The sequence below is a fragment of the Rhinoderma darwinii genome, chromosome 4 (genome assembly GCF_050947455.1).
Source record: "Rhinoderma darwinii isolate aRhiDar2 chromosome 4, aRhiDar2.hap1, whole genome shotgun sequence".
In the NCBI taxonomy this organism is placed as follows: Eukaryota; Metazoa; Chordata; class Amphibia; order Anura; family Rhinodermatidae; genus Rhinoderma; species Rhinoderma darwinii.
Genome location: NC_134690.1, coordinates 44,334,289 through 44,478,467, shown reverse-complemented (window position 1 = coordinate 44,478,467; position 144,179 = coordinate 44,334,289). Strand labels below are relative to the sequence as shown.

Here is a 144,179-nt window from a genome sequence, read left to right as displayed (position 1 = left end):
AGCTCTCGCCATGTCTAGTGCCATACAACCCTCCCCCTGTATAGTGCCCCACTGCTCCCTTTAGATATGACCACACACTGCTCCCTGTGGATAATACCACACACTGCTACCTGTAGATAATACCACACACTGCTTCCTGTAGATATTACCAGACACTGCTCCCTGTAGATATTACCACACACTGCTCCCTGTGGATAATACCACACACTGCTCCGTGTAGATAATACCACACACTGCTCCCTGTAGATATTACCACACACAGTCCCCTGTAGATACTGTCACACACTGCCCCCTGTAGATATTACCACACACTGCTCCCTGTAGATAATACCACACACTGCTCCCTGTAGGTATTACCACATACTGCTCCCTGTAGATATTGCCACACACAGTCCCCTGTAAATACTGCCACACACAGTCCCCTGTAGATACTGCCACACACAGCCCCTCTAGTAGATAGTGCAACACAGCTCTCCACTTGTATAGTGACACACAGCCCCCCTAGTAGATAGCGCCACACTGCTCCTCAAGTAGATTGTGCCACACAGCCCCTTCAGTAGATAGCGTCACACAGCCCCCTCAGTAGATAGCGTCACACAGCCCCCTCAGTAGATAGCGTCACACAGCCCTCCCCTTAGTAGATATTGCCACACAACCCCCCGTAGTAGATATCGACGCACAGCCCAACCAAAAGTAGATAGTGCCACACATCTCTTTGTATATAGCGTCACACAGTGCCACCCCCCCCCCCGAATAAACAAACAAATTGTACTTACCGAACCCGGTTCCCGCAACGGATGGAGCGCTCCACCGTCTCAGACAGAGTAGGCCAGCGTGATGCGATAAAGTCATCACGCCGGACTGCGCAAAGACTCCGTCCCAGCGTCTTATAGGCTACAGGCCTAACATGGAATGCAGCCTATAGTATTAATTCGTATCTGTGTCCTGAGGACGCAAATACAAGTTACATAGTTACATAGTTCGTACGGTTGAAAAAAGACACATGTCCATCAAGTTCAACCAAGGGATGGGAAAAGGGAAGGGAAAAATTTCTACACATAGGAGCTAATATTTTTTGTTCTAGGAAATTATCTATGGCCCCATGCACACGAACATATTTTTGCGGCTGAAATTCACCTGCAAATCTACGGGTGAATTGTGTCCCCATTAATTTCAATGGGTCCATGCACACGACCGTGGATTACACAGTCCATGCATGGCCCAGGAGCCTGAACCGCAAATACTTTTTTAAAGACATCTACTGTCCCTGCTGTGACGGCTCCTGCGGTCGACTATTCCATAGATTCACAGTTCTCACAGTAAAGAAGGCTTGTCGCCTCTGTTAGATTGGACCTTTTTTTTCTCCAGACAGAGGTAGTGCCCCCTCAGGGGCGTAGCTAAAGGCTCAGGAGCCCTCGATGCAAAAGTTCTTATTGGGCCCCCCTGCAAACTTCTCATGGCCGACGGCCCGCAGCTTTCAGCTGCATCGTTGGGTCTCCTAAGTGACCCAACAATGCAGCACTAGCAGGAAATAGCCCCAATACATATACCCCCAAAAAAAATGTGTGTGTGTATATGTGTGTGTGTGTGTGTATAGGAGACAGCATATCTATAGCACTACGACCCTATAAACTATGGATAGGATTTGATACAGTGGCTCAGCAGACAGTATCACACATGATTAGATTAGATAGACAGCTCCGCAGACAGTATCACAAATGTTAGGCTTAGATATAGGGCCCAGCTCGCTGACATTGCGGCTCCAGCGCTGGACCCAGGAAAGGTAAGAATAATAATTGTTTTGCTTTTTTGTGTTACTAATTATTTTCTTGTGTTTTTTTACAGGTTCGATCGTTGGACTATGTGGGATTCGAGGACTACTTCAATGACAGCGTTTTTTTTATTCTCAATAAAATGGTTAATGAGGGTTGTGTGTGTTTTTTTATTTCAATAAAATATTTTTTCTATGTCCTTGTATTTTTTTTAAACTTTATTATTACCGCTGGCTGATTGACAACATCCATTACTAAGGCAGGGCTTAATGTTATGCCGGTGCAGAGGCTAACACTAACCCCCATTATTACCCCGGTACCCACCGCCACCAGGGGTGCCGGGAAGAGCCGGGTATGATCCAGTACCCAACCATCTGTAGTGATGGTCGGCACCGGGGCAGCCGCAGGCTGGTATTACAAGGCTGGGGAAAGCCAAAAACAGCGGCCCTCCCAACCCTGGTATTGCTAGGCTGCTGCTGCTGTGTTGTATCTGGTTGGTTATGAAAATTGGGAGGGACCCCACATGGTTTTTTCCAATTATTATTTTTTTTTTGTAAAAATAGAAAAAATATTTTATTGAAATAAAAAAAAAACACACAACCCTCATTAACCATTTTATTGATAATAAAAAACGCTGTCATCTAAGTAGTCCTCGAATCCGACTTAGTCCAACAACCGAACTTGTAAAAAAAACACAAACACAACAAAAACGAATAGTAACACATGTGGTAGGCTTAGATACAGGGCCCATGTGTGATACTGTCTGTCAAGGTAGGCTTAGATACAGGGTCCAGCAGACAGTTTCACATATGGGCCCTGTATCTAAGCTTACCATGTGGTTATGGTAAGATGCTTAGATACAGGGCCCCAACAGACAGTAATGTTATACAGTATAAGATTACGGTCTGCTGGGGCCCTGTATATAAGCCTACCGTGTGGTAGGCTTATATACAGGGCCCATCAGACAGGATCACACAAGGGCCATGTATCTAAGCCTACCATGTGATTGGCTTAAATATAGGGCCCAGCAGACAGGATCACACAATCTGTGATCCTGTCTCATGGGCCCTTTTAGCCTGCTACATCGTAGGCTTAAAGGGGTTGTCCAGTCCCTAAACATTGATGGCCTATCCTCAGTATAGGCCATCAATAGCTGATGGGTCGGGGTCCGTCTCCCGGGACCCCCCAATCAGCTGTTTTGAAGGGGCCGCAGCGCTCGTACGACAGCTGCTTCCCCTTCATTTCACTTACTCGCTCACACTGTGAATCGCTGACACCGATTCACAGTGTGAGCATGTGATCGGAATGAAGGGGAAGCAGCTGTCGTACGAGCGCTGCGGTCCCTTCAAAACATCTGATTGGCGGCTCCCGGCAGTCGGACCCCGCCAATCAACTTCAGCAGACAGGGATATTAAGCTTACCCTCCTATTCAGCCGCAGCGGATGTCCTGACTCTATCCAGGATCAGGATGTTGTGCGCACAGCGCATAGCGTTATGACGTCAGGACATCCGCTGCGCTCCGAAAGCAGGAAGGTAAGTGCTATAGTTACTATAGTAACAGGGGCCCGCGGCCTCAGTTACTATAATTAGTTTTAATTGATGTGATGCTTCGGGGCCCGGTCGCAATTTGTGACCGCTGCGATCCCTATAGTTACGCCACTGTGCCCCCTTGTTTTTTGAGGCGGTTTTACATGGAACAGGATTTCACCATATTTTTTGTATGTGCCATTAATGTACAGTGAAGGAAATAAGTATTTGATCCCTTGCTGATTTTGTAAGTTTGCCCACTGTCAAAGACATGAACAGTCTAGAATTTTTAGGCTAGGTTAATTTTACCAGTGAGAGATAGATTATATTTAAAAAAAAAACAGAAAATCACATAGTCAAAATTATATATATTTATTTGCATTGTGCACAGAGAAATAAGTATTTGATCCCTTTGGCAAACAAGACTTAATACTTGGTGGCAAAACCCTTGTTGGCAAGCACAGCAGTCAGACGTTATTTTGTAGTTGATGATGAGGTTTGCACACATGTTAGATGGAATTTTGGCCCACTCCTCTTTGCAGATCATCTGTAAATCATTAAGATTTCGAGGCTGTCGCTTGGCAACTCGGATCTTCAGCTCCCTCCATAAGTTTTCGATGGGATTAAGGTCTGGAGACTGGCTAGGCCACTCCATGACCTTAAAGGAACAGTGTCATCACAAATTATTTTTTTATATGTTAAAGATGTTAGTGCTTTATTAAAAACGTTTATATTCATTTGTGTGTTTGTGTTTTACTTTTTCTTATTTTTACACTTTTTCTTCCCTATGGGGGCTGCCATTTTTTGTTCCATTTCTGTCTGTGTCGATTAACGACACATACAGACATGGAATACGGCAGCCACAGTCCCATAGGGACTGCGAACGGCTCCCGTCCCATTGACTTCAGTGTACGGCGTCTGTGTGGGAACTGCGCATGCGCCGCTCCCACACAGTCCAATTCGAAATTGGCGCCGTCCGGCGCCATTTTCCTGTGGACCGGAAGTCGCGGCCGGACAGTAATATTACTACTTCCGGTCGCGGCTTCCGGATTTGTGCACTTGGACCAGCGGCAGCAAACGGAGCGGACGGGCCGGAGGGAGCCGCGGCGGCAGGAGCAGGTAAGAGATTTCAATGTATGTTCGTGTTTGTGTGTGTTTACTACTGTATGTAAACCTACTACACTGTGTGTTAGCTCAAAAAATGGCGACACACAGTGTAGGAGGTTACACCGTTCAAACCCCTCGTTTATCCCGGCACTAGCCAGGATAAAGGAGGGGGGGATGCTGAGAGCTCACTAGAGCGAGGGCTTTTAACCCAATGTTGCAATGCTGCAATTTTGGGAATAGCTCCATCTAGTGACCAAAAATGGGTAGTATTATAAATTAGAATTAATTTATAATATTTCCTGACTATTTCCTGACTCGTGAAAAAAATAAAAAAAATTTGAACAATGTTTAATCACCCACACACTAAATGTTTAATTGTTTTAAAAAAAAAAACATGTTTTTCTGGCAACACATTCCCTTTAATGTGCTTCTTTTTGAGCCACTCCTTTGTTGCCTTGGCTGTATGTTTCGCGTCATTGTTGTGCTGGAAGACCCAGCCACGAGCCATTTTTAATGTCCTGGTGGAGGGAAGGAGGTTGTCACTCAGGATTTGACAGTACATGGCTCCATCCATTCTCCAATTGATGCGGTGAAGTAGTCCTGTGCCCTTAGCAGAGAAACACCCACAAAACATAATGTTTCCACCTCCATGCTTGACAGTGGGGAAGGTGTTCTTTGGGTCATAGGCAGCATTTCTCTTCCTCCAAACACGGCGAGTTGAGTAAATGCCAAAGAGCTCAATTTTAGTCTCATCTGACCATAGCACCTTCTCCCAATCACTCTCAGAATCATCCAGATGTTCATTTGCAAACTTCAGACGGGCCTGTACATGTGCCTTCTTGAGCAGGGGGACCTTGCAGGCACTGCAGGATTTTAATCCATTACGGCGTAATGTGTTAGCAATGGTTTTCTTGGTGACTGTGGTCCCAGCTGCCTTGGGATCATTAACAAGTTCCCCCCGTGTAGTTTTCGGCTGAGCTCTCACCTTCCTCAGGATCAAGGATAACCCACGAGGTGAGATTTTGCATGGAGCCCCAGATCGATGTCGATTGACAGTCATTTTGTATGTCTTCCATTTTCTTACTATTGCACCAACAGTTGTCTCCTTCTCACCCAGCGTCTTACTTATAGTTTTGTAGCCCATTCCAGCCTTGTGCAGGTCTATGATCTTGTCCCTGACATCCTTAGAAAGCTCTTTGGTCTTGCCCATGTTGTAGAGGTTAGAGTCAGACTGATTAATTGAGTCTGCCGCAAAAATATGTTCGTGTACATGGGGCCATAGATAATTTCCTAGAACAAAAAATATTATATGACCGTAGCCATGTGCACGGCCGTAATTTTCTGGTCAGACGGCCACGGAGTGTCAGGCGCGGGCCACCCGCAGATCGCGGGCCGTGCACATGCCCGCGTGCATTAATTTCAATAAGCCTGGACCGCAAAACACGGCCGTAAAAAGACATGTCCGTTCTTTTTCCGGTCCAGGCTTCTGGGCCATGCACAGACCGTGGAAACTACGGTCGTGTGCATGGGCCCATTGAAATGAATGGGGCCGCAATTCACCCACAGATTTGCGGCCCCAAAGATTTATCGTCATCGCAAGAGCCACGATTGCTATGAGTAAAAAAAGAACTTTTTCTCCTGGCCAGTATATATAGTATATGACCTTGGGAATGCCGAGTGAGAAGCAACATGACCGTCATTAAGGGAATGTTCAAACTGCGCAGCTGTTCTGAATGTTGCTGCCGCGCGGCCACGAAACGCACAACAAAAACGGTAATGTGGATTTACAGCTAATTGCCGTGATACCCCCCTGTAGATAGCCCCATTGGGATTCCCTCTAGGAGTGGAATCCCCAGCCAGAGCATCGGCCACGCTGTGGCCAGGGATTCCGCTCCAGGAGGAGCCCCTGACATCACTGTCCATATATGGGAGGTATGGTGGCAAGTCCGCACATAATACGCACATTTCTTTCCTCAGTCACTATAATCTTAGGATGTATGTACATGGGTTGTTTTTTGTCATAATTTCAGCAAAAACGCTACATATTTTACCAAAAAATACGCGGTTTTAGTGCGATTATGAAAATTGTGGCAAAAAGCGTGACAAAAAATTACTCATGTAAATGCACCCTTAACATAGACTCACAGGAAATTGTACCCCCTACTACTATACGCGTATACCTACAAATGGAATTTTCATTTTGCCCAATTTGCCACCAACTAAAACCATCCCTGGGCCGTAAGAGAACAGAACATGGATCCCACCAATGACCACAAAATTACGTCTCTATGGTTGTAGCTACGACCAAAAACTATCGCTTGGTTATAAAATTTTTAGTCCTAGGAGCCAATGCACCCAAGTGATTTTTTTTTTAAGCCTGGAGCTCTTTCTGCATAGGCATAGATTGAAAACAGAACATTCTCACTGCCAGCAGCCACCACTAGAGGGAGCAAAAGAAACCTACTGACAAATCTGGCAGATTTGCTATTAAATTGAGCGCTACATTTATTATCTGTTTTAGATAATCTTTGCCCTGGGCTTGACAAAGGGGAGGGGTCAACATAAAGGGGACATGGCTAAAAATGCGCAATTGCTCTCCAAAATTTTGGTGCAATAAGAGACGTGAACTAAGCCAGCTAAGAGAAGGTATAAAGAAGAGAAAAGTGGCTAACATGTCTAGCTAAATGAGCCGAATTTATCATAAAGCGTGCACCACTTAGACAGTGGGGCAGATTTACTAATACTCGGGGGAATTTATTATCTTTTCTGCACCAGTTTTCTGGTGTATAAATGTCGCAATTTGCGACTTTTATGCCTAAAAAGTGGGTAAAGCTGAGCGGAAGGGGGCCCAACATTTTTTTTAAATTAATTTATGCCAGAAGCTGTTGTTAATTAAAGGGGAAAAATCGATTCTGGCTCGTAGCTGGAGTAGATTGGACTTTTTTTGTGCACGGATGGCCAGATGACGTGCGCTTCTTAACCCCTTAATGACCAGCCTAGTTTAAACCTTAATAACCAAGGTATTTTATGTTTTTCCATCGTCGCATTCCAAGAGTTATAACTTTTTTATTTTTGCGTCGACATAGCTGTATACGGTCTTGATTTTTGCGGGACAAGTTGTATTTTTTAATAGCACCATTTTGAGGTACATATTATTTATTGATTAACTTTTTTTTGGGGGGGAATAGAAAAAAAACAGAAATTTCACCACTCTTTTTCGAGTCCTAAATCTACGTCGTTTGCCGTGTGGCATAAATAACACAATAACTTTATTCAGCGGGTTGTAACGATTGCAACGATACCAAATTTTGTATGTTTTACTACTTTTACACAGTAAAAACGCTCTTTTTTCAAAATTATTTGTTTTTGTGTCTCCATATTTGAAGAGCCATAACTTTTTTATTGCTCTGCCGATGCGGTTGTATGAGGCCTTTTTTTTTGCGGGAAGACTTGTAGTTTTTTTTGGTACCATTTTGGAGTAGATGCAACTTTTTGATCACTTTTTATCACATTTTTTGGCGGCGTTCACCGTGCGGTTTAAATAATGTAATAGATTTATAGTCGGGGTCGTTACGGACGCGGCGATACCAAATATGCGTAACTTTTTAACTTTATTTTGGTTTTTTAATAGTAAAGCAATTTGTAAGGGGAAATAGTGGGTTTTTCATTTTTTTGTTCACATTTTTTTTAATTAACTTTATTAAACTTTTTTTTTTACTAGTCCCACTAGGGGACTTTAATATGCGATTCTCCGATCGCTATTATATTACACTGCAATACTTTTGTATTGCAGTGTATTATGCCTGTCCGTTTAAAATGGACAGGCATCTGCTAGGCCATGCCTCCGGCATTCACTACAGGCAGACCTGGGGGCCTTTATTAGGCCCCCGGCAGCCATCGGAGACACAGACACTCGGCGATCTTATCGCCGGGTGTCGGTGGGATGAGAGGGAGCTCCCTCCCTATCTCCAAAACCTCTCAGATGCGGAGCTCGCTATTGTGCACCGCATCTGAGGGGTTAAATGGGTGAGATCGATACTAATATCGATCTCACCCGGCAGAGCAGGGACGCCCCCAGCCCTCAGCAGCCTCTGGCAGCCGAGAGCAGGGAGATTTGACAGCTCCCTGCTCTGTTTGCTTTATTCCGATGCAGCGACGTAAAAAGGCGTATGCATCAGAATAAAGCCCATTAGTGGCCGCCGTGAAAAGGCGTATTGGCGGTCACTAACAGGTTAATAAATTAGGTGCATCTTACTCTAAAAAACTTTACATTAAGACTGGCCTAGAGAAACAATAGTCTTAATAAATCTCCCCCACTTTCTTAAATTCATGCAGTTTAGAATTACATTAGGTGCGCCAAATTAATCACAGTGGCTCATGCTGGATGGTATATAACTATATACCACCTCTTAGTTGGGTTCTTTTAGTCCAAAATTTGGAGCAATTTGGTGCATATTTAACCACGCCCCCTTTTCCACAAAATCACGCCCCTTTTCCACGCATTTCATTGACAAGTACATCTAAAATGATTTTCACAAAAAAGAAGGTGCAACTTAAACCAGAATTGTGGCGCAGCACCAATAGTAAATCTGCCCCATTGTGTATAATGAGTTGAATGTATAACAGTATGCAGTATGGGAAATATACAATAAGCAATCCTCTCTCTTTAAGGGGACTGGAAAAAGGACGGCCAAGAATGTGTCCATAGAAGGACGGACATCTGAATGTAGAAGTTATTAAACAGAACGTTTACAGTAAGTTCCAACACTCCCTCTAGTGGCGGCTGTAGGTACTGCACATTGGGGCAGATTTAGTAATACTGTAAGATTAAGAATAAGATTAAAACAGCATAAACAAAGAAGTCTGAAGATGCGTTACATTTATCCCAGTGGCGCAGGCTGTATGATAAATTTGGCGCATTTTACTAAACACTTTTCTCTTGCTTATGCCAAATCTTGGTTGATTTATTTTCAGTTTGGCGGATTTTGTCGCATTCTAAACCATGCACCTTTCCCTGCTAAGTCATGCCCCCTTTTTTAGACACCTTTTAAAAATGTCTAGTGAGGCGTAAACATCTGTTCTTACATTAGTCTGGAATAAAATGTGCAGTTTTTGACATATACTGAATTTGCCCCATTCTTTTGCTGAAGTCGGTCAGTCCACAGTCCAGTGTCAACACTTCGCTTAGTCCGACTGACTTAGTAGTTTCAGGTATTAGTTACTAAAATGAATTAATATTAATATGTGGTATCCCCCTGCAGTACGGCTGGATTAAGGCCTTATTCACACAGCCGTGTTTGATCTGTGATATACGGACCGCATGTCGGACGCATTTCCTGGACCGAGCACAGTTCAGGGAGCCGAACTCCTAGCATCATAGTTATGTAGAACTCCAACTACTGCATGCCGTTCAAAACATCCAGTGCCGGAGTGGAGGATGGGTGCAGGGTCCGGGTGTCGGACCCGCAACAATCATATAATGATGGTCTATCCTGTGGATAGGTCATCAGTTGCCCGGTCGTGGACAACCGCTTTATCTCCAGGGCTCCATGGTAAAGATGAGCAAAAAGATTCTACGCAAATCTAATTCGGTTCGAAATCAACGAAAGCTTAAAATTCTACAAAACCTGAAACTTTTGGTTTTCGTGGCGGACAAATCGATTACAGATTAGAAAAAGGATCACATGACCTTGGGCGAGCCCCATAATGCTTTGCCAATATGCACTGCAGTTATCCTTTCCTCTAGCACAACCAATAATGAGCGGTATAGGAGGACGACTCATATCCACTATAAATTGAATTGATTGGTTGGGTACAGTCCTAGAAAACATGAGAGAGTCAGACACGAGTTCTGATGGCAATCGGAGAACTTGTGATTTGAGGTGAATTTATTTGAATCGGCCATTTTGATTGAATTGGTTCGAAACAAATTTTTGGCAAATTTGCTGATCTCTGCTCTATACCGTTATTACGTACACATGGTATATTATAGGCTAATACTAGCATCAATAACATACAGAAACGCACTGTAACCTAGTCCGATAATCGTGGTGAGTAAAATCTGACCTAAAGGGGTTTTCTATCCTAACGGTGCGGTTGTGCTGTGGATGTTGCCGCGCATCCGAGAACAAAAAAACGCAAGCGGTTTAACAACTAATCACCTTTTCAAAAATGTTGCGTGTACAGAAATTACAACGACAATTGTGAAAAAAAAATGAGACTGGTAATGGGACAAAAAGTTGTTTCTTTAAGGCCTCGTTCACATCCGCGTTGGAGGCTCCGTTAGCGTCCTCAGTCACAGATCCGGCCGAGATTACCGGAAACAATACTGGGCCTTTGTTTCCGGTAAAACCACAGACACCCCGATGGAAAGCCAACAGAACTCATTAAAGTCAATGGGTTCCTTTGGCTTCTGGTATTATTCGCTGTGCAACAGAACTGTCGCTTCCGGATTTCCCCTTGTTCTGCTCCCCTGATGGATCAGAACAACGGAAAACACTGACGCAGATGTGAACAGGGCCTTAGTTGCAAAAAGAAAAAACCTGGTACTGTAAAAACAACAAATGTATCTTGTAGTTATAATTTATCTGCTTATCCCGGCAGTGGCCACTATGTGGCAGCACTGGTCCCTCGGAATGAATTTACTGTAATCTATTGATGAATAGTTTTTTTTCTAGTTTCTTTCGCTGTATTTAAAGGAATATTCCGATCTTATAACGTGTCAGCATATTGCTAGGATATGCCATCACTTTATGATCGGTGAGGGTCCGACCTCTGGGACTACCACCGATCCGAAGAATGAATGGGCTGCAGTGCTGATTTAGTGCTACGATAATCACGATACATAAAATCAACCTGAAGCCGTGCCCTAGAAGTGGATGGCCAGTCTAATGGAAATAAAGATTAATACTTCTATCTTAAAAAATGTTAAACGTTCTAATATATTTTGTGTTTTCATTCATTTCATTCATTCTTCTACAAGATCTTTGCTTGCTGCCAGTCAATATAAACATTTTTGTTCAGTCTAATTAGCTCACAGAGGATTGTCTAGACTGTATACAATTGTAGCAAACTTTCAGCTGTGAGAAGTATTAGATCTGTGCAAGTTTCAGCCTCTGGATGTAAACAAGAATGTTATCATTTACTGGCAGCAAACAGAGATATTGAAAATGGTAAAGAATGGAAACACAATAAAGCACATGTATCATAGAAAAAAAAATTCCATAAATGGTGTCATTAACATAATTATTAATGATGTGCGCCATTTTTATGCTATTGTTTGCAAAAAAATAAAAAAAAATTGCCGTAACTGAAATGATAAATATGTTCCAAGAATTTTTCTGATTATTCAAGACCAACAGCCAATCAGATTTCAACAGTCATTTTGGAAGTGGACCCTAAAAATGCAAACACCTATAGTGTCTAATTGATGGGTTGGACAGCGCATCTGTGTATACCCACAATCCTTTGAGAGTAAGGGTATATTCACATTGCAGCAAAAAATGCTGCAGCTTCACAATATAACAGCCCCCCAAAAAAGCGCCAGAAAATTGAATTGAAAACACGCTAAAACTGTGCGCCATCTAGTGGCAGAAATATTTAATGCAATGAATTTCAAATTCAGCAGCCATCAGCTAATAGATTGGTGCTCTACGATGCAAAAATGGAGTGAAATATTCTGTAGCGAAACAGACCAGCGAATCTTCTGCAGAACAGGCCGACATAAGCGACATGAGGATATGGCTGTAGATTTGACCTTGGGTTTTAACCTTTGCCATGCCAAGAGTGAATGGAGAATGTAGAAAATGAGTTACGGCTTATTCACACGAACGTGTAATACGTCTGTGCTACGCGCGTGGAAATCACGCGCGTCGCACGGACCTATGTTAATGAATGGGGCCGTTCAGACTGTCAGTGAATTTCACACAGCGTATGTCCGCTGCGTGAAACTCATGACGTCCTATATTTGCCCGTGTTTCGCGCTGCACGCACCCATTGAAGTCAATGGATGCCTGCAAATCGCGCTCGGCACATGGAAGCACTTCCGGGTGCCGCGCGTGATGCGCACTACAGTAGTAAAAACAATGAATGAAAACAGAAAAGCACCACGTGTTTTTCTGTTTGTAAACATAAAACCAGAGTGTCATCATGATGCCGGCTGCGTGAAAATCACACAGCCGCGCACCAAATGCTGATGCCACACGGAGCTTTTGCGCGCGCAAAATGCAGCATTTTTTCCGCGCGCAAAATGCACATACTCGTGTGAATCCAGCCTAATATTGTTCATTTTCTCTTCAAAAGGGTCTTACAGTTTTTGTAAATAAATTCTAATCATTGTATAATGAACTGTTAAGCAACTTACTAATATATTTTGTGTTTCAACTCTGCATCATATGCAAGATCTCTGTGTGCTGTCAGTGAATTGGAACATTCTGATTCAGGATCCCTGCCCAGAACGGTGTGATGACATCACTGGATCACGCTCGCCTACGCAAGGATCCTGCTATTTTTTTTTTTGGGGGGGGGGGTTCTAGCTACGGGGGGGGGGGGGGCTGTATGGCACCATCTACAAGGGGGAGGTGGGGGCGCTATCTACAACGGGGAGGGGGGGCACTATCTACAAGGGGTGCTGCATGGCACTATCTACAAGGGGGAGGTCGGACACTGTACAGGGGGGCTGTATAGCACTATCTACAGGGGGCACTATCTACAGGGGGCACTATCTACAGGGGGGCACTATCTACAAGGAGGGGAGCTGCGTGTGGCACCCAGAGGAGGGGAGCCCAGTCAAACATTTGCTATGGGGCCTAGTTTTTCCTAGTTACGCCCATGGTGTTGGGTCTGCCAGAGTACTAGCCGCTCTTACAGAGGCTCTCAGTTCTGTCACGTAGAGGGGGTCCTGAGAAGGGGACCCTCCACTCTGATGTACATATGACCTAATACTGCATATGGACAGGGGGTGTCATCCTGAGATCTGTAACACCTATGACATCATGTCACCGAGGAACTCGTTGCTATCAATAACAGTTAATAAACCTTATCTCTATGGAGAGAGCTTCAGGGGTCTCGTCATCACCCCTCCGCTGTCTACTCTTATTCTTGGAAACAGTCCTGAAGAGCGGTCTCCTCCAAGTACATTCTACAAGTGGCTGAAATGTCTCATCTGCTTCCCTCTGAGTTATCCCATGTTAGAAGACGTGACTGCCATAGTACAGAATGATAAGATTATATTACTAAGGCACATCCCGGATTTCATGGCAGGGAGTGGAATCCTTCTATTCATAGCTCTATCCTCCTTCACTATTCATGTCACTATAAAGAGCTTGTGTTATATATAATACGCACATTATATTACATAGATTATCTAATGTATCTGGATAACAACTGTGATTATGGTTTCCTAAACTATCAGGGCTGGAGAAGATAAGAAGAACTGTTTGGTGGGTGTCATCTAAATAGACCCCAAATTCTGAGCTTATTCATTTCTAAATATACTTTTATGGGAGCTAGAGTTCTGCTTTTCTGATATAGGGCCCCAAAATCCCCTGCTTCCCCCCATAGAGCCATGAAGTTACAATATAAAATTCTGGTTGTCTGCAGTCGCCACTAGGGGGAGCTCGCAGCAAATGGATTTGTGCAACTCTCAATAAACTCTATGATATATCGGTATGCAGTTATCGTATAAGCTCCCCCTAGTGGTGACTGCAGGCAGGCAGAATTTTATTATTTAAGTCTATGTCTATGCAGGGGATTTGTTGCTCTGTATCAGCACAGAAATGTGAACCTACAGAAAACAAGAAACAATAGGTACACATTAAGAAGGGAGCCAATATCTTCTCTAAGGTGGGAAACCAGATAGAGTGAAATTCTCTGACACTTATCAGGCTCTGATCATATCTGTTTTTTGTACTACATTCAGAGTATGTGTCGGTAAAGCCCCTGCCGCAAATGCTCAATGTATCCATAGGGCCTAATACAACCGGCTTATGCTAAGACAGTGTCACTTTGGCAATCGCCATGCCATCGCTTTTTTTTAATTGTATAGGAAAGCGTAGTATGTTTTTTTTTTTTTTATATGGGAGTCAATTGGCGACATATGCTTGTTTTTTTTTCCCTACAGTAGTGTATGTCACAGCCTTTCAGCGGAGGTATAGGTCAGGAGATCCTCCCGCCATATACCTGCGAAGGAAAGAATTCTGTCCGACTCAATTTGGAGCTGACTATGGAGCCAATCCCTTCCAATATATACAGAGGGCACTGTGACATTATCTACAGAGGGCACTGTGACATTATCTACAGAGGGCACTGTGGAATTATCTACAGAGGGCACTGTGGCATCATCTACAGAGGGCACTGCGACACCATCTACAGAGGGCACTGTGGCATTATCTACAGAGGGCATTGTGGCATTATCTACAGAGGGTACTGTGACATTATCTACAGAGGGCACTGTGGCATTATCTACAGAGGGCACTGTGACAGCATCTACAGGGGGCACTGTGGCATTATCTACAGAGGGCACTGTGGCATTATCTAAAGAGAGCACTGTGGCATTATCTACAGAGGGCACTGTGACATTATCTACAGAGGGCACTGTGACATTATCTACAGAGGGCGCTGTGGCATTATCTACAGAGGGCACTGTGACAGCATCTACAGAGGGCACTGTGGTATTATCTACAGAGGGCACTGTGACATTATCTACAGAGGGCACTGTGACATTATCTACAGAGGGCACTGTGACATTATCTACAGAGGGCACTGTGGCATTATCTACAGAGGGCACTGTGACAGCATCTACAGAGGGCACTGTGGTATTATCTACAGAGGGCACTGTGGCATCATCTACAGAGGGCACTGCGACACCATCTACAGAGGGCACTGTGGCATTATCTACAGAGGGCATTGTGGCATTATCTACAGAGGGTACTGTGACATTATCTACAGAGGGCACTGTGGCATTATCTACAGAGGGCACTGTGACAGCATCTACAGGGGGCACTGTGGCATTATCTACAGAGGGCACTGTGGCATTATCTAAAGAGAGCACTGTGGCATTATCTACAGAGGGCACTGTGACATTATCTACAGAGGGCACTGTGACATTATCTACAGAGGGCACTGTGACATTATCTACAGAGGGCACTGTGGCATTATCTACAGAGGGCACTGTGACAGCATCTACAGAGGGCACTGTGGTATTATCTACAGAGGGCACTGTGACATTATCTACAGAGGGCACTGTGACATTATCTACAGAGGGCACTGTGACATTATCTACAGAGGGCACTGTGGCATTATCTACAGAGGGCACTGTGACAGCATCTACAGAGGGCACTGTGGTATTATCTACAGAGGGCACTGTGGCATTATCTACAGAGGGCACTGTGACATTATCTACAGAGAGCACTGTGGCATCATCTACAGAGGGCACTGTGGCATCATCTACAGAGGGCACTGTGACATTATCTACAGAGGGCACTGTGGCACTATCTACAGAGGGCACTGTGGCACTATCTACAGAGGGCACTGTGATATTATCTACAGAGGGCAATGTGGCAGCATCTACAGAGGGCACTGTGGCATTATCTACAGAGGGCACTGTGGCATTATCTACAGAGGGCACTGTGGCAGCATCTACAGAGGGCACTGTGACATTATCTACAGAGGGCACTGTGGCACTATCTACAGAGGGCACTGTGGCACTATCTACAGAGGGCACTGTGGCATTATCTACAGAGGGCACTGTGGCATTATCTACAGAGGGCACTGTGGCATTATCTACAGAGGGCACTGTGGCAGCATCTACAGAGGACACTGTGACACCATCTACAGAGGGCACTGTGGCATTATCTACAGAGGGCACTGTGACACCATCTACAGAGGGCACTGTGACATTATCTACAGAGGGCACTGTGGCATTATCTACAGAGGGCACTGTGACATTATCTACAGAGGGCACTGTGACATTATCTACAGAGGGCACTGTGGAATTATCTACAGAGGGCACTGTGGAATTATCTACAGAGGGCACTGTGGCAATATCTACAGAGGGCACTGTGGCATTATCTACAGGGGGCACTGTCGCATTATCTAGCAAGGGCACTGTGACACCAACTACAGGGGGCACTGTGGCATTATCTACAGAGGGCACTGTGACATTATCTACAGAGGGCATTGTGACACGATCTACAAAGGGCACTGTGGCATTATCTACAGAGGGCACTGTGGCATTATCTACAGAGGGCACTGTGGCATTATCTACAGAGGGCACTGTGACACCATCTACAAAGGGCACTGTGGCATTATCTACAGAGGGCACTGTGGCATTATCTACAGAGGGCACTGTGGCATTATCTACAGAGGGCACTGTGGCATTATCTACAGAGGGCACTGTGGAATTATCTACAGAGGGCACTGTGGCATTATCTACAGAGGGCACTGTGACATTATCTACAAAGGACACTGTGGTATTATCTACAGAGGGCACTGTGGCATTATCTACAGAGGGCACTGTGACACCATCTACAAAGGGCACGGTGACATTATCTACAGAGGGCACTGTGGAATTATCTACAGAGGGCACTGTGACATTATCTACAAAGGGCACTGTGGAATTATCTACAGAGGGCACTGTGGCACTATCTACAGAGGACACTGTGACACCATCTACAAAGGGCACTGTGGCATTATCTACAGAGGGCACTTTGGCATTATCTACCAAGGGCACTGTGACACCATCTACAGGGGGCACTGTGGCATTATCTATCTATCTATCTATCTATCTATCTATCTATCTATCTATCTATCTATCTATCTATCTATCTATCTATCTATCTATCTATCTATCTATCTATCTATCTATCTATCTATCTATCTATCTATCTATCTATCTATCTATCGTCTGTCTCTCTGTCTGTCCATCTAAACTTTATCTCCACTTCAGGAGTGATCATATTTAACTACAACATCCCACTTCCACCCATGTCACACTCACAGGGATCCAGGAAGCTGAGATATGGGAAGCTGTTTGGTGTGGTCTATCTGCCGGCCTGTGACATAGAACAAAGTGGTCATCAGTAATTTCCCCCAAAAATATTTTTGTTGCTACACTGGTGCTATTGTGTAACATAGAACAAAATATCCGCAGTGGCCACCAGTTCCCCTGTGTGAGCACCGTGACCAATGACTTATCTTACTGGAGCTCTGTAGGATGTGGGGTTGGGGTTAATAGAAGTCACACCAGCTTTTCCAGATTTGTGTAGATTTTGTGTGTATTATTATTACTATTATCATCATCATTATTATTATTATTATTACTATTATCATCATTATTATCATTAATTATTATTATCATTATTACTGTTATTATTATTATTATTATTATTATCATCATCATTATTATTATTACTATTATCATCATTTTTATTATTATCATTAATTATCATTATTACTGTTATTATTATTATTATTATTATTATTATCATTATTATTATTATTAGTGTCATTATTATTATTATTATTGTCATTATTATTATTATTATTATTATTATTATTATTATTGTCATTATTATTATTATTATTATTATTATTATTATTATTATTATTATTATTATTATTATATGGGTGTGTTTCTTTAGCTGTTTTTATTATTGTAAATGTGGCTATTATATGTATTACTGTTACTAAGTTATTATAGAGCTATAACTTTGGTTATGTCTGCAGTCACTTTGCTTAAAGGAATGTTCCTAAAATTGAACATTCCTGTGGCATCTACAGAGGGCACTGTGACATTATCTACAGAGGGCACTGTGGCACTATCTACAGAGGGCACTGTGGCACTATCTACAGAGGGCACTGTGGCATTATCTACAGAGGGCACTGTGGCATTATCTACAGAGGGCACTGTGGCATTATCTACAGAGGGCACTGTGGCATTATCTACAGAGGGCACTGTGACACCATCTACAAAGGGCACTATGGCATTATCTACAGAGGGCACTGTGGCATTATCTACCAAGGGCACTGTGACACCATCTACAGGGGGCACTGTGGCATTATCTACAGAGGGCACTGTGGCATTATCTACAGAGGGCACTGTGATATTATCTACAGAGGGCACTGTGACATTATCTACAGAGGGCACTGTGACACCATCTACAAAGGGCACTGTAGCATTATCTACAGAGGGCACTGTGGCAATATCTACAGAGGGCACTGTGGCATTATCTACAGGGGGCACTGTCGCATTATCTAGCAAGGGCACTGTGACACCAACTACAGGGGGTACTGTGGCATTATCTACAGAGGGCACTGTGACATTATCTACAGAGGGCATTGTGACACGATCTACAAAGGGCACTGTGACATTATCTACAGAGGGCACTGTGGAATTATCTACAGAGGGCACTGTGGAATTATCTACAGAGGGCACTGTGGCATTATCTACAGAGGGCACTGTGACACCATCTACAAAGGGCACGGTGACATTATCTACAGAGGGCACTGTGGAATTATCTACAGAGGGCACTGTGACATTATCTACAGAGGGCACTGTGGAATTATCTACAGAGGGCACTGTGGCACTATCTACAGAGGACACTGTGACACCATCTACAAAGGGCACTGTGGCATTATCTACAGAGGGCACTTTGGCATTATCTACCAAGGGCACTGTGACACCATCTACAGGGGGCACTGTGGCATTATCTACAGAGGGCACTGTGGCATTATCTACAGAGGGCACTGTGACACCATCTACAAAGGGCACTGTGGCATTATCTACAGAGGGCACTGTGGCATTATCTACAGAGGGCACTGTGACATTATCTACAGAGGGCACTGTGGCATTATCTACAGAGGGCACTGTGGAATTATCTACAGAGGGCACTGTGGCATTATCTACAGAGGGCACTGTGACATTATCTACAAAGGACACTGTGGTATTATCTACAGAGGGCACTGTGGCATTATCTACAGAGGGCACTGTGACACCATCTACAAAGGGCACGGTGACATTATCTACAGAGGGCACTGTGGAATTATCTACAGAGGGCACTGTGACATTATCTACAGAGGGCACTGTGGAATTATCTACAGAGGGCACTGTGGCACTATCTACAGAGGACACTGTGACACCATCTACAAAGGGCACTGTGGCATTATCTACAGAGGGCACTTTGGCATTATCTACCAAGGGCACTGTGACACCATCTACAGGGGGCACTGTGGCATTATCTACAGAGGGCACTGTGGCATTATCTACAGAGGGCACTGTGACACCATCTACAAAGGGCACTGTGGCATTATCTACAGAGGGCACTGTGGCATTATCTACCAAGGGCACTGTGACACCATCTACAGGGGGCACTGTGGCATTATCTACAGAGGGCACTGTGGCATTATCTACAGAGGGCACTGTGGCATTATCTACAGAGGGCACTGTGGCATTATCTACAGAGGGCACTGTGGCATTATCTACAGAGGGCACTGTGACATTATCTACAGAGGGCACTGTGACATTATCTACAGAGGGCACTGTGACACCATCTACAAAGGGCACTGTGGCATTATCTACAGAGGGCACTGTGGCATTATCTACAGGGGGCACTGTGGCATTATCTACCAAGGGCACTGTGACACCATCTACAGGGGGCACTGTGGCATTATCTACAGAGGGCACTGTGGCATTATCTACAGAGGGCACTGTGACATTATCTACAGAGGGCACTGTGGAATTATCTACAGAGGGCACTGTGACATTATCTACAGAGGGCACTGTGGCATTATCTACAGAGGGCACTGTGACACCATCTACAAAGGGCACTGTGGCATTATCTACAGAGGGCACTGTGGCATTATCTACCAAGGGCACTGTGACACCATCTACAGGGGGCACTGTGGCATTATCTACAGAGGGCACTGTGGCATTATCTACAGAGGGCACTGTGACATTATCTACAGAGGGCACTGTGGAATTATCTACAGAGGGCACTGTGGAATTATCTACAGAGGGCACTGTGACATTATCTACAGAGGGCACTGTGGCATTATCTACAGAGGGCACTGTGACATTATCTACAGAGGGCACTGTGGCATTATCTACAGGGGGCACTGTGGCATTATCTACAGAGGGCACTGTGGCATTATCTACAGAGGGCACTGTGGAATTATCTATCAAGGGCACTGTGACACCATCTACAGGGGGCACTGTGGCATTATCTACAGAGGGCACTGTGGCATTATCTACAGAGGGCACTGTGACATTATCTACAGAGGGCACTGTGGAATTATCTACAGAGGGCACTGTGACATTATCTACAGAGGGCACTGTGGCATTATCTACAGAGGGCACTGTGACACCATCTACAAAGGGCACTGTGGCATTATCTACAGAGGGCACTGTGGCATTATCTACCAAGGGCACTGTGACACCATCTGCAGGGGGCACTGTGGCATTATCTACAGAGGGCACTGTGGCATTATCTACAGAGGGCACTGTGGCATTATCTACAGAGGGCACTGTGACATTATCTACAGAGGGCACTGTGGCATTATCTACAGAGGGCACTGTGACATTATCTACAGAGGGCACTGTGACATTATCTACAGAGGGCACTGTGACACCATCTACAAAGGGCACTGTGGCATTATCTACAGAGGGCACTGTGGCATTATCTACAGAGGGCACTGTGGCATTATCTACAGGGGGCACTGTGGCATTATCTACCAAGGGCACTGTGACACCATCTACAGGGGGCACTGTGGCATTATCTACAGAGGGCACTGTGGCATTATCTACAGAGGGCACTGTGGAATTATCTACAGAGGGCACTGTGACATTATCTACAGAGGGCACTGTGGCATTATCTACAGAGGGCACTGTGACACCATCTACAAAGGGCACTGTGGCATTATCTACAGAGGGCACTGTGGCATTATCTACCAAGGGCACTGTGACACCATCTACAGGGGGCACTGTGGCATTATCTACAGAGGGCACTGTGGCATTATCTACAGAGGGCACTGTGACATTATCTACAGAGGGCACTGTGGAATTATCTACAGAGGGCACTGTGGAATTATCTACAGAGGGCACTGTGACACCATCTACAGGGGGCACTGTGGCATTATCTACAGAGGGCACTGTGGCATTATCTACAGAGGGCACTGTGACATTATCTACAGAGGGCACTGTGGCATTATCTACAGGGGGCACTGTGGCATTATCTACAGAGGGCACTGTGGCATTATCTACAGAGGGCACTGTGGAATTATCTACCAAGGGCACTGTGACACCATCTACAGGGGGCACTGTGGCATTATCTACAGAGGGCACTGTGGCATTATCTACAGAGGGCACTGTGACATTATCTACAGAGGGCACTGTGGAATTATCTACAGAGGGCACTGTGACATTATCTACAGAGGGCACTGTGGCATTATCTACAGAGGGCACTGTGACACCATCTACAAAGGGCACTGTGGCATTATCTACAGAGGGCACTGTGGCATTATCTACAGAGGGCACTGTGGCATTATCTACCAAGGGCACTGTGACACCATCTACAGGGGGCACTGTGGCATTATCTACAGAGGGCACTGTGGCATTATCTACAGAGGGCACTGTGACATTATCTACAGAGGGCACTGTGGAATTATCTACAGAGGGCACTGTGGAATTATCTACAGAGGGCACTGTGACATTATCTACAGAGGGCACTGTGGCATTATCTACAGAGGGCACTGTGACATTATCTACAGAGGGCACTGTGGCATTATCTACAGGGGGCACTGTGGCATTATCTACAGAGGGCACTGTGGCATTATCTACAGAGGGCACTGTGGAATTATCTATCAAGGGCACTGTGACACCATCTACAGGGGGCACTGTGGCATTATCTACAGAGGGCACTGTGGCATTATCTACAGAGGGCACTGTGACATTATCTACAGAGGGCACTGTGGAATTATCTACAGAGGGCACTGTGACATTATCTACAGAGGGCACTGTGGCATTATCTACAGAGGGCACTGTGACACCATCTACAAAGGGCACTGTGGCATTATCTACAGAGGGCACTGTGGCATTATCTACCAAGGGCACTGTGACACCATCTGCAGGGGGCACTGTGGCATTATCTACAGAGGGCACTGTGGCATTATCTACAGAGGGCACTGTGGCATTATCTACAGAGGGCACTGTGACATTATCTACAGAGGGCACTGTGGCATTATCTACAGAGGGCACTGTGACATTATCTACAGAGGGCACTGTGACATTATCTACAGAGGGCACTGTGACACCATCTACAAAGGGCACTGTGGCATTATCTACAGAGGGCACTGTGGCATTATCTACAGAGGGCACTGTGGCATTATCTACAGGGGGCACTGTGGCATTATCTACCAAGGGCACTGTGACACCATCTACAGGGGGCACTGTGGCATTATCTACAGAGGGCACTGTGGCATTATCTACAGAGGGCACTGTGGAATTATCTACAGAGGGCACTGTGACATTATCTACAGAGGGCACTGTGGCATTATCTACAGAGGGCACTGTGACACCATCTACAAAGGGCACTGTGGCATTATCTACAGAGGGCACTGTGGCATTATCTACCAAGGGCACTGTGACACCATCTACAGGGGGCACTGTGGCATTATCTACAGAGGGCACTGTGGCATTATCTACAGAGGGCACTGTGACATTATCTACAGAGGGCACTGTGGAATTATCTACAGAGGGCACTGTGGAATTATCTACAGAGGGCACTGTGACACCATCTACAGGGGGCACTGTGGCATTATCTACAGAGGGCACTGTGGCATTATCTACAGAGGGCACTGTGACATTATCTACAGAGGGCACTGTGGCATTATCTACAGGGGGCACTGTGGCATTATCTACAGAGGGCACTGTGGCATTATCTACAGAGGGCACTGTGGAATTATCTACCAAGGGCACTGTGACACCATCTACAGGGGGAACTGTGGCATTATCTACAGAGGGCACTGTGGCATTATCTACAGAGGGCACTGTGACATTATCTACAGAGGGCACTGTGGAATTATCTACAGAGGGCACTGTGACATTATCTACAGAGGGCACTGTGGCATTATCTACAGAGGGCACTTTGACACCATCTACAAAGGGCACTGTGACATTATCTACAGAGGGCACTGTGGCATTATCTACCAAGGGCACTGTGACACCATCTACAGGGGGCACTGTGGCATTATCTACAGAGGGCACTGTGGCATTGTCTACAGAGGGCACTGTGACATTATCTACAGAGGGCACTGTGGAATTATCTACAGAGGGCACTGTGGAATTATCTACAGAGGGCACTGTGTCACTATCTACAGGAGGGCCATGTGGCATTATCTACAGAGGAGCCATGTGGCATTATTTACAGGAAGCAGTGTGTTGCATCATCTACAGGGAGCAGTGTGTGGCACTATGTACTGGGGGCAGTATGGGGCACCATCTTCAAGGGGCACTGAGTGTGGCGCTATCTGCGCTGGTTTTAACGCTACCACTAGTGGTCAGCACAGATTACCTCGTTCTAGTGATATAGTGAGACATCACCTGCCTGTAAACAACCAGATAACCAGAGAGAGATATCGGCCACCATAGTAGTTGTCAGCCAAACTAGTGCAGAATTTTTTGTTAATTTATTTGTATGCAGAAGTTCTGTGAAGAATGTCACGCCCATTAGTCACACCCATATATAAGCCACGCCCTGTAAGACACACCCACCAAAGAAGCCACACCCTAAGTGTCCCTGGAAAAAAAAAAAAATTTGGCTACTATGCGAGGGTGGTGGGGCACGTTCTCAAGCCCCTGCCTATGGTACCAAGACAGCTTGTCTCACTACTATTTAGTACAAAAATGAAGTTATAGCGTCAGACCCACATGTTCTTAAAATAATTGCTCAACTGTATCTGGTCTTAAAGGGAATATGTTCTGGCATACATGTAGTTACATTAGCACATTTCAAATAATTTTGTGTGTACATATGTATGCAGAACACATAGTGCCATGCTGTAGTTATCCATGGATGAAGAAAAAGAATATATTTACACAGGTGTAGCAGAGCTAAGTTTGTAATGTGGTACACGCTCATCTCATGGTAATATCACAATGTGTATTCTGGTACTCCTACTTCCTCCTGTCAATTTAGAAAGTTATTACAATGCAGGAGAAATAGTTAAGCTCTGCTACATAGAGAGGTAGGGGGTGTAGTGCAAATAGGCACTACATCCCATCTGGAGAGGGAGTCCCCGACTGGCATATGGTCCTGAGACTGCTGTACTCTGCTGTGTATTCCCCAGTCAGGAGGGGAGGGGAGATCAGGAGGTCCAATGATGGTTCTGCCTCTCCTGCCAGCATCCCCTCCCCATGCAGCCTGTGTGTGCTCGGGAGGGACCAGCTGCAGCAGCAGAGCCCGGGACTGGGAGCACCGACACAGAGCGGGACCATGCACACAGCTCTCTATCCAGGTATGTCACCCTACATGTCACCCTATGACTGGGTGCCCTGCTCAGCCTCTGCCAGGACTGGGGAACTTTTTTACTGCAAAGTGCAGTGCCAGCTGCAAACTCCTGTGTGTATTGCACTGGCATCACCTGTGCCATCTGTAGTTACACCCTCAGGCTTATTGACTTACCTACTTGTTAGCTATATCTATGCAGAATTGATTGTATGGGCAGTATTCGGGTGTGTCTGTGTTATACTGGTAGTAGAGTGTAAGATAGATCCAGTAGAGATGTAGCAGAGCTGAGTTTGTTACTTGGTACTACTCATGGTAATGTCCCAAGGTGTATTCTGTGGCTTGACATAAAACTGCAGGTAAAACTACTACATTATCTTAACTCAAATAGAGATGACGGAGCACAGAAGACATTGTTCAATGACAAATTCAGCCCTGCTACATATGTATTGTATGTGTAATATCTGTCCTATGTTTATATGTATGTAATAAAGCGGATCTGTTAGGTTGAATATACACTGCAATTTTTCAGTAAAGATTCAATATTTTCCCAGAATGTGAATTATCATAAGTGACGTGAAGCATTAATTATGTCATGTTTTCCATTGAGTTGTGCGGTGTCCTGGTCATCGGACATTTGGGAACAAATATATCAAAAATCATTGTAACATCCACTGCCCACCAATCATAACAATTATCTATCTATCTATCTATCTATCTATCTATCTATCTATCTATCTATCTATCTATCTATCTATCTATCTATCTATCTATCTATCTATCTATCTATCTCATATCTATCTATCTATCTATCTATCTATCTATCTATCTATCTATCTATCTATCTATCTATCTATCTATCTATCTATCTATCTATCTATCTATCTATCTATCTACCTACCTACCTACCTATCTATCTATCTATCTATCTATCTATCTATCTATCTATCTATCTATCTATCTATCTATCTATCTATCTATCTATCTATCTATCTATCTATCGTCTGTCTCTCTGTCTGTCCATCTAAACTTTATCTCCACTTCAGGAGTGATCATATTTAACTACAACATCCCACTTCCACCCATGTCACACTCACAGGGATCCAGGAAGCTGAGATATGGGAAGCTGTTTGGTGTGGTCTATCTGCCGGCCTGTGACATAGAACAAAGTGGTCATCAGTAATTTCCCCCAAAAATATTTTTGTTGCTACACTGGTGCTATTGTGTAACATAGAACAAAATATCCGCAGTGGCTACCAGTTCCCCTGTGTGAGCACCGTGACCAATGACTTATCTTACTGGAGCTCTGTAGGATGTGGGGTTGGGGTTAATAGAAGTCACACCAGCTTTTCCAGATTTGTGTAGATTTTGTGTGTATTATTATTACTATTATCATCATCATTATTATTATTATTATTACTATTATCATCATTATTATCATTAATTATTATTATCATTATTACTGTTATTATTATTATTATTATTATCATTATTATTATTATTAGTGTCATTATTATTATTATTATTGTCATTATTATTATTATTATTATTGTCATTATTATTATTATTATTATTATTATTATTATTATTATTATTATTATTATTATATGGGTGTGTTTCTTTAGCTGTTTTTATTATTGTAAATGTGGCTATTATATGTATTACTGTTACTAAGTTATTATAGAGCTATAACTTTGGTTATGTCTGCAGTCACTTTGCTTAAAGGAATGTTCTTAAAATTGAAAGGGATTGGAGGGATCCCTTGTACATTGACTATGTGTGTAGTCACAGCGCCATTGATAGTTCCAGCAGCCAGAACACCATCAACCTGACTCATGCAGGTGATTTTTCTTTGTTGGTATTCTTTGTATATGTCCTCCTAGTACCAAGAATATGAGAATGAGGAAGAAGCAAAAGTTACATACAGTTTAGGTGGGTTTTCAATTGAATGGCATGTCATTAACAGAAGATTTATGCATACAAATGTAGCAGAGCTCAATTTGCGATTTAACTGTGGGGTTAAATAGTTAGTGCATTGTGTCAGTTCTCCGAGTTAAGATGGTGCAGTAGCTTTTACCAGCAGTCCTATGTACAATCACAAATGGCACCTCATGATAGAACAATGGGATGTGCCAAATGATGAGCTCAACTTTACAAAGTCTGACAACACTTTTCATGGAATTGCATTCTGATGATTCCTTTCACTTTTGTCCATTTCCATTTGTCTATTTTTCTACTTTGGTCTTGACCACACATCTATTAGACATGTCTACCCAGCAGATCTAAATTTGTCATTTAACTCTTCAGGCCTGCAATGTTTGTACATTGGTATCACTTTCTGAGTTAAAGAGGCTCTGTCACCAGATTTTCAAACCCCTATCTCGTATTGCAGCAGATAGGCGCTGCAATGTAGATAAGAGTAACGTTTTTTTTTTTTTTTTTTAAAACGAGCATTTTTGGCCAAGTTATGAGCATTTTTATATTTATGCAAATGAGCCATTCTTAAAGAGGCTCTGTCACCAGATTTTGCAGCCCCTATCTGCTATTGCAGCAGATAGGCGCTGCAATGTAGATAACAGTAACGTTTTTATTTTTAAAAAACGAGCATTTTTGGCCAAGTTATGACCATTTTTGTAGTTATGCAAATGAGGCTTGCAAAAGTCCAAGTGGGTGTGTTTAAAAGTAAAAGTCCAAGTGGGCGTGTTTAAAAGTAAAAGTCCAAGTGGGCGTGTATTAGGTGCGTACATCGGGGCGTTTTTAATACTTTTACTAGCTGGGCGCTGTGATGAGAAGTATCATCCACTTCTCTTCAGAACGACCAGCTTATGGCAGTGCAGACACATCGTGTTCTCGAGAGATCACGCTGTGACGTCACTCACAGGTCCTGCATCATGTCAGACGAGCGAGGACACCGGCACCAGAGGCTTCAGTTGATTCTGCAGCAGCATCGGCGTTAGCAGGTAAGTCGATGTAGCTACTTACCTGCAAACGCTGATGCTGCTGCAGAATCAACTGTAGCCTCTGTGTCTTCACTGCCAGAAGCTGGGTGGTAACGAAGAGAAGTGGATGATACTTCTCATCAGAGCGCCCAGCTAGTAAAAGTAGTAAAAACGCCCCGATGTACGCACATAATACACGCCCACTTGGACTTTTACTTTTAAACACGCCCACTTGGACTTTTGCAAGCCTCATTTGCATAAATACAAAAATGGTCATAACTTGGCCAAAAATGCTCGTTTTTTAAAAATAAAAACGTTACTGTAATCTACATTGCAGCGCCGATCTGCTGCAATAGCAGATAGGGGCTGCAAAATCTGGTGACAGAGCCTCTTTAAGTACAACTGGGCGTGTTTAAAGTTATGTCCAACTGGGCGTGTATTGTGTGTGTACATCTGGGCGTTTTTACTTCTTTTACTAGCTGGGCGTTGTGAATGGGAGTGTATGATGCTGACGAATCAGCATCATCCTCTTCTCTTCGTTACCACCCAGCTTCTGGCAGTGCACAGACACACAGCGTGTCTGCTGCAGAACCTCTTTTTAAAAAGTAAAAGGTGATGTGTTTATTTGATATGATTGATTGTGAACCCATCCCATCTCTATAGATCCGGGTGAGCGGGAATAATGTAATGCGTTTTAGACCCCTCTACTTTTGCAGAACTTCTTTTAGGACCAAAAGATGGAGTTTCGGGACAGTATTAGTATCAGTGATTGACATATCTCTCTCCCTTTCTTTTCATAAAGAAGTTCTGCAGCAGCTGTGGTGTGTACTGCGGAGTAAGATACATTCCTATGCTGTTGAGAAAGAGGAGAATGTCATTGATAGTTTGTTGATTGACGTTGAAGAGGTTTCTCCACCAAAGATTGTTTCCACCAGTTCCCAGCAGTCGGACTCCTACCGATCCGTAGCACGGGGGTTAATGGACCCCATTTTCAGTGAATAAATAACTACTCATGCCCATAACTCTTTATTAAAAGTGAATGGGATCTATAGAAACAGCTGAGTGAGAGTCCACGGACCCTGATCTCCACTGATCAGACAGTCCATGGAGCGGTGGGTAATCTACAGGCCGTGGAGTATAAACTATGCTGACCTCACAATGTATCAGTTATATACCTATAATACAGTACCTGGCGATTATTCTGAGATAAGTGGCGCTACATAGATGCTGCTTATCTCGTCATCCTTCTTCTGTGCCATCCACCGATTGACTGACATATTGCCGTTCCTTCTTACTTTAAAAAGAGGTTCTTCCGCAGCTGCAGTGTGTATTATACAGTTCTTTGCCCTAGCTGCTACAGATGCAGCAGACCTTCTTTATGAAAAGTATAAAGGCGTTTCATATCGACTATTTTATATATGGTGGACAAGAAGCTTTCACAAAAGATGTTCTGCAGCAGTTCAGGTGTGTTTTATTTGGAATAATGTACTCCTTATTATAAATTATAAGAATAATAGGTGTAACCTCAGAGTTTGGTGACCTGTATTATTGTACTTGACCTGCTGCCTTGTGCTTTTATGCTCACAGAACTCCTTGGTGACTTCTAATATTCTTTAGACTTTGCAGGGGGGAGGGGGGCATTACCCTATATATTATTTACAGACACCCAGTGGTATTCCTAGTACTGGGTTGGACTACTAGTATGAGGTTCTGGAGGTAAGGGGAACCTAAAACTTAACTGCACCTCCTCAAGCAGCAATTCCAGGGATCCATGGACTGTAGGCATTGGATGGTTGTATGGGTTCATCAGCAGTAAAAACTTTTTTGGTAAAAAATTGTGAATTACTGCATTAGAGCCACCTATCTCAGGGATGGGCTATGGAGCAGTGTCTGTACACACACACACACACACACACACACACACACACACACACACACACACACACACACACACACACACACACACACACACACACACACACACGCAAAGGTGTACAAGGGGGAATGGGGAGTAATTGTAATTGGGTGGTGCCACAACAAAAAAGGGGAACCCATTTCTATGAACCCTATTTACTTATCACATATCCCTTTATACATTATGGAAAATATTCAGAAAAATGTTAAATGTAGCAAGCATAGACAAGGCCATGAAACCATGGTAAGTTGTTTTAATGGATAGTACTTCAATTAATAGGAAAAAAGTGGGAATCCTCAGCAAAAAATCGATTATAGAAAAATAATTGATAGTCATGCCCTATGTCTACCTGACTAAATATAATAATATTGCTATGTGTCATGTAATAATGCCTGGTACGTAGACGATGTAAATATTTCAATGATCAGTAGTTCACACAGATTTTGGATTTTTTTTAAAATAAGGCATATAGTAGATATTCCCTCTTGTAATGGTCTTTTCATTCTTATATTTAGAAGTGTTTTCTTGGTCTCTGGACTATAAGCAGAGCCTACAAGTCTTCTGTGCTGCTCTCTAATTCCCCTAAGGAACTGTGGGAAGTAGCAGAGTAGATTATGTACTGATTGTTATTCAATGATGGTTCCTGGGAACTTGTTATGTTGTACACCACCATGTCAGAGTTCACACTCAGCAATACAGTGCAGTTATTATCACATGTGCACAGCAGCTAGAAGCATTTACAATACAGTCAATCTTACCCAGCAATAGGATGATTAATAGTGTAGCTCATATAGTTTGTTTGTTAGACCCATGTTAGTGAAAGTTTCCTCGGATTTCTCCTGGATCACACTCCCTTAGAACAGTGGTCTCCAAACTGTGGGACTCCAGCTGTTGTGAAACTACAACTCCCAGCATGCAGGAGACCCACAGTTTAGGAATTACTGCTTTAGACAGTAAAGATGTGGCCACTTTTTTCTCTATGGGCCCCACAGAAATCACAAGGGCAGCTTCTGGTCTTAGTTCCCAGGGTATGATCTAACAATACAGACAGGGGTGGACCCACCATTGTGCAACCTGTGCAGCTTCACAGGGACCCAGTAGGTAAGGGGGTCACTTTCATCATAAAGCAACTTTCTTCTGTCTATTCGATTGCATGGTATTGCCTAAGCTAATTATTTTTTGGCTAACAATTACTTATGGATTGGGGGTATACTAACTCTCCCCCGACAGCCAATGTCAACATGCCTGATCCTTTGTTCACACATGAAATAAGCCATCATCAGAGGAGTATGACAGCGCCTTATTTCCCTCTCCCCATTGAGAAGGGGAGGGGTCAGGAAAAATGTCAGTCAAACAAGCTTGTTTGCCCAAAAGCTATCTAAAGTGTATAACTTTTTTGCTCATTGCCCCAGTTCCCCCTGTATATAGTTCCCCACACAGTGCCTTCTGTAGATAGTTCCCCACATAGTACTCCAGTATATAGTTCCCCACACAGTGCTCCCAGTAGATAATGTCACTCACAGTGCCCCCTGTAGATAGTGTCACACAGAGTGCCCCTGGTACCTAGTGTTACACACATTGCTCCTGGTAGATAATGTCACACACAATGCCCCTTGTAGATAAAGCCACAAAGAGTGCCACTGGTAGATACACACACACACACACACACACACACACACACACACGCACGCACGCACACACACACACACACACACACACACACACACACACACACACACACAAACACACACACACACACACACACACACACACACACACACACACACACACACACACACAGTGCCTCTGGTAGATAATGCCACACACAGTGCCCCCTGTAGATAGTGCCGAATACAGTGTTCCTGGTAGATAATACCACTCACAGTGCCTCTGGTAGTGTTACATACACTGTCCATTGTAGATAATGCCACACATTCGCTACTGTCTGAATTACCACAGGTATCCTTATTCAAACTATAGACATTGACTTGGTATCCTATTGGCCAGATGCTATCCTGCTACTGCGGCACGGCCCAGTGAGTCCACACACCCACCGTGACAGATTATATGTTGGTTCAGCCGTAATGTAATAAATTTGCTTGAACAGAGAGTAAACACCAGCCATTAAACAGTTAAATTACATCTTGCCCATTCCTGACCAGACCGCAGATGCTGTATGCTGCCAGTTAGTGATGCAGGAGAAAAGGTTAATTTTGCAACGTTCCAATAAGCAGGTTTCACTTGCAAATGAGTCTGCAGGACGGTGCTGAAGATCCAGTCTGATGCTTCTTGGGTTGCGGAGATTGTTTTGCAAGATGGTTTAGTCAATGAGCAAAAAATATTCACAACATGCCTGGAAAAAACAGACTTTTTTTTGCTGGTTCTTTATTTCTGCCAGTCATTTATTGGGGTGAAAATTTTCCACCAATAAGGGGAAAAAACATATATGGTAGTTGGCCTCTCTTTTATAAGAGATTTTCTATCAATGTAAGTAATGGATTATTGCAAACTCTCCCCTTTGTCTCCTTCTGTATTGCCTTGGCTTGCTGAATGGGGGTTAGACGTACACACAGGGGTACGACTTGTTACAGTTCTTCGGGCGTTTACGCCTCTGACCTACCATTGACATTAATGAGAGGCAGAGAAAGCGTATTCCACGGCGTTTTATGCCCACGGCGCTCAATGGCCGCGGGCGAAATACGCTGCGAAAAACGCTGCGAAAATCGGCGTACAGGGAGAGCAAAATCTGCCTCAAACTTCCAAACTGAAGTTTGAGGCAGAATTTCCGCCTGCAAAAAACTCTGTGTGAACATAGCCTTAGTCTTGGCAGCTCCTGAGCCGGGCAGTTAGGGAGCAGGGCGAGTCTCCATCAATGGTGGGCGATCTGATGACCAAAAGTAATACCCCAGTAAACGCTAATATAGCGACTAGATAAGAGAATAAGAAAATATATTTAAAATTATTTTTAATTACTTTTTAAATACTATAATATTACAAGTCCAGCAGTAAAATAGACCGTTATAAACACCAATTATAGGCATCAATGAAAGAATCCCTCATTACACCACTGTCCTTATAGATAGCGCCACATAGACCGCCTGTAGATAGCAACACATCCCCTCCCTGTAGATAGCGCCACACACCCCCTCTTATAGATAGCGCCACACACAGCCCCCCTGTAGACAGCACCACACACCCCCTCCTGTAGATAGCGCCACACACAGCCCCCCTGTAGATAGCGTCACACAGCCCCTCTGTATATGGTGCCACACAGAAATCCCCCTCCCCTTGTATATACTGCCAAACAGCAATCCCCCCTCCCTTGTATAAACTGCCACACAGCAAGCTCCTCTCCTCTTGTATACACTGCCACACATTCCCCCATCTTCTTGTATATACTGCCACACAGCAATCCCCCGTCCCTTTGTATATAGTGCTACACTGCAATCCCCCCTGTATATACTGCCACACAGCAATCCCCCCTGTATATACTGCCACACAGCAATCCCCTTCTGTATATACTGCAGCAATCCCCCCTGTATATACTGCCACACAGCAATCCCCCCTGTATATACTGCCACACAGCTGATACTCTGCCAGGGGACTCCAGCCCTGCTCCAGAGGGGTTTCCTATCGCTGGAGTTCCTGAGCAGAGCATTAGCTTATGCTCTGCTTGGGAACTCCAGCGATAGGAAATCCCTGAATTCACTGACCATATATGGACGTCGGGAGCAGGGCTGGAGTCCCGAGCAAAGCGCTAGCTGATGCTCTGCTCTGGGACTCAAGCAGTAGACAATGTGACAGCCCCTTGCGGTCATGTTCTTGATAATACGAACAGCACATAAAACTAGCCCTCAGTCACGTGGGGCCGTGTCACAGCATCATCATTATTAGAAAAGCTCCAGGACTTCCGGGAACAATTCACGAGGTTTGAACTGCACCATTTAGTACAGAATTTTAAATGAAAGTACATTAGTAAGTTACTTCGTTTCACATAAATATATTATTGCAATGCAATTTTTGGTCCCTGGATAAACCCTTTAAGGATGCAGTAAGATTTTAGTTGTTGCCTCAATACGTTTCTACAACCATAACTTTTTAGTTTTTCCCATTGACCTAACTGTATGAGCTTTGCTGCACAAGTTGTTTTTTAGTTTAGTTTTGTTTTATTTTTATGCTATTCACTGTCCCTGTGGTCGGACCCTTAACATTTCTCTAACATTTATCCCTTCTTCAGTAGTTACAATTACAGTAATACCAAATATGTATCGTTTTCTCTGTTCGATTACTCTTATTTAAGAAAACCAGTTCCAATAGAATAATATTTGTTTATTTCTCCTTTACTTTTGTATTTTTTTTCAAAACTTTATTGACCGTTATATATTTTTGTCCCACTAGGGGATTTTCACCTATAATGCATTACAATACCTCCACTCCAATGCATTATTGTCTGTTAATGGAAAACTTGCAGGCACCTATTTCTAGGCCGCCCGCTGCCAAGGCAATCCATCCGAAGTGATGATAAAGGGAGCCCTCTCTTTTTGTCTACACCTGTATGTGCCCCATTCACTATTAACTGTCCAATCTAAGAGGTAAACGGCAGGCATCAGAGTTATTTTGGCTAAAACCGGGATATGCTGGTTGTCAGGTACAACCAACTCCTGAAGGTGATGCCGTGGGCATAGCTTCTGTGCCCTTGCCATCACTGCATCATACCCCTATCGCATTATGCGGGAAGTACATCCCAGCTTTGCCCTTCATGTACAGCGGGATGTGGGAAGGGGAGTAACCAATTACTAAAGTTATCCTGAATCTTTTTAAAAAAAACAATATACATCAATTCGCTCTATAGCTTCTTCTCAGCAAATAGGGCCGGACTGTATGTCCAACGTGACAGGTTCCCTTTAAGAAATAAATACCAGTAATGCGATTCTTTATTATATTCTGAAAAGTAGAAACGTAACTTCTACCAGTATTTATAGTCACATACTATTCTATAGAAGTTATACTTTGAAGAAAAGAATTTACAAATGAACTGTGGAAAAAGCAGAATTACTTCTGACTCTCTTCTGCTGTAACTTGAATATAATATTAAGCAGTGAATGGAAACCATTTCTTTGCTTTTCGTGAGACTGATGTCATTGGAGGCCGTGAGCCCGTCCTATACATCAGCAGTGTTTGTGTCTCCTGGAATCGTTTTGTCCTTCGCTGTCTGCAAATATTTGTTTTCTGGGGCTGATGTACGGCTTGCTGAGGGTGCAACTTGTGTATTGATCAGTACTCTACGTGCAATGCAATAAAGCTCAAAATATCCAGACAAGTCTTTGGCTAACACGACTTGCAGTCCAGCATCAAAAAGCCTCCAGTAGCTATTATGTAATCCTTTCTTATATAAAAACTATATAGCGCACTATGGCCAGGAGTGAAAAGTCATCAATATACTGTAAGTAAAGTTAACTCCTTCAGGACTGAACTATTTTTTGATTTTTGATTTTCGTTTTTCACTCCCCGCCTTCCAAGAGCCATAACTTTTTTTTTTCCGTTAATAGAGCGGTATGACGGCTTATTTTTTGCAGGAGGAGTTGGAGTTTTTATCGGTAGCATTTAAAATACCATATAATGTACTGGGAAACTGAAAAAAAATATTTGCGGGTTGAAATTGGAAAAAACTGTGATGCCTTGATGGTTTTTTGGGTTTTGTTTTTATGGCTTTCACCGTGCAGTAAAAACAACAACTTAACGTTATCCTGTGGCTCAATACGATTACGGTGATACCAAATTTATATAGTTTTTTTTTACATTTTACTACATTTAAAGAATAAATGTTTTATTTTTTCTCTAACTTTTTTTTTTTTTTTTATCGATTTGAGCGGTGTGAGGGCTTTTTTTTTGCGGGACGAGCTGTAGTTTTTATTGGTACCATTTTTTGGTACGTAGAACTTCTTAATCACTTTTTCTTACATTTTTTGAAAGAGCTAAGTTGACCAAAAACAGCGATTTTGGCGGTTTCAATTTTTTATGGCGTTCGCTGTGTACATTAAATAAGGCTATATTGTAATAGTTCAGACTTTTATGGACACAGCGATACCTATTTTGTTTACTTTTTTATTTTTTACATTACTTTAGAGGAAAAATGGGAAAAGCGACTTTTAATATTTTTTTATTTTTTTCACTCTAAAAACTTAATTTCACTTTTCTTTTACATAGTCTATTAGTCCTCCGAGGGGAATTGAACCAGCAATCGTTAGATCGCTGGTACAATACACCTCAATACTAATGTATTGCAGTACATTGTCATTTTTACCAGAGGCAGGGCTTAACAGAGGCAGCGTGAAGGCAGTCCTGGGGGCCTTCGTTATGCCCCTGAGCTCCCATGAAAACTGTTGCCACCCCCCGATCTCGTTGCGTTTGGGGGAGATGAGTTGTCGGAGGGGGCCGTCCAATCTTTTCAACACTTCAGATGCTGCGGTCACGATTGACCGCAGCATTTGAGGGGTAAAACTTCCAGGAACAGCGCGATCGCTGTTCCTGGCTCTTAGGGCAGATACAGACGGACGTTGCGTTTTTGCGCGCGCAAACAACGCGGCGTTTCGCGCGCACTAAAACCACTTGACAGCTGCGTGTGTCATCCGTGTATGATGCGCGGCTGCGTGATTTTCGCGCAGCCGCCATCATAGAGATGAGGCTAGTCGACGCCCGTCACTGTCCAAGGTGCTGAAAGAGCTAACTCTTTCAGCACCCTCGACAGTGAATGCCGAACACAATATCGGAAAACCTGTTGAAAAAAAAGAAAAAGTTCGTACTTACCGAGAACTTCCCGGCCGTTGCCTTGGTGACGCGTCCTTGGTGACGCGTCCTTGGTGACGCGCCTCTCGACATCGGGCCCACCTCCCTGGATGACGCGCCAGTCCATGTGACCGCTGCAGCCTGTGCTTGGCCTGTGATTGGCTGGAGCTGTCACTTGGACTGAATTGTCATCCCGGGAGGTCAGACTGGAGGAAGACGCTGGGAGTTGTCGGTAAGTCATAACTTCGTTTTTTTTTCTACAGGTTCATGTATATTGGATCGGAAATCACTGTCCATGGTGCTGAAAGAGTTTAACTCTTTCAGCACCATGGACAGTGACTATCTCCTGACGTCGCGTACCGATAATTTTTTTGCCGGGTTCGGCCAAAACTAGTTCGGCCGAACCCGGTGAAGTTCGATTCGCTTGTCCGGCTTCGCTCATCGCAAAGACACTCCGTTTGAATGTTCGGAAACAGAAAAGCACGTGGTGCTTTTCTGTTTACATTCATCCTTTTGACAGCTGGTGCGCTGTTTCAGTCGGTTCGCACGGAAGTGCTTCCGTGCAACCTGCGTGGTTTTCACGCACCCATTGACTTCAATGGGTGCGTGATGCGCGAAATACGCAGAGTTATTGAACCTGTCGCGCTTTTTGCGCAGCAGACAAATGCTGCGCAAAAAGCACGGACTGTCTGTACTGCCCCATAGACTTGTATTGGTCCATGCGTGCCGCGTAAAAACCACGCGGCCCGCACGGACCGAATACACGCTCGTGTGAATCCCCCCTTAGTCCCGGGTGTCAGCTGTAAAACACAGCTGACACCCGCTGCATATGGAGCACATTCCAAACATCACCCCCGCACCATGACGTAATATCACATCCAGGTGCACGAAGGGGTTAATATAATGGCCTGTGTGTGGCCTTGAACTTGCAGGAATAGATGTAGCAGATTTGAATTCGTCACTTAACTAGGTCTAACGGCAGTCCTATGTAAAAAGACATATTGTGATATCACCATGGATTGAGCCAAATAATAAACACAGCCCTGCTACATCTGAAAGCTGAGCTCTGAGAGAGGGAGGTGGAGGGCCAAGTGCAAGATCAGCCTAACAAGAGCTAATATGGCTGACAATAGAATTGTAGCTGTCAGGAAGCTACTGCCTGTTACATCTGCGATGTCTGAGCCTCACCCAAAAGGTGGTCCAACTTCATATTATCCTTTTAGACGGGATGACCAACAAGCTCATATAGGTGTGATGGTCAGGTGTCCACATATGTTTGGCCATATAGTGTATTATATTCAATAGACATGACCGAGGATAATCGAGTTCGGTTCTGTCTTCCCCTAAACCTACTGCTGTGCCGACACACACCAGCTCCCCTCAGATTTTTCCTTTATTTCTCTAATCCCAAATAATGGCACGTAGACTTAGAGCTGGAATGAATTGGCCACCGCAACCATTTTATTAACAAACAACAAAAAACAACTTATTAAAAAATACCAGAAAATACAAAATAAAACAAAAACGTAACTTTTCACGCAAACCCCCATACAAACATCATTCACGTGAAAAAAACATCCACCCCTTACGGAAAATTAGAAAGGTCCTTGAAGCTAATAAAAAGGATCTGACGCTACTCTGCCCATATCTCTATTTTACCCCCAGCCGTCCTACCGCAGGCTCAGGGGCACCGTGAAAACCGCAGATGGCTAAAATGTCACCATTTTGCTCCCCGGGACACAACCCGGCAGGAGCCCTTACAAGCCAGATCCCCCATAATGTATAATCTGGGAGGGGCACTCTCCAGTATGAATCCCCCACCCAATTTTAAACAACTCCAAGGACCACCCAAACCAACCATCCCCTGCTGTGACACCAGGACACACAAAATTAGAACACACAATAAAAATGAAATAGAAAAACAACCCTTCAGCCCCCCAGCCGGTAAAAGACCACCAACACGTAACAACAAATAGGGAGGGAGGGTGGGACAACTGCTCCTCTCGCGACTTCCGGTTGGATTGGCGCTCAAAGCTTAGCGCCGTCTAACCAACGCCTTGTATCGCTCGGCTCCTCCCCTCCCTATTTCCCCTGTCATGCGCCTTCTTCATACTGCCGGGGCATAGATCTGGCTGTTCTGTTCCAGTGCTAGAGTATTTTGCAAGACACTGTCAGCGCTAGAGTGTTTCCATAGATGGTGCTAGAGTGTCTCAAATATAATACAAGCCAGATTGATCCCACAGACAGTGCCAGACAGAGTGCACTATAAACAGTGCCAGGCAAAGTGTACCCGTAAACATTGCTATCCGAAAAAGCACCCAAAAACTTTGCCAGCCAATAAGTGTCCTCATAAACATTGCCAGACAATAAGTGCACCTATAAACATTGCCAGACAGAAAATCTCCCCATAATTATTGCCAGATGCAAAGTGCCCCCATAAACAGTGAGAGTCAGAGAGTGCTTCCATGAACAGCATCAGCAAGAGAGTTCCCTCATATACAGTGCCCTACTCAGTGTCTCTGCAGACTACCAGTTATAGACATGAGAGCAATCAATAAGCAACCGCTCGCATGTCAACATAGATAAGCGCTAGACTCGCGGTTTGTAACGGCACAGGTTTCTCACTTTGTCGGAGACATATCCTTCCAGGAGATCTCTGGAAACTTGCAGACTATCCAGGAGGGTAGACAAGTATATGCTATCACCACACTCCTATTTCATTAAAGTAGACAGGGTGTTTGAATGACAGCTATAAATGCCCTCGATGTGACATTAATAAGTACCATGCAACAGTGGTGGGATCTTTTGCCACCAACTGATCAGAACAATCCTGTCCCACAACACGAATCACATTTGTCTTCTACAGTACCAAGGTCCAGGTGTCCACATCATTCAAACCCTTAAGAAATGACCTGCGTGACCCAACTTCTCCCATTTTACGGCATACATTTTCTGTACCGCTTGTTGGTTTTGTACTGGATCCTATTGTTTGTATCCAGAATTGTACAGTATTACTTCTATTAGGACTCATGCAGCAGACCTCAGTGGGCAGAGTCTGGATAGCAATGCTGTACATGTAAGGGTGGTCAACACCCCCATTGTTGGTCTGCTGTAAAAGTACAGCACAGGGACACAGGCAGTCACCCGTAGCTCGGGAGTTCGGCTCCCGAGCGAAAGAACACTGTAGTTGTCATGATAGCGGCGGGGAGACGCCAGGTGTTATGACGCGCTCGCGCATGTACAGGTGAGGCCACAAAGTCTCTGGCGGGAGAAGGAGAAGGAGAGAGCGAGGACCCAAAGTGACGCGGGTGCCAGAAGAGGAGAGAAGCGTGCGCAAGAGAGTGAGGAAGAGTGAGGGAGACGGAGATACAGAGAGCAGCGTGTGGCTGCTAATTGAAATGCTGGTGTGAGGAAGCCAGGCCAGAGAGGAGACGGCAGAGCAGCGGAGACCATACAGGCCTAGTGTGGAGGGATCGGGGACTGCAACGAGCCGCATTCTGGAAGCAGCACCAAGCCCAGCAGGCAGCACCGGCCGAGTAGACAGACCAGATGGGTACAGGTACTGACTTTCCCCCATTCTCACCTCGTGCCACGGCAAGGACAGTGGATTACAGATCCCATACTGCAGGCCGAAATTGCCAGCACCTTCACCCAAACCCAGAAGATGGAACAGATTCTGAGCCGTGTTCTCTAACTTCCCGACCTGCCCGTTAGTAATTGCCACATGCCATTGTCTCTGTGCTTATCTATGAGAAGTATGTTGTCTGAAGTGAGACGTTTTTCGAAGATTGTTTAAGCTGTTAACTATATAAAGTGGGTGGAGTTAGGAGCAGACAGTAGAACAAGCAGGGTAACAGAAGTCAGTATCGGATTAGCAAAAGGGCTTTGAACAAGTCGTATCTCTCACCTGTGGCTGTTCGGTTGCGTCCTAGGCGTGCTGCATAGCTTGGCCGCAGACAGAGCACGAGAGAGGGTTGCCCGAAGGCCGGTAAATCTCCTGACCCTCATGACGCAACCCGTGGCCGAGAGTTTAACTCTTACCTGGGATTATGCTGACAATAGTGGAAAGCTTCCACCGTGACTGTCAGATGCATGCCAATACCAAAGCTTGGTTTTTAGGCGCAACCTCTCTCCGGGGGACTCCAGCGGTTCGACGTCCCCAACCTCAGTGATACTGTCTGCTCCGCAGAAGGAAAAGGTCCTGTTCGTTTTATTGCAGTAAACGGTTAAACCAGAAGCTGTGTCGTATATATTGTTCCGCTACCTAAAGTCAAGTCAAGTCACCTACATACATCTGCTCAGTACAGAACCGCAAGGGCTCCGTGTTCTGCCATCCATTGGGTGCTGTATGTACAGAGATAGTCTCCCTGTGGGAGTATGTCACAATTCTATACGAATCTGACAGAAAATATCTCTGTATGCCTCTCCTATGAAATTAGAGGGATAGGGAGGTACTCGTGCACCTTTATGGGCAGTCCTATTACATCTCCGGACAATACAGGGAGGTCAAAGGAGCTCTCAATGCAAGTGAAACAGACCATCGTTAGGCTGAAAAAAAATGAAGAAATCCATCAGATATAGCACAAATGTTAGGAGTGGCCAAATAAACAGTTTGGTACATCCTTGAAAAAAAAAAGCACTGGTGATCTCGTGAACTCCAAAAGGCCCGGACATCCACGGAAAACAACAGTGGTGGATGATCGCAGAATCCTTTCCATGGTGAAGAAAAACTCCTTCACAACATCTACCCAAGTGAAGAAAACTCTCCTGGAAGTAGGTTTATCAGTATCTAAGTCTACCATAAAGAGAAGACTTCATGAGAGCAAATACAGAGGGTTCACCACAAGGTGAAAACCATTAATCGGCCTCAAAAATAGAAAGGCCAGATTAGACTTTGCCAAACAACATGTAAAGAAACCACCCAGTTCTGGAATAGCATGAAACTAAGATCAACCTGTAGCAGAATGATGGGTGGAAGAAAGTATTGAGAAGGCTTGGAACAGCTCATGATCCAAAGCGCACCACGTCCTCTGTAAAACATGGTGGGGGCAGTGTGATGGCATGGTGGGGGCAGTGTGATGGTATGGTGGAGGCAGTGTGATGGCATGGTGGGGGCAGTGTGATGGCATGGTGGAGGCAGTGTGATGGCATGGTGGGGGCAGTGTGATGGCATGGTGGAGGCAGTGTGATGGCATGGTGGAGGCAGTGTGATGGCATGGTGGGGGCAGTGTGATGGCATGGGCATGCATGGCTGCCAAAGGCACTGGGTCACTAGTGTTTATTGATGATGTGACTGAAGACAGAAGCAGCCGGATGAATTCTGAAGTGTTCAGGGATTTACTTTCTGCTCAGATTCAACCAAATGCAGCAGGTTGATTGGACGTCGCTTCACAGGACAGATGGACAATGACCCAAAACGTACTGCGAAAGCAGCCCAGGAGTTTATAAGGCAAAGAAGTGGAATATTCTGCCGTGGCCAAGTCAATCACCAGATCTCAACCCGATCGTGCTGCATTTCACATGCTTAAGACAAAACTTAAGGCAGAAAGACCCACAAACAAGCAACAACTGAAGACGCTGCAGTAAAGGCCGGCAAAGCATCACAAAGGAGGAAACCCAGCGTGTGGTGATGTCCATGGATTCCAGACTTCAGGCAGTCATTGCCTGCAAAGGATTCTCTACAAAGTATTAAAAAACACATTTTATTTATGGTAATGTTAATTTGTCCAATTACTTTTGAGCCCCTGAAATGAGGCGGCTGTGTAGAAAAATGGTGGCAATTCCTAAACGATTCACAGTATATTTTTGTTCAACCCCTTGAATTAAACCTGAAAGTCTCCACTTCAATTGTATCTCAGTTGTTTCATTTCAAATCCGATGTGGTGGCAGCAGAGCCCAAATCATGAAGATTGTGTCACTGTCCAAATACTTCTGGACCTAACTGTATGTATTGTCTCTACATTTACTAGTTCTTTATATATTATATGAGACTCCTCTTCATTGTTCTGTGTTTATTGACCACTACATTGTTCTGTAGACTTGATGTCATTCACCATGCAGGTTACGCTTCATTTGTTGCACAGCACTACCTCCTCCGTCTTCCTATTTAAAAAGCTTTATAAATCCCCTTAACCGTTACATTAATAAATCAATAGTAGTGCATCGCCGTGACCAAGTCTGAATGGTTTGCTTTGCTTTTTCAATCACAGTAAATACTAGAAATCCTCATTCTCTGTGTAAAGCTTAATTTCGCCCAAAACTTGACAGAAATTACCCTAACTTCCCAATTCTCCACAAATGATACTAAGTATCCAGGAAGCTGAGATATGGTGCACTGTATGTAGGCACTTCAACAACCAGAAGCGTAACTTGAAGTTCCTTGGATCCAATTCAAAATCTGTAAAAGGGTCCTTAACCATAATGTTTAATTTACAGTACTGGTCTCCATATATGGGGCAGACGGGCCTTTTAGGTCCATGGTTAACCATAATCTCGGCACCCCTATAGTTACACCCCTCTTCACATTTGAGACAGGCGCGATCAAAGAATACACGGGACTCATTGTTATGTTCCGGTTTATTCATAAGGGAGCGCTCCCCCTGCCTCTCCCGCCTCCCCTCGTCCCCCTCACAGTGATTGATGGCTGGCGCTGTATATTCAGATACATCAACGGTGCAATATGGACTTATAGGAGAGCGGCCCTGTCCCTGTAATATGCTGTCATTACATATTCAGGTGGCAGATCAGCTTTAAAAATTCAAGTGGAAGACATTCAGTAAATGCTTGAATACATAGAAATGGACCAGTACGTGAGATTAAATATTGACCCGCCATTTTTATGGACTTCCTAAAATGGCTGATAACAGGGAACATCAGATTACATTGACAGTAAAGCAAATGTGGCCATTCTAGACTTCAGCTCTAGATCCCCTTCAATTAGATCCCAACAGTTTTGACTTGCCTACACCAGTTTAATCAGTGTTTCTAGCCAAGTAGCCCCTAACCCAAATAAATTACTTCAGAGGACCATCAAGGATATGATTATAGCCTGTGCTGCACATTAGAAGCACAGCATTAGGGAAGTGCATGTACCCCCAAGAGACATGGCATGGCATTAAAGATTATTATTATTGAGCATTCTTTGACGAAAGCAAAGTTTGAAGGAGAAAATTATTATTTGAAATAAAAATCATTATTTCTAACCTTGTCAATGTCTTGACTATATTTTCTAGTCATTTTGCAACTCATTTGATAAATATAAGTGTGAGTTTTCATGGAAAACACAAAATTGTCTGGGTGACCCCAAACTTTTGAACGGTAGTGTATAATCAGACATGACTTTAGAGGATAGAATACTACAGTCAGCTTACTTTATAGCCCTTCACCCCTTCCCCTGAATAAAACTCAGACAACTGTTGTGGTGAAAGGCCATAGCAGCCACATTTATTAACATATTAAACCAAATATGCCGATTCAGCATAATCATAAATGTATATATAATAACATATAAATAACCAATAATAACAAATAATAATATAACAATAACATACAGTCAAAAAATATGGGAGGGAGGAAGAGCTCCTACAAGGAAGTCTCCAAAAATTCGCATTTTACCCTTGGGTGTCCACACCTGACTCAAAGGCACCATATATAATTTTTAAAAGTGCTCCTGGGGACTCCATCCCCCAAGGAACTCGACTTGGTGTATTTACACCAATCCGATGCACGCCCCCTTTTCGTGCACCTTACCAGCAATTGTGTGCCTCCAAGGAACCCCCTCTCCCCGCAATACACAACACCGCTGCCATAACAAGAATGCTCCATACCCTAAAAGAAAAACATGTTAGTACAAGAAATACTCAATACATCAATACCTAGGGCGGGAACTTCTCTCTCTTTACCACCAAGTGCCTATACTTCCTAGTTCAGCCCCTTAAATAACCTGCCCACTGCCAAAGGCCACCCCCTTTCCTCCTACTTTCCACCCTAACTCATTGCCCACATTTAACCCTTACCGTCATTTTCCATACTCCCTGATTTTACCCCAGTCAAGCCGCATTCCACTACGGCTACGCCCCGCTCCATTGCTCTCCTTATATAGTGACAAAACTATTTTAAAATTCAAACAAGAGGAGTGAGGACACTGCTCGCAAGAGCTTACAATCTATGAGGAAATAAGGCAGACACAATAGGTAAAAAGTGCTTGTTCGGTACAATGGTGCAGCCATCTTTTATACATATGGGGTAGTAACATAAAGCTGCATGAGCCGGTCACCAGCCAGTATCTATGTATGACAGACATGAAGTGTATTAGGGTGTACGGAGTGGGGGAGATACTGCTGAATGAGGGGTCAGGTTCTGATGACTAATGTAAAAAGGGGCGCCAAGGAAAGGAGTCAGATCAGGGGATGTTATAGACCTGTCTAAAAAGATGTGTTTTCAGGGCATGTTTAAAACAGTAGATGTTGGGAATTAATCTGATTGTCTGGAGTAGCGCATTCCAGAGAACTGGTGCAGCACGAGAAAAGTCTTGGAGACGGGAGTGGGAGGTTCGGATTATGGAGGATGTTAATCTCAGATCGTTGGCAGAATGTAGAGCATAGGTAGGTTGGTAGACAGAGATGAGGGAGGAGATGTAAGGAGTAGCAGCACTGTGGAGAACTTTGTGGGTGAGAGTAATAAGTTTGAATTTAATTCTGTAGGGAATAGGTAACCAGTGCAGTGACTGGCACAATGTAGAGGTATTGGTGTAGCGGTCCAGTGCAGTGACTGGCACAGTGTAGGGGAGTTGGTGTAGCGGTTGGTCAGAAAGATGAGCCTGGCTGCTGCATTCAGGATAGATTGGAGAGAGGAGAGTTTAGTGATGGGAAGACCGATAAGTAGTGGGTTACAGTAGTCAAGACAAGAGTGAATTAGAGCGACAGTAAGAGTTTTGGCTGTTTTAACAGTAAGAAAAGGGTGAATTCTGGAGATATTTTTGAGGTGAAATTGAAGTAATGTGCGAGGTAAAGGAAAGATCTGAGTAAAAAATAACCACAAGACAGCATGCGTGCTGCCTAGGAGTTATGGTAGTTCCACACACAGAGGTTTAGGTAGGTTAGTAGATGGTGGGAACAGAAGGAGCTTAGTTTTAGAAAGATTCAGTTTCAGATAGAGCGAGGACATGATGATAGAGACAACTGAAAGACAATCACTGGTGTTTTGTATTAGAGCAGAGTTGATGTCATGGGAAGAAGCATATAATTGGGTGTCATCAGCGTAGAGATGGTTCTGGAAGCTAAATCTGCTGATAGTTTGTCCAATAGGGGCTGTGATGAGAGAAAAGAGGAGCGGACCTAGGACTGATCCCTGAGGATCCCCGATAGCAAGGGGGAGAGGAGAAGAATAAGAACCAGCAAATAACACACTGAACGAGCGGTCAGAGAGTTAGGAAGAAAACCAACTTGTACCACAGGTTGAGGACCTAGGTCCTACACAACTCAGATCCATGTTACCCCTGATAAAGCACAATTGAATTCTATGAGAGTGCTCATTTACTAACAGCAAAGCAATATTATGTACTGTGCCACACCTTGTTTTAATATACTGGTATAAAAGCTTCCCAGAAGCAAAAACAAATAATGCCAGTGTAACGTCCATGGTCGCTGACCACAAACTCCTTCAATCCAGTCAACGCCCTTCTCTCCAGAGATGTCTGCACATACGGCCATCCTGTTCCACAGTGACCACCAGGGTGCGCTCGCGAGCTCAGTCCAGACTTAAAAAGCCAAAGCACACGCAGGTGGGAGATTGAGCTGATTGCTCCCAAAGCACCCTGGGCTATAAGAAGAGCTGTGCCCCTTCCTCCCATGCCTGAGCGTTGTTGTCATACCCAAAGTTTGTCTATGCAAATGGTCTCCTAGGGTTTTCCAGTTCCCAGTGTTCCCTGTACCTGTATCCTGTATCCCGTGCTATCCTGGTCAAGTGCTGTGCTGAGCTGTAGTCGTGCTGTGCTGTATTCCACGCCTGCCCTGCTACTCCACGCCTGACGTCTACCTGCTGCCTAGTCCCAGCCGAGCCTGCCTTGCTACTGTCCGAGCTGCCACAGGTCCACTATACGAACTATAGACTGTGACCTGCGCCCTGTTGGCCAGCTGCCATACTGTCAAGGCGGTACGGCCCAGTGGGTCCACGAACCCAACGTGACAGTCAGGTTATTTTTCACTGCCACCATGCAGAAGTCTGAATATAGAAATAATCAAGAATCTTATTTTATTATTACATCGACAGGACAATTTTGTGATCTTTGTCTCACATGTAGAATAGACATGTCATTCACAACTGTATTTAATTGTCCCCACTGGTAATTTGACAATTTTTATTTAATTTGATTGAAGAGGCTTTCTGAACTCTTAAAATCAGGCTAAACTTGCTGGACGGTATGTTTTACGTCCATTGGGGCCCCCTGTCGCGTCTTGTTTTAATTGCACGGCACGGTAATAACTTTAGTTGCCACATGACAGATGCAGCAAATCGCTGGTCACAACAGTGACGTGTTGCCTATAGTGACGACACTGTTGAAGCCAACAAATTGGCTGCCATGTTCAAGTGGTTTCGGATAATACGTCAGGAGACCAGGAAGAAGCTTGGGACCTTAGCGACTGTCGATGGATACAGAAATGATGCTGGATTTAAAAGATAAGTATATTACATATTTCTGACAAACTCAGTCAGTCTAAATCTTTGGAAGTGTCAGAATAAAAAAACATTTAAAGTGTAATTCTCTCGCTGTACGGTAAAAAAAAATGATGGTGGGAGAGGCAGATGCATAAGTACGTGTACAACCCCAGGAGCCTCTCTGCAAAAAAAATTAAAATAGCCCTTATTGCTCAGGCAAGGTGTCGAGGTCATGAGCAGACCTAAATAATCAAAGGTGTTTAGCTGAGCACCAAACAGGTGAGGTGGCGGTGGCGAGGATAGGGACGTCGGTGTCCATTTAAGGGGAAACTCCTACTCATTTATTGTACTGATGGAAATGTCCTTCAGAAACTAGTAATTGTTTTTTTAAACCAATGATTATTTGTCGGTGGTTTAGAAAATTGTAAACCCTAGTGATGTGAATTAACCCTCTTATACAGTCAGCTCAAGGGCTTAGGTATGCCCTAACAGATGCCTGTGCATATTATTATGCATAGACATGAGATATTCAAGTACATTATAATTTAAAATAATACTGATTAAAACTAAGTCTACTACAGTGAATACATTAAAAAAAAAAAAAACAATTTCCATTAATGGTCATAAAAAATAAAGTTGCAAAAAAACAACAACAACATAAACACAATTGGTAATAATATATAAAAATAACAAACTTTGTTGAATAAAAAAATCTCCAAACAGTAAAAATAAAAATCTGATATCCCTAAAACCATAACAATATGTACAATATAAATTGACACATTATTCATAGTGAATCGAGAACAGCGTAAACATTTTTTAGAAGCATGACACAAATCACTTTTTCTGTATTCCCTCCATAAAAGTTAATAGATGGTAAATACGATTGTCACGATCACAGGGTATGTGGACCCACTAGGCTGCTCCGCCGTAGCGGAGAGGCAGCTGGCCTAGTCACAGTCTATACAAAAGTCTATAGCAGTTCGTAACACACGGGTACCTGAACTAGTCCAGACAGTGGCTGTGGCTTCAGCACGGATGGAAGTAGGTGCAGCAGGTTGGGCCAGACGTGGCGGACAGTACAAGTTGTGGCAGAAGACACTGGACATGGCAGAAGACACTGGAGGTGGCAAACAACAGCAAGTGCAGTAGGACACGACTCCAACACTAAGAGGCTCAGAAACGAGAACACAGCACAGGATACATGATACGGGTAACATGGCACGGGTAACAACTGGAACCGGGGAACACTAAGGGAACATTTGCAAGAGAAACTTGGGATATACTAACAACGCTCAGGCAAGGATCAGACGGGCAGGGACCTTCTTATAGTGCAGGAAATCATGTGAGTTGATGATGATGATTGGTTTCATGTGTATGTGTGGCCCTACGGGACACAGCGGACCGGAGCGGAAGTGAGCGCTGGCGTCTCCTAGGAAGGAGATGGGGGCCAGCGCTCACAGATCCATCGCTGCGGCGTCGGGAGGTGAGTAAAAACGCGATGGCCCGTGGCCATGGATCTACAACTATGTTGTACGTAAACTAAAATGGGACCTGAAAAATCTTGTCTTGCAAACAAGGTCCAATACAGTTAGGTCAACGTAAAAATTAAAAGAGATATGGCTTGTGGAATTCAAGGAGGGAGAAACTAAAAAAATATTCTGGTTCTAAAAGGGGTTGTATAAAGTCTGACCGTTTCCAGGTAGCAAAATATATTTTTCTAAAATACCAAGAGTAAAAAATTACATAAAAAATTTGTGGAAAACGCAAAGGCAGTAATGAAGATGAATTACAAAGTTGCACAATTTTATGTTTGCTAACTATAGAGCCAATATTAATCAAAGGTGGAGCTACACTTTAAATATGTATATTGTTGACATGAAGGGTTAAAGTAATTTGACTTTTTTTATATCTGATTTTTCCCTTAACGTTTCTATACTGTGATTTAGGCAGCACAGCGCTGTACGCTCATGTCCCAGTCTAACCTATTTGTGTATTCTAAGGATTTCACATGCGGAATGAAAATAGCTGAAGTCATTTCTGTAACCGGAGGTCAACACATGACTGCCGGCTGATGAAAGGAAAGGGATATTTACGTGAGGGCAGCTACTATACCAAGCTATGCAAAATAACGGGAGAAGGCCACGTTACACAGCAAAACACCCTCCAATGGAACAGAATATATTTATACCTATTTACATGCCCACCATGTATCTCATGAAAATCAAAATTTATAGCCCCATAAAAAAGGCAGTAAATAGCAGATGAGAGGAGGTACACTATTAAATTATACAAAAGCAAAGCATTTTAGCCACAAAACCAGCGTGCTATTTCCTGCTTTCTGTAAATCGTTGTCCATTTCCCTTCTTTTTTTTTTACTATCCATTAGCGAAATAGCATTTTGTACAGAAGATTGGTGTAATCACACAAGTCCTCAGAGAAAACAAGTCTGAAACGTCCTAATATCTCAACAAGGAACACTATGGTCTGTCTGTTTTTTTCTTGTAAACCACCTTAGATGTTCAACCAGTCTATGGTAACCCTATAAAGTGAAATCTCTCCAAAAGTCCACCACTTTGAGAAAACCACTCCTTTGAGAAGACCACTCCTTTGAGAAGACCAGTCCTTTGAGAAGACCACTCCTTTGAGAAAACCACCCCTTTGAGAAGACCACCCCTTTGAGAAGACCAGTCCTTTGAGAAAACCACCCCTTTGGGAAGAGTACCTCTTTGAGAAGACCAGTCTTTTGAGAAGACCAGTCCTTTGAGAAGTTCACCTCTTTGAAAAAGACCATACTTAATCAAGTTCAGATTTTTCTGTGAGATTTTAATTTTCCCTTGTATCCTATGTATCCTCTACTAGACTATGTTTGGGCGGTCGTGTCATGGAGTGTTTTATGTTCTCCCTGTGTTTTTGTGGGCTTGCACTAGGTCCTCTAGTTTTCTCCCACACTCCATTGGCAACAATTGGGACAAGGTGCCACTATCTAATATGTAACCTGTCCTAATTGGTAGAGCAGGCTCTGGTCCCCTAAATATAATTAGGTTGAGCTGGATGACAATGAGTTTTCATACTGATATAGTGTGGCAGTCTGGTTTATCTGTCGAGAAATCTATTGTAGATTCCTAAAAAGTTTTGCTTTCCGATGTGACTATTGTTTACACCATATCATATGGAGGGTTATTTTCCCAATGAACATTTAAATGGGGCCCTGTCAGAGTTCTCTAATAAGTGACCCAATGTTATCAAGCATATAGGGCCGTTCTCCTACCCCTTATAAGACTGAGGCTACACCTAAAGTTTTTATCGCTCACTACAAATAATCACTATAAAATTGCTGTCCATAGAAATACATTGAGTAGCTTCGAAATCACTCCAGTTAAGTAAATTGCTTGCAATTTTTTTTGAATCGCTACAGGATGGGATTTCTGAGCGATTTAAAAAATCAGTAGCTACTTTTGTCCTCCATAGAGTAAGATGAAAACCACTTGGAAATCTCGTGAAAATCGCTCTATAGAAACAAAGTCTAACTAATAAAAGTTTAGAAGTTTAGGTGTAGCCCTAGCCTAAGTCCTCTCTGATATACATCAGCCCAATGACTCTTTAGAAGCAAGTGTTTGCTGTTTGTGGGGGTATCAGAGGCCGGGATGTTATTTGTGTCCTAGTTTTAACCTGTCCTGGTGAATAGTGCCAGCCTTAGGTTAGATGGCACCATATGCAGGATATTTCTTTGGTACCCTCTCCTTACTCGGTGACTTTTATGGCTCTTGACTAGACAACAGGGCACAGAAAGCAATTACTACTTCCTCTCACATGTTACTACTCGTCATGTGTGGGGAGCCATCACATCTGTAAGGCAAGGGAAAATGTTAGGGGGGTAGATTGGGTCTGGCGCCCCCTTTCACTAGGGAAAGGTAATACGAGCAATGTGCAACTACAATGGTTGCATACCCCTTAGATTGGTCCTGCTAGTGACTAGTTCAATCTAAAAAATTCACATGGACACATGCACCATGCATCAAGTTACATGAAAAGGAAACAGAGTTTCCCATAGTAGTTATTTATTGGGGACTCTTTCAGACACCAGAAGGAGAGATTTTGTCTAGACCCTGTATCAGTTGTTATAGAGTGTAGAGCAAGAACCAGGACAATCATTGTTTGTTTTGCTTAGATTTATTTCATCGTGCTATAGCGGATGATGAATCTCATTGAAATGAGGTGATGTACGATTGATAACTGTTACGGATCGCTGCAGCAGAGGCAACTGGGCAACCAGAGAAACACTGCGCAGCAAATACAAGGAGAATGGGTAAACACAAAAAGGGTTAAAAAAAAGTTTCATAAGATACTATAACAGCAAAATTCAGCCAGAAAAATTAAAAAACGTTGTGATGAATATTTAGGACTTGATGGTGCTTTTCGACCGTAGCTTTTAACCGTCTGCTGAACTAAAGACGGCGTGTAAATATTTCCTAAGCCAACAAAATTCAAAATGAAAAACACGACCATTATGTCTCTGGAAGATGTACAGACACTTGGTGCCAGTAACAGATAGCATCTGTCTTCCCGGGTCATGTGAAAATTGTGTGGGATCATATAATTATTATCAATTTTACAGGACTTTTTGTTTTGTTTTATTTGTCCACAGGAACTTTTTAGATCCATGTTATTTCTTGTATTTAGGTTGTGGTATCTTGCCCTGCAAAGTTCGGCTTCCAGAAAAATAGGATATAAGGCTGGATTCACACGAGCATGTTCGGTCCGTAAAGGACGGAACGTATTTCGGCCGCAAGTCCCGGACGAACACACTGCAGGGAGCCGGGCTCCTAGCATCATAGTTATGTACGATGCTAGGAGTCCCTGCCTCGCTGCAGGACAACTGTCCCGTACTGTAATCATGTTTTCAGTACGGGACAGTAGTTCCACGGAGAGGCAGGGACACCTAGCGTCGTACATAACTATGATGCTAGGAGCCCGGCTCCCTGCAGTGTATTCGGTCCGAAACTTGACGCCGAAATACGTTCCGTCCATTACGGACCGAACATGCTTGTGTGAATCGAGCCTAAATCCTATAGGAACTGTAATGGGGGCTACATTTGATGTCACTCCGTTTTTTTAGAAATATAAATGATTTCTTGTTATTAAAGGGTAACTAAACTTTTAAAAAACTTTTGACATGTCATAATGATATGTCTCCCACTGATTGCTAAAACTGAGCCGCAGAAAGATTTGGGTGAGTTCTGTGTGTATTGTTTCTGATTGACTTTCTTCGGAAGGCCTAACAAGTGGTGTACGGGCTCATAGACTTTCTATCATACCTCCCAACCGTCCCGGATCCGGTGGGACAGTCCCGATTTCTCACCGCTGTCCCGCCGTCCCGGGTGGTCTGTAAATGTCCCGCTGGGCGCTGTATCAGAACAGCTGATCGCTGCTGACTGCAGCAGCGATCAGAAGGAGGCAGGAATCTTGCGGCGGTGTACTCACTGGGATCGATGTTGGCCTGTGAGTGGACCAGTCCAGTCACCTGACCTGTCACGTGACCTCACTGGTCAGGTGACTGGACTGGTTCACTCCCGGGCCGGCATCGACACAAGTGAGAACGCCGCTGCAAGACTCCTGCCTTCTGACGATGAGTGACGTGTCCCGAGTGACGGCCGTGTCTTCCGTCGCTCGTGCTCTCTCTCCTCCTCACAGTGCAGAGTGCATGTGAGGAGGAGAAGGAGGGTCTTTTTTTGCTCCCCGTAGGAGTCGGAATCCCCAATCCCCGGTCGGGGATTGGGGATTCCGCTACAGGAGAAGTGAGTAACTACACTGTCCATATATGAACACAGTGACGTCACTCACTTGTGAAGCGGAATCCCCGACCCTGTGGCCAGGGATCCGCTACAGAAGAAGTGAGAGACCACACTGTCCATATATGGACACAGTGACGTCACTCACTTCTGAAGCGGAATACCTGACCCTGTGGCCGGGGATTCCTCTCCAGGAGAAGTCAGTGACTACACCGTCCATATTTGGACATTGAAGTCAGTGACTTCTCCTGGAAGGGGGGGTGCAACATACAGAGGGCTGTGTGGCATTACCTACAGGGGGCTGGGTGGCATTACCTACAGGGGGCTGGGTGGCATTACCTGCAGGGGGCTGGGTGGTATTACCTACAGGGGGCTGGGTGGCAGTACCTGCAGGGGGCTGGGTGGCATTACCTACAAGGGGCTGTGTGGCATTACCTACCAGGGGGCTGTGGCATTATCTACAGATGGCTGTATGTGGCAACAAATTTAAATGAAATTCATCCGATTTTAAAACGGACAGGGAAAAAAACGGATGCAAAATGGGTCAAAATCGGCCGTTAAAAACCGGCAACACGGCCCGGAACAGAATCGGAACGGATGCAAACCGGCCGGGAAAAACGGCCCAAAACTGCCGTTTTTATCGGCCGACACTCGGACCCTATCGTGTGAATAAAGCCTATCTCTACCGCTCTGGCGGCAATGTGGCACCTACAGGGGGACTGTGTGTCGAGCTATTTACTGGGGGGCTGTGTGTGCAGCTATCTACAGGGGTGCTGTGTGTGGAGCTGTCTACAGGGGGGCTGTGTGGCGCTATGTACAGGGGGCTGTGTGTGGCGCTATCTACAGGGGGCTGTGTGTGACACTATCTACAGGGGCTGTATCTGACGCTATGTACAGGGGGGCTGAGTGTGGAGCTATCTACAGGGGGGCTGTGTGTGGAGCTGTCTACAGGGAGGCTGTGTGTGGAGCTATCTACAGGGGGCTGTGTGTGGCACTATCTACAGGGGGGCTGTGTCTGACGCTATCTACAGGGGGCTGTATCTGACGCTATCTACAGGGGGGCTGTGTGTGGAGCTATCTACAGGGGGGCTGTATCTCGAGCTATCTACAGGGGGGCTGTGTCTGGCCTTATCTACAGGGGGGCTGTATGTGGAGCTATCTACAAGGGGGCTGTGTGTGGAGCTATCTACAGGGAGGCTGTGCATGGAGCTGTCTACAGGGGAGCTGTGTGTGGAGCTATCTACAGGGGGGCTGTGTCTGGTGCTATGTACAGGGGGGCTGTGTGTGAAGCTATCTACAGGGAGGCTGTGTGTGGAGCTATCTACAGGGGGGCTGTGTGTGGAGCTATCTACAGGGGAGCTGTGTCTGGCGCCATGTACAGGGGGGCTGTGTGTGTGGGAGGACGTGTCAGTGGGCAGCACGGGCCCCCTCATGCCGCGGGTCCCGTAGCAGCCGCTACGGCTGCTACAGCGCTAGTTACGCCACTGGGCGGTAGACAGAGGCCTATCAGTTATCGGGAGGCCTACAGTGAGCAAAGGAAGCAGCACTGAATTATATAGGAGATATGTGTACTGTTGTTTATATTAGTGCAATGGCTCATTTTATGGGCACTATGGCTGACATATATGCATATACTGGTAGTATGTGTGCACTGTGGCTGGCATTATATGGATGGTATTACATGGAAACTATGAGTTTTATGTGGATACTATGTCTCAAGTGCACTGTGACTGATATGTGGTGACTGTGACATGCATTTCATTAGTATTATGTGCCTGACACTATTAGATATGCACGACAGCTCGCACTTTAAATAGGTATTATCCCTGGTATTACTATATATGCCAGGGATAATACGTAGAACGGCTGATAGCATTATCTATACACTATGGCAAGTACTATTGTGTTGACAATGCTGCTTGAAACAAAGGAGGTGGGAAAGAAAAAAGGTCATTCACCACTTCTGTTTTACAAGGTATCTCCACTCCTTGGCATTAACATGGAGGGGGAGGGGAATCACTTTTTAAAGGGGGTATACTTACACATTTATGGCATATCCATACCTGGGACCCACATCTGTTAGATATTTATGGCAAATCCGGTGGATATGCCATAAATGACCAAGATGGGAAAACACCTTTAATATGAGGCTTCCCCTCCTTAAAGCGACCCACCAGTCCACCCAAAAAAAATTAACTATCGATTTCAAAATGATTTTTAACGTACATGACGTCCATCTTTCTTTCTTTTTGCGACGTTGACTCGCTCTTAGTTCCTGTTATCTTCTATCAAAGATGGCCGCCACCGCCGTCTCAGACTTGCAAGGGAGCGTAGTATGCAAGTCTGATACACGCCCACTCCTCCTCTTTTACTGCCCGCTGATCGACTAGCGCCGATAACTTGTGCTGGTCCATCGCTACTGGCACTTCCCTACATGCCTATCTACAAAATGATCAGTTAAAAATTCCTACCTTGCCCAGGAAGCCCTGAACATGTAAAGTTTTGCAAGCAACACTACTCGAGTATTGTTTGAGTATTTCTCAGACAATTTTTTGAAAGGTTCCACTAGGAACTTGTCCACAGGAACTATATTATAACATGGAAATGCTAAACTGATCATGCTAGCCCCTATTTGAATCAGTCTTGCCTGTCTTTTTGGTTCTCCTTTAAGCTTTCACCGGAGAGGACACTGCCTCATATATATCTTTATAGCACAAATTAACCAAGTTACAATTTATTTATTGCTCAAGGTCTCAACTGGTTTTAGGATTCTATTGTGGTAATTGGAATGTTCCCTATGAATAGGGCCTGGCTGTGAGAACATGTAGTTACTACAGGGACCACATTGACAGTTATACTGGGGGAAACATATGATTGCCTGTCGCAAAATATCATCATAGCAGAGAAGTTTTATCTTATTTTTATTATCTTTTTCTAATGGAGTATGGACCTCAGGAACTCCCTTATGTAATAATACTTACAATATATAGCTTCGTAAAAGTATGGGTATTATAAAGAGCTGAAGCTTGCAGCTCCTATACAGTATATATACAGTGTAAATAAATAAATATATATATATATATATATATATATATATATATATATATATATATATAATACACCGTTCAACCATAACATTAAATTCCCCTGTCTAATATTGTCTATGTTCCCCTCATGCCCCAAAAACAGCTCTGACTCATTGAGGCATGGACTTCACAAGAAGGTGTCCTGTGGTATCTGGCACCAAGACGTTAGTAGCAGATCCTTTAACTGCTGTAAGGTGCGAGGTGGGTCCTTGGATTAGACTTGTTTTTCCTGCACATCCCACAGATGCTCAGTTGGATTGAGTCTTTGTCATGTTCCTCAAACCATTCCTGAAGAATCTTTGCAGTGTGGCAGGCGCACAGCAGAACATTACCCAGAGTATCACACTGCCTTCGTTGGCTTGCCTATTTTCCATAGAGTATCCTGGTGCCATCTGTTCCCCAGTTTAATGACGTTAAAATGAGCCATCTTAGCCCTAAATACAATGTGAACAGGCTCAGATAAGGTGGTCAGTAATGAGGAGAGGTGTGCTGATGTGATAGTATAGTTGCACACACCAAACACCTCCTCACCCCTAACGATATATTCTACTAGCACACCTCACTGACTAACAGACAATCCAACGCGTTTCAGTGCCACATGTATAGGTGACACATCATCAGGGATTATCAATTCTTTTCGATGTAGTGTGTTATTTCACTGTTAATTAAGCCGGCTAGCACAATTGTGTGCTTGTTATACCTCCCGGCGCGTTTACGACACTAATGCACTGGCCGCACACGCGCCGGCGAAGTTCCGGTCTATTTGACAGGCCTAGGCCCACCCACTGTGCTGACGTGGCTTGGGCCAGGCACCAACCTGCAGTAACCACGTCAAAAAAATGACGTTGCAGGCTGAGTGCCGAGCCTCCTTTCTAGCCACCAATCAGCTTAGTTAGGGACGCAAAGCGTCCTATGTTGCCATGGAGATCAAAAAGGCGGACGAAATCTCACATAAAGGATCCAATACCGCAGTGCACATATCTCTCAGCAGAAAAACAAACAAACAAACAAAGACACCAAAAGTATCAAAGACATCATCAGATAGTAGGTATCTACATTTGCTAACGATACATGATCCCTACGATCCCAGTACAGCAAGGCACAAACCTTCATGTTACTACACACTGGAGTCGCCGGGATCACCCGGACCTACCTACAAGACACAAAGTGTAACAGCTACAAATGCCCGAGACATTCAGTATCAGGCACCAACCCGCACTATGCTCATACATTGCCGACCCTCCCAGACAGTCATCTAGAGGGCTTGACCAAATAACAATCAACGTCCCAGACAACACTGGGGATCGACAAACTAGTGCAAAGCCCCTGCAACGAATAACGCAGTGCAACAACCGAGAAAAGAACCGTCAAGCAAAGGACGCATGACTGCATTGATTACCCAAAAAACATCTTAGAGCATTTCGCTTTGTACCGGAAAAAGCAGATATACATAAACACCCACACAGGGAAATAGGTCTTAAAACATGTAGAAATTAGTTTACAGGAAACACGCATATGAGATCTGCTCGTTGAGGCCTTGGGGACAGATAGTCTGTAGGCGGTGGATCCACTGCGCTTCTTTTTGCATGATCCTCCTATCTAAATCACCGCCTCTCAGTGTCTGTCTAATACATTCCACCCCTTGAAATTTAAGGCACGAGGGGTCACCTTTATGACGCTCCCAGACATGACGTGAAACCGAGGTATCTTCTTGTCGCCTAACGTCACCAATATGTTCCCTAATCCTCCTTCTGAATTCCCTTATCGTTTTCCCTACATATTGCATTGTACAATCACAGGTGATCAAGTAGACCAACCCCCTTGTTTTGCAGTTCATGTAGGACCTGTTTTCAAAGCTCTTCCCTGTGATGGTACTAGTGAATTCACTGCTACAGAGTACTGCCGCACAGGCCTTGCAGGACCCGCATCTGTAGCTACCCTTTAGACTCTGGTTTAGCCATGTACCGACTGGCTCCTGAGTATTTAAATGGCTATGCACTAGCCGATCTTTCACATTACGTCCACGTCTATAAGTAATAAGAGGGGATTTTCCCACAAGGTCACCAATGTCAGGATCCACTTGCAGAATACCCCAATATCGTTGTAAAATGCATCGAACCTCAACACTGGCCGAATCAAAAGTGCCGATAACTCTAGCTGTTTCCTCCTCCCCTTTCTTTGGTTTAGGGTTGAGTAAATCATCCCGATTTCTGCCTAGGGCATCCTGATAAGCCTCTTTTAGTACCTGTCTCGGATATCCATGACACCGAAACCTATTCTCTAGTTCGCGTGCCGAAATCTTATAGTCGGATATAGTTGAACAATTGCGGCGTACCCTCAGATATTGGCCCTTTGGAATACCACGTCTCAGACTTAAGGGGTGACAGCTTTCCCATCTCAGGAGACTGTTCGTAGCAGTAGATTTTCTATACATGTTGGTCTGTATAGCTCCTGAAGGTGTCTTTTGAATCAACACATCAAGGAATGTGATCTTATTCTCATTTATCTCATGCGTGAAAAAAAGGCCTAAATTGTTCACATTAAGAATCCCCACAAACTCAACGAACTCAGCCTTAGTTCCCTTCCACAATATCAGAATATCGTCTATGAAACGAATCCATAGAAGGACCTTCCTCCCATAATCCCTCCAATAGTCTGAGGTCTGGCAGGTCATCCTCCACTATGCCCAACTCAAGACATTTACGTCGATCGTGTGTCTTAAAAAATTTTTGCCATTTTAATTTTCGAGCAAATAGGTTTAGATCCTTAACCCAAGTGAATAAGTTGAATTTATTTGTAGGGACGAATGACAGACCCCTTCTGAGGATACCAATTTCCTCACTATTAAGCACTCGGGAGGATAAATTAATGATCTGGGACTCATCCTCCTCAGATCTGGACCTACAGCCTATATATCCCTTCTGTCCCTCAAGAGATAGTCCAAGATGGGATGGCTTTTGGCTAAAAAAAGACCTCCACGACTTTGTCCTTTACCTCTCCCTCTTCCCCTCAGATTAGCCCGGGTGGGATAACGACTCTGGTCCATCCCTCCCCGTTGTCGCCTAAACTGAATTCTCCCCTGTTCAGAGTCAGAGTATTCCTGCTCTGACGATGAAATGTCAGTTTCAGGTTCGAGAGTCACATTAGATTTTGTGCTATAATCAAAGATTCTTCCCTCTTTAAAATCAAGCGTATCACGAACAAATTGGTAGTGTTTTCTCTCTTTTATATGGCTCGTGAACTTTTCCACTGCTTGTTGTAAGATAGTTTCTTTCCTCTCATACTCTGAGTTAGAGGAGAATTTCTGTGCTGATGTTATTGCTTCTTTGAGCTGTTGGGTACTTTTAATTAGGCAATTTCTTTCCTCTTCCAATAACAGACCCATGAACCTTAAAGAAGACTCAATAGACTCTGTTTCCCATTTTTTAAGCAACTCTGGGGATCTAATTCTAGCTGCTGGAGTCAGAGAGATCCGTAAACCTCTGGGGACAATCTTATTTCTGCTATAGGTTTCCAAAGTCTGAATCTCCCACCAGGATCTAATATGGTCTTTGTAGATTTTGGTCAATTGGCGAAATGATGCATTGATGTTTAAGGTCTGAGTAGGAAGTACAATCTCATTTTCAGAGAAGACCTCCTTTGCATCATGCATCCACTTATCTGTATTTAAATCACCGGTGAGAAATCCTGCCATCTCCAATCCTCAATAATAAAGGCGGCAATATCGTGGTCATGGATCGCAGCCGCTACAAGAGAATGTGTCTTCATATTTTGCATGACCAACAGTGCTATAGGGTTTTGGAGTCTGACCCCACTAGGATTTTCAAGAGTCAGCTTAAGGACATTCTTGACCCAGCTAAAATTCTCAATTTGATCAGTGAGAAAGAATTCAAATTCATGTTAATGGAATTTCCGCAGGTGGCAACATTTTACAGTTTACCCAAAGTCCACAAGGGGACGACACCCCTTAAAGGTCGCCCAATTGTATCTGGGATAGATAGTTTGACGCAAAATGCAAGTGTTTACTTGGATCAGATATTGAGACCCTTTGTATTATCATTACCCTCTTATGTGAGGGATACTATGGATGCCCTGAGGAAATTGGAGGGCATCCGTCTTGATCAGGATGTGTTTCTTGCTTCACTTGATGTGGAGGCATTGTACAGCTCGATTCCTCATGAACTCGGATGTTGTGCCATCCAATATTTTTTGAGAGGAAAAGGTACACACTTTAAGGCCCACAATGAATTTGTGATTTCATTATTGAGATTCATATTGGAGCACAATTTCTTTTTATTTGATCAGAAGATCTACCACCAGCTCAAAGGGGTGGCTATGGGGAGTCCTTGTGCTCCCACATATGCCAACCTATTTTTGGGTTGGTGGGAAAAAGAATGTGTCTTCACTGAACTAATGGAAAAATGGACCTCTTGTATCCTTCTATGGATTCGTTTCATAGACGATATTCTGATATTGTGGAAGGGAACTAAGGCTGAGTTCGTTGAGTTTGTGGGGATTCTTAATGTGAACAATTTAGGCCTTTTTTTCACGCATGAGATAAATGAGAATAAGATCACATTCCTTGATGTGTTGATTCAAACGACACCTTCAGGAGCTATACAGACCAACATGTATAGAAAATCTACTGCTACGAACAGTCTCCTGAGATGGGAAAGCTGTCACCCCTTAAGTCTGAGACGTGGTATTCCAAAGGGCCAATATCTGAGGGTACGCCGCAATTGTTCAACTATATCCGACTATAAGATTTCGGCATGCGAACTAGAGAATAGGTTTCGGTGTCGTGGATATCCGAGACAGGTACTAAAAGAGGCTTATCAGGATGCCCTAGGCAGAAATCGGGATGATTTACTCAACCCTAAACCAAAGAAAGGGGAGGAGGAAACAGCTAGAGTTATCGGCACTTTTGATTCGGCCAGTGTTGAGGTTCGATGCATTTTACAACGATATTGGGGTATTCTGCAAGCGGATCCTGACATTGGTGACCTTGTGGGAAAATCCCCTCTTATTACTTATAGACGTGGACGTAATGTGAAAGATCGGCTAGTGCATAGCCATTTAAATACTCAGGAGCCAGTCGGTACATGGCTAAACCAGAGTCTAAAGGGTAGCTACAGATGCGGGTCCTGCAAGGCCTGTGCGTCAGTACTCTGTAGCAGTGAATTCACTAGTACCATCACAGGGAAGAGCTTTGAAAACAGGTCCTACATGAACTGCAAAACAAGGGGGTTGGTCTACTTGATCACCTGTGATTGTACAATGCAATATGTAGGGAAAACGATAAGGGAATTCAGAAGGAGGATTAGGGAACATATTGGTGACGTTAGGCGACAAGAAGATACCTCGGTTTCACGTCATGTCTGGGAGCGTCATAAAGGTGACCCCTCGTGCCTTAAATTTCAAGGGGTGGAATGTATTAGACAGACACTGAGAGGCGGTGATTTAGATAGGAGGATCATGCAAAAAGAAGCGCAGTGGATCCACCGCCTACAGACTATCTGTCCCCAAGGCCTCAACGAGCAGATCTCATATGCGTGTTTCCTGTAAACTAATTTCTACATGTTTTAAGACCTATTTCCCTGTGTGGGTGTTTATGTATATCTGCTTTTTCCGGTACAAAGCGAAATGCTCTAAGATGTTTTTTGGGTAATCAATGCAGTCATGCGTCCTTTGCTTGACGGTTCTTTTCTCGGTTGTTGCACTGCGTTATTCGTTGCAGGGGCTTTGCACTAGTTTGTCGATCCCCAGTGTTGTCTGGGACGTTGATTGTTATTTGGTCAAGCCCTCTAGATGACTGTCTGGGAGGGTCGGCAATGTATGAGCATAGTGCGGGTTGGTGCCTGATACTGAATGTCTCGGGCATTTGTAGCTGTTACACTTTGTGTCTTGTAGGTAGGTCCGGGTGATCCCGGCGACTCCAGTGTGTAGTAACATGAAGGTTTGTGCCTTGCTGTACTGGGATCGTAGGGATCATGTATCGTTAGCAAATGTAGATACCTACTATCTGATGATGTCTTTGATACTTTTGGTGTCTTTGTTTGTTTGTTTGTTTTTCTGCTGAGAGATATGTGCACTGCGGTATTGGATCCTTTATGTGAGATTTCGTCCGCCTTTTTGATCTCCATGGCAACATAGGACGCTTTGCGTCCCTAACTAAGCTGATTGGTGGCTAGAAAGGAGGCTCGGCACTCAGCCTGCAACGTCATTTTTTTGACGTGGTTACTGCGGGTTGGTGCCTGGCCCAAGCCACGTCAGCACAGTGGGTGGGCCTAGGCCTGTCAAATAGACCGGAACTTCGCCGGCGCGTGTGCGGCCAGTGCATTAGTGTCGTACACGCGCCGGGAGGTATAACAAGCACACAATTGTGCTAGCCGGCTTAATTAACAGTGAAATAACACACTACATCGAAAAGAATTGATAATCCCTGATGATGTGTCACCTATACATGTGGCACTGAAACGCGTTGGATTGTCTGTTAGTCAGTGAGGTGTGCTAGTAGAATATATCGTTAGGGGTGAGGAGGTGTTTGGTGTGTGCAACTATACTATCACATCAGCACACCTCTCCTCATTACTGACCACCTTATCTGAGCCTGTTCACATTGTATTTAGGGCTAAGATGGCTCATTTTAATGAAAGAAATTAATAAATTCAATTTTAATCGTTCTATCTTCAGGCAGTAAAAATTGTTAATCTACAGAACGGAATACTTTATCAGTGTGCCTATTAAACCAGTTTAATGACGCACCCGACAACACCTGCTGTTTTGGAAAAGTTCTCACGCAGTCAACTAGCCTTCATAATTTGGCCCTTGTTAAAGTCGCTCAGATTCTTACACTGTCCCATTTTTCCTGCTTCCAAAACATCAACATCAATAAATGACTGTTCACTTGCAGCCACTATTGTAACCAGATAATCAATGTTATTTACTTCACCTGTCAGTAATAATGTTAAAACCACTAAGGCTTCGTTCAGATCTGCGCTAGGGCTCCGTTCCGACTTTCAGTCTGAGCTTTTCGTCGGAACAGAGCACTGACAGACACTGACAGACACAAATGGAAACCATAGGTTTCTATCACCATTGATTTCAATGGTGACTGATCCGGTGCCAATGGTTTCCGTTTGTCTCCGTTGTGCAAGGCTTCCATCGTTTTGACAGAATCAATAGCGTAGTCGACTAACTTTCATACAGAAGCTCCACACACAACTCCACTCCCTCAAACTCTCGTTTGTCTCCTGGTCAGGGGGAAAGAAATATTTAAAAACATACATACTTCCGCAACTATTATATGTCTTTCAGGTAATTCCTATACACCTCCCACGCACCTTTTTTGACACCATTAAATGTCTATTCTCTAACTTCCTCTGAAACACACACAAACCAAGGCTGCCACATAGACTCTTGATCTTGAAGCCCTCATCTCGAGGTAAGAGCCTACCAGATACTTTGCTGTATTATACTGCCAATCATTTATCTAGATGGCTACACCTTGCTAGATCTCAACCTTCTTCTTTAGATGTAGATGTCGAAAAAGCCCTACTAGATAAGGAACTGTGGTGCTCTTCTCTCAAAACAAGATCATCCACAAAATCACATAGCCTTACTACAAAAGGGTACGATCTCAACCTTTCACCACTTCCTCAGCTTAAAAGACTCGAACAAGTTGATCTCTCCTCTTACTCCCCTTAGTCTAATCCCGGGGATTATGGGAAATTAAATGCCTCCACCAGATCCTTGGAGACACCTGGTGAAAACACCCATATAAAAAGATCCCCAATCTTTCCTCTTCACTTGCTAACATAACTACAAATGCACTCACTTTCCTGCACACTAGACACTTCTCTGATATATGCAGAACCTTCATGGAAAGGTTCCCCAACATTGATGAACCTACCTGGCAGGAAACCTACTTGCTACTCCCCTCTACCCAGAGGTCTCCTATCTAAAATCTACACCAATATGCTTTTAGTTAACACTCCTTCTAAACCTAGCTATCTTCTTGCATGTGAAAAATAATTTACCACCTCATTTAATAAGGAAGACACTTCCTTTTTTTAAACCACTCTCGGTTTCTCTCAGTGTGTAAAAATACAAGAAAATTCCTACAAAACAAGCACCAGATGGTATAGGACACCCAAATTTCTCTATAAGCTTAACTTGTTAGACACTAACAGATGCTGGAGTTGTTCTGCACAAGTGGGAAGCCTCTCTCACCTTTGGTGGAACTGCCCGATACTCAGATGATGGTATTTCTCAATTGATACAAAAACTCAGTCTCACCTCAGTGACCCTCTCCGCCCCATTGATCATGCTTTGGGTTCCATCATGTGACCTCCGCCCTAAATCTCGTGACTTGGTCACTCATATGATCACTGTGGCGAAATTTATGATCCCTCTACACTGGAGATCACAAGAACCCCCCTCTATTCAGTCTTAGGGTATGTGCACACGTAGTGACCAAAAACGTCTGAAAATCCAGAGCTGTTTTCAAGGGAAAACAGACCCTGCTTTTCAGAAGTTTTTTGACCAACTTGCATTTTTCGCGGCGTTTTTCGCGCCGTTTTTTACGTCCGTTTTTGGAGCTGTTTTCATTGGAGTCTATGAGAAAACAGCTCCAAAAACGTCCAAAGAAGTGTCCTGCACTTCTTTTGACGAGGCTGTATTTTTACGCGTCGTCGTTTGACAGCTGTCAAACGACGACGCGTAAATAACAGGTCGTCTGCACAGTACGTCGGCAAACCCATTCAAATGAATGGGCAGATGTTTGCCGACGTATTGGAGCCCTATTTTCAGACGTAAAACGAGGCATAATACGCCTCGTTTACGTCTGAAAATAGGTCGTGTGAACCCAGCCTCAGATAACACGCATGGATTCTATATGCAGAATGGAGCGGCTTCTAAGTTGGGAGATGAGGAATCACGAGAGATTCTTAAAAACATCAAACGATGGCTCACTTATAGGGCTAATAAGAAAGACCCCCACCAACTAAGCAAAAACCCTATAACTCTCCACCTCATGGATCTTCTCCCTGTTAGGTCTGTTTTGGTACTTTCTTTACTTGATCTCAGAACCATACATTCTGATGGCTTGTTTTGCTTAGGTTCGCTCTGGGAACATTGTAAATATATCACATATGCTTTGTCCGTGTGTCTTTTTATGTTCAGTTAATGAAAATACTGCCTTTTATTATTTGATAATTAAGGTTTGGGCCCGCGGGCCCGCTACCTGCTACCATTTACACTGTGGAATCCTTTTCCATTGTACACTGTTACTGTACTCAATAAAAAGAGATTTGCCAAAAAAAATAATATATATATATATACAATTGAGCATATTTGCGCCGCTCGCCATTATGAGGATGCAATGCTCCTGCCTGATGATATATTGGTCCATTTATTCTAAAACAATAAGGCCCATAACCTGGCCGAGATGCCATTTGTGCTCACATCGATGCAAATGCAAGAGAATTATTATTCGACCGTATGTTATCAATAAAGTTCTTACAATGCCCATGGTGATATTTCATAAGTTGTTTAATTAATGTGGAAATGTGAATGCGATCTAATTTTACTACTCAATTGGAGCAATATTTAGAAAACTTTCATTTGGAAGGTCTTTCTCCTGGAAAGTGTTTAGCATTACAAAATTCACAAACTTGGTTAAGAGTATCACATGAACGATTTGCAATGCATGGACTAGGCATTGTTTATAGAAGTAAAGTAATGTTGTCGTCTGCAGTGCGTTCCCTCCCACTTTACCCCCACACACACCATGCGACCTTTGGCATTGAGTTAATAGGGTTACATGACATCCATGGGTTAACTGAATAGGAATAATGTTGGAATTATTGTTATTATTGAACAGGTATTTACTGTGTGTGTATGTACTTGAAATATCCTGATTTTCCTGAATTTACTGATTTGATTAGGCCCAATACATTAGCAGATAGATCTACAAACTAAAACCCCCAAAAAAATAAATCATGTGCCAAAATGTATGTCCGCCTCTGTATCAAAGAACCAAGCTAGTTGCCCTGGTCCACGGGGCCCCATTTGCCTGACAGATGCAAAAAGAGTATTTTTTAGCATCTTTCAGGCCGGTATATACGTCGGTATACCTTTAGACAACTGTATGGAATAGCGTAGTAAACTCCTCTATTCCATACAGTGGCTTCCAGTAAACAAAGTATATTATTTTGACAATGGAAGCTTATGGGCCACGTATGCCACTGTATGCCTACGTTGGAGGCTCATGTCAGGGAATTCTCCTGACGTATAGCTGCGACGTATACAGCGGACGCAGTGTGAATAAACCCTTAGTCATAATTTATCTTCGTGCTTCAAAATATATGCAATATGACTCCTGAAATCAAATCCAGAAATCATTGCAGACTGCAGCAGCGCATAGCAATTTGGGTTGCAAAAATTGATTTTTTCATAGTAATAGCAGAGGAGCCGGAGAATAACTAGTGTGGGAAACAGCCTGAGGCCTGGAGATGACGGCAAAATGTAAGATCACATTGGGAAAAAAGATCAGATGAAGGTACATAGACTGTTAAGCATCTAAATAACGTACATCACAATGACGGCTGCAATGGAGAGACTGTTCTCAGGTTTACTCAATTTTTTTTCTGTAGATATTACTGGGATAATTGGATATTGTGGGACTTTTACATTTTACATGTTACTATGAGCTTGTATAGTATAACATGGTGAAAAAGACGCACAGCGTGAAACATGGGCAGTGTGGTGGCTTGGTGGTTGTTTCTATTGGAAGCAGAGAACAGAAATTGGTTCCAGTGCTGATGTGGGTAAAAAGGAAACTTTTTCAAAGTTTTATTGGGGCGTTTAAAAGCAAAATCGGCAGGATAGTATCCTAGTACAGAGGGAGGTTCAATGGTGTAGATAGCCTACGCGTTTCAGACGCCTCCTGCGTCCTTACTCATGGCTTATGCTGTTGTTTCTATTGCTTTGTTTCTTTTGAGTCCTGGGTTCAAATCTGGCCAATAACCACATCTGCATGGAGTTTGGATGTTCTCCTGTGTTTGTGTGGGTTTCCTCCTATACTCTAATAACATATATAGGGAATTGTAATATGGGAGATGTTTTCTAAGCAGTCTGGTAGTATGTGTGCCAAAAAAAGGGTGTGAAACTAATTTATTATATGTTTTCGACACTACTTCGAGTTTCAAAAAGTGTGTAGAAAAGGTAACATGGCTAAGGAGCATCGTAAAATGGAACAGATGGCCGTAATTTTTGACACAAAATACTGCCATCCATGTCTAACAGGCCAAGTAAAATTTGCTACATATTTAAGATGCGCCATTTTGACCAATTTGGTGCAATTTTAGTCACTTTTGACCAATCATTCATGCATCTTTTAAAACCTCCCTCAACATTTAATTTCGGGGTCTTATTTAACAAAATTAGGAGACAAAATCATCCTAATTACATGGAGGTATATCAGTAAGGTGGTCTCCTTTATCAGACCTCTCCACCTGCGTGTGATCAATTTCAGTTACTTATGTTGCAATAGCAAAAGGATATAAGTCGGCACTGCTGCAATCAATAGTCCGCCGGGCGTTTGGCAGATCACTGCCCAGGCAGCATGTACACTGACACGGCGTGTGTCACGGAGGTGCTGGCTCGACAAGAAGAGTTCATAAGTATCACAATGAATGAAGAAAGAAGTAGAGCCGCACTCACCCAACTTTGATGTTTTCATCAAGGGAAAACAAAGGGACCAAAGGCATTACAGGGGACTTATTAAAAAAAAGGGTGCTCACTGTACCTATAGATTTCAATGAGCGCTCCTATCATCTTTTATTTTGAAAAATGATCTCAACTTCTAATGCTCAGCTTTAGCAAATAGATATAACTCCAAAAACAAAGGAACCCCGTAATTACATATGATAACTACGATCGTGCTCATGGAGCTTAAAACTCTAAAATCAATTTTTCGGTATGGAATAGCGTAGTAAACTACGTGATCCCAATAGGATCCCGCAAATAACCGTAGTACCAAGCGACATACGTTTTTTTTTAAACATGGGGCGTATGGGTGATGTGTGACAAGCGTTACAGGCATTTGTTTAATGTATACATCATGGGCTTTTCAATAGATTTGCATACGAATACTTTACGTTTAACGGATCCCATAATAGCCTATTGGTGATGGATACCTGTGACGGATGCCTTACATTCCTTCACCCATAAACTATTATGGCATCCGTTAACATATTTGACTGGAGCTTTTTCCGGCGTATATGTAAGGGTATGTTCACACGTAGTGGCCAAAAACGTCTGAAAATACGGAGCTGATTTCAGGCGAAAACAGCTCCAGATTTTCAGACGTTTTTATAGCAACTCGTGTTTTTCACAGTGTTTTTTTTACGACAATTTTTGGAGCTGTTTTTCAATGGAATCAATGAAAAACGCCTCTAAAAAGGGCCCAAGAAGTATCCTGCACTTCTTTTGACGAGCCGTCATTTTACAGCGACGCGTAAAATAAAGGCTCGTGGGAACAGAACATCGTAAATCCTATTCCAAGCAATGGGCAAATGTTTGTAGGCGTATTAGGGGCGTTTTTTCAGGCATAATTCGAGGCGTAAAACGCCCGAATTACACCTGAAAACACTGCGTGTGAACATACCCTAAAACGTAGGCCAAAACCATGATGTGAATGGACCTAAACAGGGGCTGTCTTCAGCAGACAGAGCCTTTAGCTATAAAAAGGCAATAGACGGTAGATTAAATGAACTCCACTTTCATTCCATATGTTTGAGCATTTATTGTTGACCCAGATAACAAGACACAGATAATCCTAAATAACAGGACGCTGCCAAGTCTTTCTGCTGGAGCCTAGGTGTTTGTGTTGTACATGGCATTATTCTGACAATCGGTCCCTTGTGATGTGTCTATGTTGAGTAGACCAGCCTTGACTTAATGCCAGTTGTCTGAAACCCCATGAGAGCTTTTGTAGACTTCATCTTAACCCAGCATCAAGTTCATGCTCTCGAATATTCTCAGGAGATCCCTGCTTTCTACTTACAGGCAGCTGGTGCATGTCTGCCATTGCTAATCTTCGAAAACAATAACTAAATACTGTTTTTGTACCGTGTAACAAGAAGAATTGGATTTCAGGTAGAGCCATGACAACTTCCCTCATTGTACCATACTGATGTTCACTGTTCAAATGATAAATAATCCTGCCTTAAAGGAACATTCTAGGCAAAACGAATACACTGTATTATGCCTGGTTCCAGTATGGTGGATGACTCAGGGATTCAGAACACTAAAAAGGGAATGCCTGTGTCATGCACCGCCCCCTCAGGCCCTGCACTAGGTTACACTGTGTATCAGGTTTTTTCCCTGGAGTGTTCCTTTAAACGATAAATACATTTTAATTATAGGCTCTGATTAATGCCTTTTATATGAATTTCACTTCCCATCATGCATCAGAATGGACTATAGATTTAAAATTCAATCTATTTTTGTGTTTCAACATTTCCCGCTGAGTAAAGTTGGCCACACAGCTCAAAGTTTTTATCTGTATCCAACAATTGGACCAATAGTTGGCTTGTATATGGAGCCACTAATGATCTAAATTTATTTCATGTAAAAAGTGATGTTCACCCAACCTCCTACACTTCTGGCATAGGTGGGGTGCTGAGGGTTGGCATATGTTCTCCTGAGTGCCAGTGAGATATCTAGCTGTCTGTGTGCACTTTATATGAGTTTTCGAGCTGAGACGACTGCTCTTTATATATATTTGGAGCCCACAACGGTAGTTGACACTTTCCAAACCCATTCTTCCATTGTCCTTGTAGGCAATATATTTTCCTCAATCCCTGCCAGCTACTCTAATACTGTACCCTACCTAAAATAATAACGACCTGAACTATGGGGAGAATTTTTATATTTGATTGGAATTGATCATGGTATCCTTAATAAGGCAGGAGGAAATTTGTTTGAGGCACATTTATAAAACACAAATACCAAAAAGATTACCATTTCAATAAAGGAACTCTAAGTGAAATCATACATATTCTTTTTCATTTGTCCCTTTCATCCAACTAGATTTGGGTGGCCAAAGACATGCTGATTTTACATATAATTCTATAATATTTCTAGTAATGATAATGACCGTTATTAGGTGGGAGTGAGGAGTGCTTGCCCTTTAACAGGGAGGTGGCCCGAGAAAACTCCAGTGATGGGGCAGTGCCATAATAAAGCAATATGCCCAACTACAAAGAGAACTATGTGGTTGTTCAATCACATCAATCACAATCCTCTGTATCTGTATGATAAGTGCAAGGCAGGAAGAGAAGCTGAACATGAACATGAGCATTTGTCACTGAGCTTCATCTAAGAGACAGGACACAGGAGACATCACTGGAGTCCGGGGAGTTCAGGTATGACTGCAGTAACATAACGTTTTTCTGAGTGTCATGATCTTCGTTATATAAATGAAGACTCAGAGTAAGGGTATGTTCACACGCACTGTTTTCAGACATAATTCGGGCATTTTACGCCTCGAATTACGCCTGAAAAAACGGCTCCATTACGCCTACAAACATCTGCCCATTGCTTTCAATGGTTTTTACGATGTTCTGTTCCCACATATATCCAAAACCAAACTCCGTACAACCCCTGCTATATAGGTTTTTACGGCGTAAAATTACAGCTCCCAGCATGGTTCAAACAATGGTAAGGATATGCTGGGAGTTGCTGTTTCACAAAAAAAAAACATGTCACCCATCATCTCGCTGCAGATCATACAGTGACTACATTTTTTATTAGAGGCAGAATAAACACTTACATTAAGTGACTCACCGGTGACAAACTCAGATTCTAGTTGTCCTTTTTCTCTTTTCTTCTCCATCCGGACCTCTATGACGACTTCTCCCGGCCACAGCCTATTTCTGCAGTTTGCCGCTCAGATGTCTTCAGCTTCTCACTTTTCAAAGATTTCTGCAACTATAAACGAAGATAAAATTCTCATGATGCCACACACTACATCTCTAAATATAATAGCACCATACACTGCACCTCTAATTATAATAGCATCATACACTGTCCCTGATTATAATAGCACCATACACTGTTTCCCACACACAGTGCTCCCTGTAGATAGTGCCCCCATAGAGCCCCCTGTAGATAGTGCCCCCCATAGATCCCCTGTGGACAGAGCCCCCACAGATAGTGCCCTATATAGATCCCCCTGTATATAGTGCCTTACATAGATCCCCCTTTAGATACTGCCCCACATATAGCTCTCCCTGTAGATAGTGCCCTACATATAGCCCCCTGTAGATAGTGCCCTACATATAGCCTCCTGTAGATAGTGCCCTACATATAGCCCCCCTGTATATAGTGCCCCACATATAGCCCCCTGTATACAGTGCCCCACATATCGCCCCCTGAAAATAGTGCCCCACGTATTGCCTCCCTGAAAGTAGTGCCCCACGTATAGCCCCCCTGTATATAGTGCCTAACATATAGCCCCCTGTATATAGTGCCTCACATATAGCCCCCCTGTATATAGTGCACCACATATAGCTCCCTGTATATAGTGCCTCACATAGCCCCCCTGTATATATTTCCCTATATGTAGCCCCCACTGTAGATAGTTCCCTACATATGGCTCTCCCTGTATATAGTGCCTCACATAGCCCCCTGTATATAGTTCCCTATATATAGCCCCCACTGTAGATAGTTCCCTACATATAGCACTCTCTATAGATTGTGCCCAACATATAGCTCCCCCTGTATATAGTGCCTCACATAGCCCCCTTGTATATAGTTCCTTACATATAACCCCCACTGTAGATAGTTCCCTACATAGTGTCCCCTCTATAGATTGTGGCCAACATATAGCTCCCCCTGTATATAGTGCCTCACATAGCTCCCCTGTATATAGTTCCCTACATATAGTCCCTACTGTAGATAGTTCCCTACATATAGCCCCCTCTATTGGATGTGCCCAACATATAGCCCTCCCTCCCCTCCTCTCCTGTAGATATTGCAACACACACTTTTTAAAGAAAAAAACAACTTTACATACTCACCTTAATCCCGTTCCCGCGCCGTCCTGTGTCAATGCAGACCTGCTCTCTTTTGAGCAGCTCTGCTGGGGCTGAATGATGCAAGCGATACGATGATGTCACCACACCGCTTGCATTGTTAAAAGGCGCTGATTGGCAGGGCAGAATGACTTGCCCCGCCATTCAGTGCTTCATCACGCCGCTAGCATCGTTGAAAGGCGCTGATTGGCGGGGCAAGTCATTCTGTCCCGCGAATCAGCGTCATTGTAAGGCGCTGAATGGTCGGGCACGGAACATTTGCATGTAAGTGTATCTGTGTCATATAAACGCAGGTACAATTAGTGCAGGAGGGCGTGGCAACGGCTGGTTTCAGTGGCGCCGCCACCCCCTCAGAGAGGCAGCGGGCCGCCGCCTGATGCGAGATGCTCATCTCGCCTCATGGACGGTGTGGTCCTGATTATTACCGCTCTACTATCCAAGACCACCAGGGAAGCAGGCATTAACCTCTCTACTACATAAAACCACCAGGGAAGCAGGCATTACCCCTGTATTACACAAGACCACCAGGGAAGCAGGCATTAACCTCTCTACTACATAAAACCACCAGGGAAGCAGGCATTACCCCTGTATTACACAAGACCACCAGGGAAGCAGGAATTAACCTCTCTACTACATAAGAACACCAGGGAAGCAGGCATTACCCCTCTACTACACAAGACCACCAGGAAAGCAGGCATTAACCCCTCTACTACACAACACCACCAGGACAGCGGGCATTAACTACTCTACTACACAAGTCCACCAAGGTAGCAAGCATTAATTCCTCTACTATACGAGACCACAAGGGATGCTGACAATAACCCCTCCACTACTTTAGCAGGCATTATGTTATTGTAGGGACCCATCTGATAAGGTTGCCTTCTCATGGCAGGATGCATATATCTTAGCGCCGGCCGCCGGCGTAGTGCTGCTGCATTTCTGTGTTTGTGTGGTTATACATTGCAGTCACAGCGGATATGACAGCTTGCCCATTTATTTCACATTATTATGTGGGACAGCTCACTAATTTTGTATTTTGCGGATCAAGCATCCTGCAATGTTCTTATGTTGGTTACTAATGCACCAATTTTACATAGCATTTCGAGCCGAATACAAAATCTGAAATTAAAAGGAAAAACCTAAAAGGTCATCATTTTCATCAGTGTACTAGAAGCTAGTGATCCTTCACACTTCAATACTTAGAACTGCCCAGGTAAAGCAATAATAGTAAATTGGTAAAGATTTGAGCTGTCAGCAGAGAATAGTTGTGTTTTGTAATGACACTGTCATTGTAGCCAAGTATTGAACCTTCCTTCATTGCCCTTGTGTCTTATCTGGGCAGAATGCTAATGACTGCAAACAATCAGAGCCGTATTTCTGCATTTCTAAGAACAGATCTACTGGCATATTTCAATAACTTCATTATAAACTACTTCATGTCTTATTGGAAAATGTCAAAATAGAATAAAAATCACAAAATCCCAAAAATTATTCAAGAGCCTTGTTTTATTTTTTTCTGGTGTTTTTAGACTTTTTTTAAAAAATAAAATAGTAAATTTAGTGCAGATTTTTCTTATTAATGTTATCAGTGATTCAAGGTTCATGCCTATTCACCTTAGGCTGGGTTCACACGACCTATTTTCAGGCGTAAACGTATGCCTCGATTTACGCCTGAAAATAGGGCTACAATACGTCGGCAAACATCTGCCCATTCATTTGAATGGGTTTGCCGACGTACTGTGCAGACAACCTGTCATTTACACGTCGTCGTTTGACAGCTGTCAAATGACGACGCGTAAAAATACAGCCTCGTCAAAAGAAGTGCAGGACACTTCTTTCAGACGTAATTTGAGCCGTTCTTCATTGAACTCAATGAAGCACAGCTCAAAATTTACGGCTGCCAGAGAAGCCTCGCAAAATGCGAGGAGGAGGAATTACGTCTGAAACGAGGCAGCTGTTTTCTCCTGAAAACAGTCTGTCTTTTCAGACGTAAAAGCCTGCTACCGTGTGCACATACCCTAAGGGTATGTTCACACGACAGCGTCCGTAACGGCTGAAATTACGGGGATGTTTCCGCCTGAAAACATCCCCGTAATTTCAGCCATAACGGCATGTGCAGGCGCTTGAATTACGGACGTAATTGGCGCTGCTATTCATTGGAGTCAATGAATAACGGCTCCAATTACGGCCAAAGAAGTGACAGGTCACTTCTTTGATGCGGGCGTCTATTTACGCGCCGTCATTTGACAGAGGCGCGTAAATATACGCCTCGTGTGAACAGACAAACGTCTGCCCATTGCTTTCAATGGGCAGATGTTTGTCAACGCTATTGAGGCGCTATTTTTGGACGTAATTCGGGGCAAAAACGCCCGTATTACGTTCGTAATTAGTGCGTGTGAACATACCCTATCTGTCATAGGAACACAGTGTGGATCTAAATCACCAGCTACATCGATGTCCACACTGTGATTGTGTCAAATATTGGCAGTATTGTCTATTTAAGCGTGCACATTAATGTCAATTTGGATCCACTCAGTGTCTCTGTGATAACACTACTCTTGTAGAAATCAGAACAGAATGTTGTATTGAGATCCCCATGGAACAGAAGATGCAGGGACCAGACTTCTAACTTCAGGTTTTCTGGCAGGAAGTAGCTTTCTTCTTTTCATCATAAACTCTAATGGGGCTAATTCTTCTGTCACCTGGCTAGCCAGAGAGTATACACTCTTCCTCTCTCTGGTCTTCCTGGCAGTTATTTCTGGTGAAAAATCCTCCCAATATGCAGAGAGATACTTAAATCTGTCCAAAGTTCGGAGAGTTGGGCTTTTAGAGGTTTGTCTCACTGACCAGAACCTTCATCCTAATTTATAGCCTATAAATAGCTTATAAGTTTACTAGACGTTGGTCTTTCTACTATTTTTTTTAGCAAGTTAAAAAACAAAGACTGCTGGGAAAAGTATTTTGATGAAGACAAAGGGAAAGGAGGAAGTAGCTAACTTCTCCTCCTACTTGGGTTTCAATAGAAATCAATATAACTGACAGCCTGGGACACATTTGAAGATAAAGGTAAGACATTGGATTGCTAACAATCAAATGTATTAGTTATTGTTGTACAATCTGAGACAGTTCTTCAATAGTTGTCCTGGCATCTACTGAAAGAGGAGACTCCCTTTATGTCCTCGCGATCAGCTTCAACAAACATAATTATGAAAAAAATACAAAAAACACCCTTTTTTTTTGGCATTTTTCTCCATAAACATTTAATTTAAATTAAAAATTGAGTTATATGTTTCCCAAAATAGTGCCATAAAAATATAACTCAAAATGCAAAAAGCAAGATCTCAAACAGTTCCGGTAATGAAAAAAAATAAAGCTATAGTTGTCAGAGGTGTTGCAGTGAGGTGAAAATGAAAAGATTTACTGCGTCTATCTATCTATCTATCTATCTATCTATCTATCTATCTATCTATCTATCTATCTATCTATCTATCTATCTATCTATCTATCTATCTATCTATCTATCTATCTATCTATCTATCTATCTATCTAACACACTGTAAAGGATCTGCCAGGCACTACGTCTGTGGATACTCCCAGGATTAATCAATCGACACCTGAGGCCGGACCTCTTAGACTGACTCCGGCTCCCACCAATCAGGGTGGCAGGCGCAGGAGTGGGAGTTAGCTCCGCCCCCTGTCCATTTATACCTGCCGTTTTCTCTTCCTCATTGCTTGTGATTCTTCCTGGTTTCCTGGCCCCGCTACAGCCTTGCTCCAGCCTGCTACTGCCTTGCTTCAGCCTTGCTACAGCTTCCGCTTATCCTGCTTCGCTCTGACCCCGGCTTGCTTCCTGCTCCTTGCTCTGCGTTCGTAGTCTTCGTGACATCCTGATTCTGACTGGCTCGTTGACCACTCTGGTTTCCTCACGGTGTTCCGTGGGCTACTGCCCCTTCCCTTGCTTGTTCCCTGTTTGTATTCCCTTGCACTTAGTCAGCGTAGGGACCGCCGCCCAGTTGTACCCCGTCGCCTAGGGCGGGTCGTTGCAAGTAGGCAGGGACAGGGCGGTGGGTAGATTAGGGCTCACTTTCCCCTTCCCCTTCTTCCTGCCATAACACACACGATCTACCATTGACAATAGGTGATGGACACAGCTCCCCTCCTCCCCCTCCCTGCACAATGACCTCTGCACAGGTCACAGAGCATGCCTAGAAAACTCTCCCATGGGTCAGCTCCAGACTAGTGTTTCCTATGGTCCATGTGGCTGCTGTAAAGCATATCTCTAAATGCTGTAAAACTGCAGCTTAGGCAAGAGGGTTGACCCATAATATTGTACAGAACATAGAATAAAATAATGTTCAATCAAAAAATAAAAATAGATTAGAAAAAATTATTAAGTTTCACTATGGTTTTAACTAGGAAAAAAAAATACAGGTGATACATTCGCTTTAATGAAGTATCCACCACTAGGGGAGCTGAGGAGTTTACTGCATACTGTGTTATTATAAAATGTAATGTACAGCAGTATGCCGTAAGCTCCCTCTAGTGGTGGCTGCTGGTAGTCAGCATGTTATCTTTCAAATTTATGTTAATATAGAGGATTTGGAGCTCTCCCTGAGAGAAATGGAGCTCTGACCGCTATAAAGATAAATAAAGAATAAATCAGCACATAATTTTGAACATCTGAGGGGGGGATTTCCAGGGATTAAAGTGATGTATATGGTCCTAAAAAATGTCAATATTTTCCACTCAATGTTCAAATTGCTGATAAAAATAGAATTAAGATTTTTACACCCATTTGAGAAGCCACAAAGCTTTGTTATTTTAATATAAATGCTTCTACTACCCGACTACCTGTTATACACAGCCTATATATTAATTATACAGCTCACTGCTCTCCAAGTAGTTTCCTGAGGAGAGATACATCTTTTTGCCGGATAACAATTTTATGCATTACTTGGCCGATGGCAAAGTTAGAAGTAATACAGATGTGTGATTTTCATTATTGGCTGAATGAAAGCTACAGAAATCCAACTTGTGGCTTTCATGCAGTACAGGAGGAAGAGAGATTAAGGGTCTAAACCCCCTCTTCAGGGTCAAGAGCACTGGGAACATAGGAGCCCAGATTACAGCTGCATGTCCCAAGCTGCAGCAGAGACCCTTTACACCCCATACTTCAGGCACAGCTATTCCGGGATGTAGATGTAGCAGTTGCACCTGGACCCCATTGTCTAAGGGTGTCCTAAAGCCCCTCTGCCACATGAGAAGACGCCAGTATTATACGTGGCGCATGGTAGGTGGGAGGTCGTGATATTTTGCATCGAGGCCAATTTATGCCTCTGCCATTGAGACTGTGTTGAGTTTATAGTCTTTCTATCCAAAACTTTAAAGTGTCCCAGAAGTTAATGCAACAGCCGAAGTTTATTAATAATGTTTATTTTGCTTAGAAAAATAGATACAGCTTTATGTTTTGTTGCAGCGGCATTTCTTGCAAATGTGACAGCAGGAAGTGCAGCCCTATTGGTTGTAACTCTTGAATTAGCTTTTTAGAAACTGTCATTTTGGCATCTTTTACCATCAGTGTAGGAGCTTTTGGTGGTGGACAGGGGTCCGCGTAAGGACTCTGACCGGTCTGCAGCAACAAAGCCCCAAACACAGCAATCTTTAGCTCCCAACACACATCAATGAGCCTTTGGCGCTCATGACCCTTTCGCCGGTTCACTGGTTGTCCTTCCTTAGGCCACTTTTGGTAGGTACTAACCAATGCATGCCGGGAACACCCCACACGACCTGACATTTTTGGAGATGCTCTGACCCAGTCGTCTAGACATCACAATTAGGCCCCTGTCACAGTCTCTCAGATCCTTACACTTTCCCATTTTTCATGCTTAGAACACATCAACTTCAAGAACTGACTCATCACTTGCTGACTTTTATATCCACCCCTTGACAGACGCCATTGTAACTGGATAATCATTGTCATTCACTTCACTTAGTGGTTTTAATGTTATGGCTCATTGGTGTATATTCCTTAACATATGGTATATAAACAATTACAACTTTTGCTGTTTTGAACGTTGAACTTAGGAATTGTTTCAGATAAAAATCTACTGCAATGATTAGATATTTAATAAACTACATTTTTCAAGAAGTGGTTAATTTATTTATATACAGATGTAGCCGTCTTTATCTTAACATTGAACGCATTAAATACACAGTGGCATGATCCTTTAACTTGACTATTTCAATGGATTTTGTTGTGTGATATCACGCCGCAGCATGTTATCAGAGTCAAGATAAAGATGGCTATATCCGTACAAAAAAGTCCAACTATAAAATATGAATTAACCCCTCCCGACCTGCACCGCATTTATCCTGTGTGGGTGGGAGGTAGTTAATACAAGCCATGTATGACACTTGCATGGCACGGGTTTAGGAGCTGAGCCTGCTCTACCATCATCAATGGGTGTCAGGTGTAACATACATCAGCAGCCAGCACTGGTGCTAACTCAGATTCTGTAAATTTAATCTCTTAGATGCTGCAATCAATAGCGAATGTAGTTCTAAGGAATAGTCTCCTACAGCAGAGGTGGGATCCGGCCGGTTGTTAAAATTACAGCCGGTTCAGAGAAACGGGGTAAAGTGGGAACCCGGAACTGGTCCCCTGCAATTAATTGTATCTGCGTCCTTAGGGCCACTATCTACATGGGGCACTATCTACAGGGGACTCTATGGGGGGCACTATCTACATGGGACTCTATGGGGGCACTATCTACATGGGACTCTATGGGGAGCACTATCTACAAAGTGCTCTATGAGGGGCACTATGTACAAGGGGCTCTATGTGGGCACTATCTACAGGTGGCTCTATGAGGAGCATGATCTACATGGGGTTCTATGAGTGGCACGATCTACAGGAGGCATTGTGCGTGCCACTATCTACAGGGGGCACTGTGTGTGTGGTGCATTACTTTACAGTGTTTGACACAATTTTATTCATGGGCACAGTGCATGTTACTACTATATTCAGGGGCATGGTACTATTATATTCAGGGGCACAGTGTGTAGCACTATTATATTCAGCGGCACAATGTATGATACTATTATATTCAGGAGCATAGAGTGTGGCACCATGAGAATTTTATCTTTGTTAATAGGTGCGGAAATGTTGGAAAAGTGAGGAGCCGAAGACATCTGAGCGGCAAACTCTGCAGAAATGGATCGTGGCTAGGAGGCGTAATCATAGAGGTCTGAACCGGATGGAAAGGAAAAGATAAAAATAACTACTCCAATCTGAGAAGACGTCACCTGTGAGTCACTAATTGTAAATGTTTATTCTCCCTGTGGCTGATCAGAACTGTAGTCACTGTATGATCTGCAGCGAGATGATGGGTGTATGTGTAGTGACCGGGGGGTAGGGAAACGGACAAGTGAGCCCTAATCTACCCGCCACTCTGTCCCTGCCTACTTGCAACGACCCGCCCTAGGCGACGGGGTACAACTGGGCGGCGGTCCCTGCACTCAGTAAGTGCACGACAAACACGACAAACATACAAGGGAATACAAGCAAGGGAAAGGGGCAGTTGCCCACGGCAACACCGTGAGCAACCAGAGTGGTGAACGAGCCGAGTCAAGCCAGGAGTGTGCGAGGTACCAAACGAAGAGCAGAAGAGTAGTCAGTAAGCCAGGGTCTGTATGGAGCAGGAACAAAATAGAAGGAGCTGTAGCTGGGCCAGGAAACCACACGAAAAAGAATAACAAGCAAGGAGGAACAGGAAATGCAGGTATAAATAGACAGAGGGCGGGAGCTAGCTGAGTCTGGCCAGGCTGCGATAGGCTCTCCCACTCCTAAGCCTGCCAGCCTGAGTGGTGGAAGCTGGAGTCAGTCTCAGGGATGTAGATTCAGGTGCTGACTGATTAATTAAGGGAGTTAACCCCGAAGCTGTGCCTGGCAGATCCTTTACAGTACCCCCCCTTTTATGAGGGGCCACCGGACCCTTTCTAAGTGGACCTGGCTTACTGGGGAAACGCAGGTGGAACCTCCTGACCAATACCCCAGCGTGAACATCCCGGGCGGGTACCCAAGTCCTCTCCTCGGGCCCGTAACCTCTCCAATGGACCAGGTACTGGAGGGAGCCTTGGACCATCTTGCTGTCCACAATCCTGGCCACCTCGAATTCCACCCCCTCAGGGGTGAGGACGGGAACAGGATGTCTCCTCGAGGGAGCCAAGGACGGGTAGCAGCGTTTAAGGAGGGAGGCATGAAACACGTCGTGTATACGAAAAGACGGGGGTAACTCCAGCCGGAAGGAGACAGGATTGAGGACCTCAATGACCTTATACGGCCCAATAAACCGGGGAGCAAACTTCTTGGACGGAACCTTGAGACGCAAGTTCCTAGACGACAACCACACCAGATCCCCGACCATAAACAGGGGGTTAGCAGAACGTTTTCTATCAGCCTGAGTTTTTTGTACGCTCTGGGACGCCTCTAGGTTCTTCTGAACCTGGGCCCAGACTGTGCACAGTTCCCGATGAACGACCTCTACCTCGGGATTGTTGGAACTACCAGGTGAAACGGAGGAGAACCGTGGATTAAACCCAAAATTACAGAAAAAGGGGGAGACCCCTGACGAGTTACTGACCCGGTTATTAAGGGAAAATTCGGCGAGGGGAATGAATGAGACCCAATCATATTGACAGTCAGAGACAAAACACCTTAAGTATTGTTCTAGAGATTGATTAGTCCTCTCCGTTTGACCATTGGTTTCAGGATGGAAGGCAGAGGAGAAGGACAGATCAATCCCCAACTTCATACAGAAGGCTCTCCAAAACAATGAAACAAATTGTACCCCTCTGTCCGAAACAATATTGACAGGGACCACATGGAGACGCAGGATGTGTTTGACAAACAAGGTAGCCAACGTCTTGGCGTTGGGTAGTTTCTTTAGGGGCACAAAGTGGCACATCTTACTGAAGCGGTCTACCACCACCCACACCACCGACTTGCCTTGGGATGGAGGCAAATCGGTGATAAAATCCATGGAGATATGTGTCCAAGGTCTCTGGGGAATGGGCAACGAACGCAGTAAGCCCGCTGGTCGGGACCTGGGAGTCTTGGACCTAGCACAAACCTCACAAGCGGCGACGTAGGCCTTAACGTCTTTAGGCAACCCAGGCCACCAATAATTTCTGGTAATGAGGTGTTTGGTACCCAGGATGCCTGGATGACCAGATAGTGCGGAGTCATGATTTTCCCTAAGTACCCTTAGCCGGAATTGCAGGGGAACAAACAGCTTGTTCTCAGGAAGGTTCCCGGGAGCTGAACCTTGATCAGCAGCAATTTCAGAGACTAAATCAGAATCGATCGAGGAAATGATTATACCTGGAGGCAAAATACAAGCAGGATCTTCCTCCGAAGGAGGGCTGGCCATGAAGCTACGCGACAGTGCATCAGCCTTAATATTTTTAGACCCAGCCCTATAGGTAACCCAAAAATTGAATCTAGTAAAAAATAACGCCCATCGAGCTTGTCTCGGGTTTAGCCTCCGGGCAGATTCTAGGAAAACCAGATTCTTGTGGTCGGTAAGGACCGTTACCTGGTGTCTAGCCCCCTCCAGGAAGTGGCGCCACTCTTCAAATGCCCATTTGATGGCTAAGAGTTTGCAGTTGCCAATATCATAGTTACTCTCAGTTGGCGAAAACTTCCTGGAGAAGTAGGCACAGGGGCGGAGATGGGTGAGGGACCTGGTACCCTGGGACAAGACAGCCCCCACTCCCACCTCAGATGCGTCAACTTCCACGATAAATGGCTCCATTTGGTTGGGCTGAACCAGCACCGGGGCCGAGATAAAGCACTTCTTAAGGACCTCAAAAGCCTGGACAGCCTCAGGAGGCCAGTGGAGGAGATCAGCACCTTTGCGAGTGAGGTCCGTAAGAGGCTTAGCGATGACCGAGAAGTTAGCAATAAATCTCCTGTAATAATTAGCGAACCCCAAAAAACACTGTAACGCCTTCAGGGAGGCAGGTTGGACCCATTCCGCCACAGCCTGAACCTTGGCGGGGTCCATGCGGAATTCATGAGGAGTGAGGATTTGACCCAAAAATGGTATCTCCTGTACCCCAAACACACATTTTTCGGTTTTGGCAAACAGTTTGTTTTCCCGAAGGACCTGGAGCACCTTCCTGACATGCTCAATGTGGGAGGACCAGTCCTTGGAAAACACCAGTATGTCATCAAGGTACACTACAAGAAATATCCCCAGGTAATTTCTCAAAATCTCATTTATGAAATTCTGGAAGACCGCAGGGGCATTTCACAACCCAAAGGGCATGACGAGGTATTCGAAATGGCCTTCGGGCGTGTTAAACGCAGTCTTCCACTCATCCCCCTCTTTGATGCGAATAAGGTTATACGCCCCCTGTAGATCCAATTTAGAGAACCATTGGGCCCCCTGAACCTGATTAAAGAGATCAGGTATCAAAGGAAGGGGATACTGGTTCCTTACCGTGACCTTATTCAGGCTACGGTAGTCAATGCATGGCCTAAGACCACCATCCTTCTTCCCCACGAAGAAGAAGCCAGCACCTACCGGAGAAGAAGAGGGACGAATGTAACCCTTGGCCAGGGATTCCTGGATATACTCTCTCATGGCTTCACGTTTGGGACAAGAAAGATTAAATATCCTACCCTTAGGAAGCTTAGCTCCTGGTACCAATTCGATAGCGCAATCGTATTCTCTATGAGGAGGTAACACTTCGGAGGCCTCCCTAGAGAAAACATCAGTGAAATCCTGAACAAACTCGGGTAGCGTATTCGCCTCCTCAGGGGGAGAAATAGAATTAACAGAAAAACATGACGTACAACATTCATTACCCCATTTGGTTAGCTCCCCAGTATTCCAGTCAAACGTGGGATTATGCAACTGCAACCAGGGAAGGCCTAGAACCAAATCGTACGATAATCCCTGCATCAACAGTACAGAGCATTGCTCCAAATGCATGGAGCCAACAAGGAGTTCAAAAACAGGGGTATGCTGTGTAAAATAAACATTAGCAAGAGGAGTGGAGTCGATACCCACTACCGGGACAAGTTTAGGCAAATCAATCAGAGGCATAGCAAGAGACATAGCAAATTCCACAGACATAATATTAGTAGAGGACCCTGAATCCACGAAGGCACTGCCGGTAGCAGACCTACCACCAAAAGAGACCTGAAAGGGAAGCAAGATCTTAGTACGTTTCCTATTTACTGGAAATACCTGTGCGCCCAAGTGACCTCCCCGATGATCACTTAGGCGCGGAAGTTCTCTGGCTGCATTCTTACGCTTAGGACAGTTGTTCACTTGATGCTTGTCATCCCCACAGTAGAAGCAGAGACCATTCTTCCTGCGGAATTCTCTACGTTGTTGGGGGGACACGGAGGCCCCGAGTTGCATAGGTATCTCTGAGTCTTTCCTGGAGGAACGAAGCAACGGAACTTCGGGAGGCATCATGGGGGAGTCGGAGGAGAAAACACATAAACGTTCATGTTGTCGTTCCCTGAGACGTCGGTCAAGTCGTACCGCTAAAGCCATAGCCTGGTCTAGGGAGTCAGAAGAGGGATAGCTAACTAGCAGGTCTTTCAGGGCATTCGACAGACCCAACCTAAACTGGCACCTTAAGGCAGGGTCATTCCACCGAGAAGCTACGCACCACTTCCTAAAGTCAGAGCAATACTCCTCAACAGGTCTCTTACCCTGACATAAGGTCACCAGCTGACTCTCGGCAAAGGCAGTCCTGTCAGTCTCGTCATAAATAAGTCCGAGAGCAGAAAAGAAACAATCAACGGAGGAAAGTTCAGGGGCGTCAGGAGCCAAGGAGAAGGCCCACTCTTGGGGCCCTTCCTGGAGCCGGGACATAATTATACCCACCCGCTGGCTCTCAGAACCTGAGGAATGAGGCTTTAAACGAAAGTAAAGCCTACAACTCTCCCGAAAGGAGAGAAAAGCCCTCCGGTCCCCTGAGAACCGGTCGGGCAACTTGAGGTGGGGTTCAAGAGGTGCGGTGAGGGGAACTACCAAGGTAGCATCAGGCTGGTTGACCCTCTGAGCCAGGGCCTGGACCTGTAGGGAGAGACCCTGCATTTGCTGAGCCAGGGTCTCACGGGGGTCCATAGTGGTGTCAGGGACCAGGGTAGACTAGGTATGGGCTTGTTATTATGTAGTGACCGGGGGGTAGGGAAACGGACAAGTGAGCCCTAATGTACCCGCCACTCTGTCCCTGCCTACTTGCAACGACCCGCCCTAGGCGACGGGGTACAACTGGGCGGCGGTCCCTGCACTCAGTAAGTGCACGACAAACACGACAAACATACAAGGGAATACAAGCGAGGGAAAGGGGCAGTTGCCCACGGCAACACCGTGAGCAACCAGAGTGGTGAACGAGCCGAGTCAAGCCAGGAGTGTGCGAGGTACCAAACGAAGAGCAGAAGAGTAGTCAGTAAGCCAGGGTCTGTATGGAGCAGGAACAAAATAGAAGGAGCTGTAGCTGGGCCAGGAAACCACACGAAAAAGAATAACAAGCAAGGAGGAACAGGAAATGCAGGTATAAATAGACAGAGGGCGGGAGCTAGCTGAGTCTGGCCAGGCTGCGATAGGCTCTCCCACTCCTAAGCCTGCCAGCCTGAGTGGTGGAAGCTGGAGTCAGTCTCAGGGATGTAGATTCAGGTGCTGACTGATTAATTAAGGGAGTTAACCCCGAAGCTGTGCCTGGCAGATCCTTTACAGTATGCTTCTTTTTTGTGAAACAGCAACTCCCAGTATATCCTTACCATTTTTCGTGTCATTTTGGGAGCAGTGGTTTTATGCCTTACTAACTTATTTGGTAGGAGTTAAATTGAATTTACAAACGTTCTCTGTATTTAGCTGTATTTGTGCTTGTGCTGTATATATGTACTGAGCTTTGTTCTGGTGCTGTACATATGTACTGAGCTTTGTTCTGGTGTAGTTTATATGTACTGAGCTTAGTTCTGGTGCTGTATATATGTACTGAGCTTAGTTCTGGAGTTATATACATAATAACAAACAAGCTCAATACATATATACAGAACCAAAAAGAAGCTCAGTACATATATACAATTCCAGAACCAAGCTCAGCATATGAATACAGCACTAGAACCAAGTTCAATTCATATATACTGCACCGAAACCAAGCTCCATACATATATACAGCACCAGAAACAAGCTCAGTACATATATACAGCACCTTAACAATGTTTAGTACATAAATACATAACAACCAAGCTCAAAACCTATATATGTACTGAGCTAGTATTTTGTGCTCTAGTTATACGCAGAGTTTGGCTCTGGAGATGTATATATATGTATTGAGCTTCTCTTTGGTGCTGTATATATGTATTGAGCTTAATTTCTGTGCAGTATATATGTATTGAGCTTTGTTCTGGTACTGTATATAGGTACTGAGCTTGGTTCTGGCACTGTATTTATATACTGAGCTTGGTTCTGGCACTTTATTTGTGTACAGAGCTTGGTCTGGCACTGTATATATGGTTTTTGGTGCTGTATATATGTACTGAGCTTGGTTCTGGTACTGTATATATCTGTGAGCTTGGTTCTGGTGCTGTATTTATGTACTGTGCTTAGTTCTGATGCTATATATATGTACTGATCTTATTTCTGGTGCTGTATATATGCACTGAGCTTTGTTCTGGCACTGTATTTATGTACTGAGCTTGGTTCTGGTGCTGTATTTATGTACTGAGCTTGGTTCTGGCGCTGTATTTATGTACTGAGCTTGGTTCTGATGTTGTATTTATGTACTGAGCTTAGTTCTGGTGTTGTATACATGTACTGAGCTTTGTTATGGTGCTGTATATTTGTACAGAGCTTGATTCTGGTACTGTATATATGTATGAGTTTGGTTCTGGTGGTGTATTTATATACTGAGTTTGGTTCTGGTGCTGTATTTATGTACTGAGCTGGGGTCTGGTACTGTATATATGTGTGTGAGTATTTATGTACTGAGCTTGGTTCTGGCACTGTATGTACTGAGCAAGGTTCTGCTGCTGTATTTATGTACTGAGTTTGGTTCCGGTGTAGTATTTATGTACTGAGCTTGGCCCTGACACCGTATTTGTGCATTAGCCGGGAGATTTGTTGGGGCTTACTTCGCACACAGCACTGTTCTCCACCTTTCTCACAAAGCACAATGTAACTAAATGGGCTGAGCAGGCTTAGGATATTGAATGTGCACATATAGGTCTATACGTAATGGGAGAGTTTAATATAATGTGCGGGTAGGTAGGTATGTACACTTATGTAGTTATATACATAGTGTGGCAATCCAGTTAAACATTCTCGACAGGAAATTTCTTTATTTAGAGTCCACTTTAATATAGGGTGTATTTGGAATACTGTAATTGTTTTATTTGATTATTAGAATCATTTTCCATGGTGCGATACATTGCGAAAACATTGCGTATCCCGCCCCCCCCCCCCGGAACGTATGTCTTTGTCGGCTAAACAGAGAACCTGTTGTAAAAAATGTGAATCCCACTGACAATCTATCAGCCAATATATTGGCTTCCCCACGACATGATGAGTGGGTCTAAGACACAAAAACCGGAAGATCAAATCAGAAGTGAATTAGTGAATGATATAATAAGTGGGAAAACTGTGATTTCTATAGGAGTGTAAAGTGTGGGGGATATATACCCAAGTTAAAGAGAAATGTACAGTACTTTACATGTTTCATTGTGTTTTGTGTCCTACGTGACGTTGTAAATAGTATGCAAGTATAGTGGTGGACTGTACATTTGAGATGTGCTGTTTTCTTCTAGATTTGTTTCTTTTTCTCACTAGGTAGTGTCCGGTCAGTGGTCAGTCTGGTCATTGTATAAATTGCACTGTGTATAGTATTGTGCTGATGCTGTTATTTTCACTCTGTTCCCTTGCAGGCCCAGCAGAGGATAGTTGGCATGCTGGTTCTATTTAAGGCTGTGTCCACATCTGCATCGAAGTCTCAGTTATGAGTCTCTGTCGCAGATTCTGTCATTATTGTCAGACAAAATAGTGCAGCATGCTGTGTATAAACCAGAGGGGATCCCGCCAAACAGGGTTCAGAGTGCGGGCTGTTGCCCATGAAGTAACAAGTCTGTGCAGGAGGGAGTGAGGAGCTGTGACAAGCTGCAGTGCGGGTGAACATAGAAGCAGTGACATGCTGCTGATGGTGACAAGTTGCTGATAGAGAGAGTTATATTGGATATGCTTTGTTTAATCCTGTGAATATAACAAATCTTTTACGAAACACACGTTTTGTGCGGTACTGCCCTATGGTATTATCAGCTGTAAGGTGATGGAGTGTGACACAGAGAGAGCGAGCTTAGCTGTACATCTAAATGACTGGAACCACAAAGTCCAGAAAACACAGTGGAGCAGTTTGCATATTGTTCATCACCGCTGTTTAGCGGAGGACATATCTAGGAAATATTGATGAGTCTCGAGACTGCTAGAGCTGTAAAATGAATGACTTATTTTGATAGTATACGGGACTGTACTTTAATTTCACCTGCTCTGTCCCAGAGAGAAAAAGAGTGTGTTTCGTAGTATATATATTTTTATTGAGCCGCCACATTGAAGCCTACTATTCCTGAGGCAGACAGTCCCTTGAATCAAGAAGGGCCGCCCTTGGCCCCCAATCTACTGGAAGTATACAGCGAGCCAGCCATCATCTGCCTGCCTGAACCATTGCATATATGACTGTGGCTCTCAGTGGCTACTGAGAATTGTTGTAATTGTTGGATGTGGACGTGTGTGTGACATTTACCACCGGTCTGAAAGTAAAGATGTGTTTTGCCATCACTCCAGTCTTCGTATCATTTAGTCCATGGCACAACTAGCACCGGGCCCTACACCATCTGGGGCCCCACCTTACAGGAGTATAAAAGGGGTCAGAAGAAGTAGGTTTAGTGATTGCTAAGGTAAAAACAATGGCTAAAATTGCACTAGAATTTGAGGTGCACTGTTGGGTATGCACAGGAAAATCTCTCAGGATATATGCCAACGTGACCACAGACTTCAAATGAGTATTCCCAAATCCACAGGATATGTCATCAAAACCTTATAGATATGGGTGCCAGCTCTGGCTTAGGCCCTATCTCCAGAACACCAGCCATCACATCCAGGCTGAATGAAGAGGTGGTCGTGCACATGTCCACAGCACTCTCCATGTATATTGTATTGGAGTTACAAAAACAGCCAAGCCCGTTCTGGAGAGCTGGGACCCCTATATCCTGTGCATATGCTATAATTGCTTAAGTTGGGAATAACCCTTTAATAGGCAATCATATACCAAAAGCGTGTCCTTTTGGCACATGTTTGGCCAGGATATGCCAGGATCCTTCAGCCCCAATTGTATTAAAAAGCAGAGTTAACCACACTTTTCAATACAATTATACAGAAAAAATATACCGTGTGGCAATTGTTTTTGTCTTTTTTAATGACTGTCAATTGCATACGTCTAATTATATGTTCGGCAAACCATTTAGAATGTATTATTTGACTTCGGAGCATGACTTATCTGTGCCTATAGCTGGGTATTATTGGTTATAGTAATAATGCGCTCAGCTTCCCCCTTTTTCGACGCAATTTACAACTGCGACTATATTACTGTGTGAGAAACTACTTTGGATGACGTAGGTCTCTTGTGGTATGTTGTGGCTCGGACTTTAGTTCAATTTTTCTCATGTATTAGAATACAGCCATGGTTTTCTATGGGCAGACATAAATAGTACTAGATTTATGTTTCTTAAACTGTTATGTCAGATTCCAGAGAAAATAAATTCTCATGATATTTGGAATGTGGTGGAATCGGAATTCTGTCCTTCTGCTTCCAGATGGAGTGTTAGTATTGTGGAGTCAAAGTCACAAAGAAAAACAATCAAAAACCCCAAAGAACAAAATTGTGAATTCATCTTAAAGGAAAAGAAAAAAGAAAACAAATAATTATTATTTCTTCTCTAAAGTACATTATAAAAGGCTTGCGCTTCCTGTTACAGCATGGTTTCTACACTGTAACAGCTCATAATATATAACAATTCATTGTTTCCCACACCATAAAATGTGACAGCCATATCGATCTATCTAATCTATAAATAACCTGAGATGTGAGGTATATTACTATGCAGTTAGTTATTACAGAAAGTATCAGGGAGTACCCCCAGAAAGATGATATTTTTTTTTTCTAAAAGTCTAAGGCTATGTTCTCACTTTCAATATCTGCCTATGGCAAATCCTAACATATTTTTATTTTATTAAAGAATTTACGTCAGAAATTTGACGTTGCACATGGATGTTGTCGTGGATACACAAGAGTATTAGCCCAATAGTCAGTTAAGTGGGTGAATCCATGACTTTTCTGTGCAGAATCCTAGCCAATAATGAATATTCTCTCTGTTATAGCTAATGATTTTCTCTGCAGCATGAGGCATACAGTGGCAAGATCAATCAGGATCAATGAGTTTTATTGTTTACTGTCGATCTTTTCCTGAATGTACACTAGCCAATTATCATTACAATCTAAATTATAATCGGCCAGTATATATGGCATCTACCACACACTAAGTACTATTTTAATGGCCATAACCATAAAATTCATAGAGATGAAAGGTCTCAATACCAAAAATTAAAATGCGGCCCCCTTATGGTGCTGGTTAACACTACCACCCCAATAACCACCTGGGAAAGGAGGACTTGGTACTTGTTAGCCCCCATCCCCCTCCATAATACTCCCTCCTATCCCACACTGTGTTGTAGAACCTGGGGGGACGAAATCTCTGTACAGATTCGTAACACCCATTAAAATAAGGGAAGCAGCTAACCTGGTCTGGGCCCATTCTCTCCAGGTGCCCCATAACGGTTGCAAGGTCTGCTGCTATGGTACATAAGCCCATAGGGCCTCCCATGCCCGCTGAAATTAATGTGGGAGTCTAAATCTCCCTTAGAACGTACCAATCATGGCACAGATGGTCCAAAAAGTGGTAGATCAGCAGTAGGCAGAGGGTTACTTACGGAAATTTCAATAGAAAAGCAATGTCTCAATACTTTATAATGATATGCCCACTAACAAGCCATCTGCAGCCTACCACAACTGCAATATACACACAATATGTCAAAGAAAATCAATGTAATTAAAAAATATTTTGACAAACCATCTTTGCTCCGAACAATTTGTTCCCACGACAAAACATTTGAAATCTAATAAAGAAGATATACTGAGCCGGCAAACAAGACAGTGTTTAAAAATGATCGCCAAAGCATCGGCATAATAATATCTAAATGCATATGGAAAAAAGCTATGACTATATGAAATGTTGCAAATTTTTATAGGAAAAAGTTTCTTGCCTTGGTAACTCTGTGTGGACCAGTGGTCTATAATAACCCGAAATTAGATTTTGAAAGAGAATCTGTCTCCAAGTTTAACAACGCCTTACATATAACCACTATATAGGTGCAGACCCTGATTCAGAATATGTAAATATATCCCTAGGAGTCTTCTCAATGATCACGCAGAGTTTAGGATTCCTATATAAATTGGGAGAGCCGATCCACACCCATCCTCTTCTGATTAATCAGCGTCTGACCAATGCGGTAATTACTGTGGTTTTTAGGGGTAAAACATGCTGACATATTCCCTTTAAAGAGTAATTGAACTATTGCAAAACTTTTTTTTATATCATAGAGACATATCAGAAGTTTGGATTGGTGTGGGGTCCGGGTTCTGAGACCCCCACCATCGCTGAAACTAAGGGGCAGAAGCACTTAGCGATCGGCTCTGCTTGTCACCCTGAAGACGGCTCACATAGAACGTCTATCAGCCCGTCTTCAGCCTAAGGAGAAGCTCTAATCACAGCCGAAGGTGCAGGATTTTCAGCTTAGCGCTTTTGCCCCTTCATTTCAGCAATAGTGGGGGTCTTAGCACTCGGACCCCAACCAATTAAAACTGCTGATATGTCTTAATACCAAAGTTTAGGTATAACAGTGAAACTAAAATTGCAATAAATTGATCAGTTGACAAGATATTTTGGGAATAGGAATGTAATTAAAACATAATAACAACCCCACCCCACCCAAAAAAATAAAAATAAAATTCAAAATAGGCTGAAGCTTTAAAGTTGATCAAGTTTAAAGGGTATCATGATTTCATCAAATAAAGGTTATTTTTTGTACAATTTTCCAATAAAATGTCTGTATCAATTCCTCACAGTTTTCAAGGTCACTGTTTGCCATCATTGTTTACTTCATTGTTTATGTGCACCTGTGTGTCCATCACAAGAACAGGACTGTTTTTTATCCAGTGGAAGTAGAAAATGAAGGTTCCTTTTGAATGACAGCGAGCACAGTGTTTGGAAACCATGAGGAATTGAGACACAAAAACTTTATTTGTTGAAAACTTAATACCCTTCAAAGGCTTGTTTGATGACAGACTGTTGACCCTTTCCAATAATATACCAGCAGAATTATGAATGCAGCTCTGGACTTTAAGGCTATTTTCACACAGTGCAAAGTGAACCAAACTGCACTGTATGAACCTAGATTATATGTACTGTATACAGTAGCAAGGCACATTAAGTGAACCCTTTGGAGTTACCTGGATTTTTGCATTGATGACTAATAAAATATGGTCTGATTATCTAATCTAAGTCACAATTATAGACAAACAAAATCTAACTAAACTAATAACACAAAAACTTTTGTACTCTTGATGTATTTTATTGAGAATATAGAGTAAACATCCACAGTGAAGGGAGAAAAAATAAGTGAATCCTTGAATTTAATAACCTGCGGCAATCCCTTCCATCAAACATTTTCTGTAGCTGCAAATAAGATTTACACGACGTTGAGGAGGAATTTTGGACCATTCGTCCCTGCAAATGTGCTTCTTCATTAATATTTCTGGGATGCCTTGCGAGCACAGCCGCCTTCGGGTCATGCCACTTGACTTTGCCATTCCGAAACTCAAATCAACCATTAATTTTATTTGATTTACTTGTGTGCTTTGGGTCATTGTATTGGTGCATCACCCAACATCTCTTCAGCTTGAGGTCATGGACTGCTGCCTTTACATTTTTCTGTTACATTTTTGTTATACCCTTGAATTGATTGTTCCCTCAATGATCGCAGGGTGTCCAGGCCCTGAAGAAGCAAAGCAGCACAAAACCATGAATCTCCCTACCCGTGCTTCACAGTTGGGATGAGGTTTTGGTGTTGGTGTACGGGGTTCTTTTTCCTCCAAACATAATGTTGTGCATTTGTGCTAAAAAAAAATGTCCACTTTTGTCTCCTCTGTATATAGAACATTTTCTCAGAAGCATTGTGGGACATCCAGGTGATCTCGGGCAAACTTCAGATGGGCCGCAATGTTTTTTGGACAGCAGCGGGGTTCCTTTTTGGTGTTCTTCCATGAACATCACTCTTGATTAGTGTTTTTCGAATAGTAAAAACATGCACAGAGGTTTCTGCAGTTTGTAGAGTCCTCAGTAGATCTTTTGCTGTTACTCTTGGGTTCTGTCTCACCTCTTTCATGATTGCCCTTTGTGCTTTTAGAGTGATCTTAACTGGACGCCCATTTCTAGAGAGAGTTGTAACGGTTCTCCATTTGTAGACAATTTGTAGACAATTTTTCTAACCGTGGATTGATGCACATCCAGGTCCTTAGCAATGCTGTTATAGCATTTCCGGCTTCATGCGTCTCTAGAACTAGCCCTCGTTTGCCTGGAGACATGGTTCACACTAGCCAATCTTTCTTGAGAAGAACAGATTTGTCAGTAAGCAAGCTTTTTGTCCCTTTATTTAATAGTCAAAGCACCTGTGAAACCCACACTTTAATCTCATCTCCTTAATTGAAACACGTTTTGCCAATTAGCTCCTGGAGAAGTCATTAACACAGAGGTTCACTTATTTTTTATATCGGCACTGTGGATTTTTACTCAATGTGCTATAAAAGACACAAACAGTACAACTGTTTGTGTGCTATTAGTTTAGTTAGATTGGGTTTGTCTATAATTGTGACTTAGGTAACAATCAGACCACATTTTATGAGTAATTAATACAGAAATACAGTTCACTTTTTCTTGCAATTGTAGATAAATCGTTATTCAATGTTTAACACTTTCTTGACCAAGGGTCATTGTTACCCCTGTGTCCAGGTCAAGTTTAAATTTTTGATATGCACTTCTTTAAACGATAATATCTTTGCAACCGCTTTGAATATCACAACTATTTTTGCTTTATTTTTTTTCACAAGACTTATGACGCTTTCATTTTCTAGATTAGTTTAATTAATTCCATGTTTTTAATTTTTATTATGAGTAGACAAATCACCAAAAATATGAAAAAAAACACTTTTTTGTAATTTTTTAATATATATTTATCTATATTATGTGTCTGTGTATATATATATATATATATATATATATATATATAAACATACATATATGTATATACACACATACATATACACTGTACAGCTCTGTAACAATTAGTCTTCTCTCTCCGTCACCCGGGCACGCTGTGAGGGGAGAGTAAAGAGGGCTATATACACTCGACAGTAAAAAAAAAAGGGGCAGTTAAGAACGCATCAACTGTCAGATTTTCATGCTGTTTTGCATCAGTTTGTCTCAAAATTTGAATCCATTTCTCGGCCGTCTGACCGTTTTTACCCTCCATTTGCCATCACTTTTTCAAGGACGTTAAAAAAATGGATGAATTTTAATCGTTAGGGTATTTTTGTCCCAACCCCCTCAAAACACCACAGTGCCCATGTAGATAGTGACGCAATACCCATGTACATAGTGCCACATTGCCCACATAGATAGTGCCCACTGTAATAATGCCACAGTGCCCACTGCAATAGTGCCACAGTGCCCATCTAGATGGCGCCACAGTGTCTCCTGTAGATAGTGCCACCCCCTGCAAATAGCACCACCCCCCCCCGGGAAATGGCACCCCTTCCTGTAAATAGCACCACTGTAGCTCCCTGTAGGAGCGGGAATCCCACTGGCTGGGGATTCCGCTCCTACAGGTAGACCCTGATGTCTCTGTCCGTATATGAACAGTGACGTGAGGGGTTAACTCTAATAGTGGAATCCACTACCACAGCGAGGATTCCGCTCCAGGAGTAGCCCCTGATGTGACTTTCCATATATGGATAGTGACGCCAGGGGCTTCTCCAGTAGCGGAATCCCCTGCCAGAGTATGGACCGGGGATTCCGTTCCTAGAGAGACGCCCTAACGTCACTGTCCCAATGGACAGTGATGTCAGGGACTCGCCCTAGAAGCAGAATCCCCGGCCAGTGCGATCTGACACCAGAGATTCCGCTCCTAGAGGGTGTTTAGGTGGTGCTATCTATAGTGGGGGGGGGGGGGGTTGCTATCTACAGTGGGGGGTTCGATGCAGGGGTTGGCACTATCTACAGGAGAGATGGAGACATGGTGGAGCTCCCTCTAGGAGGGGAATCATCGGCCCAAGATATGCAAGTGCAGCGCTGCTTACAATGAAGCAGCACTGTGCTCATTAATCCCCGTTCCAGGCTGTCAATGTTTATATACGCAGGGGCGTAGCTAGGGGGGGGCAGGCGGGGCATGTGCCCCGGGTGCAGCTTAGAGGGGGGCGCCAGCGCCACCTCCTCCTGCACTATAATTGTACCTGTGTCGCAAGGACACAGGTATAATTAGAAGCAATGAATGACCGGGCACCTTTTGTACCAGTGACGCTTCCGTCGATGAAAGGCGCTGACTGACTGACAGGGAAAGTCATCCTGCTCAGCCAATCAGCGCCTTTCATAGACGCTGCGTTCAACCCCCAGGAGACCTGCGTAGAAGAGAGCAGGTCTCCATGGCTGCCGGACGGCGTGGGAGCGGGAATAAGGTGAGTTTGAATTGTTTTTTTTTGTTTTTTTTAATTGTAATAAAAGTGTGCGGCTGTATCTACAGGGGGAACGACTTTGTCTACGGGGGGACTTTAATAACAGGGGGGGGCTTTATCTACACGCGGGGGGCTTTATCTACGGGGGGTGTCTATCTACAGGGGGGCTATATACTGGGGTGGGCTATATATGGAGCACCATATACAGGGGTGGGCTATAGCTACAGGGGGGAGCTATATAGTATATAGCCCCCTATAGATATAGCCCACCCCTGTAGATATAGCCCACCCCTGTAGATATAGCCCACCCCTGTAGATATAGTCCCCCTGTAGATATAGTCCCCCCTGTATATAGCCCACCCCTGTATATAGCCCACCCCTGTGTATAGCCCACCCCTGTGTATAGCCCACCCCTGTGTATAGACCACCCCTGTATATAGCCCACCCCTGTAGATATAGTCCCCCTGTAGATATAGTCCCCCGATGTAGATATAGTCCCCCCCTGTAGATATAGTCCCCCCCTGTAGATATAGCCCCCCCTGTATATAGCCCACCCCTGTATATAGCCCACCCCTGTATATAGCCCACCCCTGTAGATATAGTCCCCCTGTAGATATAGTCCCCCTGTAGATATAGCCCACCCCTGTAGATATAGCCCACCCCTGTAGATATAGTCCCCCTGTAGATATAGTCCCCCCTGTATATAGCCCACCCCTGTGTATAGCCCATCCCTGTGTATAGCCCACCCCTGTGTATAGCCCACCCCTGTATATAGCCCACCTATGTATATAGCCCACCCCTGTATATAGCACACCCCTGTAGATATAGTCCCCCTGTAGCTATAGTCCCCCCTGTATATAGCCCACCCCTGTATATAGCCCACCCCTGTATATAGCCCACCTCTGTAGATATAGTCCCCCTGTAGATATAGTCCCCCTGTAGATATAGTCCCCCTGTAGATATAGCCCACCCCTGTATATAGTATCCCACAAATATCTCCCCCTATAGTGCTCCACAGAAAGCCCACCCATGTATATAGCCCCCTTGTACATATAGTCAACCCCTGTATATAGTGCTCCACAGATAGCCCACCCCTGTATATAGTATATACAGGGGTGGGCTATCTGTGGAACACTATATACAGGGGTGGGCTATCTGTGGAGCACTATATACAGGGGTGGACTATCTAGTGGAGCACTATATACAGGGGTGGACTATATGTATAGGGGGCTATATACAGGGGTGGGCTATATGTGGAGCACTATATACAGGGGTGGACTATATGTGGAGCATTATATACAGGTGTGGGCTATATCTACAGGGGGGCTACATACATGGTTGGGCTATCTGTGGAGCACTATATACAGGGGTGGGCTATATCTACAGGGGGGCTATATACAGGGGTGGGCTATATCTACAGGGGGGCTATATACAGGGGTGGGCTATCTGTAGAGCACTATATACAGGGGTGGGCTATCTGTAGAGCACTATAGGGGGAGTTATTTGTGGGACACTATATACAGGGGTGGGCTATATGAGGGCACTATCTACAGGGGGCTCTATGGCAGGCACTATCTACAGGGGGCACAGTGTGTGTGGGGGACACGGTGTATGGTGCTATTATAATTAGAGGTGCAGTGTATGGCGCTATTATATTTAGGGGCGTAGTGTGTGGTATAATGATAACTTTATATTTATTTATAGGTGCAGAAATGTTGGTAAAGTGAGAAGCTGAAGACATGTGAGCGGCAAACTGCAGAAATGGTCTGTGACCGGGAGAAGTCATCATAGAGGTCTGGACCGGATGGAGAAAAAGAACTAGAATCTGAGACGTCACCGGTGAGTCACTTAATGTAAATGTTTATTCTGCCTCTAATCAGTAATGTAGTCACTGTATGATCTGCAGTGAGATGATTATGATAGGATTTATTTTTGTGAAACAGCCACTCCCAGCATATCGTTACCATTGTTCGGGCCATGCTGGGAGCTGTAGTTTTACGCCGTACACACCTATACAGCAGGGGTTGCACTAAATTGAGCTGTATTTGTTCTGGTGTTGTATTTATGTACTGAGCTTGGTTCTGGTGTTGTGTATAGAACCATATTGCTTGTAAGATGTACAAATGTGTTACATAAAAAGAAATGACACGTCGATTGGTAGAGAAAACAAACACGGCGAGGGGGAAGGAGATGTCGGGAATGAGGTTGGGGGGGGGGGGCGCCAAACTGAATCTTTGTCCCGGGTGCTGGAGAACCTAGCTACGCCTCTGATATACGTGACAACTGAACAGGGCATGGGCAGTTGGATCGTTTATAGCCGTATGGCTTTTAGAGGTTAAAGATGAATACGTAAATTTATGAGCAGAAGCTGAAATTTCCTACTTCCCAAAACCTTACTTACCTTTGATGTAAAAAAAAAAGACGGGGTTTCTACAGATTCACACACCATGGGCTGGTATTAGTGATAACTAGGTCTGCCCCAAACACTAAGGCTGGGTTCACACGACCTATTTTCAGCGTTTTACGCCTCGATTTACGTCTGAAAATACGGCTCCAATACGTCGACAAACATCTGCCCATTCATTTGAATGGGTTTGCCGACGTACTGTGCCGACGACCTGTCATTTACGCGTCGCTGTCAGACGACGACGCGTAAAAAAGACGGCTCGTCAAAAGAAGTGCAGGACACTTCTTGAGACGTAATTTGATCCGTTTTTCATTGATTCCAATGAACAACAGCTCCAAATTACGGCCGTAATTGACGCCTCGCAAAACGCGAGTACATGCAATTACGTTTGAAATTTCGGAGCTGTTTTCTCCTGAAATCAGCTCCGTATTTTCAGACGTAAATGCAGTTATCGTGTGCACATACCCTTAGGCTGGGTTCACACGACCTATTTTCAGACGTAAACGAGGCGTATTATGCCTCGTTTTACGTCTGAAAATAAGGCTGGGTTCACACGACCTATTTTCAGGCGTAAACGAGGCGTATTATGCCTCGTTTTACGCCTGAAAATAGGGCTACAATACGTCGGCAAACATCTGCCCATTCATTTGAATGGGTTTGCCGACGTACTGTGCAGACAACCTGTAATTTACGCGTCGTCGTTTGACAGCTGTCAAACGATGACGCGTAAATGGACTGCCTCGGCAAAGAAGTGCAGGGCACTTCTTTGCCACGTAATTTGAGCTGTTCTTCATTGAACTCAATGAAGCACAGCTCAAGATTTACGAGCGTCTCAGACGCCTCGCAAAATGCGAGGAGGAGCATTTACGAGTGAAACGAGGCATCTGTTTTCTCTTGAAAACAGTCTGTCTTTTCACACGTAAATGACAGCTAGCGTGTGCACATACCCTAAGGCTGCAAACATCTGCCAATTCATTTGAATGGGTTTGCCGACGTACTGTGCAGACAACCTGTGCACATACCTCTTTTCAGACGTAATGGAGGCATTTTACACCTCGAATTACACCTGAAAAAACTCCCCTAATACGCCTACAAACCTCTGCCCATTGCTTTCAATGGGAATTACGATGTTCAGTTCCCACGAGCCTTTATTTTACGCTTCGCTGTCAAAAAACGAAGCTTAAAAAGACGCTCCGTAAAAACAAGTAGCATGTCACTTCTTGAGGCGTTATTTGGAGCTGATTTTCTATTGAACACTATGAAAAACGCCTCAAAAAACATCTGAAAAGAAGCCTCAAAAGAAGCTCCAAATTAAAAGAAGCTTCATTTTCAGCTTCAAATATCCTGAAAATCAGAGGCTGTTTTCTCTGAAAACAGCTCCGTATTTTCAGAACTTTTTTAGTAAGCGTGTGAACATACCCTAAGGCGGGATTCACACGACCGGGTCGTTCCCGAGTGTCGGCAGGTAAAATCGGCCATTTTGCCCGGCCGGTTTGCATTCAGTTTTGCATCCGTGCCGGGCCGGGCAGATCCGGACAGTGACATCAGCGGCAACTCCTGAAGGGGAATCCCCATGTGTTCGGGGATTCCGCTTCAGGAGTTTCCCCTGATGTCACTGCCCAGATATGGACAGAGACATCAAGCGCTCTGTCTAGGAGCGGAATCCCCGAAAACACGGGGATTCCGCTCCTTCAAGGAGCTAAAGTGCGGCTAGCACATAGCAGAGCGGGGAGATACCTCCCCGCTCTGCTATAGTGGCGTCGCTACAGTAGTAGCAGCCGCAGCAGCAGCAGCTGCAGCTGCTAGCGGCGCCATCGAAGGTGTCGCCGGGCCAGGGTGCTTTTCAAGCAGGGGAAGGGAGCCAGCGCAGCGCTCCCTTCCACCTGCTGTACACCCCGGCCCTGCCACACCGTGTACAGCGATGCCATTCGTCAGAATGGCATCAACTCCTCCTCCTCACATGCACTCTGCGCTGTGAGGAGGAGGAGATAGAGTGCAGGCTCCGGAAAACCCGGCCATCACTCGGGACACATCCCGGTGATGGCCGTGTATTACCCGGCCCCATAGACTTCTATGGGAGCCGGGCGGCCGGGTACCCGGGCCAAGATAGATCATGTCCTATTTTTTGACGGCCGGTTTTTCCGGCCGTCAAAAAATCGGTCGTGTGAATAGCCCCATTAGGAGTCTATTATTCCTAATGCAGCCGGGTGCCGGCCGATTTATAAACGGCCGGCACCCGGCCGGGAAACCCTGCCGTGTGAATGAGGCCTAAAGGTATGTGCGCACGATAAGTGGCTTTTACGTCTGAAAAGACAGACTGTTTTCAGGAGAAAACAGCTGCGTCGTTTCAGACGGAAAAGCTCCTCCTCGCATTTTGCGAGGTGTCTTTGACGCCCGTAATCTTGAGCTGTTCTTCATTGACTTCAATGAAAAACGGCTCAAATTACGTTTCAAAGAAGTGTCCTGCACTACTTTGACGAGGCAGTAATTTTACGCGTCGTCCTTTGACAGCTGTCAAACGACGACGCGTAAATGACAGGTCGTCGGCACACCCATTCAAATGAATGAGCAGATGTTTGCCGACATATTTGAGCCGTATTTTCAGGCGTAAATCGAGGCATAATACCCCTCGTTTACGCCTGAAAATAGGTCGTGTGAATCCAGCCTAAGGGTATGTGCACACACACTAATTACGTCCGGAATTGACGGACGTATTTCGGCCGCAAGTCCCGGACCGAACACAGTGCAAGGAGCCGGGCTCCTAGCATCATACTTATGTACGATGCTACGAGTCCCTGCCTCGCTGCAGGACAACTGTCACGTACTGAAAACATGATTACAGTACGGGACAGTTGTCCTGCAGAGAGGCAGGGACTCCTAGCATCGTACATAAGTATGATGCTAGGAGCCCGGCTCCCTGCACTGTGTTCGGTCCGGTACTTGCGGCCGAAATACGTCCGTCAATTACGGACGTAATTAGTGTGTGTGCACATACCCTAAGAGTGTAAATACCACAGAGGCAGCCCATGCTCCTAAGGGGGCCCCTGGAGAGACAGAGCCCATTCAAGATTGGTCTTATCCTTATTTAAATCCGTATACAATTTTACAATGACGCTACAAAGTTAACAAATAAGGGAGTGCAAAATGTACTTGAGTAATGAAAAAGGGGGCACTATGACTTCCTATGACAGGTGGTTAGGAGTGTGCTGGTGTCAAGCAGCTCCTGAAAGGGGCCACATTTTTATCTTTGATATGTACACCACTACCCAACACCTGTCAGCGTACTATCCTAGAATCATACCAGTTTTTTTCAATACAAGGAGGGAGGTAAGTGGTGCTATGATATTGGCACTTTGTCTGGTCTGATTATATTGGCTCTGTGCTATAACTTTATGTGAACTTTATGGGAACTATGGTTGGTACTACGTCTATTATATGGGAACTATTGATTGAAATGCTATCCCTAATGGAAAACATCAAGTATGGCAAGGGAGAGCTCCAATCACGGTCATCTTTTTCTACTACCTTTTTCAACATGTGCTTTAGTGCTTTGTGTAACCGCCCTACTAACCCATCTGTCTGGGGGTGATACACGGAAGTACATATGTCTGATTTTAAACAGCTTGCATAGCACTTTCATAGTCTTTGACATGAAGTGGGTGCCCTGGTCAGTGAGGATATCTTTAGGCATCCCAGTTCAAAAAACTTCTAAAACATTTCCTGTGCAATACTTTTGACTATGGAACCCACCAAATCCATAGCAATCCTCTAAAATGGTACCCCAATAATTTGAAACGAAATCAAAGGGCTATGAATGTGTGATGTTGGGGCACTTATCTGACATGTGGGGCATGACTCACAGTATTTATTTACTTCCTTATATACCCCTGGCCAGAAAACACTTTGGAGAATTCTCTCCTGTGTTTTGTAAGTGTCCAAATGTCCTCCAAGTACATGATTATGGAACATGTCAAATCCCATTCTTTTTTATTTGTGCAGTCACAAAATTATCTCAGGACAACTCTAGATCAGGTACGTTTTGATCAGGAGGAGGATCATCTTCCTCTTTCGCTGAACCCTGCAATGGAAAATTGTCATAGTCATCATGCATTTCTGTGAAGAAATCAGTCTTTATACCATTTACAGGGGAAAGCAGATTTTCTGCAGGAGTTTCCGCAATCCCTTCAGTTAAATTTACCTATTCCTCACAATTTCTAAAATAAAGTCTCGCCCCAATATCACACTATGCATTAGGATTTTAAGCACAATTCTGGTTTCTCCATGCATGCAAAGCACACTCATATGCTTGTCAGGAACATAGTGACCAGCCACCAAGCAGGCATGAACCAAATTACAAGGCTAACTGAGACCAACAGGGCCTTAACAGGACAGGTGTTCATTACAATGATGCAGACCTGGGGCTCAGTCTCTTGTCCCGGTGATGCAACACATACCGGTTCCGCAAACAGCAACTGACGCCAACCCACGTCTCACTCCATGGGCTCTGAGGTAAAGGGCAATGAGCAGCAATAAGTCCCACTTCCGGGAATCTTTAGCACTGGATCAATTCTGGTCTCCTTGGCGGGAATTCCTTTGTAGGGCCAATTATCCACTTGGGATCACCACCAGTCTTACCCACATAAAACCTCTAGAGCCCTTTTGCCCCTCTCGGCACTCTTCCACTCTCCCCAATAAATGGAACTTTCTTACCAAAAGATATCACAGGTCTGGCGCTCCTAGGAGGTGATCGTGCTACAGGGACGTCATCAAGGTAGTGCTCAGTCGCTAGGAATCTTTCCACTAGCTTAAAAAAGTTGGTCTGCATCCTTGGGGTCTCCATACCTGACCCAGCATTGCAAATTAGAAGGAAGGGCCCTGATATAGAGTTCCTAAAGCACTTTCTTTACGATCTGTGCAGGGATAGAGGAGTCTTGTCCCAGCTATTTCCTCGCTAGGTTGACAAGTTCAGACATCTGGGACCTGGCAGGCTTGTCTATGCTGTATCTCCAATTATGGACCCGAACAGCATCTGTAACCCCTAGACGAGCAAGAATCTCTGCCTCCAGCTTTGCATAACCCAGCTCGATGAGGTCATAATACGCTTTTTGAGGTTCAGCAGTCAGGTAAAGTGTGGAGACCTTTGCCCATTCAGCAGCCAGGAGCCTCTCTCGTTCAGCAACTCTTTCAAACACTGTGAGGTAGGCCTCTATGTCATCATCTGGTGTCATATTTTACGAGGCATGTTGCTCAATCTTCCTCACATTTAAAGTCTCAGGAGACCATTTTTTGCTCTTTCTGGAGGGATCATCCAAGTCTCTCTCAGTGCAGCAATTTGCTCCATCAACAAACTAGTTGGTTTCCTGCTGTGCAATAATTGCCCGCTGCTGCTGAGCATTAGTTTGTTGCTGATGTTCGTTGGCCTGCACCAGTTCCCTAATTAGCTCCTCCATGGGGCTTGACTGACATTGTAGAGCAGCAGCCGACTCTACCTAGGACTTAAGCTACTTTTCAGTTCTCGAAGCACAGTTGTCATGTCTTGCCCCTAGCAGCCGTTGCTCGCATCTGAAGCACAAATTGTCAGGATCTGTGCATATGGGGGGGGGGGGGGGGGAGTTGCGGTTCACAATGAAAGTTTAAATACCATTTAAGTTTAAAGTCCACGCTTTGCTTTAGTGGCAGTCCAAAAACAAACAAATCTCACCCAGCATACAAGACTAGCAGCATATAAACAAAGCAAACTCTTTGCCTGTCTGGACACTGACTATGCAGAAAGTTTCCTCACCTATTATAAACCATGAGTACAGTGTTCCTTGGATCAGGCTTTCCACACTATCCTTGTGTGGATTCCCAGGCTCTGACACTGGATTGCATTCCCTGCAGCCCTAAATAGCCCAGTGAGCACACCTGTACTGATTTGGGCTAGGGGAGGCCCTGTACTGGAGCAGGGAGGGAATGGTAAGTCCCTCTGCCAATCCTACCTGCAATTCTATAAAAATCTAGGGCCTGCAACAAAGACAACAAAAAGCCTCAGCAAACTAAGTTTTTTTGGGGGGTTTTGTGAAACCAAACTTTCCTGGAATCCTCATTTCACCCAAAGTTGGCATGTCGCAGCAAATTGACATGTTTGGCAAAAAATTGCCGTAGTGTGAATGTGCACCTTAAAGAGGCTCTGTCACCAGATTTTGCAACCCCTATCTCCTATTGCAGCAGATCGGCGCTGCAATGTAGATAAGAGTAAAGTTTTTTAGTTTCTTTTTAAACGAGCAGTTATGACCATTTTTATATTTATGCAAATTAGGCTTTCTAAAGTACAACTGGGCGTGTTTAAAGTTAAAGTACAACTGGGCGTGTATTGTGTATGTACATCTGGGCGTTTTTACTTCTTTTACTAGCTGGGCGTTGTGAATAGAAGTGTATGATGCTGACGAATCAGCATCATCCACTTCTCTTCGTTACCACCCAGCTTCTGGCAGTGCACAGACACACAGCGTGTTCTCGAGAGATCACGCTGTGACGTCACTCACTTCCTGCCCCAGGTCCTGCATAGTGTCGGACGAGCGAGGACACATCGGCACCAGAGGCTACATTTGATTCTGCAGCAGCATCGGTGTTTGCAGGTAAGTCGATGTAGCTACTTACCTGCAAACGCCGATGCTGCTGCAGAATCAACTGTAGCCTCTGGTGCCGATGTGTCCTCGCTCGTCCGACACGATGCAGGACCTGGGGCAGGAAGTGAGTGACGTCACAGCGTGATCTCTCGAGAACACGCTGTGTGTCTATGCACTGCCAGAAGCTGGGCGTTGTGAAGAGAAGTGGATGATGCTGATTCGTCAGCATCATACACTTCCATTCACAACGCCCAGCTAGTAAAAGAAGTAAAAACGCCCCGATGTACACACAATACACGCCCAGTTGTACTTTTACTTTAAACACGCCCACTTGTACTTTAGAAAGCCTCATTTACATAAATATAAAAATGGTCATAACTTGGCCAAAAATGCTCGTTTTTAAAAAACAAAAACGTTACTCTTATCTACATTGCAGTGCCGATCTGCTGCAATAGGAGATAGGGGTTGCAAAATCTGGTGACAGAGCCTCTTTAAGACACATTTCTCTTACTTGCGCCACTTTATGGCTGCCATACATATACACTATTATTTGGCGGCAGAAAAAACTTTTTAATACATTTGCGACATGGTATGACTCCTTTTAAACACACATCTTTTTCTAGGCATTGGGTGGACACCTCGTACTCCACGTTTTTGGCACAATTTGTGACACCAATTTGGCATATTGTGCTTAATGAGTGTCCCGAGGATACAAGTAAAGAAGTGCTCGCAATTTTTAAGGCAGCATAACATAAAGTTAGAACCCCCTTAATTTGCTGAAACTACTTAACTTTATAAATTGAATGGGCCCACAATTCTATACGATACCATCTGGTATTACATAAGGGTACCACTTGTGTTTTGTGTACTTTATATGCATACCATATGCCTTCCAATGTTTTTTATGGCTCTAAACCAGCCATTCTTACAAGCAGTTTAGGGAGAAAACGTTTTTGCACAGATTTTTACGTACAGAAGACATTTTTCAGTCTCCATTGATTTAAATATTGGTGTACAAACCCCGTCCAACGGAGCATAGCATGATTTATTTTCTCGTACGGCGGCTCATGGAGGTGCGGATATTTGTATGGAGCTGTAATAGGTCGTTTTCATAAGTCCTTAGTGTTAGTAATTTCTAGAGATGTCTGCAGTGGAGGAGGCTATGAGAGCTGGTGCATTAGGCACATGAAAGCAGAGAGGATTAGAGGTTTTTCTGTGCTTGTGCTTTTAGTGCAGTGCTCAGGAAAAAAAACCATTAATAAGTCAAATGACTCTTATCGCTTCTTATACTTTTCTACTTGTTTTCACGTTCCCCTATAAAGCTAATCAATCTTCACTCCGCTCTTAGCCATTCTCTAATTGGAAACGTCCCTTTCATATGTATTGCAAAAATGATACATGTGAAAGAGAATTTTATTACTGCTGGAATGCTAATATCTATGCAACCATTTAACACAAAATAAGCCTGTCTCTATGATGCTGTCAAATGCAAAACCCAAAGCAAGGAACGCTTAATCAGAAATGTATACAAGCTCCAGGGTGGGTCTGACATCAGAATCTCCCAAAGAACAGCACATGTAGGCAATGTTCACTCTAAGGGTATGTTCACACGGCGGGGGTCCGTAACGGCTGAAATTACGGGGATGTTTCAGCCTGAAAACATCCCCGTCATTTCAGCCGTACCGGCATGTGCAGGCGCTTGAACGCCGCGTCAATTACGGCCGTAATTAGCGCTGCTATTCATTGGAGTCAATGAATAGCGGCTCCAATTACGGCCAAAGAAGTGACAGGTCACTTCTTCTACGCGGGCGTCTATTTACGCGCCGTCATTTGACAGCGGCGCGTAAATATACGCCTCGTGTGAACAGACAAACGTCTGCCCATTGCTTTCAATGGGCAGATGTTTGTCAGCGCTATTGAGGCGCTATTTTCAGACGTAATTCGGGGCAAAAACGCCCGAATTACGTCCGTAAATAGGCCGTGTGAACATACCCTCAGCCTTTGTAGCCAATGGACCTTGGCACTTTATCTGTGAAGGGTCAGTTCACACGTTGCGTAAATACTGCGGTTTTTCTGCAACGGAATTCTTTGCTGAAAATCCGCAGCAAATACAGTAGCAGCAAAGTGGATGAGATAAAACAAATCTCATCCACACGCTGTGTAAATACTGAGCGGAAAAAAACACAATTAATTCAATGGCGAGGTAAAACCCACAACAAATTGCAGTTGTTGCGTTTTTTGCGGCGGGTTCGCTGCGATTCCACCGCAAAAAACGCAACTCAGATAAAAAAAACAAAACTCATACTTACCCAGAAGTCTGTGTTCCTCCCTCCAGCGCGGCCTCCTGGGATGACACTTCATCCCATGTGACCGCTGCAGCCAATCACAGGCTGTAGCGGCGGTCCATTGGGATGAAACATTATCCCAAGAGGCCGGCCCGGATGATGTCAGAGGGCCGGCCTCCTGGGATGATGCTTCATCCCATGTGACCACCACTGCAGCCAATCACAGGCTGCAGTGGTCTCCTGGGATGAAACGTCATCCCAGGAGGCTGGCCTGCTAGCAGACCAGCTAAGTACTGCAGTTTTCTGCAGCAAACATTCCGGGCGAAAAACTGCACCACAGTTTGGTGCGCTTTTTCGCCCTGAATTCCCTGCGGCACCGAGGGCGGATACGCTGCGTCTTCACATGACATTTAAACAGTGCAATTGTGGTATGCACCATATACGCCGAAGGTATCCATAGGGCCCCATTGACATGACGTATATCAAAAGAGTTTCCTTTTGGCATACGTTGGGGAGGTGTATGTCGGCATACCTTTTTTTTTACTGTACGGAATTGCGTAGCAGTTTAGTAAGAAAACTGATGCTGTTACGTCAGGAGCTTGGCTGTCAATCACAGCTGTGCTACGTACCAACAGTAAATCCGCGGGTGGCTCAGCGGTGCCCGCAGGTGGACAGAGACGCACTAGTAAGTCCAAATGCCTTAACTTACAGGGCATTGGGACGCACAGTACATGTACGTCAAAATTTGCCTAGGTGGCACTAAAGAGACAGTTTTCTTTCTTCTAGAAGAGAGCTATTTGCATACAATATACCCCTGAAGAGTAAGCGTCCTCTTACACATGGGCCATGTAAACGAGTGCCGATCAATGAAAGAGCTCGTTTGATCGGCGCTCGTTTTCTCCTTTCACAAGGAGCTTTGTTTGGGGAGGCACTATCATTACTACGATCGCATACATTTTTATCATGTTGGCAGCAAAAAATTTCCTGTTTACACAGGGAGATATGCTGCCGACAACGATAATATTTAATGCTGCATAAACTATACGATCAGCCAATGCTCGTTCATCGGCTGATCGCTGCCCTGTTTACACAGTGATCGGGAACGAGCGTTCACATGAATAATCGTTTGCCTGATAATTGGCCCGTGTAAAAGGGCCTTAACAATTTAGGCACAACGTATGAAAAGAAGCACAAACAAAATCTGTAGATGTTACTCACAGCTGCCAAATAAATTCTAGCTGTCAATTAAACTGATGGTTTTTATGGGCACTTTACTGGTTTTATACAGCCTACATTATTAGATGAAAGTATGGAATGTTCACATGGTGACAAATAATTGTGTACGCTGTTCATACTGGTGCAGGACATCACTCTCCAGTCTAGCCCATGACTACGTTGTTCATTTTTAACAACTTCTAGTACCTACTGTGGTCCCTAAACTTCCAGTCTAGCAACCTCTTCCCTTGTAAAGTACTTTACTTAGAGATTATTTTCACTTAGGCACTAAAGGACCCATTACACGGGCCACTGTTTGGGCAAACGAGCGTTCATAATAAAACTCATTCCCAATCATTGCTCTGTGTAAACAGGGCAACGATTAGCCGATGAACGTTCAAACGCTTGTTCATCTGCTCGTTTAACCGGCCAATAAAATGGTCGCTATTCGGCAGCACATCTCCCTGTGTAAACAAGGAGATGCTGCCGATATGATGCAAATGTATGGGGACGAGCGATCGTAGTTATGAGTGATCGTCCCCATACATAACCGATCATTGCTCCATGTGAAAGGAGCAAACGTGCACCGATCAATGAGCTGTCTTGTTGATTGGTGCTCGTTTTTACACCCCATAGCTGGCCAGGTAATAGTACCCTAACTTTTGACCAACATTATTAGGCACTTGTCACCATTTCCCCTTCTTTTTTTGTATCTGACCTTTCTTCTCTCTACATTCAGCACCTAGGAACTATTTTTTCTCTTTCTGTCTACATAATGGGCCATCCTGCTGCTCAGAATAACTACTGGTGACCACGGCTTTTGTGTCTATGATGTGTCTAGAAAGTGGTCACCAATATAGGAAGGCATCGAACCTTGAGGAGAAAAAGGCCTTCAGAACCGGTAGAAAGGAGGAATTGAGTGGAACAAACATCAATATGTGATAAAGTATTTTCTTAGGTTACAGAAAAAAGTTTAAAAATGGAGATGGAAACAGATGCACAAATTGGGTATATGTTTTTTGCGGCTCCCTAGCATAATTTTGGCCTGTAAAATATCATGTATCTGGATAAATTTGCTGGTACGTAGTTCACAAATCCCATCCCCTAGAGGAGTTGAAATCCCGATCTTTGCAATGTCTGATCAAGTAATTACATTACAAATTCAGATTGCCTTTGCAATGATCAATTTATAATTATCAAATGACATGAAATTCTAAGGCAGAGATTTACACAGTGTTATTAAAAGCTTTTATAGGTCATTCCCAGTTTTCTATGCTGACGTGGCCCTGTAATTCTCTGCTCCCTGCTGTCAAACCGAGCTAAAGAGTTATTACCGAAAACGAAAATAAATACACAGGGATAATGAGGATATGATAAAGGCCCTGAGAAATTAGTGATAGCACAAGGAATAATAGATTACAATGCTCAGATTTCCATGCAATGGTCTTGTCATATACTATATGCTGAAGGACAAAGATGTATAGGCAAATATAGCATTTGTAGAGGTACTGTGCAGATATGGCCATTGATAACTATAGATTATAGAAGTAGAGGAATTTGTAATATTTAAAGGGGTATTCCCAAGATTAACATTTGTCGCCTATCCACAGGATAGGTGACAAATGTCTGATCACTTGAGGCTCCACCGCTGGGATAACCACCGATCACTAGAATGGGGGTCCTGTACCCCACGTTATTCCACCACTATCAGTCTTTGCACGATCGTAGTAAGGAGGAGCTTGAATGAAGCGGAGGTTGAGCATGCGCTCTGCCAATCCATTCAAAGTCTATGGGATTGACAGAGAAAGCTGAGAAGTACGGGGGGTCAGGACCTCTAGTAATCGGTAGAGGTCCCCAGTGATGGGCCCCAGCAATCAGACATTTTTCCCTTATCCTATGGATAGGTGATAAATGTTAAACTTGGGACAACCTCTTTAATGTTGTGACCCTGGTTTGCAATGTACTGAACAGTGGCTTACATAGAAGAGAGGGGAAAAGGTATAGCAACGATCAAAATTAGCACTCATTATGAAGTCGTGTTTTGCCACCCAGGACAGAAGGGCTTGGTGTTTGTTTCTCCCTCCATGCTCTTTCCAAGACCATTGCTCAAATACTCCACAACTTGCTTGCTGATAATGTAGTTCCTCTGGGGGGGGGAGTCCTGCACAGGTTCTCACCACCCAATAGTAAAGGGGATGGGACCAATCAGGGCTGGGCCCTCTGTCTCCAAGTGCCCCATAGTAGCTTTATAGTCCTCCTCAATTTTAAGTGTATCCTTGCTACTAAGCATTTTCCTCCAAGCAAATGTTTATATATACTCAGCCATAGTGGTAGACCTGGCTTTTGTATAGAGTTTCAAATAGTAAAAGTGATGAGCGAAAGTTTGAAACTTAGTTTCGACAGTGATTTGGCAAATCTGGATGCTTGGTTCAGCCATGTGGCGAAACACACTTCTGGTTTACATAGGTAAAGCAGCTGTGCCTGATACCGTAGCTCGTCCCACATAAATTGTGCTCATCTTTTTGCGTTGTACTTTTCTTTATTTTTTTTATCTTTTTTTATTGAAAAGGTTTTTTTCGTTTTTTGAACATCTACAAACACATGTTTGGAGTACTATTACTGCAAAAGAACACATAGAATATATAGTTGACAATATTACGGACACACAGATCCTATATAGAATAACATAAATAAACATAATGTAGAAGTTCATCTTAGAACTGTCAAGATCAATAAACCAAAAAGTTTCCTAAAAAAACCTCAACTAGACTAGATAGACCCACATAAACTAGATTAAGGAAAGTATGTATATAGTAGATAAGAATTTAGGTCTTGTTTTTCCAAGCTAGCAGCTCCTCAATTCTCACAAACCACTGGTAAATGGGATGGGGATCTAAGGAACACCAATGTAGTGGTATTAGAAGTTCAGCAGCCGTAGTCCACCAGTTTGGAAGGTCATGCTTGGTAGGTCTAAAATGGGGTGTAGAGGCCCATAGTAAACTCAGATCTGGTTATGGATTAATGTCTATTGTGAATTTTTTTTGTTACATTTTCTGCCTAACCTGGTGCCAAAAGCCTTCCAATATTGAGCAGGAGAACCAAATATGAGACATTGAACCCGGTGATGTTTGGCATCTCCAAAACTCATCAGTAGGAGGGAGTTTGGTTATTTTTAAAAATACTGAGGTCTTGTACCAACGGATCAATGTCTTAAAAGAGTTCTCTTGTACTCTTATAAAATTGTAAAAACCATGAGAATGGGAGAGAATAAAGCGAGTCTCCTCATTCGAAATTTGACTGCCCAATTCTGATTGCAAGGTTTTGAGATAACCAGCTTACCTGGAGAAGAAAACACTATTTGTTCTTTATATAACTTAGAGAGCAGTTTTCAGGGCAATTTAGGAAGCAATAGAAAGTTTTCCAGCCTGCGTTGTGCTTAACACTAAATATTTTGTATGGTCCATGTAAATATACGCAAAAAATGATAAACCCACAGCACAATATAAGATCACTGATATGATAAACCCACAGCATAAGATCACTGATCTTTTTAATTTCGTTTGACAAAGCATTTCAAGACTCTACCAGTCTCAGATCGTCTCTCACATTTGGAGATCCAGTGATTCCCTCATTGTAGAGATCTTTGTAGGACCCATGGACCGTACTTCTAATGGTCACACTGGGTAGTACGATCTACAAATGTCACAGATAGAAAAACTGCAATTCTGGGTAAAGAGCACATCTAAATACACAATTAAAAAAAACTTTTTTTTTAGGTGGGGAGGGATGGAGTGGTGCATATTAGTCTCAGGATCTGGGATTGTTGGTGTTTGTTGTGCGTCTTAGGTTTTCTGCAGAGAAAATCTGGGTCTTCAGCAGAAATACATTAGCATTGCGGAAATACAGAACAAAAAAAACTTCAAAGTAGCAACAAAATAAGCAAATTGTACCAGAAAGCAAGAAGACCTTGACTTCTAAAGTAATAAAAAACTTTACTCCCTCTCCCTAGTTTCCCACTAGAGGAAACTTTTTATAATATCAACTGATAAAGCTTAGGACTTGGTCTACCAAGCTTCAGAAGTAAGTTTTGAAAGGTGGTGGTATAAATCACTATGGGCCATACCCTAAATTGAAATAGAAGCAGCATATATGTTGTTTTCCTAGTTTGCTTAAATTGCTGACCATGGATCTTGCCTTTGAGAAAGTAAAACAACTATTGCTATGTCATTAGCAATTATTTGGTCACTATATTTTGCAATATTAGCACTGTTTGGTGGTTTTCACTTAGACATTGTGTCTCATTGCTGCTCAGACACTGTACAGAATATCATTTTTGCAGTGTATGGTGATAGTAGCACTGTATAGGATTGCTATATAAGTAACATTATGGAAGAGTTACTTGGCCAATGTATGGAACTGATATTTATGGCCCTTATCCATGTTTTTTGCCCTACATTTGGCGTATACGCTGATAAAAGCTTCCAACGTATATACATTAAATGTAAGCTTTGAAAGATGCCTAAAAGTGGCATCTTTCATCCATAGACTATAAGGGTATATGTTAAATGTATACATCTTGACCTATCATGACCTCTTTTCATGACATATGTTAAACAGATACCATTATAGCGTATGGATGACAAGCACCACTGTCATACGTCACCCATACGCTATGTTAAAAAACAAAACTTAAACCGGTGGAATAAGTTTTTTATTTAAGAATGCCAATGTGTGGAGTATAGTCTACTACGCTATTTCACCCATTGAAATAAAAAAAAAGGTATACGGCGTATACCATCCTGATGGAGCCCTATAGACCATCTTTTGGCCTCCGTTGGGCTAAGGCCTCACTATGGAGACGTTTAGCGGGTATGTCGAGAGCTTTCGCAACATAAACATCCTGTAGTCCACTATATTGATCCCCCTCTATTCTTAGTTTATAAAACTTAGCTTTTATTGAATTATTTAGAAAAATACTGAATTAATGTGTATTATTTATAAATAGGTAAGGCCCCGTGCACACAACCGTAAAAATTATCCGTAATTGCGGACAATAATACGGCCCGCAATTACGGACCCATTCGCTTCTATTGGCTGCAGACACCTTTCCGTATCACTACGGATAGGTCTCTGTGCCGTAGAAGTGTACCGCAAAAGATAGAACATGTCCTATCTTTTGCGTTTTACGGGCCGTGCTCCCATACTTTGTATGGGAGAACGGGCCGAAAATGCAGGCTGCGACCATGTGATTACGGGCACGGCCGTGTGCATGAGGCCTAAGAGATATTGCGATTTAAAAACGATCGCGGTTTCACGTCATTTCATTTATCATGGCTAAAACGTTGTCTAATTTTCTCTTTATCAAACAAGCTCGCTGCTCATTTTCTAATGGAAATAATGAAATTGATGCATAACTTAAAAAACAAAGCAACACTGTCTACAAAAAATGACCTCTGAGAATTTTATGGTGCTCACAACATTAGTTTTTTCCTCCAATAAGGACTTAAGCCAAAGACCCATCAATTCTTGAATAAAACTAGATATTGAGTGTGTTTATCAATATATTTCTAATGGAATTCTTCTTAAAAATGACATTTGTCAGCAGTTTTGAGACCTCTGATATTGGGGAGGGCATTGTAACCATGTTTAGTTCCCCCAGCGCCGCGGTCACGTGTGTTGATGCGCAAGTGCTCCTGGGCTCTCCTCACTGCACAATGCCAGCCCCTCCCCTCTACTTTGAGTGAAGACTGTAGCTGTCTCCTGATTGGCCACTAGAGCTGTCTCTCAAAGTACAGAGTTTCACTTGTGATTGCGGCGCTGGGAAACTAAAACAGCCATTTCTCGGTTATGCATCATGATTGACCGAGACAAATGGTTTGGTTACAATGCCCTTCCCCTCCTCCATATAAAGCGGTCAGCAGTGTTGAGGCATCAAAACCGTTGACAGATTCCCTTTAAAGAGTGTCACCAAAATGCTGTTTTTCAATATTTTTGCACCAATTATTATAAAATCCTATTATAAATATATTCTGCACTATGTGACTGTGATTTTCTTCTAGTTACTTACAATGCAGTTCTATTTTATCTATGTATCTTAACAAAATGGCTACTCAAGAATAATCATTAGGGGTTTTCCCTTGTCCAGCCCTCTCAGAATACAGGATTTAGCAGCTGATTGGTTGATCATGCCACCTGACATACTCTGCTGATTCGGATTGGTCAAAGCCCTCACTGTAGCTCCAGTGTTTAGACTCATTCAGACACAAATTTACCTTTTAGAGTCATTGACCCACATTAACAAAGCAGTTTAATCCAGTTTACAGAGCAAACTGTGCAGCTAAAATGTTGCAAATAATCAGGTGACATGATCAACCAATCAGCTGCTAAATCCTGTATTCTGCGAGGGCTGGACAAGAGGAAACCCCTAATGAATATTGATGACCAACCTTTTTGTTAAAAAGTAGCTGTTATTTCGGGTGACTTTCTAAAGAGAGACATTTAAGTCTGTAGAAGAGAAGTAATGTGTTTTTTTTTTTAATGCTGTAGATATTTATTTTTTACTTGTAAAACTTCTCTAGGGGCAGCCATATTGGAGGCACACACTTTACTCCTGTATTGTATTTATAGACAGTACAGCAGGATGTGTGTGCTTTATGGCAGTTGCAATTTAGTTAGGAGTTAATGGACAGAGAAATGCTTAAGATTATTACAGTCTCTAGAATGCGACCAGGGAGTGACAGGGGAGCTGAATACAGAGCCTTATGTATGTGTAATACATTGCTATTCTATCATATCTAGTAACAGTAGTACAAAAGATCTGTCATCTGTTACTAAATCCACTGTCCTCTAAAGATAATGAGATGACTCTGCTGATTCTTCACCAATCTACACAGCAATTCTGAAAACTGAGCTGCTGAAAACAGGACATGTCAGTTTATTCTGTATGCTATAGTTGCCAGCATGAAAACTCCAATATTTCCGGTTAAAAATGTATGGAAAAAAAAGTAAAACCATTAGATTTAAAAAAAAAAATGTTTATAATGAACGTCATTTTCTAAAAGATACATTCAATTTAAAATGGAAGGAGAGTTATCAGGTACATTTAATGTCGCTACAATATTTCACAAGACATCCAGTGTTGAATGTAATTACAGATCTTTAAAAAGTAAAGAAAAAGAAAAAGTAAAGAAAAAGAGGAAAATAGACATAAAATAGACAACATAAAAATCTGGTGTTCTGGTCAGAATACGGCTTCATGGTCACATAAAACGGATGGAAGAAATGACAAGTTATAATTCTCTATGCTTATAAGTGTTATCAATAGGTAGGTGAAATCAAGGTTAACCGCCATGAATCCATCGTACTGCGGCATTGTATTAAAGGTTAGAAAACATAGCAGCAGTTTAAGAAAAGGTCTACGCTTTGTGCAAATACCCTTTAAAAAATAATGAAAGCATTAACAAAACGCCGAGCTCTATAAAAGAGATCTGGAAAAAGTGTAAGTAAATGTCAATCAAGGAAAAATTGGAAATCGGTGAAGCATAGAGGATTTTTATAGTAATTACAACAGAAGGTAGAGGTTATTTCATGCCTATAGATCCCAAATCAGGAAAATAAACCTGTATTTATTTATATTTATAGTGACAGCATTCACTTCAACACTGTATTTGGGTACGGAAAACATTACATGGATTTGAGATTTCTTTAATGTCCTGTATACTTGAGTTATATTGTAAAAGCACACCGTTTTAAAAGGGTTAAGGGGTCGTCCAATTTAGACATCTAAAAGACCCTCTTGAAATGGCCAATAATGGGTCCTGCTGCCAGGATCCCCTTCCTTGGAAATGAAGCATTAGACAGCACACATTTAAATCAATTAGTTGTATGTGTAATGCTCGCGTGAGACGGGTCCTCTAGGGGAAGAATTGCTCTTTGCAATAATAGAGCGGGGGACCACCCTTTTACATCCATATATCCTATAGGATATGGTATTATAGTAGTGCTGGTACTGTAAGGTGAGTTTGGCTGGCCAATGGCTGAATGGACTTTAAATCTGACAACCATGTTTGTGAGCGATAAATATTTTCAGATCAGTTGTCACGTCCCGTCTCTCCCTCCTAAAAGAAGTTCCTATAAAGGGCATTGCTGAGCAGAGGCGACATTAAGCGTAATATTGCAACATTGATTGACAGAAGAACACAAAATGACTATTACCAAGTTTTTTGCAACAGTCAAATACAGTACGTTCATATGAAAGGGGTTCTTTGGGACTATAGCATTGATGGCCTATCCTTAAGATAGGTCATCAATGTTCGATCGTGGGGGTCCAGCCTCCGAGACCCCAGGCATTAGCATAATGATGGGGCCACAGCACTTCTGCAATTGCCTAGACCCCAAAGAACTTTAAAAGGGTTTGATTAAGAGTCTATTCACTTTTTGTTTTGTTTTCTTTATGTTCGGGGCATACGCTGGTAAAATCCACAGTTGCTATGTTGACCATAGGCCACAATTGTAATAAAAATACTGTGCATTTTTTTTTGTGGTGGCCAGCCTTATAGGAAAGCACAGCATGCTAGTAAAAACTATATTGATGTATACCTACCCAGTAGACGCCAAAAGGAAACACTCTTGGTATTTGTCAGTCCCATAGGGGTCTATGTACCCGTTTGGCTTTTGCACCAGGAGCAGTTTTCAGTGCATATGCCAAACCTTCACACTGCAGTGTGAACCGAGCCTCATTAGACAATCTCTTTCCCTATGCCCTAGTAAAGCATATGGACATCATAGAGTGAAATCTCCTGCCCAGGATCCCCCCTCTATGTGCCAGAGTTAGTAGCTACTAACTAAGAGCGGCTCTAACTCTGACTGATTGAATTATTTAAATGGTCGACATGTAATACCACATCTGTTATTCAGGAACAATGTACGGCCAGATGCAACTTTCTTTCGGGATAAAAACCGACAGTGGGCGGTCTTCAACTGGTTAAATTGGGGCCCCTTTTTTGTCTGGTTAACACTACCACACCTCTAATCACCTGGGACAGGAGGACTTATTCCTTTCCATGTACCTTTAGTTAACCCTGCACAGTTTCTCAACACCTTTAAAAATAATTGATGCAGTCAACCTGGTCGAGGCTTTTTCTCTCCAGGGGCCACCTAGCAGCCACATGGTCTGCCTCTATGGTACATATGCCCTTGGATTTTACCCTAAGCATGTTTACAATGAGATTCTATGGCTGTTTCAAATGTTTAATAATTTTTCTAAACTCTTTTTGTTTTACCCATAGGGGAAATGTAAATCCTTGAGTTTCCAAGTCACAAGAAATCAAGATGGTTTATGGAGAATTCTTTCATAGAACCAGAAGTGATGATGAATTAGTGAAACTGAATGTTGGGGGTTTCAAGCAATGTGTGGCTCAGAGAACCCTTCAAAGATTTCCTCACACCAGACTTGGAAAACTACTAAACTGCCATTCTGAAGAAGCCATACTTGAACTTTGTGATGACTACAATGTTGCAGACAAGGAATATTACTTTGATCGGAACCCTTCTCTATTTAGATATATTTTAAACTTTTACTACACAGGAAAGCTTCATGTCATGGAGGAGTTGTGTGTGTTTTCCTTTTGCCAAGAAATAGAATATTGGGGGATTAATGAGCTCTTCATCGATTCTTGTTGTAGTAACAAATATCAGGAAAAAAAGGAAACGGTCTCGGAAAAAGACTGGGATGATAAAAGTGATGTCATGAGTGTGAGTTCATCTTCTGACCAGTCATCTGTTTTCGAAAAGGAACTAGAGATGTTTGATTCTATAAAATATGGGAACTTACGAAGAAAAATTTGGATCCGACTAGAAAACCCTGCCTTCTCCCTATCAGCCAAGATTTTTGCTATCTCCTCAATAAGTGTAGTCTTAACCTCCATTGTAGCTATGTGCATCCACAGCATGCCTGAGTTCCAGAAGGTTGATGACAATGACCGAGAACTAGAAGATCCTGTCCTCGAAGTGGTGGAGATAATATGTATCGTGTGGTTTACCACAGAACTTGTTGTACGACTTGCTGTAGCTCCATCCCAGAAAAATTTTTGGAAGAACCCAATGAACATTATAGATTTTGTCTCCATTATACCATTTTATGCCACTTTGGTAGTAGACACCAAGGGTGAAGAGAATGCAGGAATAGAGAACATGGGAAAAGTTGTTCAAATACTACGGCTTATGAGGATATTTCGAATTCTAAAGCTTGCAAGACATTCTGTTGGGTTGAGATCTTTAGGAGCTACTTTAAGACATAGCTACCATGAAGTTGGACTTTTACTTTTATTTTTGTCTGTTGGAATTTCCATATTTTCAGTCCTTGTTTATTATCTAGAAAAAGATGATGAGCTGTCCCCTCTTGAGAACATTCCCACCTGCTGGTGGTGGGCTACAATTAGCATGACCACCGTGGGCTATGGTGACACTCACCCGGTTACTTTATACGGGAAGCTTGTCGGCAGTGTTTGCATCATTTGTGGAATACTAGTGGTTGCTCTTCCTATAACAATTATTTTTAACAAATTTTCTAAATACTATCAAAAGCAGAAAGCAATCGATGTGGATGGGTGTAATGAAGATGAGCCAAAAGAGAAATTTAATGATCTCCCTTATTTTAACATTAGAGATATTTATGCAAGAAGGATGAATTCCTTCATTTCAAGTTTTTCTTCTGTTGGCATAATTGCAAGCAATGACTCAACAGATGCTTCCAGTATCCAAGAAATGGAGGATTCTTACACTGCATCATTCAAGTGACAATTCGAAATCTTATTTTCTGTGCTTGCCATGATTTCTCACTTATATTACCTCTTGCTACCTCCATCTCCAGAACTTCGAAACTTTTTAAGTTCCCAAGTGTCATTTGGTTCCTCATAGCACTTAATTCTCAGGGTATGACTCGTAGCCATATTTAAGAAAATATAATGCTACTAAATTATATTTAATATTGTAGCACATGCTTTATTTTATTTTTTAAGAATTTCATAATTTGCCTCTGTTTTATTTTTGTAACATTTGTTTTTATATAAAAAAAAGCTTAAAAATATTTTATTGAACGCACATGAAATAGTTATTTATTTTACCATTTACTGAAGATTGATTGTCAGTTCAGTACAGTGGTTCGGCTTCTTATGTTTTAAAAAAGAAAAAAATGCTATTAATGCTATTTATACTGTAATTTATAAAACAACACCTACCTGCAATTACAAGAATCATTATATCAGAGTTTATTTTGTTTGAGTTCACCACAAAGGAGATGATATCATGGAGAACTTTGGATTAGTAGTATCTAGAGTCTGTGGGTTGATTTATAAATGCCAATATTTAAACGGTGTTGTTCTTTGAATGAAAATTTTTGATTTTGTGATCACCTTTTAGAAATTTTTGAAAAGATTTTCAGTATCTTAAATGGTAAATTGGGATTATCTGTGAAGCTCTAACAACCAATTACCTTGCAAACTCTAAGGTCTTATGCACACAAGCTTATTACGGCTCTGCTACAACCTTTGAGCCATAATAAGCACCCATAAAGTACTATGGGGTCATACTGTACCCTCCATATGCCTCTGTTTTACGCTGAATCCAACAGAAAAATAAAATGTCATGCTCCATCAAAAGCCATATTACAAAACGGTTTCCCTCTCGAAGAAGAATTACATAATACGTTGCTGTAATGAGCACCATTAGGCGGTACATGAAGTGCCTATATCTCTAGTACAGAGTGTGCATGAGGCCTTACTGTGAACTTCTCCATATTTCAGTCTTCCTCTGGCTCTTTAATGTCAAATGCTACAATTGCAATTTAAACCTCATAAGTTCTTTATAAACACCTTTTAGTGGGCCTATTGCTAACATCTGAACATAAATGTCTACTTCCCGGACTGGATTTACATCTCAGGAGCCTATGGGTGCAAAGTGCCTAGCAGCTGTAGCTCCTCCAATTAATAAAGCCACATGAACAAAACACCCTTTATGTGAATAATGCTTATAATCGGAAATGTATTTATATGATTGAAGAAGCTCCATAAAGGTCAATACTTGAATGACAGAACATGGCCGAGCATAGTACAGCTAAATCTTCTTCAATTAATGCACAAACTCCCACTCTAACAAACCTCCCACCCTGTGGAACAGGCGTCCTCTCCTGCAGAAATGCCTTTAGGTACAGACCTCTCGAGCCTAATGGGAAATTAAGCCTCGTCATCATCTTAACTTTAATGTTCACACCCTACGTGCCACTATTCTAATCAGTTAGATTGTAGATAGAGATATGGATCTACACCATGCATCTATGGCAACAATGAGTCTCTGGGGTACATATCAGCAAAGGCATAACTTGAAACTGAGCCTAAATGCAATATTCTTAAAAGGCCCCCAACCATGATGCATAATTTATAGAATGGGGCAGAGGGGTCTTTTAACCCCCATCATGCTCAAGGAACTAAGTGGGTCTGTAACTGCTGTACCCTTTACAGTTACGCCCCAGTCAGCAACTTCAGCCATTGGTAACTCGGCACAAAAACAAAAATAAATGGGTATTTTTTATAGAACTTGTTGAGGTTCCTTTTTCTGTTCCTTTAAGAGTTGCTTTCTGTTGATATTCTGTATAATATGAACTGGTTCAGTACAGCACGGCATGAGGGATATAGTCTTTTTACTGCATTTGGGGAATGTTTTGGAAGGTGATTTGCAGATAACTCCTCGGCTTGTAAAGTATGCATTGTTAAACAATTGTGAATGCAGGAAAGCATGTTACATCTTATCTGATATAAAAATTAAGGATTCTAATAAACTCCCAGTTTCAGCGATCAAATTTTGTATTCAATTATAATGGTTGATGAAAATGCATGCATGAAGTCTTTTTGAAGCCTACACATAACCTGTCCATATATTCCAATGAAAAAAGTTTTTTTCCATTTAGTAGATGGGTTTTAGCAAGGACTTGGGTGGTGCTGGATTCTATACCATATGCCTATATGTAACTGAAGGGATAAAAAGGAGATCATTGATCAACATACAACACAGGGGATATACCCACCCATGCATTCAAAAAGTAAGAAAAATAAAAAACTCAAAGGGAATGTATCACCTATATTTTTTTAACTAATTAAAACCAGATATCAAAACATATTTTTTTTTTCTTATCTGAGTTAAATGAAAATAACAGTTTCCTTCTAACCCTTGGTTCCTGCTTGTTCCCCTTGCTACTAGCTTTGTGGTCCAGATTGGTGGTAAAGAATAAACACAATTTAAAATATATGAGCAACCAAAAATCTGTCTAGTGTGAAACCAAAACTAAATAGAAGTACAGGGAGCAGGGGGATGCAGCTGCAGTCTCTTGTTCAGATTGTACGTGAGAGTCCATGATTTGCGAGTGAGGAGAAATGGCAGGGTGGAGACATTTGATTGTCTCGAGCACACAACACAGCTCATACATCTCCCCAAGAAGAGTCATCCCACTCAGCAAAAATGGTGAGATAAAATGTACATTTACAGAAATCAGCAGAGGGAAGGAAAAAGATGCAAAATATGCAGGTGGCACACAACATAAGTGTATTGTTTTTTTTCTGATTCATAAATTTCGGGCGCATAGATAATAGTGGATGAATTGAGTTGCATCTTATTCTCATAATGGCTGTGTCTCATACATTAAAAAAACTTTAAAAATGATGCTATCAGATACAGTTCGAAGTGTGAATGGCCCGCTAGACTGGGCACCTACACAACGTCGAAATATTCTCCTGCAAATCTCTCCCATTCTAGACTACTTCATTACTGCCACAATTCTGTAGGGATCATCATCTTCATTGGAAATACCCTATAATTGTGCAAAAAAATATAACAAAATATTGGATTTTTTTCAATGATATTCTACTGAGTATAATTGATGAGGGAAGTGCATACTATCAAGATGGCATGACTTTATTCAAATTATAGTAACAATATGGGAAAAGAGACATATATGTGGAACTTTCCTTGCTTCAACTACTTTGTAAATAAAGGGGATTAATATCTATCTATCTATCTATCTATCTATCTATCTATCTATCTATCTATCTATCTATCTATCTATCTATCTATCTATCTATCTATCTATCTATCTATCTATCTATCTATCTATCTATCTATCATCTATCTATCTATCTATCTATCTATCTATCTATCTATCTATCTATCTATCTATCTATCTATCTATCTATCTATCTATCTATCTATCTATCTATCTATCTATCTATCTATCTATCTATCTATCGTATATCCAAATATATACGCTGAATAGCCACTTTATTAGAGACCCCCATCTAGTAGTCCGTTGGACCTTCTTTGAACTTTAGAACCACAGCAATTCAACATGGCATAGATTCCACTAGGTGTTGAAATAGTTCTGCAGTAATATTGGCCCATGTGGACAGGATAGATTCTAACAGTTGCTGCCAAAGTGTCCTTCTGCCATAGGGTAAATAGCTGCTATGAAAGTATGAACTTGGTCGGACACAAAGCTTAGGTAAGCCCTACTGTTCAAACATTCATCTACAGGTATCAGAGGAAGCAGGGTGTGCCAAAAAAAACATTTCCCACATCATTGCTTCACCTCCACCAGCCTGATCTGTTCACTCCTGACAGGAAGGGTTCATCGATTCATGCTGCTTGCGTCAAATTCTGACCCTCCCATCATCAAGGTGCAACAGGAACCTGGATACATCTGACCAGGCAATATTTTTCCACTTTTCTGTGATCCAATTTTCGCGCTCTTTTACCCACTTGAGTCTTGTATTTCTGTTTCCTTTAGACAGCAATGGCACTCATACTGGTTCTGTTTCATGCATGCCATGAATAAGGACACGAGACGTTACAGAAACGCGTAGGCACAATTAACCAAGGACATTTTTTGATCCTTCACCCTCCACCCATCTCTGTACTCTGCTATGCTACTGAACTACCCTGCTAAGTTCTTTTAAACTTGTTACATTACTAATAAAATTGGAACAGGAGTTCCTTTTACTTACCTTCAGCGCTGGATTTTGGTTCTCTTTCTTCTCCTGTTGTTTGCCGCTGGCCGTGCGGGAATCCGGGCGCTGTCTATTCACAGACACAACTAATGGTAATCTGGAGGATCTCTTCCCCCTTTTTCCTATTTACTGGTTCTGTTCTGTTATAGCGCAGCTGTGCAACGAAACGACAAGTTGTGTGTTCGGATACGTAAGTTGGAGTGCCAGCGTTGTATTTGGCTGCAACTTTCCTGACTTTGTACCGCTTGTTCACCACAATAATTCTTAGCATCCTCCTTCGACCCCATTTGTCGACAAATTGTTGATGTCCACAGGATCCCCTTTCACTGCATGTTTTTCTTCGATCACACCATTCTCAGTATACTCTGTGAGTTTCTAAAATACTGGCCCCGGCTAGTCTAGAACTGATGACCATACCTCGTTTGAAGTCGCTCAGATAGCTCGGTTTAGGCATCTTTGTCATGAGCCTCTGTGTAGCGACACAGCTCTTTGACAAAGGAAATGGTAACACCCAGTAGTCAATGTATTCATACATTTCCAGGAGGAATAGCAGAGAAATGGCACAACACAGAATTTTAAGATGCTCCAGAATTGTTATTTCATGGGGAATGCAAGAATTGACTAAAAATACAGCTGTCATTACCTCTTTAAATCAGATATTAGAATAGTAAGCAGCAAAATATATGAGAAAAAGAGAAGAAGGATCCAGCGATGTATATATAAATTGGGAAACTCGGTTTCCACTTTATTGATCGAGAACAATAAAAGATGAATACGGGAGAAATGGCAAGGTGGTTGAATTGGCAAATGAAAGGAAGCCTACGCGTTTCGAGCACGGTCTGTGCTCTTATTCATGGCTGATTCATGTCAATGAATCAGCCATGAATAAGAGCACAGACAGTGCTCGAAAAGCGTAGGCTTCCTTTCATTTGCCAATTCAACCACCTTGTCATTTCTCCCGTGTTCATCTTTTATTATTCTCGATCAATAAAGTGGAAACCGAGTTTCCCAATTTATATATACATCGCTGGATCCTTCTTCTCTTTTTCTCGTATCGTCTGCCGTGTGCCGTCACGGAGATCCGGGCGAGACTTGGACACAGGAACGTGGAACTGGTGAGCGGGAGGTTTCCTCCCATCCCCTTATTCCCTTCAACAAATCTCAGCAAAATATATGGTCAGTTGTTGTCACTATTCTTGACCACTTGTTTTCTTTGTCTCGCTGAAATTGCTGTAGTGTTTTATATCCGAATATTTTTGTCTACAGATGGGGGTCTCCGGTTTAGGCAATTGAGATCATGTTTAAAGAGTCTCTGTCACCAGATTATAAGTGCCCTATCTCCTACATAATGTGATCGTTGCTGTAATGTAGATAACAACATGGTTTTTTATTTTGAAAAACAATAATTTTTTAGCAAGTTATGAGCAATTTTAGATTTATGCTAATTCGTTTCTTAATGCCCAACTGGGCGTTCTTTAACTTTTGACCGAGTGGACGTTGTAAAGAGACGTGTATGACGCTGACCAATCAGTGACCAATCAGCGTCAAACACTTCTCTCCATTCATGTCCATTTGTATTCACTGCAAAGCGTGATCTCGCTGTGCTGTCACATACTCCCAAATTAACTTTACTGAAGTGTCTTTAGAGTGAATAGACATCACCTCCAGCCAGGACACACTATCTATTCACAATCCCGACACTTCGGTAAAGTTTTTGTGGGACTTAATCACACAGCACGCTGTGCTGTCATTCACAGCGTGATCTCGCAAGATCACGCTGTGCTGACTACAAATGGACATGAATGGAGAGAAGTGTATGACGCTGATTGGTCAGTGTCACACACTCCTCTGTACAACGCCCACTTGAGTATTATGAAAGTAATTAGCATAAATCTAAAATTGCTCATAACTTGCTCAAAAACTATCGTTTTTCAAAAGAAAAAAACACTGTTGTTATCTACATCACAGCGCCGATCACATTATGTAGGAGATAGGGCACTTATAATGTGGCGACAGAGCCTCTTTAAAGGCTCTATGAAGGGCCTGGCATTGACTTACAGGTTAGTCACAGTTTTCGTCCTTCTGGAGGACAGCTATTTTGCATACTTTTTCCCAGAGGGCATTGCCATTAAGACTCCCTGCCTGCTGGATCTCCACAAGGAGAATCAGTAACTTCCAAGAATTTTACCTTCCTCAGCCAAAGATGCAGATTTATAGTGACACTGACCAGATACCCACTAGCTAAGCATGGTCAAAGTTCATCTTTAGTCATTAAATACTGTCTCTAATTATTTCCCAGCACTTTGACCTTGCAATAAATCCAGACTCGTACCTGGGCTATAGTTTTTTAATGTGGCAAGAAATTAGACAATCAATAATTAGATCTAGAAATTCATCACCGTTCGCAGACTCGATGTCTCTTGTATTTGCCATTCTTGGAGGGGGACAGAAATAGGGAAATCAGATTGCAAGTTCCATAAAGTGTTAAAGCAATGTGTTATAGCTTGTATATTGTAGCTATAGCTGTTTTTTATTAGAGGTTAAATACATTGTGTTTGAGGGAAATATATCTGGGAGTAGCAAAATCTGTACCAGGTCACCTATCTGCCACTAATGCCTCAAGCACATGACCGTAAGGGTTTTTAATGTCCGCAAATATTTATCCGCAAATACGGATGCACATCCCTAGCTTTTTACGTCGCTGCATCAGAATAAGTAAACAGAGCAGGGAGCTGTCAAATCTCCCTGCTTTCAGCTGCCAGAGGTAGCTGAGGGCTGGGGGTGTCCCTGCTCGACCGGGTGAGATTGATATTCGTATCGATCTCACCCGTTTAACCCCTCAGATGCGGTGAACAATAGCGTGCACCGCATCTGAGTGGTTTTGGAGAGAGGGAGGGAGCACCCTCTCATCCCACTGACACCCGGCAATAAGATCGCCGAGTGTCTGTGTCTCCGATGGCCGCCGGTGGCATGATCTAGCAGATGCCTGTCCGTTTTACACGGATAGGCATAATACACTGCAATACAAAGTATTGCATTGTGTTATAAATGCGATTGGATAATCGCATAGTGAAGTCCCCTAGTGGGACTAGTAAAAAAGTTAAAAAAAAGTTTAATAAAAAGTGAAAAAAAAAGTGAAAAAAAATGAAAAAGCAACTTTTTCCCCCTTACAAACTGGCTTTATTATTAACAAACAAAATAAAGTAAAAAAGTTACACATATTTGATATCGCCATGTCCGTAACGACCCCAACTATAAACTTCTTACATCATTTAACTCGCACGGTGAACTTCGTAAAAAATAAAATAAACAAAACCATGCAAAAATTACAATTGCATCGGCACAAAAATAAAAACGTTACGACTCTTCAAATATGGAGACACAAAAACAAATAATTTTGAAAAAAAAGTGTTTCCACTATGTAAAAGTAGTAAAACATACAAAAACGATGCAATCGCAACAACCCGCTGAATAAAGGTATTGTGTTATTTATATCACACGGTAAACGGCGTAAATTTAGGATGCAAAAAAATGTGGCGAAATTGCTGTTTTTTTCTATTCCCCCCCAAAAAAAAGTTAATAAAAGTTAATCAATAAATTCTATGTACCCCAAAATGGTGCTATTAAAAATTACAACTTGTCCCGCAAAAAACTAGACCTTATACAGCTATGTCGACGCAAAAATAAAAAGTGTATAGCTCTTTGAATGAGACGATGAAAAAGCGTAAAAAAATGGCTTGGTCATTAACATCTAAAATAGGCTCGTCATTAAGGGGTTAAACTATTTTTTAACCTTATTTAAGACCCACACTATGGGAGTTTACAATGCGATTAAAGGGTTGTATTCACATTCAACCTTGCTGAGTAATAAGTTGAACATTTGTCTTTTTTCGGGCTTACAAACTATGATACTATGATAAAAAACCTAGGACTAGTCAGTGATTACATCCTGTGTACAGTGCTAAGGAATATAATTCTATGCACCATATACTGTACATAACATGTAATATATCGATCTGCATAATTTCCAGCTATCAATAGTTCATCATCATAATTTGGTATAATATGTTAAAGTAGAACTCAAAGACTCGTTGAGGGTGTTTTTTTATTACCTCCAGCTAAACCCTCCTGATGACTAAAGAACAGGAGAATGGAACCAATGGGTGTGACCCACAGATCTGAACAGCGAGGCTAGTGCGGAAACTTTTGGGTTTAGAGATGGCTCGAAACTCTACAAATAGAGGTTTTCACCTTCAAGTGACTTCTTTAATAATAAATTGTCTGCTGAAATCAGGAGAATAGTAGGATCAACTCTTCATATGAACGAAAAAAACTCTACCTTTATATAATTATATTTTCACATATATCTTTGAGATTGATGATCTTAAGAATATACTGTATACTATTTCATGTTTCTATAATAGGCAGAAGGGCGTACATAGGATCCAGGCAGAACATGCAGCTGCTATCAGGCCCAGAAAAAAAAAAGAGGGGACCCATTTCAGGTTGGCCCTACTCCCTTTTTCTATCGATTATGGGGATATACAAGGGCTCTGACAGTCATAGCAATGTTAAGAACAGCCGCTCGGGTGAGCGCTGAGCCGCTTAGGTTTTGATTGACTTTTCACCGAAAGCAGAGCAAGTGATGTAATCGCTCATAGACTTTCTGAGCTCAGACCCCCACCGATCAAAACATCTGACATGTCACTATGACATGTTAGAAGTTATGTTTAGTTACACTTTAAGAAAAAATAACATCAAAGCTTATGTAAATTAATAGAATTCTTGTCTGAATGTTGATCTAGTCTTGGATTTAAGAAGGAATCTTTTCCCTTTTAGGTCAAATTGACACATAACTTATGAGTCTTTTTGCTGTCCTGTGAATCAATGGGGGAAATAAAGTTCTAACATTGACACTTACCCTTTATCCATATCTTCTTCATCAACAGACTAACTATGTAAGGGCCTGTTCACATCACCGCTGCCCTTCCGTTGAGGGGTTCAATCGGAGGTTTCCGTTGGGTCAACCCCTCAGTGAAATGGCAAACGGAAACCTCAGCTTCCGTTTCCCACACCATTGAACTCAATGGTGACGGAAACCTAGCTAATGGTTTCCGTCTGTCACCATTGTGACAGGGTTCCGTTGTTTCGGAAGGAATCAATAGTGCAGTCGACTGTGCTATTGATTCCGTCAAAACAACGTAACCCTGTCACAACGGTGACAGACGAAAACCATTAGCTAGGTTTCCGTCACCATTGAGTTCAATAGTGAGCAAAACGGAAGCTGAGGTTTCCGTTTGCCTTTCTGCTGAGGGGTTAACCCTATGGAAACCTCTGACGGAACCCATCAACGGAAGGGCAACGGTGATGTGAACAGGCCCTAACTATGTCAGTAATTTTCAGCTGCAATAATAATCTTTTTTTTAATATTTATCTGGAAATAAATATATTCTTTACAGTATTATAAATATGAAATAATAGTGGACAACTGGGCAAATACTTTTTGACAGCACTTTTTTTCCTCTTTGAACCGCTTCACTATAAAAACAACCTGCCTTCTTCTTCCAGTTTATATTGAGTGTTATTTTAGGCTTTTGAAGAATTTTTACGCCTATTCAGCTGCTATGTCTTTATTCTCTTTTATCTTCTTGATTGCTTCTTTGTTTGGTTTTGTTCTGGAAAGACTTGGCTCGGTCTGATTCTGCTATAGCAAGCCAAAAATTGTGTTGAAACATCCTTTTTTTAATCCTGAGAAGCAATGAGAGCATTATAATTTCTTGCCAAATATAAATAATGTAGTGCATTAGAGTAACTATTGGAAAATAAATGTGTACGGCCCAGTTCAAACTTCGTAATAGAATTGCATCAGCAGAAATTCTTATCAGTACCGCAAATAAAAACCAAGGAGTACAAAACAGATTTTAGCACATTCAGTTATTGCCAAAATCATTGGCAAAAAAGGCAATAAATGGTAAGGCCCCATTTACACGACCGTAGTTTACATCCGTAATTACGGATCAGGTCATTACGGATGAAATTGTGGACCCATTCATTTCCATAGGCCACAGACACCCTTCCGTATATTTACAGATGTGTGTCCGGGCCTTAGAAATGATGCGCAAAATATAGAACATGTTCTATTCTTGTCCGCAATTGGGGAATGGACTTGACCATAGAAGTCTATGGGCGCTTCCACAATTGTGGACGGCTAGGGATGTGCATCCGTATTTGCGGATAAATATTTGCGGACATTAAAAACCCTTACGGTCATGTGCTTGAGGCATTAGTGGCAGATAGGTGACCTGGTACAGATTTTGATACTCCCAGATGTACAAGTAATTCAGCCAATATAACAAATACCATTTGTACTGTTAAAGAGGAACTATCACCTCTTCTGACATGTCTGTTTTTGGAAATACTTGTATTCTCGAAAAAATAACAATTCTGGAGGGCCTTTTTTTTTATACTCTATGTTGTGCTGTTCCTCCTGGAAATGAATGTATAAATCGACAACTAGCCGATACAATAATCCTTGTCAATGTAACGTGTCCCTACACAGTCTGACAGGCAAATCAGTGCTGACAGTGTCAGACTGCATAATAACACAACCGACAAAGGGAATGGTAACGCCCAGTTGTATTACATTTCCATAAGGAATAACAGAGGAACGGCACAATGCAGAGTTCTAAGAAAAGAGGCTCTAGAATTATTACTTCCTGGGGAATACAAATTACTAAGGGCTGATTCAGACGAACGTGGCGTTTTTGCGCACGCAAAACACGCAGTGTTTTGCCTGCGCAAAATCCACTTACCTGCTCCGTGAGGCATCATCATATGGTGTGCGGCTGCGTGCTTTTCGCGCAGCCGCCATCATTATGACACGCCATTTGGATGTTTTCATTCATCCTTTTGACAGCTGTTGCGCGAAACAGGCAATTCGCACGGAAGTGCTTCCATGCGACCTGCGTGGTTTTCACGCACCCATTGACTTCAATGGGTGCGTGATGCGCAAAATACGGCCAGATATTGAACATGTCGCGCTTTTTACGCAGCGGACAAACGCTGCGCAAAAAGCACGGACTGTCTGTACTGCCCCATAGACTTCTATTGGTCCATGCGAGCCGCGTGAAAACCACGCGGCCTGCACGGACGCAATTCACGGTCGTGTGAATCCGCCCTAAAACAGACATGTCAGGAGAGCTACCAGCTAATCTTGAATTTCTGCGCCTCGGTTAATGAAACAGTCATTTCCTACTGACCATCTGGTGTTTCAGTTGGTGGACATATTGGAAACACATACATTTTGTTTTAACTTAATTGTTTTTTTTAGTTTACAGATGTCCAACAAAAAGACTAATAAATATGGTGTAGTGGAAGACAGACACGAGTGCAAATAATAGTTACAGTAATATATAGCGAATGGTCGACAAGATGAGCAGCAGTACATGACGTTGAGTAGTATATAATAATAATCTGTATTTATATAGCACCAGAATATTCTGCAGAGCTTTACAATTGGGGACAAAACAAACATATTAACCCGTTAGTGACAGCCCCATAGTGTTTTTACGGAGGCCACTAACGGGCTTTATTCCGATGCAATGGCCTTTTTACGGCGCTGCATCGGAATAAATATACAGAGCAGGGAGGCTGTAAATGTCCCTGCTCTCAGCTACCAGAGATAGCTGAGGGCTGGGTGCATCCCTGCTCTAACGGGTGAGATCGATATAAGTATGAGGGTTTTTTTTTATCCTAATAAAATGTGAGTAACATTATCTACAGGGGGCTCTATCTACAGGGGGGGCTATATTCAGGGCTGGGCTTTATGTGGAACACTATAGGGGAGCTATATGTGAGGCACTATATACATGGGTGGCTATAAACAGGGGTGGGCTATATATGGAGCACTATAGGGGGAGCTATATGTGAGGCACTATATACAGGGGTGGGCAATATGTGAAGCACTATTTATAGGGGGGAGATATATGTAGGGCACTATACAGGGGTGGGCTATATGTTGGACACTATATACAGGGGTGGGCCACACGTGGAGCACTATTTTCAGAGGGGGCTATATGTGGGGCACTATATTCAGGGGGGGCTATATGTAGGGCACTATCTACAGGGGTAGCTATATGTGGGACACTATAGGGGGAGCTATGTAGGACACTATCTACAGGGGGCTCTATGGTGGCACTAACTACAGGGGGCACAATGTGTGTGGGGTACACAGTGTATGGTCTTATTATAATTAGTGGTGCAGTGTATGGCGCTATTATAATCAGGCACACAGTGTATGGTACTATTATAATCATCAAGGACAGTGTATGGTGCTATTATAATTAGAGGTACAGTGTATGGTGCTATTATATTTAGAGGTACAGTGTATGTTGCTATTATAATCAGGGACAGTGCATGGTGCTATTATATTTAGGGGCACAGTGCCTGGCACCATGAGAACTTTGCCATCACTTGGATCACACACCAGTTATGATTGTTATTAGAAGTTACATCACACAGTAATTATCATGGTTAGTTTTTGCCATTATCCAGACAGATATGCCCCAGGCTAAAAGTATATTAAGTAGTCAGAATATCAAAGTGTCTCCTAACCCATAAGAATACAAAACATTATTCTCCATAGGTAAGGGCAGAAATTGGTTACATTATTCACAATCTGGCTGGGGAAGCATACTGTACAGAGCAGCAAGTTATCTTGTTTGACTGTCTTGTTTGGAGTCTCTTGATACTCATTAGATTTTGTTATATGTGTGCTGTCTGTTGGTGATTGCAGATAAAGTTTTATTTCTCTTAGGGGCAGCATAACACATTTACTAGCTGGATTTTTTAAAGAAAGTATAGCGCATTTTATGCATAGAGTAGACTTGGCTTTCTGATTGAGTACATGCGGTAGAAAACATTCCCTAACTTACACAGATGGACCTGCGTTGTAAGAGAAAGGAGCTTTTGATTTAGAAAATGAACCCATCTATGTTAAAGACAATCTGTCACCTAAAGAAGCCTATGTGACCAGAAATAGCCACATTACCCTTCCATTAGCCCCAATGGCGGATTATAATATGGGCGTTTCGGGCGGTCGCCCGGGGCCCGAGGCTGCCAGGGGGCCCATTAGGGCCCGAGGCTGCCAGGGGGCCCATCGCGGCCCGAACCGCACACAAACTTTAAAAACTATGCAGCGCTGCCGCGCTTCCCGCTGCCCGCTTCCAACTGAATCTGCATCCGCAGGACGCAGATTCATTTGGGTTGAATGCTGGAGCCTCGCTCCAGCATTCACTCTGCCCTGAGCGGCTTGGTGCAGGCAGGCACGATGTAGTGACGTCATCGCGCCTGTCTGCACGGAGTCACTCACATCACAGTGCAGAGGAGGAGAAGCATCGCATCCCCCACCGTCGTGGGAACCGGGATAGGTAAGCAATTATGTTTTCTTTTTTTATTAGGTACGTACATATGGGGCATTATGCTGTGTCAGCTATGGGGCATTATACTGTGTCAGCTATGGGGCATTATGCTGTGTCAGCTATGGGGCATTATGCTGTGTCAGCTATGGGGCATTATGCTGTGTCAGCTATGGGGCATTATGCTGTGTCAGCTATGGGGCATTATGCTGTGTCAGCTATGGGGCATTATACTGTGTCAGCTATGGGGCATTATACTGTGTCAGCTATGGGGGCATTATGCTGTGTCAGCTATGGGGCATTATACTGTGTCAGCTATGGGGCATTATACTGTGTCAGCTATGGGGCATTATACTGTGTCACCTCTATGGGGCATTATACTGTGTCAGCTCCTGGGGCATTATGCTGTGTCAGCTATGGGGCATTATACTGTCAGCTATGGGGCATTATGCTGTGTCAGCTATGGGGCATTATGCTGTGTCAGCTATGGGGCATTATACTGTGTCAGCTATGGGGCATTATGCTTTGTCAGCTATGGGGCATTATGCTGTGTCAGCTATGGGGCATTATGCTGTGTCAGCTATGGGGCATTATGCTGTGTCAGCTATGGGGCATTATGCTGTGTCAGCTATGGGGCATTATACTGTGTCAGCTATGGGGCATTATACTGTGTCAGCTATGGGGCATTATGCTGTGTCACCTCTATGGGGCATTATACTGTGTCAGCTATGGGGCATTATGCTGTGTCAGCTATGGGGCATTATACTGTGTCAGCTATGGGGCATTATACTGTGTCAGCTATGGGGCATTATACTGTGTCAGCTATGGGGCATTATACTGTGTCAGCTATGGGGCATTATGCTGTGTCACCTCTATGGGGCATTATACTGTGTCAGCTATGGGGCATTATGCTGTGTCAGCTATGGGGCATTATACCGTGTCAGCTATGGGGCATTATGCTGTGTCAGCTATGGGGCATTATACTGTGTCAGCTATGGGGCATTATGCTGTGTCAGCTATGGGGCATTATACTGTGTCAGCTATGGGGGCATTATACTGTGTCAGCTATGGGGGCATTATACTGTGTCACCTCTATGGGGCATTTTACTGTGTCGCAGCTATGGGGATATTATACTGTGTCACCTCTATGGGGCATTTTACTGTGTCGCAGCTATGGGGATATTATACTGTATCACCACTATGGGGCATTTTACTGTATCACCTTATGGGGGCATTATACGGTGTCACATCTATGGAGGCATTATACTGTGTCGCAGCTATGGAGGCATTATACGGTGTCACATCTATGGAGGCATTATACTGTGTCGCAGCTATGGAGGCACTATACTGTGTCAGCTATGGGGCATTATACGGTGTCACATCTATGGAGGCATTTTACTGTGTCGCAGCTATGGAGGCATTATACGGTGTCACATCTATGGAGGCATTATACTGTGTCGCAGCTATGGAGGCATTATACTGTGTCGCAGCTATGGAGGCATTATACGGTGTCACATCTATGGAGGCATTATACTGTGTCGCAGCTATGGAGGCACTATACTGTGTCAGCTATGGGGCATTATACGGTGTCACATCTATGGAGGCATTATACTGTGTCGCAGCTATGGAGGCATTATACTGTGTCGCAGCTATAGGGGCATTATACTGTGTCGCAGCTATGGAGGCATTATACTGTGTCGCAGCTATGGAGGCATTATACGGTGTCACATCTATGGAGGCATTATACTGTGTCGCAGCTATGGAGGCACTATACTGTGTCAGCTATGGGGCATTATACGGTGTCACATCTATGGAGGCATTATACTGTGTCGCAGCTATGGAGGCATTATACGGTGTCACATCTATGGAGGCATTATACTGTGTCGCAGCTATGGAGGCATTATACTGTGTCGCAGCTATAGGGGCATTATACTGTGTCGCAGCTATGGAGGCATTATACTGTGTCGCAGCTATGGAGGCATTATACTGTGTCATAGCTATGGAGGCATTAAACTGTGTCGCAGCTATGGAGGCATTATACTGTGTCATAGCTATGGGGGCATTATACTGTGTCACAGCTATGGGGCATTATACTGTGTCGCAGATATGGGGGCATTATATTGTGTCGCAGCTATGGAGGCATTATACTGTGTCGCAGCTATGGAGGCATTATACTGTGTCGCAGCTATGGGGGCATTATACTGTGTCGCAGCTATGGGGGCATTATACTGTGTTGCAGCTATGGGGGCATTATACTGTGTCACATCTATGGGGCATTATACTGTGTAGAGGCAGCTATGAAGGGAATTATACTGTGGGGGCAGCTATGGGTGGCAATATACTGTGGGGGCAGCTACGGGGGACATTATACTGAGCAATTACAAGAGCTGCAGGTCCAAGGGGGGAGACGCTGTGTAGCACAATATACAAGGAGGGATTGTTGTATAGCACTATATAGAAGGGAGCGCTGTGTATCACTATATCTAAGGGGTGTAGCACTATATACAAGAGGGGGAGGGCTATGTGACGCTATTTACAGAGGGGGAGGACTGTATAGCGCTATTTACAGGGGGCTGTGTGTGGTGCTATCTACAGTGTTTGACACAATTATATTCAGGGGCGCAGTCTATGGTGCTATAATATTTAGGGGCACAGTGTTTGTACTATTTTATTCAGGGGCGCAGTGTTTGGTGCTATTATATTTAGGGGCACAGTGTGTGGCACCATGATAATATTATCTTTGTTTATAGGTGTGGAAATGTTGGAAAAGTGAGGAGCCAAAGACATCTGAGTGGCAAATTCTGCAGAAATGGGTCATGGCCGGGAAAAGTCGTCATGAAGTCTGGACTGGATGGAGAAGTGGAAAAAAACTACGTCGTCACCTGTGAGTCACTAGATTTATAGAGAATCTGTCACCTCTCCTGACATGTTTATTATAGGAAATCCTTGTATTTCACAAAAAGTCTTTCTGCAGTCCAGGACTGATAGACAATTCCCCTTGTCAGGAGGATGTGTCCTAGCACAGTGTGATACTGTCAGTATGTAGGGACACAGCCCTGTGACAAGGGAAATCGTAACACTGTTAATAATTGCCCAAAAAAGTAGTGTTTAAAATAGTTACGGTGCGGCAGGGCGGCGGTGAGGAAGGGGGGCCCAAGTTTGGGTAACAGCCCAGGGCCCATGGTCTACTTAATCCGCCACTGATTAGCCCTGTCATTCAGAGAGAGAAACTTCCCTTTAGACCAGACTACTTAATACCGCAGTGAAAAATAAAGACTTCACACTTCTTTAAGATCCTCATGTAAAGCACCTTTGTCGAGCCTTTCTCTTCAAAACTAAGCCGTTTGTACTGCAGAACTCTTTCATCCCAATTTACTAACAGCAAGTTTATAATTGTTTGCCACTTTATAGATACAGTGGAGTTGCAATCCGGTCACGGTCACTGTTTCCACAAGTCTGCTAGTTCAAATTACACTTAGGCCCCATGCACACGACTGTAAAAAAGCTCCGTAATTGCGGACCGCGATACGATCCGCAATTATGGACCCGCCCGGTTCTATTGGCCGTGGACACCTTTCCATAGCACTACGCAAAGGTGTCCGTGCCGTAGAACCGTGCTGGGAAACATGGGCATGTCCTACTTTTCGGATTTTGCGGGCCTTGCTCCCATACTTTGTATGGGAGCACGGCACGAAAATGCGGCCCGTGGGTGTCGGCGGCCGGCCGTGCCCGCAATCGGGCTGTGATTACGGGCAGGGCCGTGTGCATGAGGCCTTCTCAAGCCTTTCTCCTCAACTCTCTCATTAGTTCACTTCTGTGTCACATCTCTCTCACAGCGGAGACTGCCAGATTGAATCAGTGCCGATGTTGCTATGAATACAGAATGTTATTTGTTAGTAAATCCCCTCTACAGACTCTCAGACAACTTGTTAAAATGGGTTTCCACAGTTACAATTTGCATTTACAGCAACACGTAAATGCTATATCGCACACATAAATAGTACACTATACTGTACACATAAATAATACCACTATACAGTATACATGAATAGTACCATTGTACCATACACATAGATCATACACCATACTGTATACATAAATGCTTACACTGATATATATTCATATATACACATTACACATTACACACACACACACACACACACACACACACACACACCTCTCCTGCAGATAGCTGCTGTCCTATCCCAGCACAACAGTCGAGAAGGAGCCATAACTTTGATAAGCTAATCACAGGACTGAGCTTGCTGTTCTCCTCCTGAGCTGCTCTCTGCACGCTTCCTCCGACCTCCCTCTCTTGTCCATTTAGACTGCTGTACTCCTTGTATCAAGTTGCTACAGCTGTCAAGAAGCTTCGGCTGTTGTAACTTAATACAGTAAAGGCAGGAGAGGGAGTGGAACCTCTTCGGATCCTGCAAGTGAATAGGTGAGCAGAGACCCACATCCTACCTAAGGCTGGGTTCACACAACCTATTTTCAGACGTAATGGAGGTGTTTTACGCCTCGAATTACGCATGAAAAGACGGCTCCACTACGTCGGCAAACATCTGCCCATTACTTTCAATGGGTTTGCCGATGTACTGCGCCGACGACCTGTCATTTTACGCGTCGCTGTCAAAAGACGACGCTTAAAAAAGACGGCTCGTCAAAAGAAGTGCAGGACACTTCTTGGGACGTAATTGGAGCCGTTTTTCATTGACTGCATGTACTAATGTTATCCCCATATTAAGTGTCGCTGATGCATCATTACCCAATTTAATAAACAAATAAAGCAACGAAACCTGTTTCTTGGAGGATGTGGGAATGGCCACAGCTTTATTTAACACAACCAAACATTTTTGTATCACATGGCCCTGAAGTAACCACTTAATTTATTCACATCTCCTGTGATGCCGCCCACTGTGAAGCGGCGCGCATGTAGGTTCTTCTCCGGATTTTACTCTTCAGAGCCTATCTCCGCCCGCTGTGACATCTGAAAAAACAAGAAAAACCACAGAAACACGCCTACGCAAAGAAAAAGGCAAGAAGCTGACGAGCCATAAGAGACATGGCAAAGCAAAGCAAAGAAATTGAAAGACAGAGAAACACCATAACTACACACCCAAATTTTACCTAAAGAGGGAGGGCGGGAGGGACGTTTGCATCTCCAGCAGGTAAGATGGTGAACTGCCCTTGACCTCAACTATTTATCTGCTCCTAACCCCTCCTCCATCCCCTTGTCCCACCAATCCCTGCTCCTGATTTTTCCCGCACTTTTCCCCCCCTTCTTTCCCCCTATCACATACAGTCCCAGGCACTTTCTCTATTTGATTTAGTGCCTCAAGACTGCATGTACTAATGTTATTCCCATATTAAGTGTCGCTGATGCATCATTACCCAATTTAATAAACAAATAAAGCAACGAAACCTGTTTCTTGGAGGATGTGGGAATGGCCACAGCTTTATTTAACACAACCAAACATTTTTGTATCACATGGCCCTGAAGTAACCACTTAATTTATTCACATCTCCTGTGATGCCGCCCACTGTGAAGCGGCGCGCATGTAGGTTCTTCTCCGGATTTTACTCTTCAGAGCCTATCTCCGCCAAGGAGGATACCGAGAACACCTACGCGGTACTCCGACCACCCCCACCACACAATGCCAAACCAGCCTCCACTCCATCTTGCAGACCCGACAGCATGATGTCGATCCCAATGTCATTTAAATGAACGCTGTCAGATAACAATAAGTCTCCATTGTCACCTTCCAATATCAAATGACGAATTGCTACCCCCCCCAATGGAACGAACAAACCTGGAAATACGAACATTCAACAGCCGTCTTGACCGCTCGATGGCCACAGCACTTCTAGCTCCTCGCCAATGAGTTCGTGCAATCACCTCGGACCAAACAATCACACAATCAGAAAAAAGCTGTTTGAAATGACCCAAATCAGCCTTGATAAGGGACAACAACTCAGACAATTTCACATTCCCCAAATCATTTCCCCCAACATGTATAACGAGCACAATTGGACCGCGGCATTCCCGACTAACTTCAACTATTAACGGCAACAGCTGAACCCACCTCAGCCCTCTGATACCTTTCCAGTGCACCTCGGCCGATGACACCCCAAGACTGAGGCCTAAAGGCCGATACTCAGCCCAACGAGCTGCCCAGAAAATAAAAGAATGGCCAATTATCCATACTTGCGGCCGATGTTCTGAAATGACAAGGAAAGAATCAAAATAACACCAGATCAGGACGCACATAGGACCTATAACAAGTTGAACTCCACCTACCCAGATGTTTAATATCTTCCTCCCCCATACCTAAAGCATTAGCCTCCGTGGCTGCCCCTATTCTAAACGAATGAGTCCCAAACTCAGAAGGATCAACGCCCAAATGCTCCAAACAAGACTTAAGAACGGCTCCAAATTGAAATCGAGTAAGCGGCAAAGAATTAGAATGTATCAAGAAAGGAACCCCATCAGCTCGAAAAGACAAAAACTCACGCACCAAACGAACTGGACAGAATTCACCTCCCAATGAATTCACACACAACCAAACACCAACGCCCATCTGATCAGTCTTGGACCGTCTCACACATACCCGAACCACTTTTTCCTCCAATAAAACATCCGCAAACAGAAGACCCCCAAACCGCTTTGCACTCGGTGACACCAATTCGCTCACCCGCAATGCTGCGAAAAAGACCAAAGAAAAAGCAGTACGCAGCAAAACAGACTCATAAGGATCAAAGCAAACTGCCGGAACAACCGTCAGAATCCTTAGTAATAAAGCATACGTAATGGGCCTCCTAGCATCCTTCACAATATGCTCCTTCTTCCACCCCTTCAATGCCTGTCTAATAACAAACATTTTAGTCACATCAGTAACACCCCACAACTTCAACATAAACGCAATACCAGTCAAACCTTTTGAAACCGTGTACACGAAGAACCATTAGTACGCATCCGAGACAAATACTCCAACGTAACCTCATAATGCTGCTCATCATTTGTAGGAAAATCCCCGCCAGATAATTCCAACCACTCCGCCCAAGACTTATTATGGCTCCGCCATGTACCTGGTACCACAGAACCTTGAACTAGCCGGGCAAGTTCCCCTCGACCAGGGCCCATAAGTGATCCGGGCAACGCTCCCCTTCCAGCCGTGCTCCCGGGTGAAGCTCCCGAAAGACCCCCATCTGCAAACGAGATAAGGCATCTGCGATTTTATTCTCAACACCCGGCACATGTGTGGCCCGAAAGCAAATGTTCCATTGCATGCAACGTAGAACTAGATGCCTAAGTAACGCCAAAACCGGCAATGATCCAGAAGACAAATTGTTAACAGCCTGCACCACTGCCATATTGTCCGTCCAAAAATGTATGCGACTATTCAACATCTTTGAACCCCACAATTCTACTGCAACCACAATGGGAAAGAGTTCTAAAAGTGTCAAATTCAATGTCAGACCCATACTACTCCAGCCCACAGGCAAACGTGCAAAACACCACTCCGCTCCAAAAACCGCACCGAAACCGACACTGCCAGCAGCATCTGTGAACAGCTGTAACTCAAAACTGGAAACCTCCTCAGACTGACAAATCGCCCTACCATTAAAAGATTGCAAAAAAGTCTGCCACACACGCAAATCATCTTTCATATGCCTAGTGACACGAATGAAATGATGTGACCGCGAAATACCCCTAGTCGCCAATGATAGGCGTCTAGAGAAAACGCGACACATGGGAACGATCCTGCAAGCAAAAAACAACAACCCTAACAGTGACTGAAGATGCTTCAGGGTAACCTTTTTTGATAAAACGAATTCGTCAATGGTAGAAAGCAAACGCGCAAGCTTGTCATCAGGTAATTTGAAAACCATCTCTTGCGTATCAATTTCAATACCCAGAAACGACAAAATCGTGGCCGGACCAACCGTCTTGTCCTCCGCTATCGGGACACCAAATTCGGACATTAAAACTCGAAAGGTTTTCAGCAAATAACCACATATTCCTGAATCACTTGGACCTACAAATAAAAAGTTGTCTAAATAATGAATGGCTGAAGAAATACCTGTCTTGAAACAAACTGTCCATTCCAGAAAGGAACCAAAAACGTCAAAATAGTAACATGAGATGGCACAACCCATAGGCAAACACATGTCTACAAAAAACTGCTCATCTAGACGACATCCCAACAAATGGAAACAGGCAGGATCCACAGGCAACAAACGAAAAGCTGACTCTATGTCCGATTTAGCAAGCAAGGCACCTACGCCTGCCTCCCGTACCAACCGCACAGCCACATCAAAAGACGTGTAAGACACTGCAGCCTCATCTCTGGAGATCCCATCGTTGACCGAATCCCCACGAGGGAAGGAAAGGTGATGAATCAACCTAAACTTCCCCGGTTCCTTTTTGGGGACCAAGCCAAGAGGAGAAACCCGTAAATTCATATAAGGTGGCTCCCCAAAGGGGCCCGCCATCCTGCCTAAAGACACTTCATTCAGCACTTTTTCCCGTGCCAAACACATGTTTTCTTTCACCGATTTTAAATTATCTGACAACATCAAAACCGAAGAAAACATGCGGAATGAAAAAACCTTCACTGAAGCCCCGACCTAACAGGTCTGCTTCCTGTCTCTTGGGATACCTGGCGAGCCACGGCTCCATCGCGAGAGTGCTCACCGGAGTTCTCCGCTGCACCGGCAGGACCCACCTTGGAAAGTTGTTTTGCCCGTCGGAAACAGCGAAGCGCGGAATGGGCACCCCCGCAGATGGAGCACTCATGACGAAACTTGCAGGAAGAATAGAACCTGCAATGTCCCTCATTGTAGAGCCAACATACTCCTGTTGGGCGCTGCGCCGCAATACCGGGTGCTGAACCCGAAACTGCGGCTCCTGCCTGAAAGGGCCGAGCCTGCTTTTGAGCCAAAATTAGCTGTAACCACACATCCGTCGCCTTTGACGCCCAACCAATATCAGGCGTCAAAGCCAACCGACGGCGAAATTCCTCGTCATATCTCCACGAAGCAGCACCTCCGTGCAATTTGTGGGCACTGAATATAGTGTCTACATACACAAACAGTTCGGGCCCTTTTTCCGGAAAACGTTGACAAATGACATGAGCCAAGGTAGAAAAACCCTGGAGTCAATTGCCAAAAGTTTTTGCAACTTTTACCTTTTTCTCCGAACCTCTTTCGAAAACACGCTCCTTATCTATCGTCACATGATCGACCGACACCAAGGACCAAACATCCACAAAGTCATGTGCCCATATCTTGTCCTTGATCTCGGCCGACAGGTGAGTACCTAAAGGAGCAACACCACAAAACAGCGAATCACGGAATGTCAAGCCAGACATACTGGCCGCCCGCTCAGGCGGAGGCTGAGCCCCCCCTGGCGAAACCAACGGAACCGAAGCTCCACCTTTTGTACACAAACCATCCAACAAGCTTTTTAATGCAGAAACTAAATCAATAGCAGATAAATCACCCTTAGGTAGCCATGCGTTCCCACATGGAAACTCACCGGAGAAGGGCGTCCTCGTCACTTCCGAGGGTGCATCAACTCTCCCAGACACCGGAACCACAGACAGATCCCCACCAGGTGGACAGGCTGAGGCGACTTCTGGAACTGGAACCAGCGAAGACGAATGCCGATCCCTGTGCTCCCGACGACGACTCCTCGTGTATCTCCTTCCCGTGCGGCTGGGTGTACTGGCTCCCGACGACGACTGGGACGGCGAAGAAGATGCTGTATTGGAAGACACACTCCTACTCCGGGAACGGCGACGTCTCTCAACCTGATGGTGTGGACGCCCGTGACCACCATGACGATGTCCTCTCCCATGCCGTCTCCTTCGCCGTCTGCGTCTCGCCGACACCGCACCTGGAAGAGGAAACTCCGAAAGAGAAACTGGCAAATCACGTTGCTCCGCAGACTGCCCGCACGGCAACAGATCACTGCTACCGCACGACAATCCACCCAGCGAACTACTCTCTTTCACAGTGCCTGTGCCTGGTAACCACAGGCCACACACCAGTTCTCTCCCCAGCTCTGTGTAATTTCCAGAACCACCAGCAGGTGGCAGCAACTGCACACTTAACCTGCTGGTGCCTGAGGCCTGCGTCTCTGCTCTCCTGAGACCGCCCCCTCCAGCTCCCCTCTCAACCACGGCCTGCTGTGAGAGGGAGAAAGCTGTCGGGCAGGGAAGAAGAACCAGCGGTGCACTAATAACGGCCCCAGCTTCTGCGGCTGCTTGCGGCCTTGCACTGCCTGCAGCCCGGATGAGGAGAACTGCAGAAGCTCCCCCAGCCAGGGGAGTGGGTGGCACGACGTCGGGACCGGGTGAAGGGGAGAGCAGGCGACGGCGCCTCCGTCCCTCTCCTGAAGAGCGAACGGTGCCGGCCCGCCTCTGGGTGGCTGAAGGTGGACTGGGGCTCAAACGGTGAGGAGGCCGAGAAACCCGGCGCGGCCTACCTCTAACTGCTGACGCCGACGGGACTCCACCGCTGCTGACACCGACGACTGCCGCAGGTAACACCTCCTGCCTGCGATCCCCTGCCAGGAACACCTCCAGCCAGTTTGTACCCTCCGTGGCAACCCGCTGTGCCACCTGCCTCATCAGCTCATCCGCCATCTGCACTCAGGAAAATGCCCTGGACCGCAGAGGAAGATCTCTCACAGGACCAGACGTCTGACGTTTGCATCTCCAGCAGGTAAGATGGTGAACTGCCCTTGACCTCAACTATTTATCTGCTCCTAACCCCTCCTCCATCCCCTTGTCCCACCAATCCCTGCTCCTGATTTTTCCTGCACTTTTCCCCCCCTTCTTTCCCCCTATCACATACAGTCCCAGGCACTTTCTCTATTTGATTTAGTGCCTCAAGACTCCATTGAAAAACAGCTCCAATTACGTCCGTAATGGATGCCGCAAAAAACGCGAGTACGAGCAATTATGTCTGACATTCAGGAGCTGTTTTCTCCTGAAAACAGCTCCGTAATTTCAGACGTATTTGCCGTGAGTGTGTGAACATACCCTAACTGTGTTGGGGCAAGTGCCCCACTAGCCGCCCCCTATACGCCCCTGAGTAAAGGGTTGCAGTAATTTTAGATTAACTCACAACTCCCTTTACTCCCTTTGCATATCCAAAGTTATTAGGTGCATCACTGTAGATACACCTGCTAGGGTCCTCCCCTTCCTTGTTCCCAAATATTAGGGCCTTGAAACCACCTCTTCCAGCTGAAGGAATGTTCCCATGTGGCCTGCACATTGGGATAGCAAGTAAGCGTTATACAATGCCATCTATACGATGTGCACAGCCAGCTTTTTCTACAATGGGACTATGCAGTAAATTGAGGTATTGTACAAAATATCTGTGCTCCAGTATTGCCTTCTTTACTAGCCTCATATGCAGTACAAGGCCCCAAAAGGTCATCATCTTTGCTGCATGTACGGAGTCGACCTGTGGGGTCTAGCAAATGATGTCATGCGGTTTTATGCGAGAATTGGCTGGGCTGATAAATTAATCTGGGCCATCATTTTGCATCATTGCGTTCCAAGAGTCATAACATTTACATTTTAGTGTAGTAATAGCTGTATTAGGTTTGTTTTTTTGCAGGACAGTTTGCCCTTTTTAAAGGAATAATTTTGCGGTACATATAATGTATTGAAAAATGTTTATACATTTTTTGGGGGGAGGGATAGAAAAAATGAACAGCAATTCCACAATAGTTTTTTAGGTTTCATTTTACAGCTTTCTTTTTGTGGTATTAAGGACATTGTAACTTTATTCTGTGGGTCAGTGCGATAAAGGCAATACCAGCACTATATTGTTTTTTATTTTTTACTGTTACACTAAAAACGCTTTTTTTCTGAGAGCCATAACTTTTTAACTTTTCCATCGATGGAGCTATATAATGGCTTGTTGTTCTTTTCTTTGGGGGGTGGGGGGGGGGGGGGCTGTAGTTTTTATCTGTACAATTTTGAAACGCATGCAAATTTTCAATAATTTTTATTACATTTTTTGATTGGTAAGGAGACAAAAAACGGCAATGCTAACATTATATTTTAATTAATTTTAA

General features: G+C 43.6%; 1 protein-coding gene across 1 annotated transcript; it reads left to right on the top strand.

Moving 5' to 3' along the window:
- The first annotated feature begins 24,838 nt into the window (after positions 1–24,838).
- On the top strand, positions 24,839–118,596 carry KCNS3 (potassium voltage-gated channel modifier subfamily S member 3). The gene is made up of 2 exons (XM_075863872.1): positions 24,839–24,914; positions 116,904–118,596. Exon 2 carries the CDS (start codon positions 116,947–116,949, stop codon positions 118,411–118,413), a length of 1,467 nt encoding a protein of 488 aa, XP_075719987.1. The 5' UTR covers positions 24,839–24,914; positions 116,904–116,946; the 3' UTR covers positions 118,414–118,596.
- The last annotated feature ends 25,583 nt before the right edge of the window (positions 118,597–144,179 follow it).

What these genes read in the sequence shown, in the direction of transcription:
- KCNS3 (XM_075863872.1), top strand. Translation starts at nt 116,947, where the DNA reads ATGGTTTATGGAGAATTCTTTCATAGAACCAGAAGTGATGATGAATTA.